At 39.1% G+C, this 119,860-nt stretch overlaps 5 protein-coding genes across 12 annotated transcripts in view; 3 read left to right on the top strand and 2 right to left on the bottom strand.

The window, feature by feature from the left end:
- Nucleotides 1-29,714: 29,714 nt before the first annotated feature.
- ciao2a (cytosolic iron-sulfur assembly component 2A) lies at nucleotides 29,715-33,227 on the bottom strand. Its single transcript, XM_027020096.3, has 5 exons — nucleotides 32,974-33,227; nucleotides 32,430-32,594; nucleotides 31,608-31,657; nucleotides 31,311-31,356; nucleotides 29,715-31,088 (listed from the first exon to the last, which is right to left on the bottom strand). Exons 1-5 carry the CDS (start codon nucleotides 33,083-33,085, stop codon nucleotides 30,988-30,990), a joined length of 474 nt encoding a protein of 157 aa, XP_026875897.1. The 5' UTR covers nucleotides 33,086-33,227; the 3' UTR covers nucleotides 29,715-30,987.
- Nucleotides 33,228-33,383: 156 nt separating this feature from the next.
- spg11 (SPG11 vesicle trafficking associated, spatacsin) lies at nucleotides 33,384-56,393 on the top strand. Of its 2 annotated transcripts, XM_027020087.3 has the most exons (41): nucleotides 33,384-33,913; nucleotides 34,267-34,442; nucleotides 34,759-34,986; nucleotides 35,272-35,470; nucleotides 35,868-36,005; nucleotides 36,226-36,599; nucleotides 36,788-36,933; nucleotides 37,192-37,324; nucleotides 39,122-39,277; nucleotides 39,484-39,662; nucleotides 40,036-40,212; nucleotides 40,445-40,516; nucleotides 40,736-40,857; nucleotides 41,284-41,459; nucleotides 41,705-41,915; nucleotides 42,031-42,240; nucleotides 42,383-42,489; nucleotides 44,863-45,008; nucleotides 45,603-45,767; nucleotides 46,758-46,824; nucleotides 47,093-47,258; nucleotides 47,440-47,648; nucleotides 47,847-47,955; nucleotides 48,222-48,381; nucleotides 48,556-48,828; nucleotides 49,431-49,631; nucleotides 49,911-50,018; nucleotides 50,736-50,907; nucleotides 51,102-51,316; nucleotides 51,625-51,774; nucleotides 51,906-52,452; nucleotides 52,623-52,768; nucleotides 53,023-53,227; nucleotides 53,516-53,650; nucleotides 54,015-54,148; nucleotides 54,400-54,507; nucleotides 54,645-54,813; nucleotides 54,970-55,046; nucleotides 55,190-55,345; nucleotides 55,582-55,733; nucleotides 56,008-56,393. In XM_027020087.3, the coding sequence occupies exons 1-41, from the start codon at nucleotides 33,699-33,701 to the stop codon at nucleotides 56,186-56,188; spliced, it is 7,170 nt and encodes a 2,389-aa protein (XP_026875888.2). In that variant the 5' UTR covers nucleotides 33,384-33,698; the 3' UTR covers nucleotides 56,189-56,393. The 2 variants fall into 2 exon arrangements, with proteins under 2 accessions (XP_026875888.2, XP_081568371.1); XM_081712245.1 differs by lacking the exon at nucleotides 49,431-49,631.
- Nucleotides 56,394-57,338: 945 nt separating this feature from the next.
- On the top strand, nucleotides 57,339-82,077 carry LOC113583653 (neuronal acetylcholine receptor subunit alpha-7). 3 transcript variants are annotated; one of them, XM_027020088.3, is made up of 10 exons: nucleotides 57,340-57,718; nucleotides 58,988-59,127; nucleotides 65,128-65,172; nucleotides 67,364-67,473; nucleotides 68,822-68,901; nucleotides 74,339-74,506; nucleotides 77,977-78,171; nucleotides 79,989-80,075; nucleotides 80,676-80,785; nucleotides 81,279-82,077. In XM_027020088.3, exons 1-10 carry the CDS (start codon nucleotides 57,664-57,666, stop codon nucleotides 81,819-81,821), a joined length of 1,533 nt encoding a protein of 510 aa, XP_026875889.1. In that variant the 5' UTR covers nucleotides 57,340-57,663; the 3' UTR covers nucleotides 81,822-82,077. The 3 variants fall into 3 exon arrangements, with proteins under 3 accessions (XP_035376074.1, XP_081568372.1, XP_026875889.1); XM_035520181.2 differs by lacking the exon at nucleotides 65,128-65,172 and having other exon boundaries at nucleotides 57,339-57,718; XM_081712246.1 differs by lacking the exon at nucleotides 74,339-74,506 and having other exon boundaries at nucleotides 57,339-57,718.
- Nucleotides 82,078-87,966: 5,889 nt separating this feature from the next.
- Nucleotides 87,967-90,172, bottom strand: si:ch211-284k5.2 (sperm axonemal maintenance protein CFAP97D1). The gene is made up of 5 exons (XM_027032549.3): nucleotides 90,080-90,172; nucleotides 89,795-89,875; nucleotides 89,132-89,250; nucleotides 88,375-88,558; nucleotides 87,967-88,083 (listed from the first exon to the last, which is right to left on the bottom strand). The coding sequence occupies exons 1-5, from the start codon at nucleotides 90,170-90,172 to the stop codon at nucleotides 87,967-87,969; spliced, it is 594 nt and encodes a 197-aa protein (XP_026888350.2).
- A 26,363-nt stretch (nucleotides 90,173-116,535) lies between these two features.
- The window catches only part of znf609a (zinc finger protein 609a), a 77,301-nt gene continuing 73,976 nt past the window's right edge, over nucleotides 116,536-119,860 (top strand). For 3 of the 5 annotated variants that reach the window (XR_014123136.1, XM_035522868.2, XM_035522870.2), the window contains exon 1: nucleotides 116,536-116,984. The gene's annotated coding sequence lies outside the window, so the exon portion shown is untranslated. The remainder of the gene's footprint in view (nucleotides 116,985-119,860) is intronic. The other 2 variants (XM_081712240.1, XM_081712241.1) reach the window with 2 other exon arrangements.

Genomic DNA, 119,860 nt, shown 5'->3' with positions numbered 1-119,860 from the left:
GTTTATTTGATTACAAATTGATGTGTATTGCAAGCTACTGTGTAACCTAAAACAAATATCTTGTATATGTGAACTTGACATATAAAGCTTGAGTCACAAAAGTTGAGTCAGGGCCAAGCTTCCATGAACTGGACAAAGACTTCAAAGATTTCAAAATCAAATTTGACAGCAGCCATGACATTTCCAGATGGCTATAAGGCTGAAATGGAATTTAATCTGAAGATAATACTGATGAGCTAGCAAGCTGCACACAACCTACAATATCCCCTTTGTAAACATTTGTTTAGCATGAAAAAAAACCCAATCTAAATTGAAAATACTTCAAGTATTTTCCACACAATAGAAAGCTTAATGTTCATGTTTATCTTGTTTATTTTAACATTATCTTAACAATTATGTCTTTAGAAGTAAGGTCTAATCTGAATGGTGACTGCCTTATGCGGAGTGAAATGTGCGTTCAATGTAAAATAGTTATGAAATAATAGAAATTTAGGAGAAAAACCTCCACACTTATTTCTCAGTTTATACTCTCAACCTTCCCTATTTTCTCCATGATGAATCATGCACCCTCTTTTTCCTTGGTTCCTGTACGTCTCACCCTCTCTTTCCATCTTCAGTAGTGGGACACTGGGACAACTTCCCTCCTTACACCTCACAACCACCTATATTCCAGATATGATCTTCACAGAGATTGGGATATGAAATTATGGCTATATATTTTCATGAGGAGAGAAGGTGACTCTCCAAATAATGCTATTCTAAAGCGGTAGAACTCATAATAACACACTGGAGTGTGTATTATGTAGCTATTTTAAAACTTTTAATGAATTGTCAATTACAGTTGGTAAATGTAACTGGGGCACCACCCTGACTAGCAGGGAAAAGTTACTCATTTTTATTTAACTCGTGAAAGTCGCAAATTCGATACCTGATTATTTCTCGTGTACCAAACATAATTATAATATCACTTTTTGTTTACAGACGTAATAACCTAGGTATTTTTATTGAATAACCAGAGACAGGGAAAACATGCACAAAAATCATTGACTAAGATTCTTTTAATGACCAGGAATGTCTAGGTCACTAGAATCATTATAATAACAAGCCTAAAAATGTAATTATGCTAAATTGAAGACAAATAATTCGTGGTGGACACAGGTAACTAGCTAACTAACATAATAAAGAAAAGAGTAGAGAAACAATAAGTAAATAGACTGTTTTAAGCAACCCATGGGAGTAACCAAGCGATCGTCAAGACCAACAAAGGAAACTTAATCAACAAATTCGTAATGAAAGACCTCGTTGAAGCTATCCGCGCTGTAGTGATTCACAGTCACGTCATCGCGCTGTACATTTTAATGCGCCTATATGCGCGACTTTACGGTATTTCGCGGCTCACTAAAATCCAACGCTACCTAAGCAAAGAGATTTTTTTTAGACCTTTGGTGAAGACACGCACTTTAACTACATTTAAAAGTATAAAATACAGTTTACTTGATTGAACTAGTTTACTTGCATCGTTACATTAAACACAATTAGTAATATGTTTATCTTAATAAACATTGTATAAAATGATTTTCAGTGGTAGCTCAGTGGTTAAGGTACTAGACTTGTAATCAGAAGGTTGCTGTTTCAAACCCTGCCAAGTTGCCACTATTGGGCCCCTGAGTAAGGCCCGTAATATTTATACTCAGTCTTAATTGTAAGGTTTTTTGGGGTTTTTTTGATAAAAGCATCAGCTAAATGCCATAAATGTAAATGTCAATATGTTTCTCAGAAGTTTATTACAGAGCTTCACTTCCAGCTAAAACAGCGGTTTTCACTAGTGCAATATTGCAAATGTGCAGGGCAAGGGGTACTCCAGGGCAGAAAAATTTCACTGCCAACTGAGTGGTGGCCCGTGGCTATCATCAGATCAAGTTTGAAAAGATTCTACTCACCAGTTTTGAATACATCTATATTAAAGCTATTGTATTTGTAATGATGTTTCAATGCCCATTTAATTCAAGGAATGTATGGTTACATATTTTTTCTGAACTTTCACATAATGCCAAAACAGTTCTACTACCACCCAAGAGTGGTAGACTTTGCCTATCACCAGTGTAATTTTGGACAGTTTCTACTGTACTATTTTTTAATCCATGTGAAAATGCTAATGTATTTTATGGGCTTGGAGACAGTATGGTCATATATTTCTCATACATTTCCAATAATGCTAAAACAATTCTACTACCACATAAGAGTAGGAGACCATAGTTATCAGCAGAGTATGTCTGCACAGATTTCATCTTTTTGTGAATATGTACAAATTTTGTACAGGAAGAATTTGAATATCTATTTCTCAGAAATTTCCCACAATGCCAAGACAATTCTATTAACACATGCGAGTAGGAGCCCTTGGTTATCAGCACAGTAAATCTGGACAGGTTTCCCTGTACCATTTCTTCATAAATTCATATTAAATTCTTATTACCTTTAGGCAAATTATGAACTAATTTCATATAGACTGAATTTGGATATCTATTTTTCATAAATTTCTCATAATGCCAAAACAATTACATGACCACATAAGAGTAATAGTCCTTGGCTATCATCACTGCAGGTTTGGGCAGATTCTACTGTACCATTTGTTCATAAATCCATTTTAAAATCCTAATCTTGGTCATGGGGCTTAGAGGCAGTATGGTAGTAATTTAGACAAGGTATGTCTTAGGGAAGAAGTGGAGATGAAATTTACAACCAGAGCAACAACCAGCATGATAGAAGTGGCAAAATTGATTCTAAATTAACCCAGTTTACAAATTGCTCTATAAGTTGAATGTATTCTGATGTTCAGAGTGAGTAACCTTACTCATCCCTATTAGTTAGGTCAATTTAGTTTCTTATCTATTAGAAACTACATATCCTATATTTAGAGGAGTTAACTCAATTTTGTGACTGAATTAACTGATTTGGTCAAATTAGCGTTAGCTAGCGTTTGCGAGCTAGATATTTTAGTGAAACGATGTACAATTTCCTGTGTAAATAGGTTGATTACACATTTATAGATAAAAGGAACATGCCATAAACATCTGCAGTCCTCTTAAAGGGCACTGAGCTGCAACAAGGAAGAACAGGCCACTTCGAAATTAAATGTGTAACTCCAGACTGTATTTTTGGACTCGGAGGCATTTGTTTTCAAAAATAACAGGCTTATTAGCATTTTAAATGTTTCATGTCAGTACCACACATTGGTCCTCTTACCAGGTTTCTGATTAATTATAGGTGATCCTTTATTACATATGTTTGCCTTTTTGACCCATATATTTTTAGATTATGGTTAAGCCTTGATAAAAAATGGCCCTGTCTCTGCCACAAAGTTGAAAGCAAATAACTGTCTAAAATGCCTTTGTATGTCATTAAAAGTTCAAACCCTGCCAAAGAGACCATTAGCCCTTCTCCACCAAACCTTACTGTTGGCCCTGTACAATCTGGTAGGTAGTGTTCTCTACACATCTGCCAAACCCAGATTTGTCAATCAGACTGCAAGATAGTGAAGTATGATTAATCACTCCAGACAACACGTTTCTACTGCTCCACAGTCCAATGGTGGTATGTTTTACACCACTCCAGATGGTGCTTAGCTTGTGCTTAGGGATCTTAAGCTTCTTTGCAGCTGCACAACCCATTTCATGAAATTCCAAACACAGTTCTTGTGCTGGTGTTGCTTCCAGAGGCAATTTGGAACTAAAGGATAGGCAATTTCTATGTACTATGCTCTTCAGTGGCTTTTCTCTGTGATGTTACATGCTATTGTGCATGAGTTGCTGTTCCTATATGCTTCAATTTCACAATAATAGCACTTAAAGCTGTCCAGGACAGATCTAGCAGTGCAGAAATGTAATTAACTGACTTACAAAGCTGGAATCCTGCATAAGTGCCATGTTACAAGTGACTGAACTCGACCCATTTTACTGCTAGTGTTTGTCTATGGCTATTGCATGGCATGTTTGAGTTTACTCACCTTTTAGCGATGGCTGTGGTTAAGACACCAGAAGTTAATAATTAGAAAAGGTGTCCATATGCATTTGGCCATATGTTTTTACATTCATTAATGTAATTATTTTGGGTGATTTTCTGGTTGCTCTTGAATTACATGGAAGTAATTGAAGTTTTAGGTGACAATGGCGCAAATGGATTGTAAAAGTTGTTATGTGAATGGGCTTAATTTATTCAGTAATCACTGAAGAATACTTTGATATCTTTTAAGGAAGTAGATGCTTAAACTGTTGCTTTATTTATGTTGTGCACTGTATTCCATGATGTAGTTGATTCTGTAAAACCTTCTCAAATTTAAATCATTTGAATACACTAATTCAGTCTAAGTCCCTTTTGAATCCTGTTTTGAATCATGTTGCAGCCATAATCATTTATTAGACCAAGCAGTATTTTTCCAATCTTCAACTCTCCATTTTCAGTGAGCCTCTTTCTGTCTACAGAACTGCTGTTCATTTGGATTTTTTAAAATCATTTTGTGCAAAATCTAGAGGCTCTTGCGCATGCAAACCCCAGAAAATCAGCAGTTTTTGAAATATTTAAACAAGCCTATCTGGTATCAATAGCCATGCCACAGTGAGATCACATTTTCCCCATTCTAAAATTGCATGTAAACATTAATATCAAGCTCTTAACCTTACTTTTCATGATATTATGGACTACATTGCTGCCACATGATTGGCTGATTAGAAAATAACATGAATTAGCAGACATACAGGTGAAGTGTTATGGTGTTCATAAAATAAAGTGCCCATTGAGCACAGCTTTAACAGTTTGTGCGTACTTGTGAAGGTAGTGCAATATTCTGTGAGTGGCTACAGATTTGGGATCTTCAGAGAGGTTCCAGACCCTGGGACCATGGGGTTTGTAGCTGTTAAGCAGCGGTTATGAGCTCTGAGGGATGTATTACTGTTTCAGGCAGAACTGACAGACTCTCACTTACTGTCCACAGAACTCCACATTGTTTCTATGTCTTGTATCCCTTTGTGCTCACTCGCTCTCGCTCTCTCTCTCTCTCTTTTTCTCTCTCTCTCTCTCTCTCACACACACACACACACACACACACACACACACACACACTTTTCTTTTATCCATTTATGTCTGTATATTTCTATGCTCTTCTATTTTTACATAAAACATGAAATAAAATGGCAGGAATTATCATTTACATCTCTCCTGCTTGAAGAACTACATCAGTTTTGAGGGAGTACACCCCTTTTTATGTTTAGTTTTGAAGAGAACCACAATTATTCACTTTTTAAAGAAAATAATTTAATGAAATTGTATGAAAATTTTGCAAATCTTTTACACCCTCCAAACTTTCGTTAGCCTCACATTTATGATTTTATTTATTCCAAATTTAGAAACTTAAACCTGAATCATAACCAAATAAGATTTTTTCCTACACCCTCTATCATACCATAGGCATCAGTGTTTTTCCTCTCCCTTCCTTCTCTTGTTAAAGCTCCAGTAATAATTCTCATAACAATTTCCCATGGAAAACAGATTAATGCAGTAATATGACAGCAATCATGACTATTAGCCCTCACCCAATCTCCTGTTTACATGTACAGAGTCCAGAGCAGTGTAAATTTAATCTAATTTGCAGTACTGTCCGCTTGAGCTTCAGAGGGTGACTGGAAACACGTGAGTGTTGGCAAGGAATACATTCTCAGTTATTTTTGACTAATGCATGCTAACAAGTCCAATCCATTTTTTGATGTGATGTGCTCTCTAACATGCTATGAAAGGTTATCACATTTGTCACTTCTCAAAGTGTATAGGTCTGTTTATGCCTGATATCATAAGACTATCTAAGGGTAACTAGTCTGTCAGCTAAACTGTTTCATTTGTGTGAAAATGATTGTTATTCTTACACAGTGAGTGATTTTCCCTTTAAATGATGTCAATGCACTTTTTGACCCCACCCCAAAAAAAAAAAAAAAGTATAATTGATTTTGTATTTCATGCGACTAATATGAAAAGCCATCTTTTCAAAACTCCAGTATATGCAGCTATGTGGATTGTGCTTAGTGTGTGTGGAGGAGAGCGCTGGGAATGCCATACAGTTGCAGTATGTATATGCCCAACTACATTTCTCTAAAATGGCTATAGGGGATGTGTTCATTTACACACCCCAAAGGCTTTCTTTGGTAAACAACATATGGTATAGTAAGGATTTGCTGTCTTTTTATCTTGCAGCCCTCAGGAGCCTGGTTGTTGATGTTGTGAATGTGTGCCCACATGGCGCACTCAGTTACTGGCTCTGTCGCTCTTTCTTTCTCTGGTAATGAGTCTGGATCTCTGAGGCATGTGATCTGACTCATTGTAAGAGTAGGTGCCTCTGTCTTTCGCTGAGCTTGTAATTAAAGAGTTTCCAACCCAGAGCTTACATACTATACCCTGGTAGTCTAGTGTAATTCATATGGGTAGATTTGAAAGCAATAATTTTCATAAAAGTAGTTTTGAATTGCCATGTGTATGACTGCATTTGTATAGTGAGAAGACTGTACAGGAGAATAGTGAGTTGAATTTACCCTTATAATAGAAGGGCAAAAATTATTAATGGTGAAAGAAATTACCTGTCTAAGAGAGTAGCTTCCTAGATGATGTCTGTGGCCCTTTAATATCAGCAAAAGGAAACATTCTTAGACTAGTGATCACTGATTCAAAGTCAGAGAGAAAGATAAATTTATATGTAGGCTATAGGGCTTATCTTTTTCAACAGCAATTCACATTTGGGAAATCTACCTTCCTGTAGGGTTTATTTCATATAGTAATTTAATGCACCTGATCCACCTCTGAAGCCACTGATTAACTGGACCACATGTGTTAAAGGAAGTGTGTCTGAAAGGAAGGTAGACCAGGAAAAATATTGGTGTCAATTTTTCCCTTCCTGGTGTCGCAGTTCCCACGGCAACTCTTCTCTGTTTATTTGCTTCCTGGTTTTGTCAGAATGTGACAATTGGTACTGCTTTAGTCCAGTATTTCTCAACTCAGTCCTTGGGGTCCCACCATTTTTGCTTTACACTGCAACCCTGAAATAAACCATTAAGAACACTGAATAACTGCACCATGCCTGTGGCGGGGTAAAAGCAGAAATGTGGAGTGTCTAGTGGGCCCTGGCTTGAGAAGTACCACCTTAGAATTGTCAAAGATATGGCATTAGGCAGAGGCTGATTCTTTCATTGTAATTATCTACTTTATAAATCAACCAACTATTATATTTGTTTTGAACTTTGCAAAAAAACAATACAATAAAACAATACAAGAATATAATACAAATGCAATACAAAGCCTGCAATACAAGAAACTGCAACCCAACTGTTAAACATCACCATTAGCATGATGGATAGTAAACTTCTCCTAGAGTATACAGCCTGCCCCGAGTTCACCAGACAGGAAAAATGAACAAGTGCCAAATGATTATTACTAGAAATTTGTGATAAACATTGACAGGGATTAAACTGGGCCAGAAAACACAAGTGCAGAGGTTGATTCTTTCTTTGTAACTAGATGTGTACTACTTTAGAAATCCACCAACTATTAAATTTGTTTTAAATTTTGCAAAGCCTGAAAACATGATTTGCAACACAAGAAACTAACCAAACTCTTAGACATCATCATTAGCATGATGGTTAGAAAACTTCTAGAGTACACAGCCTGCCTTGAGTTCAGCCGACAGGAAAAATGAATAAGAGACAAATGATTATTACTGGGAATTTGTCATCAGCATTGACAGGGATTAAACTGGGCCAAAACACAGGAATGCAGAACTCTGGAACATTTAATTTATGTGAAAGGTGACCGGAGCTGAGCTTCCAGTGCTATAATTTAATGGAAATGGAAATAGTTTCTAATTCAATCTTAGTGAAATCCTTTTTAACTACTTGATGTGATAAACTGAGCGGACAGGAAATCTATATACACCCAACCCTTCCTCTTCTAACATTCCATTAATTGTATCTAACATCTAATTGCACCCAACATTTTAATTATACTGACACCTTTTTGGTGCTGCACATGTATGATTCCGTGTAGCACCTCCTCTTCTTGTTATCCCAGATTTCACAATAATGAAAGTTCCTTTTTAAATCTTTCCTACTGTTCATCTCATTAGCTACATTAATTCTTAATGTGTTAACCTTTTTCCCCCTCTATAACAAATCTTGGAAGTACCTGTAGGCTAATCCCATATTCTGTTGCATAGGTAAGATGTTAGCTAGTCTAATTTGCATGGCCAAATAAAATAATCACTGAACAATCTAAATCATAAATATCTTAATACAATAGGAGATCTGACCACCATTAACCCACCACCATTAACTCAATATAGATAACCTAATATAGATGGACCTAATATTTTTTTATGCTGAAGTGAATTTTGTTTAGAATATTTTTAACAGGTGTGTTTTTTAAATGATATTTAACTACATTTTACAATATGTATATATTACTAATACATAAATCAGGCTGTTATTAAAGGAACATCCCTCTTCAGTGTCCAGCAAGAATCTACCAACACAGAAGGGTTCCACCTTCCTTGGTACCATTTATTCATCCACTTATACATAATGATATGCAAGTATGCTAGAACAAAAACAAGGTTAATTCTATAAAATACTTGGAAGCATATTTTGATTTAGCATGCAAAATATCTAAACAATTTTGTGCATGGGATAAAATCTTTGTTTTATAATAGTGTACAGTCATGGTCAAAGGTTTTGAGACTAGCACAAATTTTGGTTTTCACAAAGTTTGCTGCTTCAGTTTTTATGTTGGCAATTTGCATTAACTGTAGATTCTTCAGATTAATTGCAATTAATTTCATTCCTTGCCATGAAAATTAACTTAATCACAAAAATGACTGCATTCCAGCCACTGCATTTCAGCCCTGCCAAAAAATGGCTTGCTAACATCATTTCAGTGATCTTCTCGTTAGCTCAAGAGAAAGTGTTAATGAAGACAAGGCAGCTAAAATCACTGTCATGCTGATTAGAAGAGCAGACTGGTTGCTTTAAAAGGATGGTGGTCCTTGAAATTTTCTTCTATTAATCATGGTAAACATGTGCAGTCATCATGGCATTGCATCAAAAGGGCTTCTCAGGTAAGGACATTGCTGCTTGTAAGATAGCATCTAAATCAACCATTTATTGAATCATCAACAACTTCAAGGAGAGAGGTTCAATTCCAGTGAACAAGGCTTCAGAGAAAGTCAAGCAGGCGCCAAAGTCAAGCAAGTGCTACGACCCTCTCCTAAAGAGTATGCAGCTACAAGATCAGGTCACAACCAGTACAGAGCTTTCTCAGGAATGGCAGAAGGTAGGTGTGAGTGCATCTGCATGCACAGTGAGGTGAAGACTTATGGAGGATGGCTAAAGAGTATGGTGTAAAAAAAAGGGCAGCAAAGAAGCCACTTCTCACCATGAAAAAAACATCAAGGACAGACTGACATTCTGCAGGAAGTATATGGGTTGGACTGCAGAGGACTGAGTTAGTTATTTTCTCTAATGAGGCCCCCTTCAGACTTTGGTACATCTGGACAAATGATTGTCCAGAGAAGAAAAGGCAAGTGCTACCATGAGACCTGTGTCATGCCAACAGTGAGGCATCCTGAGACCATTCATGTGTGGAGTTGCTTCTCATCCAATGGAGTAGGTTTGCTCAATATTTTGCCTAAGAACACTGCCATGAATAAGGAATGATATGAAAACATCCTCCAAGAGCAACTTCTCTCAGTGATCCAGGAGCAATTTTTGATGAACAATGCTTTTTCTAGCATGACGGAGCACCATGTCACAAGGCAAAAGTGATAACCAAGTGGCTCAGTGAACAAAACATTGAAAGTTTGGGTCCATGGCCAGGAAACTCCCCAGATCTCAATCCCATTGAGAACCTGTGGTCAATCATCAAAAAGAGGGTGGACAAACAAAAACACAAAAACTGTGATCAACTCTAAGCACTGATTAGATAAGAATGGGTTGCCATCAGTCAAGATTTTGCCCAGAAGCTGATATCCAGCATGCCAAGGCAAATTGCAGAAGTCTTTAAAAAGAAGGGTCAACACTGTAAATATTAAGTCTTTGCTTAAACTGGATGTATTTGTCAAAAAAAGTTAAAATGTTCATGAAATGCTTATAATTATACTTCACTATACCATATAAACATCTGACAAAAGGATTTTAAAAAAGGATGAAGGCAGTAAACTTTGTGAAAACTCAAAACTTACAAAACTGTAAGTTAATAAATGGAAGCTATAGAAAAACACGTTTGAGGCAGATGTGCTAAAACTTCAGAATAAAAAGACAGGGTTACACTCCTGTCAACCCAAAGCAGCAATCAGCAACTAAAGTGGGCACAGGGTAATTAAAACTGGACAATGTAATCTGAGTATCTATCTGAGCATTCTTGATGACCATGTGCATTCCTATGGCCAGTTTACCCATTATATAATGGCTACTTCCACAATGATAATACACTATGACACAAAGCATATAAGATTATCCCAAACTAGTGGACATCTCAAACTATGAATTTGACAACGACTTTAATGTACCTCCATTCCAGGTCTGAATCTGAATGAGTAGTGTTGGGATGTACTGGAATGCAAGATTGCCAACATGAATGTGAAGCTGGCAAATCTGCTATTACATGGCGCAGTCATGACAACATGGGCCACACTCTCAAATGAATGTTTCTAACACCTTAAGGAATCCATGCTACAATGAATTGAGTCTGGTCTAAGAAAATATGAACATCTTGCACAGTATAAGTATGGTGCTCGTCACTGTCATTGTTCACATGATGCACAATGCAAAGCATTTTAATTCAATACTCTGGTTTTCTAGTCACTTTCTCTTCAGTGTGGCTATGTTTTCCACAGCTAAAGTGAATTAGGTCTGCAGTACTTAGTCTGAGGTCTCTTTTAATGTCATTAGTAAGTCCAGAGAAACAGGCATTGACTCCACTGTGGTCCTGTGAGGGGCATTTGTAACCCTGTGTTAGTGTGTGAAGCTTCCGCTTCTCTTGCCACATCTGATACGACCTCTGATAGCATTGAATCATCAGTATTAAAATAGTTATCTAACATCTGGTATGATACACTCTGTGTTTTTTAATGTGTGCTTAGAGTTAAGGTGTCCCCCCCACACACACACACACAACCAGCTGTATGTCTTTGGACCACATACCTTATCCTGTTAAACTGGCACTGACTTCAAATGCTTGGAATCTGCAACCATGTACACAGTTGTAATCTTGTGTACTCAACTGCTGGTATACTCTGTGACAGCATGGTTCACTGTCACTGGCTCCAATTTTGCTTCTCTAGATCCACAGGGTCATTCTGACAAAAAGCATGACAAGAAAACAGATATGTCAGGAAAACACATCATTCTAATAGACTAGGATAAATAATTTTATTATTTTAGCATGACTGTAAGCATCTTAAAGTCATATGTACAGACAGTGTGAACTGGTGCTAGAGGCACTCTTTGTTAAAGTTTTAGAATTGTCACGGATTCCACTTGGACTCGGTTCACTACCCATAAACCATTAGTTTGTTCCAGATCACCTAATTATTGAACTCACCTGTATCCAGTTATCCCTTATGTGTTCTGCTATATAAGCTCTGTTCATCCATTCATTCATTGTGAAGCCTGCCATACGATTCTGAGCATTTGTATTCTTTGTTTGCTATTCTGGTTATTATAGTCTTTATGCCTGTTTATGGATTTATTCTTTTGCTTGCTCCTTGTTGTATTTGTTTGCTCATTGCCTGTTCACTGGTTATTACCTCTGCTTGTGTTTTGACTATGCCTTAGGATTTCCCCTTTTCATTATTAAATCTATTTACCTGCATTTGACTCTCTCTGCTTGCAAAAGCTGACAAGAATAGAAAAACCTTAATCACTGTTTTCTGACAGTTTGTTACTTTTCTTCTTATTAGCTTTCTGCCTGATTTTTGTGTGTTAACTAATCCCACAGTTTTCAAGATATTGACACAGAACCAACTTTGGAATGTTTAGTCTGATAAGGAATGACATCACATTCACTGGACATATGGATTCTGGATAGCAATTTTTCCAGATTCCCCTCCATGTTCCCCAAATGAAGGACAGATTTTTCCTAGGATTCATACACACACATACACTGACACACGATATTAACTTTGTATTGCTACTTGTAAGCAACTAATTTGAAGTCTATGGTAACCACTTAAATCATTCTGCATTTTCTAGTGTTAAACAGTCATTGTTTCTAAGCTTTATTTTATATTCAAAATATAAAAGGAATATAATATTAGCATATTTTTCTTAAATCAGATAACAATTAGTATCACCCCAAGAATTTCTCATCAACAAATCCAAAATACAGCTTCCTAATTATATTTAACTTTTTTCCCCCAAAACATTTTTAATAGAGATTTTCAGTGCTGGTGTTTCTTCCAATACAAAAATAAATGAGTAATACATTAATAATAAATATTATCAAAATATTATTAAATTACTTTGTTGGCTTTCATATAAAAGGCAATGGTTATGTAAAATATATATACAAGTTGCAATAAGAGTAATTTCAAAGGTTTATAATAATTGGAGATGTGATAAACATACCTGGAAAATGTTGCATTTGTATTTTGCCTCTGTAAAAAAAGATGCAAAAACAACCAAATGTCTACAGTTCACCAGAGACTTCACCAGATAAAGTTCACCAGATAATGGCTGCATCTTGAGGTCACCAGGTGCCTATACCCGTGGCCACCTCCATGCAAACAAGCTTTTTTAAAATAGGTTTCTCCGAGAAACAATCATCCAGGACCAGGTTTTCTGGCAACAAGAGATTTTTAGTCACTAACATTTGGGAGGTGTTGATGAGAAAAAGAGGAATAGTCAAGCACATGCTATGGAATGTCCCCCTCCTCTTAGACTCCTCTCCATGTCAGTGTGATGTCCTGTTGGTGTTTGAGTGTGTATATCTACCTGGCCATACCCCTCCTTGTTATTCGATTATGTGTTATACCTGTCCCTTGTCATTAGCATGTATATTTAAGTGCTTGTATGGTATTCAGTCTTTGATCCCATGTGTTCCACACATATATTATATATGTTACTTGCATATATTGCCAGTGTTAGCAGTTCAGTTTTTCATGTTGATGTCTGCAGATGCACACACACACATAAATGTGTAGCCACTGGAGGAACTGAAGCCTCAGTACCACAAAATGATCAATTTATAAATTATTCAAAGAAAGAATAATTGTTTGTCTCATTATCCTCTGCCAACAATAGATTTATTTTTGTTTCATTTTTAATTATTACAATTATAGTACAGTTTTTCCTGCAGATTGTGTTTTGTCCCACAGGAACAGGACCATTGTCTTTTGTATAAAAAGCTGTTTGTTCACAAAGACTGCCAAATGCTAAACCAATAAACACAATCTTCAGCTTACCACCACGTTTCTGGTTAAATGTAAATTGCAATTTAATTGGACCTATAAATTGCATATAATTGGCACCTATGGACCAATTTGTGTCACAGAACGGCCCCTCCTCCCAAACATCTCCCTGTGTGTGTGTGTATCTGTATGGCCATGCCCTGCCTGTGTTTCACACCTGCTCCTAATTGTGCATTGTTAGTGTGCATGTATATAAGTCTTGTGTTTGAATATAAAGATTGTCAATGTTTGAACCCGGTGAGCCTGCTAGCCACATAGTCGTCTTTGGTTTGTGTAACAATAAATGTTTCATTGTGTTTAACGCAATTCGTCCCCAAATCCTGCTCTGCCTCCTTGCGTCACAATTTTAAAATTATCACCTCATTCATTATAACAAATAAGAAAAAAAGCTTATAAGAAGCTCTTCAGAGAGAGCCAAGACCTTTGGAAATTTTATTAGTAACTTATTATTTGATGAGACAAAATTATTTTACTTGCAGACAGTATTGTTATTTTTCTAAATTTTACTCAACACCTGCAAAAAGCTAAAGGTTGAAGCTGCCATTGCCAGTCTTTCATGTTGAGAAAAGAGGGGATGGGAAACTGCCTCTTCAGGAATTATGTGCTTGTGTGTATATACTTATTATCTTGGCATTTATTGACTTTGACAAATGTCTGCCACATAGATTAGTAAATAGTGTAACCACAGTGGGAAAGGAAGCCTAGAAATCTCTATCTTGGGGAATGGGGAGTTGTTGCTGGGAGATATTTATCACTTGCATTTGCATTTCTCTCTTCTGACACATTTTTAGGATTCATTATCACAGTACAGCATTGGTTTATGGAGCAGCATTCATGTCCATTTGAACTATATTGAATTTAATTATTGCTAGTATATAACATTTTGAAACATTTGCAAAGGTTTGCACTTTTTGATTTATCTCAATTTCTGTATTTGTTTAATGGTTTCTAAAATGTGATCTCAAAGTCATAGTAATAAAAATTGTGTGAACCATTAACTTAAGTTTCTAGTGGAACCTACCACATTACAAATACTCCCCATCAAACACATTCTGTAGCTGCTGCTCAGTTCAGTGTAAGTTAGAAGGTATTCTTGTACAAGACCATTTCAGTTAATGTATGTTTTTGGGATGGCTTGCTTGATCTGCCTGCTTCAATGTGATTGAGGCCAAGTACATGAATTGGCCATATTTATTTTTTTATTCACTCATGTTTGAGATCCTTGTCATGTTACATAACCCAACCTCAAATAGATACACTGACATTCTACTGTGATATTTACTGATGAAACTTGCAATTCATTGGTCCCTGACTGAAAGCCATCTTTGGTTGCTAAAGCATTCTCAAACCTTTGTACTCTCTCCACCATGCTTTACAGTTTAGCTGAAGATTTGGTGTTGGTAAGAATTGTTCTATTTTCTCTAAACAATATAATACACATGATAATACACACAGGACCACTTTATTGAGCTTTTCTGTAGAGAAATAGTTTCTTCACCACCATTTTTCATTGTTTCCAATGTCCTTGAGCATGGACAATATAAAGTGCAATAAATGCTTGCCATCATGGTAGAGGTCTATTGTGATTTGTTTGGGGATTCTACAGCATGTACATGCACTGATCTATGTAGGTCACTCACTCCTAGGGAGAGTAGCAATTGTGCTGAATTTCTTCCATTGGTGACAAATTGAAGCCTTTAAAAATACTTTTGCAACCCATTCCAGTCTGAGGAGCCTCAACAGCTCTGAAATCTCTTTTGATATGGCAACAGGCTGAACTGATGTAATGTAGTGTTTTTAAATTGCTAAATTGATTTCTTCTCTTTGCACATTCTAGAACATAACCTTGAGGTAATATGGATCCTGTTAAAAGATGTTATTTTTTACCAAATAAAGACTTCATTGGTTTTACAAGCCTGGATTTTATGACATCTTTTATTTGCTCTGCTGGAGCTCAGGATGTGTCCAGCTGCATCGACTCTCAGAATGTGTCCCTCTAGCCTGCCCTCTTCCAGATCTGACCATGTCTGGCTAGAGTGTTTGCTCATTTCTGCCCTACACTCTAAGCTCCCCACCGATCAGTATGTGAATTAAATCAAAGATGAGAACATCAGGAGAGATGCCTGCTGTACTCAGAGCATAGCTAGTGGTAACTGCATGGTGAATTCTGATCAGCTGTTCATGTTTTCACAAATAAAAAACATTATGAAGGCTACTAAATAGGAGAGAATAGCAGTGTTCTCAGAAATCTTTGATTAAGGATTGAGATGTCTGTCGCTGTGTCTTGCTGTCCATAAGCATCAAGTTTGCTTATTTAAATGTCCGCACACTATGCAGACCAGATTACAGAATGTGTAAATGTTTACAGATTAAATATAGCATACATAATGGTCCTCTCTCCATTCCTTCATCTTTATGGCCTCAGAGGCCTCAGCTCTGAGAATGTTATCACCTCCTGACCTTAGTGTCTGCTTCACTTGGGTACATCATGCCGATTGTACAATGACGCAGAGACATCCAGAATAATTATACAAGTACTTAATATAGAATCAGAACCAATTAAAAATAAACTTTCAATTCTTTCAAGAATCCTCATCCAGAGCCACTGGAGGTGCTGAACTACCCTGCTCCAGTGACTGGTTCTCAGTTCTATGCTCCATTTTCCTCAACACACCAGCTCTTCTGCTAATTAGCAAGCATTTCATGATCTGTGTCAGGTGTGTTAGTACAGGGAGACCTTACTCACACTAGCACCTCCCAGTCATGTGTCTCCCAATCACTTTCCTGTTCCCAATCACCTACTTATTGATTATTGTCCTTGTCTGTTTCTCATCACACCCTTCTCTATTTTACCCCACAGGAGCAATTTCCCAGCACTTCACACTTGCTTCACAAGATTAATACCTAGTTCAATTTATTCGCTCAAGAGAGCTGCTTTGATTTGCTTTTCCAAGCATTCTTGCCTTTAAAAATGTTTAAAAAGCCTGTGTTTCTCACACTCGTGCCTTGCTCCTGTGACAACATTGTGGTCATCATGATTGGAAGTCACTGCTGTAAGAGTGGCTGATGCTGGGATTATTAACATGCAATAACACTTGGCACATTTATTGCTGCTGTTTCTTGGTGGATAATATTTTGTTGCTGTTTTTTATTGATAGATCATAGTTTTAAATTACATTTTTGTCTACATCTTTCTTATGATTTCCTGTTCTTCAGTATACAGTATGACTGTGTATTTGTTGCCTTATCTGTGTATTCTTGATTTTACATCTCTTCCTACTGTGATCTCTCTTCCCACTAACCAACACTTTAGCTACTTCTTTTTTGGGCAAGTTTTTAATCATTCTTTAAGTAATTGGCTGCCAGCACATGGATATGTTTAGTCGCTCTGTGTAACCTTACTGGTCTTAGGCCGGTTGAGGTTTGGTATAGTGGGATGGATAACGTAGCATGGTAATTACATTTCTTTTCCAACTGGTTCTTTACCAATAAACATCTGCCATGTACTTTTCTGGTTGTGCTCTGCCTCTTTTTCAATTTTTTTACTTTGGAGTATTTGTGATTGGTCTACATACCTACAACTGGGCTATGGTGTTCTGGTACACACCATCACAACTCCACAGCCTCTGTTTCTGTTCTTGCTTGGATTCTTCTACTTACATTCTTTACCAGTAACTTGGCATCGCTCACCGTCCACTGTATATTCATTACTCCTACAGACTTTGGTTGTCTACTCACCACTCATCTGACTCTGCTATTCTGGTCATCTAGACAAATGGATAGTACCATCGAATTGCCCCTCACCCCCCTGCACCCAGAAAGCTTTGATGTTCTTCACACTCTACCTTGCTCCACTTTGCAGCCCTCTTGGGAAAACCTGAGGACTAATAAACTTAATTTTGCATTGTTCCACTGTTATTCCCTCACAGATAAAGCTTCCATATGCAACAATCTAATTGTTTTAAAAAATCATGTTTTTGACTTGGCAGCAAACTGGGAACTTTGGGGATCTTAATTTACTAACATCCAGGGGCCAAGCCCAGAACCCAGGGAAATAATACCTCTTAATGTGAGTCTCTGTAAATTTCATGATTGAAATTGCTTGACTCTTTACCCCCAATCTACTGCCCACCAGTTACTTTCTGTTTACCCCTGAGTTACGTGCCTTGAAAACCACAGGTCGGCACCTTGCGGGAATTTATAAGAAAACTGGCCTTACTGTTCAGGAAGTAGCCTGTTCTGACCACATGCTTAATTATAGGACAGCTCTAAATACTGCCCATTCATGCTTTACTTCTTCAATTATTAATGGTCCTGGTTTTCTTAAACAAAATTTCCAACATTTTTCTTCTGCACTGCCAACACCTGATCATGGGGACAACCTTCTCACTCATGCTGCTGAATAGTTTTCTGCTTTCTCTCTCACCCATCCTTCTCTAATTTCTAATAGGAAATAGTTAAGTGTTAATAGCTAAATCTAGCTCATCTACCTGGCATCTTGAACCTGCCCCCACTCTTCTTCTTAAAAAGTGTTCTGCTAATTGTGTTCCTATGTATTACCGCATTAATGCTTCCCTTACTTCAGTAACTGTTCCTACAGCTCTTAAAACTTCAGATATAACTCACATTCTTAAAAAACTGGACTAAACGCTGCACTCCTTGATCATTACTGATCATTTCCAATCTCCCAGTTATAGCCAAGGTATTAGAAAATGTTGTAGCCTATCAACTGCAATCTTTCTTGAATACTCAGGACCTGTTTGAACCTTAACAATTTGGCATCTGTACTATGCACAACACTGAGACAGCCTTGTTATGTGTTCTCAATGATCACCTTCTCTCTACTGATTCTGGCGCCATGAGTATTCTCCTTCTAGATTATTTGTTTGACACAAATAACCATAACATACTTATCACCCACCTCTCTACTAATACGATTCTTGAATGATTTACCTCCTGCACTTCTAATAGATCACATTTTGTCATCCTTGGTAAACACAAATCACACAATGATACTGGTACAGATACCATTCCCCAGGGATTGGTCCTTGGCCCTCTCCTATTAATAATCTGTGTTACCCCTTGGTCAGATTATCTGCAGGCACTGTCTCCATTTCCACTGCTTTATGATGATGACACTCAGATTTATATTAACACCAGAACTAACACTTTATTACTACCTTCTGCTTTATTCTCTTGTATCCAAGATTTCAAACAGATGAGCAGAAATGTCCTAAAATTAAATCAAGACAAAATAGAAATCTTAATTATTGGTTCTAGTTCCATAATCTTCAAATTCTCAGATTTTAAACTCAATCTCGATGGTGTCTTGGTCAGACCTTCATTCGCAGTTTGGAACCGTGGTGTACTCTTTGACTCCTCACTCTCCTTTGAACCCCACATCAAGTCACTGATTTAAAATGCTTTTTTCCCACTTCCACCTCTATAGCTAGAATTAGGCCCATGCTCTCCAGACAAGATGCGGAAACTGGTGAAACTGATGGTTTCATCACCTCCCATCTTGTTTACTCAACGCTTTGTTGGCATTCCAAACAAAACCATCTGCAATGTATGCAAAGTTCAACTGTTCAGATTCTCTTAAAGAAAATCAGCCCACATTGCCCCAATTCTACATCAGTTACACTGGCTCCCTGTCTCTCAACACTTTGTTGAAACTCCTCCTGCTTACATACAAAGCTCTACATGATCGTGCACTTGTCCCTACCTAACTGAACTTTTACACTCATACTGCCCTGCCTGTACACCTGGGTCTTCTTAGCTGAACTTCTATACTCATACTACACCACCCAAACACTTAGGCTTTCTGATGCAGGTCTTCTCTCCATCTCTAAGTTCAAATTGGTCTCTGTAGGGAGCAGATTTTTCAATGTCATGGCCCCAAAACTATGGAACATATTATCACAATCTCTCCATCTCTGCTCTTCTCTTTCATATTTCAAATCTCAACTTAAAATATACCTCTTCTCTCAACATTTATCACCTGTTAGTAGTTGATTCATTAATGTGTCAAATATGTTAATGTGTTTTTCCATCTGTATTGTTATTGTAAAGCAACCTTGAGTTTGAGAAAGGCACTATATTATTATTATTGTTGTTGTTGTTGTTAATGTTTGAACAAAAGGAGTTCAGTTCATCATGTTTAGTTATAAAACAAAGCTCTGAAATGATCACTGAGAATTACTATTTTGCTATGCCTTTACACATCTCAGAATAAATTCTAAAATTTGTTCAACCTGTTTCCCCATTCCGTACTCTGTCAGTAAAGAACAGACAGAGGACAGACAGGGAAGTACTTCAACATGTAGAATTTTCATTCACTACTCCAAACAAAATATTTAACTATTGTTTATTATGTATGGAAACCTTGCATCAGATACATTAATAATAATATTCTAATTTATCTATTGAAACATGATGACAGTACAGAAAGAACAGAAAACATAAGTGCTAGGAATGGCATGACACACATAAAGAGAACATAACAAAAAACATAGAAACACTGTTTTATAGTGTTGTTTTATACAGGATACCCTTACAAGCAGATATTGATATCCAGAGGAGGTAAGAGGGCAGAGGGCAGACTGCTGAGGATACATCGAGTATTTCATGAGATTTTTGTGTACAGTATGCACATGTGATTTGTAGTGTGATGTTGCAGGTACAGAGCAAGACTCAGGTGAATGAAACAGGGAACTGATTTTAATGAAAAGACCAAAAACAGAACAAAATGAGATAGTAGTGATGCCAGCATCATAAATAGCTGGTTTGGCAGACAGCTATAGAGGCTTAAATGGAAAGCGCTGGAGATAGGCACCTGTGGGACTTAAATAGGAGTAAGTAAAATGAGGGACAGGTGCAGATGATTACTAATAAACATGTTGTGAATGGAAGTGGTTGTGAAGTGTGATTAGTGGTTCTTTGGTTGATTGATGACATGGGCGTCACGTGCATTATTTCATGGCTACATTCTGAAAGCAAGAAAGAAATAATAACCTGAGCTTTCTCTGCTCAAAGGAATTTCATGATGGCATTGCTGAAAGAGGAAGTACACAGTCTGCTCTATTTCCAGCTTTGGGATGCATTTGCAGCTCAGGGGTTAAGGTAATTGGAAGGTTGCGTGTTCAAGCACCACCACTGTTGGGTCCTTGTGCAAGGCCCTTGACCCTCAATTGCTTAAGTTGTACTCAGCCATGATTGTAATTAACTTTGTATAAATGCCTCAGCTAAATGCTGTAAATGCTTGTCTCATGAGGGTGCTTATGGATCTTTTCCTGTCTGCTACTTCTTGTCATTATAGATGCTGTGACTTATTCTTATTTACATTTAATTAATTACATGTTTAAGCTCTTTTAAGATCTTCTCTATTCTCATGTGACATTATTCAATTATATGCTGCTATTTATTTTTATTTTTTTTTACTTCAGACTGTTTACAGAACCACAGGAATATTACCCACATGTTACTGTTGGTTATTGTGTATCACACCTTTTGTTTCCATGACAACATTCTCTTCCACAGCAAATTCCTTTGATGAGATGTAATGTATGGCTCATTGGCTTGACAACAGATCCCTGTTCTTCATTTTTTTTAAATCATCTATGCTGTTCAATGCTTTTACAGCATATTTATGTTTTATTACACTCTATTGCCTCAATGAATTTAACTTCAAACAGATCTGTCTAAAGTAGCCTGTTTAGGTATTAAAATTATTAAAATTAGCTTTGGTCTGTAATATATGTATATTCACCAAATGGTTCGTATCTAGTTAAGAGTTTTATTGAAATCATAGATAATTATATTTATTCTGGGGATTTCACATACCAGATGAGCTAAAATGAATGACTGAGACCTGTGTCGAAAGTCTTTGATCCTCTTTGCTCAGCCTTTGGAGGAATACAACCATGGGAATGCAGCTCAGCCTGAATTTACCCCTGCTTCACTACATGCTGACTTACCTCTTTGATCTGTTTTATGCTGAATTCACACAGTCATTGTATCCTATGATGTTCCAGAACTTTTCTCTGAGGGTCTGTAAATTTATAAGCAGTGATAATCCAGACAGGTATGAGATATGAGAACTTATGCAAAATATGAGAACTTATGCAAAATGCATGGCATAGTGGTTCTGGAAAAAAGGGAATAACTAATAACACCAAAAGGAACTGACAAATCATAAAAATGTTTTCTGTTATTTTTTGATTAGTTGTGAAAAATGTTTACATTGCTCCATGACGTTCATTAACCAACATAAGGTGCAGTCAAGAGAAATATTCAGAATATTCTACATGATTCCTCTCTAAAACTCTGTTATTTTCATTCTGTACTTTCATTTTCACCTGTCTGTGACACATGCTCAATATTATTTCCTGCTTTATACACAGCATTTAAATGATATAAGCTTTACTCCATTTGTATTGTTTTACTCTTCATTCAATACACCTTTTATATAATCAGATGTCATTTAAGAGATTCTGTGAGCATGTTTCTATAATGCCTGCCAACCAGGTCCCTCATTTTCTGATCTCTCCCGGGCACTTCCCTCAGACCTGTGACATGTCACAGTAGGAGAGCACTCAGTCCTCAATTATTTTGTCCTACTGAGAATCGCAGTGCCAGAAAAGGGGTCTGTAATGTGGGCTTGAACCCAGGTCAGCTAAGTGATGACACCGATAGCCTACAGGGTGAGCAACCACACGCTAATGATGGTGGGCGCATGTGCAGAACAGTTAGATCTTGGATCAGGTAAAACAAAAGGAAAAACTAAACACCACAACGAGCATGGAAAAGGGGAGAACAAAGGATGCCTGATGCACTGGGGAAAACCAAACTAAAACTTCCCAAACAAAACCAGAAAATGGGGAGGAATTTTAATGGCTAAAGGAAGCCTCGGGAGAGAGACAGGCTTGAGAGGGGAAAACTGGAGAGGGGAGGGGACTTGTAAAAACACCTACATCTTTGCAGGGAAGAAATGAGGTGTAGCACAAGGGCTCACAGTCCTCAATACCAGAGGTTACCGGCTAGGAGCTTGGCACTGAATGACTGGGTCACTGGGCTTTTATAGATCTAGCACAGCTGTTGGGCATCAAGCCTGTTTAGTAGTGTGGTTGACTCTGGCCACCAGAGGGAGGCTTCAGCCTGGTGCCAACGCTTACAGGGTCACTCTGAGGGAAAATTAAAAAGTGAGATTCAATTCTGTGCATCTTAAAACCAATATTCTACAGCCTTGCTTGCCCATTATTTTTTTATCCATAAGTCAGTAGCCACCATTGTCTCTGCCATGAAGAGAAATAAATTAATAAGGTCATTGTACACTATGTAGAAGATTTCTTGTGCCTTGGGCTAAAAACCTGCTGCACAAGCTAGCAAGTTAGGTCTCCTTATGGTATTTACAAACATACACATTTATATTCTCATATGTGGAATTTTTGAAATTATATTCTAATATGTGGTACCGCTGATGTATTACAAAATGCCTATTTGTAATACATCAGCAGAAGCTCAGTAGCTTTCACCTTCCTGGTGCAATTTTCTATGAGAGTGAACCCCACTGCACTGCAGAGTGGTTGGATATTTAAAAGGCCCTTTTTTCTGGCTTCTGGGGTTAAAGGGCACACTACTGAAGGAAATCAGTGAGCACTTACATGTGCTGTTGAATGTCAGGCATATATTCTGCATGTAACAAAATAAGAGAGTGAAAGTGAATTAAAACTTTGTATGAGGGAACATAATGCTTTTTTTCTTAAATGTCTTATCCATATCCTACTACACTCTCTCCATCCACCTGCTTGCATTATACAGATGATGCTGTAGTATTAAAAGGTTATATTCTTTCTTGGTAAAGGAACCTGCCAAAACCATTCCAGTCCCTGATGTCCGCCTGGATGCCGCAGCACACTGGATAGTTGTCTGAGAAGAGGGGGGGATTCAAGGTACCAGGATGCAACAGCACACCAAAAGCCAAGTGCCAGAAATGAGATGCCCATCTCTGTTTCACAACCATGAGTAACTGCTTCCTAAGGTTCCACACAGAATAGGAAATCAAGGATGGCCACATCAAAAAGAGAAACACTGAATCAAACAATGAAAGATAAAACACAAACCCTCTAACAAAAAGACACAGCATACCTTGATAAAATACATTCATTCTTTCTCAATATAGTCAATAAGGATGATAAACATTAGCAAATGAACCTGTGGGCTATTTCACATCAGTACAATAAAACAATTATATTGGCCAAAAGTCAGGCCACCTTCTTTCTCTTTAATCAAGGCCATCATCAGCTTTTAATTTGAACCACTTTTTTTTACATCTGTTTTCTAAGTCTGGAACTGCAGCACCATCTTCCCGTCCATCAATGAACTCCCTAATTCTTTGAAGTTCAATTCCAGTAAATTTGCCAAAGTGCTAGATTAAGAACCTCTTAATGAGGCCATTCTCTTATTAGTTCATGCACACTTGACTCTGCTTGCTGGCTATCTTTCAGTAACAGGACATATTTTTGGCTTTCTTAGCCTGGTAAGAGCATTGTTCTTATTTAGGATATTTGCTGTTTTTTGCTGAAATGTTGAAGTTTTCAATTTTCTACGACTGTTTGGTCTCAAAGCTGTCATGGTGTTTGTCAGTTTTTGTCATTTCTAAACACAGACTCAATGTATGGTTCAAACACTGACTCTCGTCATGTGCTGTCTGTCAGTCTCTTTCAGTACATCTTTTTATGCAAGCCATCTTTGTAGACTTCACCAGGTCTTGTTCAAACATTTTTTGAAATGTCTATGTACAGTTTTACACAGGTATAGAGTATTGCAGTAACTGCAAATGTATTAACTGCATTTCCGAAGGAGCTTCCAACTCAGACACTTATGTCAAAATAAGTGTAAGAGTGTCAGACAATGTAGAGTCATTTGTAGCAACCATCATATGAAGAATAACAAACATAAAAGCACCATACTCAAGAAGAGTATTTGTAACTCTCAATTTCAGCACAGTAAGATTGGCATTGGATTGGTAAATTAGCTGTGATAAACAACTCTGAGCAGTACTTCCAACTGACTCCAAGTTCTTGATATATAATGCAAGATCATCTGACCCAGTTCCCTCAAACGGATCTTGCTGTAGACATGGTGTGAGACCTGGTTGGCAGACATGAAAATGCTTCAAACAGCTGAAAACTGAAACAGACTTCACATCATTTATCACTTTATGACCATTTGACAATGCCTCATACTCTGATGATTTTATTTGTATCCTTGGTGAACTAAGCTTTTTGGTCTTTTTGAAAACTTATATCTATAAGGCAAAAAGTTTTTGCTCTTGCCAAAGTTTTCTGTAAATGCTCCAGTAGAATTTAATCCAAAGTTTTCATTTGTAAACATTTTCTCCTGCAAATTCTCAATCTCACCAAAAACAGTTCCAAAATCTTTAAAATCTATTAGATCATTGACAAGTGGAGAAACACTTTGTTGACCAAAAATATTAAATCCTGCTTCCTACATTGTATTACAATGTACTAGCTGCATGGGGTCTGTAAGGACCTATTATGTGCCAGTATTTTTTGGCCAATTCCATGTATATACGCAGGCGCTTTTGCTTCTTTTTGCCAATCCCAAGGGGGTATGTAGCCTTAAAAGCATTGTGATACAGGATTATGAAAAGAGAGGTTAGTAACTACTGCAAAAGGATATTCTCTCGCCAGTTTCTACCATCCTAAATATACATAAGTATAACATTTCCATCTTTCTCCTGGGAATTCTGTTAAGGATGAGATGGTGGTGACTGAGAAGAGCATCTTACCTTGCATCATAAGATAAAAGCCAGCTACATGTAAACCTTAGCTGAAAAACATTCCCAAACTTCTGCAAATGCTGCTTTGTTCATCACCCACTTCATCAGAATCCAGCATACATGTATCAATAGTAATTACTTTTTTTTTTGTTTGTTTGTATGGCTTTTGGGGGATTTTTTTGTTTGTTTTGGGGGGGGATTTTTGCATCCCTAATAGGCATTTTAAATGCTCCCATAACCATGACAAAGTTGTGGAAGTACAAGTACATTCCATGATCTGGCAGGTCATATCTGCAATATATTACCAGCTACTGTGGGCTCTGAATGGTTGCAAATATGGAAGAAAGACTTCCAAGAGAAAAGTATACATGCATGCTATTGCTGGATGCAAGTGACATTAGTTTCAGCATTTCCTGGATGCTTGCTAATAGAGGGTGACGACAGCCCAGAATATAATAATAATGAGATTTATCAGATGACGTTATATATGACCATTCAGACATCATTCTGTTTACATTTCTGTTCATCTTTTCTACTTACTACTCTCCCCTACACATACACAGTTTTATTGATATGAATGTTCACTCTGATGATAGCAATAGTTGGCATTACTGTCAACAGGCTTTTCTTCACTGACTCTCAGAATGTTAACTCTTTCCTTCTGGTATTCTTTATTCAATGTGAAATAAAGCACAGCAACTAAAAAGTACATTTGAAAAGACTCAGAGCTTCAGAGAGAGTAAAATGCAGACTGTTCAGATGTTCTGTGACAATGTATTATTGAATTTTCTGCTTACCTATTCATCTAGCAAATTCAACACAGTGAAAAGGCAGGGGAACTTGGTTAAAATGAACTCTTTAAAGTGTCAGCTTACCTGTCTCTGTAGGGACATGGGTCACAGTGGATCTTTTTTTTTTTTTTTTTTGGCATGTCTCAAAATTGCATTACTACAAGTCTTTAATATAAATTTGTTTTTGAGAAAATGTTGTTTAAATGGTGATGTAGGATGAACTCTGTTGCACAATACATGTTGTCACCCATGTTTACCCTGAGTCAGTTTCTGACCAAAAGCTCAGCAATGATGAGAGGTTTGAGTGGTGGATCATTCTCAACACAGCAGTAACACTAACATGATAGCAGCATGCTAGTTTCATTGTAGTGCATGTTGTATTGGCATGAGTGTGTCAGTCACAGCAGTGCTGAAGGAGTGATCTAACACGCAACAGTATCCCACCAATACCAGTCCTGCTGCCAGAAACTGATCATTTGAGGAAGAGTTGCAGGATGGCTAATACAAATTGTGCATGACAACAGGTGGCCTATAGAATGTTTCTAATAAAGTTGGTGGGGAGTGAATATTTAACATTTTTACAATGAAAGCAGAAACTACAAGAGCAACAGCAACTGTAAAATGAATATAAGCTAAACTGCATATAAATTAAATAATGTTACTCTGTGAATTTTACAGACAATTTTTTCAAACACAATGATGCAAAAAACAGAAAATCCCATCCTCTAATCCCACTGCCAACATCTGGAGAACTGAGATATTTATTCAGCACTCAGGAGAACAATTTGGCTTCAAACTGCTTCATTAATCACCCTTGTCATTGTAACATATGGAAATTATATTTCAAATATACAGCATTTCAGTTTCAAAGGATTTCTCAAACATCTTAAATCGTATTTAAGTTATAAATAATGTATTCTTAACTAATTTAAATGCCAACGGCACCACATTTTCTGTTGGTTTTTGATAAATGTTGAAGTAAAAACAATACTTGGTAGTGTACCACAATAACAATAATTAATATTATAGGAGTACATATCTGCTGTATAGTACCTTCTCTTCATTTCTGTCAATGTTGATAAGCAGAAATAATACAGAAAAACATTTTTCCAATCTGAACCATTTCATGAATAAGTATGAATATTGGCTATATAAAAATGAAACCTGTGAGAAAATTAATTATATCACTAAAGATATTGCTGTTTTACCAATTGCTGTTTTTACTGTCTGTGGAGAAACTGATGTATCAGTTGCAGAAGAATGGAATTCACTGCTTGGTTTTAAGTCTGTCCTGTTTATGGGAATGAGAAAGGCAGATGGAGTGACATACTGTTATATTCTGTGATCTTAAGGTGCTGAGTTGAACAACAGGAATAACTGGCCTTCTACAGCACATCACCTGAGGTAAGAAAAACCTTCTTGTTTCACTGACCCTTAGCTAAGGTGGAACCTATGGGGAGTCTTTACCCTCTCTACTACTGCTGACATGACATGGAGCATGTAAGGGACATTTTTCACACTGCATTTTCATCCCTTTGAATGACTGATCATACATTTTTAGACAGTGGTGTGACGTTTAAAAGCATAGCTCCCAACAAATCTTGAAGCACTGTAAATCATTTTGTTCATGTCATTAGAAGACTGCACAATATAATAGGCCCCTTAAACAATATTGCCTTTGAAAGTGACCTCAAAGGATTTTGCAGTTAGGTTTCCCCTGAGTTGCACCTCATTATGTGGTATTGTTTTGGCTTTACTTGGAGTCTCTAACCCATTGATCTGTATACTCCAAAGTAATTTCATGTTTACTGAGTTTGTCCTAAGCTCCTCTTTAAATTGTTATTTCTGCAGTGTTCTGAACTGTGAAACATGAGGTGACGGTCATCAGATAATAACAGTAATTGCTTTGGGGTCAATTAATGAAACAAATGACAAGATGTTGCTCAGGGTTTTATTAATATAAGAATTTAATTAAGATTTAAAAGTCTTGCCCATGCAAATACAGTGGTATATAAAGCAATTAAACTTAATTTACCCACTCCATATGTCTGCTAAATAAATGTGGATGAAAAGTTATTTTTTTATCTGTCCAAGTCCCCACTTCATTTTTCTTACAGCTGCAGCCCAGCTGTCTGGGAGACAATTTATCATCCACACAAATACTCCAAATACCACACTTCCAACATATAACTAACAGCCAAAAGACTGCTAGTCACAAGTGGACAATTTAAGATCTGAAATATCTAAAGATGACTCTGCATCTCCATTGTTGTGTATTCAGAGGTAAGATAAGGTACACTGAATCTGTGCATGTATTCTTGCATTACTCCCAGTCACCAGTCATATCTGTAATTGTTAATTTTCATCACCTTTCAGTGGGTTAATTTAACTGACCCAACATGACAGCAAATAATGAGGTGGGTGAGCAGATTGAAACAGAGAAGCATTCATACTGTTATACCTCTGAACTACCTTTGTGTCCAGCTATAAATTGCCATTTAATGATTGCTTTGTTGTATGGAAACCAACTGAATGCCAGAAGAAGTGTGCAATAATTATCCCACCATACAACATGAACAAAATGCAGAGCATTGTAGTATAATTTTTGAAGTATGGCTTTAAATAAGATTCTCTTTAGAATGACAAATATTTCAATTGGCCTAATCTGCAAAGAAAAGGAACTAGTTCTGTTCTGAGATTCACATGGTCCTTGGCATTAGTTTGCTGTGTTGACACTATACTACTAGCAAAAAGTCTTACCAATGCATATGTCTAAACAGAAGTGTACCTTGTCTTTACACTAGAGTATCTATAAATCAGAATACTAGGCATATAATGTGTCATTGGATGAAGTAAATCCTACGAGGGAATATATTGTTTACACATGGCTGAATTATTCTAAATGTGCAAGGCTACCTGCAGTGGTGAAACCAAGCTCAGGTAACATAATCTACTTTGTAGCAAAATTAACTTCTAATCCACTACATTTTGAAAGAAAGAAAATCATCATTATCTAGCTGGTGTAACACATCTACAGAAACAATCTTGCATAGGACATTTGCTTACAATAATAGCCCACTATGTCTGTTTTGCAAATTGTTATTTATATTAAAAATAAACAGATGAATCACTTTCTCTTCCATTTGAATAATTTTTAGGATATAATGTCTGCTTTCCAAAGTTTCCTAACATACACTGCCAGGCTAAAAAAAGGTCACCACCTGGATTTAACTAAGCAAATAGGTAAAAGCCTCCCATTGGATAATTACTGCATGGGTGATTATATTTCAGATGGCAACAAATTATTTAACCCTAACTGATGCTCTGAGTAGCTTCTTATTTGTTAACAACCATGTCGAAAGACACATCCTGTGGTCGTGGAAAAAATATTAATCTGTTTCAGAAGGGTCAAATTATTGGCATGCATCAAGCAGAGAAAGCATCTAAGGAGATTGCTGAAACTACTAAAATCGGGTTAAGAACTGTCCGACGCAATATTAAAAAGTGGAAGATCAGTGGGGAAACATCAGCTTTGAGGAAGGAATGTGGTCAGAAAAAAATCTTGAATGATCGTGATCGCCGATCACTTAAAACGTGTGGTGAAATCAAATAGTAGAAAAACAAACGGTAGAACTCATGGATATGTTTAATAGTGAAAGTAAGAGCATTTCCACACACAATACAAAGGGAACTGAAGGGAGTGGGACCAAACAGCTGTGTAGCCTTATAAAAACCAATCGTTAGAGAGGCTAACCGGCAAAAACGGTTTCAATTTGCTAGGGCGCATAAAGATTGGACTCTGGAGCAATGGAAGAAGATCCATGTGGTCTGATGAGTCCAGGTTTACCCTGTTCAAGAGTGATGGGTGCATCAGGGTAAGAAAAGAGGCAGCTGAAGTGATGCACCCATCATGCCTAGTGCCTACCATACAAGCCTGTGGGGGCAGTGCTATGATCTGGGGTTGCTGCAGTTTGTCAGGTCTCGGTTCAGCAATGTTATGTGCCCAAAGAATGAGGTCAGCTGACTACCTGAAGATACTGAATGACCAGGTTATTCCATCAATTGATGAAAAAGAGAAATGTATGCTCAATAATCTGACTCCAAATTGATCTGGCACTTGATACTGGACAAGTGGTTAAATGATGGGATTTAGAATGCCCCCATGTGGTACTACCCCTTATTGCATTACTGGGTTTATACAAAATCTAATGTGATAATGTCATCCATCTCATGTCATTACATTTAAAAATGCTATCTAAGGGGCTTTCCACTCATGCCCCAATGCATAAACTCAGTGTAAGGTTTTCAGCAGAGAATCGCACACTGAAGATCTCCAAAAGATCAAGAAAGGCTTTTAAGTCTTTTTAGTGAAAGTTTATTCTGTACATCTTATCTTTCAATATGTCAAATATATTTACACCATATAAAACTGAACAGGTTTCATTAAGAAAGTGGTTGCATACTAAATGCTAAATGTGAAGAAGGGTACAATCAAATTGGGACAGTTGTCCTAGAAAGGGAATGTCAGGACATTTCCATTCTAATGTCCACATAGAGTATAGAAAGCTATACACATTTTCAGCTTGACAATTCAAATCCTGGTAAGAGCATGATTCACTGAGGCAAGGATGAGAGCATGATTCACTGAGGCAACTGAGTGGTTGAGATGTTTACCTGAATGGCTAACTGAACAGGACAGGATAATTTATACAAACATGACAAAGATTCTAAAACTCTGGCCCATTGTTTGAGTAAATTCATCCTCATAAATGAACCAGCATAGAATGTTAATACAAACAAACAAAAACACTGGCTTATAATAAGTAAAGATTTCATCACTCTTAGGCATCAGACAAGGCCATGCCTATATATGAGTGCAAGTGTCTGAGGGAAGGAAAGATTCAATCATCAGGCTCAGTAACACACTGCTCCACTATTTCCCGCAGGTTAGGATTCTCCATCGCTGCTGCTACACGCTCCTTATCATTGATTTGTTTGTTAACTATAAGCCAAGACAGAATACGCCAATTAACTACATATATCTAAACTACAGGCACCATTTTGAGCAGATATAATCTTAAAATGCTATACACATCAGAATAAAAGGGAAATCAGAAGACCAGTCAAATCACATACAAAAATATTCTATTTCTAAGACATATCAGAATTTTAGTTATGAAAGAGCTATAATCTTGGTACTAACTGACAAATGATTCAAACTTACTGTCTTCCTCGGTTGAATGTGTTCCCTCAGCAATGTAAATTTCCAGCTGAGAACAGATCATGAAAAAAGCAATTAGAAGGTGCAGAACCTGGGATGAAGCAACAACCGTAGAGTAAAATACATGTTCAGCAATCAAACTATCTGCACCTTTTCATTTATCATCATTTTTATCCTCTAATTTTATTTTTAAAAACTCACAGAAAAATAAAAAGTGGGCCATCACAATGTTTCCCATTATACATTATACTGGGAAAAGCTGTAATGAATTCTCATCTAATCCTTTGAACCAGTCCTTACCTTGTGCTTAAATGGGAGGCATCGTTGTAGTTTCACTTGTAAGCAGAGGCCTGCAACACATAAGTGTAAGGAACCTAAACAACTAAACAATCACACAAAATTTTGATACATGTATAGAAAATGATATTTTGAACAAAAGGTCCTTCATTAGCTAAGGAGGTCAAACCAATGTATACATAGATATGTAAACCTGCACTACACATTATATGATCTAAGATTTCTGAATAAAAAAAAAAAAATCATATATGAAGGAAACTGTTAAAATGACTGTTCACTAAAGAATTTATATCTTGCCTGTTTTAGCACTCTTGATCCTACCCTAATCATTTTTAAAAACTCTATTGTATTAAACAATAGATTTGTACTCATAGAGATGTCCAAGCAACACCTTGCAAATCTAGGTACTCATTTTGTCTTAATACCAGATTTCAAGACACTTACAAAAAAAAAAGTCATAGTTATGTATTTTAAGATAAAAACTTCCCACAAAGTTCATTACCTATGGAGTATTATTACTAGGCACACAATCAAAGCTCTTTGAAGGCAGTCACATAGAATTGGATTTAATTAATCCATCAAAGGCACGCTATTAACAGGGATTCTTGAAGTCGAGAAAAATAGTTGTTTTAACAATAGTCTAAAGCTTAAACTTTGCTACTTTTTGTCCCACTATAGACTTAAAATGTCGGGGTGTCATATTACAGTGGAAATAAGTAAGGCTGTAAGTTGTATGAAATAGGTTGTTTTCTAGCAGACGTCTGAGTATTGAGTAGTGCTTGTACGGGTGTAGTCAAATAAGTGTCCCCTATCTTTAGCACACACCTATCAAAGTAGCCAGAGAACAGTGGGGGACTGTAGGGGAGAACTTTATAATGATAAGGTACTCGTCATCCCCGAGTTCTTGAACTTCGACACACTTTTCTGTGACAACGTCCAATTCTTCAAGGGTATTAGGTTTCTCTGGATCCCGAATTGTGCGAATTACATCTAGGGGGGAAAACAGAACGCACAGCTAATGAAAACTCTATCGTTGTAATCCACATTGCAGTACGACGGCACAGTTTATATTAAAAAAAACAAACTCCTGAAACTATCGCTAGATAACTAGTTAGCTAGCTAGTTCGCTCTTGCATTGTAAGCTACTGCTACACGGTAAACTAAAAAGTTGTGAAGACACATTCTTAACGGCTTCCAGATCAAAAGATGCATACATAACAAACTGCAACACCAAGATTAGGTTAGATGTCAACGTTATAGCAGCTAGGTTAATTTAGCTGGTAAGACAGCTAGCTTGTAGCCAACTAACTGATAGCTGCGAAGAGAGCTTGGATGTTAGCTAACCCGCTAACGAGACAATTCCTCTTACCATAAACTTCTAGAGCTTTCTCCTCCATTTTTGTTGTCCTTTCCACATTATTTTTATTAGATGGTCCGTAAAACTGAAACACCTTACTTACAACACTAGAAATGATATTCATCTTGTAAATGCCTCCATGATCATTCTAAGAAACACTGTCAGACCAGTTTCATCCTGCAAGTTAAATTACGGGGATTTGATGTTTCTCACTTCCCGTACAAATAAGACACGAATAGACGATATCTGACTCGATCGAGTTTTCCTTTTTTGAGATCAAAGATAAATGAAAGAAAAACAGCTTGTGTAAATGATACATATTATTTACAAATTCACATTTTAGATTTCCAATTCCCCTGTGGCTAATTTCCATCACCATAATACAGACGTTTGATTCACTCCACTTTCTATTAACTATGCCGTTCGGTTAGTGTCGGCTCTGCGTCATGTGATTGTCAGGTAGAGGGCTGTGTAATGTTGTTAACTATCAGTTTTGTGTTAAATAATAGTTTTGTGTTTACTGATTATATACGGGTTTTAGATCATTTGTCTGAGAGCGGTAACCAAAACTACCACGGGGAAATGTGTTTGTAAGCCTTTTTACGCTGGTTAGGCAGCGTCATGTGATTTCAAGCTCCTCGTAGACCACTGCATTGTAGTTGGCTAGCTAGGTTAACTAACGCTATCATTGTTAGTCAGCTATATTTTCCTGTTATAGAAAATCCAAAATTTCTAGAATGTTAAGGATTCCTGAACCTCGTTTACAGAGTGCCTTAGAAGTTGCACTTCTACCTGACAATGACTTATGTAAAGATGTTGATAAGACTGTTAAAGCCAAAATGGCCAAAGGCTGTTCCCTACTTTGTTGTTTGAATGTTGGTGGCAAGTTGTCAGTCAGTGATATTTCTGAACGCGGTGCTCCGATGCATGTTCTTGAGGACACGTACGCAGAGTGAGTTATTGCATTTCAGATTTAAATTTTTTTTTAGTCCCTTCTACTTTAATTCAAAGCACGTTCTCTTTCCATTCTTTGGTACATCTTCTTTAAATACATAGATTGTTTGTTGCAATGAACTGTAATCTGTAATATGAACTGTAATCTGTCCACAGTTATATATATATATATATATATATATATATATATATATATATATATATATATATATATATATATGTGTGTGTGTGTGTGTGTGTGTGTGTGTGTGTGTGTGTGTATGACTATATTTTGCACACATCTTTGTTCTCACCATGTTTTTAACAAAGTTCATGCAACTGGAATTCCTTTCCCCCTGTCATGCTCAATAGCTTTTTCTGGGAGATGTTGACAGAACAGAGTAAAATTGACAACATCCCTAGACTTCTGACTGTGGGACCGGCCTGTGAACTTAGGTTACATGAGGTTGATCAAGAAAGCCAGTGGTCGTCTTTGTTTCGGTATACAGCAGATAGACTGCTGCAGCTTGTGAAAGAGAAGGATTCAAGTAAGTGATTTTGATATTTTTAATATTTTTAGAAATATTTTGTCTAGATTAAAACATTTGTTCACTCATATAAACATTGTACACTCATATAACTATTTACAGATTATTGTTTGCTAATTTATTCATCTTAGTCCTGCAAGTTATATTATCTGCATGGATTTCACTTGGAACAGCTGCTGGAAAAGCACAGTTCTGCAAATTTAGCGAGCAGTAGAATATCCAGCTGGAGTTACTAGTTTGTATGCTTCAGTGTTGTTCATTGCTTCTGTGGAGTTTTGTCTGTTATTTGCTCTCAGTTATATGAAATCTTCCACAGGTGTGAGTGAGTTGACCTGTGTGAGGCTGCTGTCTTTTACTGATGCCCGCTGTTCCCTCCTGCTAAGCACAAGTGTCCTGGTGCAGTTGCTATGGCAGCAGGGCCCTGCACAACCAGAGACACTGTCTTCCTGCCTGCTCAACCTGCCATCTGCAATTGAGGGAACATTCACTGATTACCAACTCAGTAAAGGCACCCTGTTTGTTCTGACCACTGCTGGATTCATATGTATCCTTTTTGATAGTGCCTTTCTCCAGAGGATGAGATGACATGCTAGCCTTTGGCCAAAAAATCCTGCACATTCTTGTATTGTTGATGACAACATATAATGGAGGTGTTCCCAATTAGTAAAGTTGTTTTGCCATTTTTATCAGTCTTGTGTGTAAATTAGCAAAACAGAGACCATGAGAAATACATAATTAAACGAACAGCTCCAGTTTGCACCCAGGCATGCTTCACATAAACCACAAACCCTTTTTTTCTGTCAGACTTTTCCTTAACTGTATATGTTAGATGTGTTTGACAGTGTTGAGGGGAAGCACCTGGCCTCAGTTGACCTCCAAGCTTACCACACAACAATCCAGAGAGAGGTGGAGCCTACTGTATCCCTCTCCTCCTTCTGCCTTCTTAACATCTCCCAAGACCTCAGCACAGCTGTGGTTGCCACCAGCCAAAACCAAGCACTGGCAATTGATCTCAATGATTATTTCAGGTTGATTAAGTCTTGCTTTTACACGTCTATTATAGGGACAGTCCCTCTTTCAGTGAGCAAACCCAGGAACTTTACTGTTCATAGCCATGATTTTATGACCTTGATTGGTCTGCATATTGCTTTTGAATTTTTCCTTCATGTAGAATCTTTGATCAAGTTGTGATTGAACCCCTACTGAGCAGACTTTATTTTTTTATAAGGTCTTGTTATTATTACTCACCAGTTGTTGCACACACAGTTAGGGCAGGTAGAGTAAGTTGCTAGTAACACCATGGTTATGGGTTGGATTCCCATGGAGCACCGACACTGTGACTCTATTGAATATGTAAGTTAGTCTGGATAAAAGTGTCTGACATGCTGAACATGTCAATGATTTTTGTTCATTTCCTTTTTACAGGACTCACCCAACACAGCTGCTGTGTCGTCAGGTACCAAACTACCCACCTCTCATACCCGCCAAGCCCTGTGACCAAGACAGCTTGCTCAGCTCAGCTTACAGCCAGTCTGTACTGGATGCCCACTTCCAGACTGACCAGTAAGGCAGTCTAGACTCTTATTTTCTCTCTTATCTAGACTCTTATCTTAGAGTGCCATAGCCATGATTCTGTATTCAGGATTGCCTATGCTGTCAGTGTTTGACCATTTCAGCTAATTTGTCAGTGCTCCTACAACCATTCGACCCAGTAGAAGTTACTTGTGAACAATCTCTATCATAGCCAAGGCATTCTGCCTATGACTTAACCCTTTGTGTGCAGCTCGTGGGAGGCTAGGTTGGCGGTCTTGTACAAGCAAGCTAAAGCTCCAAACCCATCCATGCTCCAGTTATCATGGTACAGAGACTTCCCCAACTCTGAGTGCCACCAAGCAGTTGCCACTGCCAAGCCCCAGCCACCCTCTATTCCAGCAGGGGGTGCTGTAATGTCTTTCACCGTGCCTGAACAGACCACACCAACCATGCTGAATGTCTCAGAATTCTCAGCAGTGCTTGCCTTCACCTCAGCAGACAACAGCAACACGACCTTGGCATACTGGGATCTGGAAAGTCAGTGTGTTGTGTACCACAGCGTTGATGCCCCTGCAGTTCTAGTCCACTGGTCAGAAGAAGAACACCTTTGTTTCATACTGAAAGGTGAAGCACTTTAGTTTCATTCCAAGCTATTACAGATAACGGATACTAAAAGCACAACACTAGTTTTGTTTTTTTTTTGTTAGCCTTCTGCTGGTACTTTATTCTTACATTATTATTTTCTGGTTTCATGTTATACCTTTTGAGCATATTTTGTAATATTTCAGATAGTTTTGTGGTTTTGTTTTCAGCATCAGGCTTGTCTCTGGTGCTGTTTGCGGTTTCTCAGGAGGAGCTGTTGAACAGATTGATGGTGTTTGGGAGTGCTGGCATGGTGGACTCTCTCTGCCATCTTAACACCTGGGGCCGTTGCTCTATGCCCATACAGGCCCTGCAGGTATGGATAAATAATCTCCCTCCAATAACAGAAATAGAAATCATCACAAAGGTTGGGTTAATAAAGTTAATAAAATTGTGTATGTCATAACTTTAACATATTCCTATACATTTAGAATTCACTATTCAACACCTGTCAATATAATTTAAACATGATATAAAGCAATGTTTAATTTTCTCCCAATATGTTGATTACATATGTAATCAAGAGCTCCTTAAAAAATATAACTAAAGATGAACCTTTACCTCTCTTTTTCAGGCTGGTCTGAAAAATCGGCAGCTGGACATGGTGGACTTCTTTCTGAAGAGCAAGGAGAATATCCTGTGCCCACCCACAGGTTATAGCGTGCATGAGCAGTCACCAGCCATCTCAACTCAGACACAACTGAAGAGTAAGACCTTCTGGTCTTCTGTGTTAACAGAGAAATGTAGCTATTTTAAGTCAATATTTAGGTTGAGATTTCAAAAAAAGTGTAGGCAAAGATTGAAGAAATGGTGAGTTAAATGTAATTCTGGGTTAAATTGCACTTCCAATGGTGATTCCTGGAAATTTGGAAATTGTTTTTTACTTTAGGTTTAAGCTTATTCTGGATCAGAGTGAAATACCCAAAGTATTCCACTCCATTGAGTTATCAGATTCATCTGGATTATAAATGTCACTCATATTGTTCCAGGAGGTATTTGTATTGCAAACTAAACTTTTAAAGTCATTATTACTTATATGCTAGCAGATCTTTAAAAACAACTGAAAAATGTTATGGAATACTGAAGTATTCAGCCCCTTCAGACTAGTTTGTAGAAGTACATTTTGCTTCAATAACAGCTTGTCATCTTTAGATTGGGTTTCTTCCAGATTTACATGCTGTTTGGGAATGATTTTTGCCCAGCCTTGATGGCAGATTTGCTCCAAGATTTGCTGACATCTGGATTTTGAGCTGGCTGTTAAATAGCGTTCACATTTTAACTTTAGTTTGTTTTTTTTTGGGGGGGGGGGGTTTGCAGACTGAAGCAGATTGTGTGGCTACCTGTGTTTAGCACCAGCCATTTGTCCTTCAGTTTTAACTTTAACTTTCAGTCCCAACTGTGGAAAAACATCTCCATAACATGATACCTCCACTCTCGTTCTTCACTGTTGGGATGGTACCTGTTGATAATTTGGTAGTGCTAGGTTTGCACCATATATAGCCTTTGAATTTTGTTCTCAAATGTATATTTGTCTCATTTGACCACAAGACCTTATCCCACATTTTATCTATGTCACTCTGATGCTTTCTGGCAAATTCATCACATTCCTAGTGATGGCTTCTTTCCAGCCACCATCACATACAGGCTATTTTAAAATGCTGAGCTCTTCCAATACTTCGTGTTCTTAATATTTGCTCAGTCATGCTTGATGAACCTATATGGTATACCTAGTATTAGTCGCTATTAATCATCTGACAGGGGGTATAAAAAGAAAATAATTGATATCTAGTAGAAATGTATTATCTAAGGATTTACTTATCGGGGCACATAATTGCCAGCTTTAATCATGAAGGAGCATGGCAATTACACACTTGATTAAGCACACAGTCCTAATCATGAAATACAAGATGTGGTGTTGATTTGGAGCTGCAGTACCTGGGGTCACAGTAAGGTATATGTGAGAGATAGACTGACCGAGAGAGCTATGTAATAAGGCAGTGTACACCCAGAGACTGTACTAATGTGGTAGAGGGAGGGTCTGAGTAATAGTGATGTTAAACATCAAAGAGAATAACAGTTTTATCAGTTAATTAGGCAGATAGATAGATGGAGTCTAATTTACATGCAATGATGGTCGACATTACTGCTTAACTAGTATCGACTAAGTAATTCATTTGCTGGGGTATTGAGCTATGTTTCTGGTACAAAGAGATTCAGTTGCAATACGTAACAACTCAGGAATTTTGTGACATTGTTTTACCTCTATCCCCTACACAGTAACTTTGAGATTCCTGCTGTATACATTTGTCTGATGGTTAATTTTAAATGATGCAGAAGGGAAGTGAATATTTGTCTGTAGCACATACTGAAATTTTGTAATATTCTTTTCTATGGGAGTCCTTTTTTTTCTTATTATAGTTGCTTGTGATTTAGTTTTTTTGTTCTTCAGGTCTAATTTTAATCTTATGTATGTATGTGCGTATGTGTCTGTGTGTGGTGTTAAGACGCCCAGGATCTCTGTCCAGCAATGGACTTACTTTACTCTGCCATCAGAGACACAAACACAGAAGCTCAGAGTCGACAATTTTGTGAACAGCTGCTCAGCATTACACTTAACTTCCTCAATAGACAAATCAGAGTCCTTCTCAGCAGCACACCAGGTAACACACACACAATTGATTTATGAGTCACGAACGTTAGTCATTATTTGTCCATCCCAGGTGTTCATTGTTATCGATTTATATGACATATTCATTTGAATTTGATTTACTCGAAGTTCAAAAAGGTATTCTTTAATCAAACACAATTTAGCAGAATCTGATGCTGTCTTTGTACAGTGGATAAGTTTCTACACTTACTCTTGTAGAGCTGGATGCTAACTTGCAGGCGTGTGTGAGGATCTTGGAGGGTTATATCTCTAAACTGCGCACCTACATGAGGAAGTACCCCTGGCTAGAAGTAGGAGGGAGCCAGATTCCTGCCTTAGCCACTAACACTGCACCTGGTACAACTACAGAGGTGGAGTGGGAATCACTCTCTGTTGAGGTAATTGGGTATAGTGCCATTAATATTCTGGCAACACTGAATTAGCTGGCTTGATAGTGTATTGCTGGTTCAAATTCTGTTTGGATTATTGGATGATAAGACAGTAATTCAGGTTCGGATGTCTCTATCCTTTTTCTGATTGTCACTTAAATAATGTTTCTCTGAGGAACCTCTACCCGATTACAGAGGGTACATAACGAAGATTAGGGACTTCTCAGACTGATTTATATAATAGCTAAAAAGGACAGGATTAGTTATATTTGATTACAGCATAATGCCTTTAAGATGAATCATTAGATATGCCTGTTCTGATGTCTCAGGCTTTAAGAATAACCTTTGTTTGTGTTTGCTTACTTGCTTGCGTGCATTTCAGGAGGTAGTCCAGCATGCAGTACTGAGTAAGGAGATCCCACATGCACAGGCCTGTCTGCGCAGACGGGGTTGTCCTGAGCAGAACCTGGAGGAGCTGAGGAGGACAGGTCTGAAGCTGGCCTTCACCTGTCTCAAAGACAAAGATTTGCTGCAGGCCACAACACTGCTCACTAACATGGTACATACACTCTGGAAGCTATAGCTCAAGTATGTTCCCTGTTAAAGTAAAGGAAGCATCCCTCACCAACACTCAACTTATGGATACAATTATGAAATGGCTGCTTTGGTGCTAAGTATATTGTTCTTTGAGAACGCTACAATAGAAATCTTACCCACTAAGACCCAGCTATATTGTAGTGTCAAACAGACAACTCTGCTTTAATGTTTTTTTCTGTCTGTTTATCTCTCAGGGTTTCAATGTGAAACAGCAGCTCCATAATATCTGTGTTTACACGGCTGATCAGGACCTCAGGACCTTTATGGTAAGTGTGTCTTTGAACACTTGGAAGGTGTGTTCTAAGGCATACTGCAATTTTACTTCAAAGGAAGAATTTAGCAATCAAATTAAGACCCTGGGTGTTGAATGGATGTATAAAAACTTAATTAACAGTTTTAACAAACTTCTGTTTTCCTGTGATTAGTTTTGGAGTTTTAAATGCTGGAAGATCTTAGCCAAAATATTTTTCTCCTGATTTGAACAGGTAGATGAACTGAAGAGGCAGAATCATCTCTCTGCTGAGGAGATGGAAAAAATTGAGTTCATTAAACAGATTGAAAATTTAGGCTCAGCAAAAAGATGCTTAAAGCCCATCGACAAGAACAAGTAAGGAGTTGGTGAACTGATTTACTGGCTATATTTTGATATATGCTTTATTATGCTTAAATGTATTATGTAAGATTGTGAGCATTTGAAACAGGTGCATTTTGCTAACATGTTTCCACTATTTCGGTATATTGCACCGGCACCCCATTAAACCTTTTCATAATAGAGGCACTTGACACCAAATCGTAGCATAGCATTTTAATTCTTAGCAGATACCTTTTGGTTTTATTTTTCCAGGAATTCATAACTACTTAAAATGCTCAGATTAAAAACTGTTTAAAACATGAGCACAAATATAATATAACAATGATCCAAAGTACTAAAAGAATAAAAGCACATGTACGTGAATTCCATTAGGATATGAAATGCAAAAACCTATCCTAGGTTATATGGGCTATGTGTAAGTCCTGCATCCTCTGTGTGCAGAGTTCTTCATATAAGCCAGTCAGACGCTGAGAGCAGGAAGCTGATCCAGGAGATGGTGAATGGGCCATCACCACCCTCCTTCCATTCTCTGCTGGGCTCAGTGTGTTTAGACTGGGTCAGACACTGGGACAATGACACACAGAAATCAGTGGTCCTTTCCAGACTCCCAGACTCCCGTGAGTGGGTTAATGTTATCTCATTCTGGTTTATCACATTACTTGGACAACAGAGAGAGCATTTTAGAAGGGAGAACATATAGCCAGGATATGACTCTGGTGTTGGCTTTTGAAACTGCAGACCTTACCAACTGCATGATGGTGAGATGTGTACACGATAAGCCCTAATGTATTAAACCTGCTTGTATACAGAAATCAAAAATGATTTAAGCTGCTTCATTGCCAGGATATCTGTCTTGCCTTAGTGTTGGCCTCGTGTGACCCTGCTGTGCTGTGGTCCTACCTCACCTCCCTTCATGACCAGGACCGGATCAGTGCATGGCTTACCAGCATGGCTGCTCAGGGTAGTGGGCTCACTGCTGCCCCCATGTGGCCTCCCCTCACTGCTGCCATTGTGGATGAACACACTCACTGCAGCGGCTACATAAGAGACCAAATCCTGGACATGCTTGCTAGGTTAGAACAAGCGGATGAGTCGGAATGGCCTTGTAAACTACTGCAAATTTTCAGTAATTTTGGGGATGGTCATAGATGTTCTGTTGCCAACTTTCCTGCCTGCTGTGCTCCACAGACAAGAAGTGTTTGTGGAATCTGAGATGTCTGATTTTGAGCAGTTATTGTGGAGACTGGGCCAGGCTGGAGGTGTGATGCGGGGCCACAGTGGACCTCCTGTCCCACAGTTATATGCTTCCCAAGGCCAGGACTTTCACACACGCTTTATTCAGCACTGCCTGGAGAATAACCTGCAGTACCTGCTTTACAACTACCTGGAGCACTATAAGTGAGTTAGTGCCATTTGCCTGTATGACTTTATGGCAAGAATGTATTCAGTAAAATGCATAGCCTGATTCATGCAGTACCCCAGTGGAGTTTGGTGATTTTTATTTTAGCTTCAGTTGTATATTTACTTTTGATTCACTCAGGTTGACTCCTACTAACTGCCCTGCTGTTGGAGACAGAGCTTTGTATGAGAGCTATCCCTGGTTTGAGATGATGGTCAAACTGCAAAGAATTTCAAGAGACCCCACAGGTAAGTCCTAGTACATGTTTTCTTTTGTTAGTTTGTCTAACTTAATACAATTCAGTTGTACTATTTTGCATCCAAATGTCTTTGGTACATAGAAACGTGGGGTAAAATATTCAGTGGAGGTTGAGTAAGTAAAAAGGGAAAAACATTTTATATACATAGTGAAGTAGTAATAATAATAAATGATGGGTGTCCAGGATTTCCATTGTGCCCCCTAATGACGGGTGTATTCCACACAGCTTTTAAACCATAAACCAAAACTTCTGTCTGAGAAAGCAAACAGCATAAATGTAAATGACATGTAAATGGAATAAATTATTGTTTGCTTATTATTACTTATCATTCATGATTTAAAATAGGTTTTCTAGTGTCCGTGTCCTTAAATATTTTAATGACAAAATGAATAATTTCAGAATGTAATCACTGATGTCAAAGTGCTCTTGCATAGTATCTTTTAGGAAACCATATTGTGAGTACTTAAAACTATAAGTGGTGGTTAGTGGCATCTTCCCATGGACAGAGCTCTGAATGAAAGAACCAACAGTTTGAGCATGAAAACCTGCACTTCAATGCATTAATCATAATCAGTTTTATAAGGGCATCGCCCGTGGTGTTTAAAAAAATTGTTTTAATTACAGCAGTATTATAGTAATTAAAATAGAAAATCTAATTCTACATACAGAGGACTATATACTGATTGTAACAATAAATAATAATTGTGGACCCCAGCGATGTAATTGAGCTGTAATATGCTTCAGAATGTAAAAACGCTTCCCCTAATTTATCAGGTACATTAAATCATAGTATGTAGCACCCAAGACAGCAATCATTACCACTAAAACTGATGCAATGTTCATAGGAGCCCTGAGAAACACTCCACCACTTGGAGGTCTTCCATCTAAATGTGCCCCAGAGGGAATAACATACCTTAGAATAAACATTGGGCCCTCTCTAGAAAACCAGTAAAACAGAACCTCAGACCAATTCTATAAAGCATAAATAAGATTTATGTAGATGGGAGAGAATGCCTGTCACATGCTTAGGAGAATCAGTGTACTTAAGATGAATATTTTAGCCAGATTGCTTCCACATTCACTGCATTTTTTTTTTTTTTTTTACTTAATAAAGATCATATATTTTTCGCCAATCTTGTGGCATGGGAAAATGTAAGAGTGAAAATAAACAACAATGCTTAAAAGAACAAGGAGAACTGGAGGTCCCAAACATCAGGTTATGTTACTGAGCACAGTCCACCCCCCCCCCCCCCCCCAAATCTCTCACACGACAAGATAGCTTTATTGGCATGCCACTACAAAATACTGTATACAATACTGCAAAAGCGCGCGTGTGTGTGTGTGTGTGTGTGTGTGTGTGTGTGTGTGTGTAAAAACTGAAGAAGATTCTAGGTGAGTAACTGCAATAAACTGTAAAAAGATGTAGAGATATTAAAAAGTTTAGTAAAGTACACAGATGGATAAAATGGGTAAATCCAGATACTGTAAATACTTGAAAATGAATTGTGGCATTCTTTCTTATTTATAAGAAAGCACCATTAGAAGTATTATTGTTTTAAACATTTTTGTATGTGAAACAGGTTTACAATTTTCTAGAAATTAAAAATAAATGTTTCACTTTTAGTGTTGATGGCAGGCAACCCAGATTTCGTTGTCGTGACTCTGTTTAAAAGCTGACAGGAAAAATGGACTAGACCAGCTCAAAAAACTATTTGAAGGAGGATTTTGAAGAGTTAAAAAATTAACATACCTTACAGCTTTCTCACTTTTCCCATTATTTGGAAGTGAGACATTTTGTTTTTAAAGAATATGAAAACTACAAGTGTGTCGGTTTTATAGGAGGTTGTCATGCACCCTATCCCTGATTTAAGTTATTTGTATATGTATGAAATAAATTTATCAGGAATTTTGGAGTGAGGTGAAGAATGAAACCGTTGCTACACTTGGGTATGCTATTCAACTGTCACCACTTTAGTGTATACTAGCAGCAGATATGGAGAACTTGGCAAATGAAAATAGTGCGAAAATGATTAGAATATTGTTATATTTAGCAAGAAAAAATGCTGAAATACTGAAATATTGGATATCCAACAATGCTTCTTCTGTGGATGATTGGTATGCTGAAGTATTAAAGGCTAACATGCTTCTAAGCTGAGAACTGTCATAACAGTAATAAAAGTAATAATGTATAATTTCTCTTATACACTTGATTATCTAGATAACTGTAACCTAGTGTGGGTTTTTCTTTTTTCTCAGAAAATCTGCCTTTTTTGTTGTTTTGTTAATTAGTCATACTAAAAATGGTTATTCTATGAAGGATTAATGTGAAAGGTGCAATGTAAACTCTCCCTTTAATTTACAGATCCAGAGCGAGTGTTCCAGGCTAGTTTGACCAGTGCACAGGTGCTCCTGCCAGGCAGCCAGGCTAGCATTAGCAGCATGCTACTAGAGGGACACAGCCTCCTCGCTCTCTCCACCATTATGTTTGGGCCTGGGGGTATCGATCAGGTAGGGCTCTAGTGACTATTATCCAACATCCCCTCCATCTAACACACAAATCAATTAAATTACATGGCACCAACAACTTCCCACTTTGTTTTAGCTTATTACTGGCACTGCTCAGCCTTGGGACCATCCTGGTTTGTTGTTGGTATTTCGCTCCATCCAGGCATCCATGATGTTGGATTTCCTTTAAAATTCTAAGCACACATTGTACCAAGCTTTTGCTAGTTAGGTGATTCTGTATTAGTCAGTCACGAAGTTCTGTTAGGGGTACTTTGCAAGTAAGGGTGCACAGTTTGAAGCACCTCTGAAACACTGCAACCTTATGGAGAATTTTCTGCTTGCTAAACGTGAGTGAATGAGTACGTGTTACAATCCACTTCCATGAGGAGCTTTGCATCTAAAAAATGTAATAAACACATTTCCTTGTACACTAGTTGAAGCCAAGAAATGTTTCATGTCCTAATTTTGCTTCTTAGTTTTGCTGGGATTGGTAGTCTAACAAAGTTGAGAAGTAATGAGTACTTAACAATTCAGTATAGTTTTATTTACTGGAGATGAGCATGATCCATTTCAACTATTGCCTGTCTCTGTGTGTAGGTGGTGAGAGAGGGTGGTAGATGTCAGGATGCCCTGTGCAGAGTGGACCCCCAGCTCCTGAGGATGGCACTGAGTGCATACCCCAAACTCAGAGCTGCTCTTTTCCCTCAGAGTGGCCCAAGAGGCATCTCCACTTGCGATATATCTGTCTACCATCTCATGCAGGTACATGTGACTTCAATTTTTTTATGTTTGTTGTTGCCTTTCAGAAATTTTAATGGAGTAAAAAAAAAAAAAAACAATTAAAAGAGATTACAGAAGATTACAGAAAAAGAGAGCAAAGTGCCACAGATGAATTTGACTTGAAACAATCCCTAACATTGCTACTTTGTAAAGTAGTTTAAGTAAGTTCACTTTTACCATACAATTAGAAAAAGAAGCCATCACCCTCTGAATTCTTGTAAGTTTGGCTCTTGTCAGCATTTGCAGTGAAGATGTATTAATAGCCTTGTCAATGCTGAACAGACAGACAAAGGGCAAAAAGGTCATGGCACTCCCAGATGCTTTGGAGGAGCCCTTGCAATGTCTATGGTTTTATTCATTAGAAAGTTACAGTCTTGGCACACTTTTGGTGGTCTGTCATTCAACTTGCCATGTTTTGCATTGTTTCCACAACCACTACTGTTTGGAATTAGGTAGATATAGCTGATCTCACATTTAGTCATTAGCAGTCTTCTAATGGCACACAGTTATATAATTAGCATTCTGTCGAAACCAGGGGGGTTGGGGCAGCTTCACTGTCAGGCCAGACATAGCTGGGGAGTGATGTGGTAAACGATCAGGGAGACGTGGGTGCAGTGACCCGTTCCAGATGATGGACATCTCTGCTCAAGCTGTTATCTCTCAGAAGGCTAAGATGGCATTCTGCTCTCACTGCCACACAAGCAGGAAAAATGTATTAAGATTAGGGTAACGTCTAGGAGTGCTGTTGTCTGATTTCTCATTAAGATTGCCACAGCCTTCCTCCTGTTTTGTGTTGAGACATTTATTGTGCTTTCACGATAAGCTAAATAGCTGAAAGGTACTACTCAAACATGTAGCTTGTTATAGACTTGTTATGATAGTCAGAAAGTGAATTTGACATGCTGTGGACCGTGTCAGGAATGTGGAGAAGAATTAAATTAAATGACCTTGTTTTTCTTTTTCTCTGTGCAGTCTTTGTATCCACTGGATATCTCCAGACTGTTTGGGTGGCAGTCTGCCAACACTTTAGGCACTGCTGGTAGGCATTTCAACATTTTACAGACTCATGAAATTCTCAGCGGTACTAGTGTAAAGATGAATGCTGCAATGTCTAGTCACGTCATGGTGAATCATTAAAATTTCACAAAAAAGGGATTCTTTACTGTATTGCTACTTCATTTTTAGTTGTGCAGCACTTCAATTGTATAGCTATTTTTTCCATACTATTGTTTGCATGGTTTATACTCTAACACCATTTTTTCCTAGAGAAAGTCAAGGTTTTAAATTGTAACACCCTTTTGCTGTAGAGGGGCCTGCTGAACTTCCTCACTTCTCCAGCCCTCACCTGGTCAATAAGTATGCGCTCATCCAGAACCTGGACTACTTATACTATCTGCAGCATGGCAGACCTTCTTTTGCCTATGGAATTTTCATCATTCAACATCTGGCCAGTTCCAGCAATGTGAAGCTACAGTGAGTAGTCTTCATACTCTACTATACTGTATATTTCTTTACTATATTTAGGCCAGCAATTGTTTTATGCATAGTTTATTATGAATTGTTCATTTATATCTTATATATTGCATGTTACAATGTGTGCTTTGGACCCTTATTTTATATCAGTTGTACTTTTATACTTTTCAACCCTATCCAGGTTAAGTGTAGCTGAGGAACAGGCCTACACACTGGGCCTTTTGAATTTTGACTCCTCTTCTGTAGCTGCAGCCTGTGTGTGTTTTTGTGAGTTGTTGGGCGTATGCAGTCTGAAACTGAGGGTGGATCTTAAAGCCCTTAATCTTATACTCAAATTATGGAGTCAAAACTGTGAAGAAAGCAGCTTAGCCTCCCTTAGACAGTCTCTTGGTAAGACTTTTTTCTTACTTGGACTTCTATGATGTTTAGATTTTACATGCATTTAGGGTGGAATAATTGTGTATACACACTGTTTGTGGGGAAAATTGTAAAATGTACAGTGAATAATTTTGCTTTATCTTGTCCTACATCCAACTTTGTATTAGACAGTTTCAAATATAATTGGTATTTGAAAACTCTGTCTCTTAGTGGACAAGGTGAATAAGCTGGTAACAGCTGAGAGGCAAACAGCAGAAGAACTGCTGCTGCACCTGGAGGGAGCAGTGAGGGAGCATGTGGAGGGGAGAGGCATGAGCAGGTTGTTGCCCACTGGACACAAGCCACAGGATCTGCTAAATGGCTTACTAAACTCCACTGAAGTTGCTTTTTAATTCTTGTGATCCTACACAGAATGAAATCACTGAAGTATGTCAGTAGAAATATGCTAAATTGCTCAGAGACTTTGTTAAGCATTCAGCTGTTAGAGTCCTGCAACTTTTAAGCTTATTATTCCTGATCAGTAGCTCCATTTTGTCAAGAGCGCAAATGAGGCATGTTGTGCTTTTGCCCTTGGCTTGCTCTCAGGTCGTCGTACGAGGCAGGACAGGAGTGGGCTCTCCCTGTGCAGTTCTGCCACCTGCATGATTTGGCCCTCAGTGCTGGCTATCTGCAAGACTGTGCCACCGATGGCCAGTGGCTTAACTTCCTGCTCTTTGTACAACTCCACCACTACCCTCCACGGCAGGTGATTCAATGGCATTTCAAATTCTGTGACTTTCCAAAAATACATAGCAGTGTTATCAAAATCCAAATACCATAGATGATATTTATATTTACATGTATTGGTTTTATTGAATGGATGGACATGTCGTAACTAAATTGCATACATGCTTAGTTGATAATGTGTTACTCTGGACAGGTCAGGTCCCTGACAGCCAGCTTCAGCCCATCTCTGCAGGCACACCTTTCACTGGCCTTCCAGGACCTGCAACTAGTCTCCTCCCAGTGGGGCCTGGATAGCCAGGGCCATGACCTCTGCTACCTGCCCAGGGAGGAAAGCTCTGAGTCACCTAAGGATCTGTTCCAGATCCTATTACAAAGCCAGGACAAGACCAGTCCCTGGAGGTACCTGTTGGCAGAGGCTGTAATGCAGCATAGCCCACCACTTACAGTGCTGGCAGCATGTCACCAGGTAGGTGGAAAGAAAAATTATCACTATAGCACTTCTAGAGTGATTCTGATTTAAGTCTTGCACCAAATTTTTTTTATACATTCATTTTTAGCTGTTTTGGTTATTTGTTTTAACATCAAAATACTAGAGTGAAAATACCTAAAAAACATGGCCCAGGATGTGGAGTGTGTTTACAGTACTCTGAAGTGATTGGCCACTCTTAATGGATGTGTGGTTTGGAACACTGGCTACCTTAGTGCTGTGATCTGTTGACTCAAAGTACATCATGCTTCAAATGCACATGCCATCCTTCTCCTCAAGATAGAGTAGAGGTTTTGACACTGAGATCACTTGGTCATAGATAATATACAACTCAGATGGGACTATTGTACACTACTGATAGACAATAGTTATATGTTCAGAGTTCATTTTTGACACTTACTTTTCCTTTGTGACTGTACCAATGCCTTTTTTGTGGATTCATCTACTTAATAATGGCAACAAATAATGGTAGATGATGCTTTTGCTTTTCTCCAGTTATATTACTGGTTACCTTTGATTTTGAATTTGGCTTTTTATAAATGTTTGCAGATTCATGTATCTTGTGTTTACTGGATTGACAGGATGCTGAATGCTTGCAGTGCCTGTGTGTGTGGATCCTGACCTCCGTCGATGATGACATTGTCCAGGAGGCCACTTCTTACATTAATGAGAACCTGGGCCACCACACATGGAACCTTTATGATATGTCAGTCTTATGGAAAACCCTCATTCTGAAGTGCAAGATCAGGCCTCTAATCCGTGGCTTCCAGCTGTTCCAGCGGGTTAGGCTCTCTGATTTGTCTCCGGCGCATGGTGATAATGATATGTAAAGTGGAGGCCCATATCTATGGAAAATGATGCCCATTACTTGTCTTAGCTTGTTATTAGGTCAAAGTTGAGTATTAAGGTGAAAAACATGTAGCTATTTTTTTAAATGGCTTTTTCGTGTTTTGTCATCGCATCCTTCCTTCTAATCTTATAAAAATGCAAGAATCGAACGTATTGAAGTATAGTTTTCTTTTTGAAAAAGTATATGTCCTCTCTTCTGTTCCCGCTCTTAGGAGTCTCCACTCATTCACATGCTGCAGATGTATGAGCTCTGCTGTGACTACAAAAACTACCAGGGGGCCAAAGACAAGCTACTGGAGTTCCAGAAATGTCTGCTTAACGTAAGACGAATCCATTATTTCTATCCATTACTCTTCTTTTTTTTTCTGTTTTTCTCTCTCATTGACTCTCACCTCTCAGTCAAGTCCATGTTCTCTCTGTCTCGAGCGTGAGAAAGAGCATTTCCTTAGTTCTTTGAGGGCACTGTAAGGTCACCAGCAATTGGGACATGTTTGATTCATGTGTCATTGTCTGCCCTTCACTGGTTCATGTAAATTAAATGTCTTTTATCTGTGTGAGGCAGGTAAGGTACATATGTTAGGCCTTTGTGAATTACTTTTAACTACACTGTCTGGAAGCCACCAGGTTCAGTGTAATCCTTTGTGTTTAAGACAAGGGGAAGAGTCTATCATGGTTATTTGTCAGTCGGGGGAAGTGTTATCAGTCTAAAAAATAATCTTCTGTGGGAGGAGAGGAGGTGTCATAAGGATAAATTTGGTGTCTTGCTGTTGCAAGGTTGAAAAGATTTATAGCAGGAATCAGTCAGCAAACGTAGGCCCATATCACAGAGTCAAGGGATAGATTCACTTTAAGTAGCCCTCCCAAGAGGGTCATCTGCTGTGTCAGAGCCAGCTGCCTCTTTATGTGGTATTCATGCGCCCTAAATGAGTGTATTAAATGTCTCAGGGTCCAGACATTTTAGTAAACTGTAGTAAACTATAGTTTATATAAACGCACACATTCTCACACTCACTCTGTCTTGCTTTCTCGTACTGTAGCTCAGAAGCACTGGAGAGAATATGTTGGGTGTGGAGTGTCTCCCGGTGCAGTGGGTGGAGGCTCAGGCTTCTGTGCTGCTCCTCATTCTGTTGCAGCAGTGTGGGACGCAATACGAGTTGCACAGGCTGCTCCAGCTACTGGCTGAAATGGAACATCTCCTCAAGTCTAATGGTGAAAAAAAAATACAAAACATGCCTTTTCACAAGAAATTATTAAATAGAGTAGATGAAGTAGATATTCAACTACACCCATGAAAAGAATCTTTGAGCCTCAGAGGTTGTAAAGGCTAGATTAAATCAAGTGGTAAACATGCCTTTTCAGAGACCCCAGCTATCCTACTCTTGCTCCTCTTTTTATCCCTTAAGGTCCTGACTTTAAGATGCTGAGCCAGCTAAGCCAAATCCTGACTGACACACCCGTGTCTCTGTCCCCGTGTCTGCTGGTGGACTATAGCACTGCCTGCCTGCAGGGGGAGTGCCAGAGCATCCTAGAGAAGCTTCAGGAACTCGGCCTCTTCTCCCAAGCCAGGAAAGTAGCTGAACTGGCTGGGCTATCCATCGATCGCCTGATTATAAATGAGGTAAGGGCGCATTTTAATGAGGAGATTATTTAAAATGAGTGGAGGTCTGACTGGTTGTTCATGCTGCACATAAATAGAGAAAGATAGATGACGACCGACATATCTGAAAAACACTTCTTTCCTAGGTGCGATTGCTTTGCTATGTCACTTTTGGCATGGTGAGACTGTTGCCTGGAAATTAAGGCTAACAGCCCAGTGCTGTACTGTATATCTTTCATTATACAAGATGATCCACTGATATCTCCCCTGGCTTGTCCACAGCTGTGACACTTTCCTAATTTATCCCAATCTGACTCTCCCTGCTGAAGCTATTGCAGGACCTTGAGGTGCTAAAGACCAAGCGACAGTGGGAAAGGCAGGAGACACGGCTTTCCTTCTGGAGGAGATGCCATGAGCAGTTCAATAATGACCGCATCAGAGCAGAGGCAGCTTGCCAGTTCTTTATGTCTCAGGCTGAGGTCATTTTCTACTCCATTCCCTTTCAGCCACCATTAGTTACTGCTAAGTCTTTTAAGTATTAACATGTATTATATGAACTTGGCATGGTATCTCACATTTCTGAATTCATTGGTTCTATTTATTTCTGTAGGACTCTGTGCAGAGAGACACTGAGCTCCTTCAGGTGCAGGAGCGATGTCTCCTTTTGGGTCTGGCCGGCCACTGGCTGTCCCAGCATGATGATGGCACTTGTGAAGGGCGCCTGGCGAAGTTGGAGAAGCAACAGTGGGAATGCCGTGTTCGTCGACTGGTCCTGACCACCGCCCTGGAGCAGGAGAGCCTGTTCGTCCCGCCTGCGGTGCTTGAAAGCTCCCTCGACAACCTCCTCAAAGAGTACTCCTTCTCCAGAATGCCTGTGCTGGATCACCCAGCATATCTGAGTCTGGAGGGACTTCCGGCAGTGGAGGAGGCCTGCTCCCTGGTTGGGGAGGAGCGAAAGGCTTTGACCACGCTGATTGACCGGCTCTTGGATGAGGGCAGCGTTCACGAGGCGAGCCGTGTGTGTAGATATTTTGGCTTGCTGCACAGGGATGTGTGTCTGGTGCTGCATTGTCGGGGCCTGGCCTGTGGAGAGCTACAACTGGGCTTGCAGGAACTCCTCAGCCCCGATGGAGAGAGCAGGAGCATCCTGCCCAGCTGTAAGAACGTTGGGAACTTTTTCAAACGTATCCAATTGAAACAACATGATAACCAGATGTAATACTTAAATAGTCCTTCACTGAAACCATTCCATGTATTGTTACATATATTTTCTTTTATGTTAAGTGTTTTTTAAGGTCTTTTTAAGCTGCATTTCTCTGCTCTTCAGGCTCGAGCACGGGCAGTCTGTCCTCCTTCGTGGTCGTTTCCTCACCCGAAGACCAGGTTCTCTCCCAGCTTCAGCTTCTTGTAGACCAGTGCCGTCATGGCAAAAACTACTGCAAACAGGTCCTCAGCCTCTATGAGCTGTCCAAGGTACAGCACACTTCCAATGCCCCAGTGCGCTAACCAAAACAAATATAGAGGACAACCAAAAGAAGAGAGAGTTCATTCAGAGATCCATAAAAACAAGTGAAACCAAAACCAATGTTACCCACTTGTAAATTGAGTAAGAATCTATAACTGTGAAGAAAGTTAATAGAATTGGGAGGGGCAATGAATTATAAGATTAATGACTGAGGGGCTATCATCAATGTATCATGCCCTATATCTACTTTCTACTCCTGCAGGAGCTGCATTGTTCTTATAGTGAGATCTCTTCTGAAGAGCCAGAGACTGTGCTGCTTAAGGTACTCCTGTCCCAGCAGCCAGAGCGCTATAAGAAAGCTCAGGCCTTTATCAGCGTGCAGGGCCTGCAGCCAGACTCTGTGGCTCAGCTCATCACCTCCACGGTGCTGGAGGGACTACTGGCTTCCTTACAGGAGGGTGAGAAAGGTAAAGGGGGTGCTGTATGTCTACTTGGTTTTGATCCGCTAATATTTAGTCCTATGGTTGAGTTTGATTTGTTTTTGTACATGATGATGATGATGATTATGATCTATTTGACATAAATTACGTTTGCCACTTCTTTCCACTATAATATCAAATTCGCAAGAATACGTATTAGAAATAGCCAGATTATAGGATGCATACAAACATCAGAAAAGTAAAAGAAAAAAGTTTAATTGGATAAAAGAATTGGATTTTTTTTTTTTAGAGTTTTATTTGTGTCTCTTACATCAGAGCAACATATCTACAGTCCTTGTGAAGGTAAAGAGGCCTTCCTACAGCTGGCTAAACTGTGTAGTGACCCCAACTTGGTGGGCATCAAGTTGCTAGACTGCATTCCCACAGTTCCTCTGGCAGAGCTGAGCTGCAGTGAGTCCCACAGATTTACAATGTGATCTATTGCTGTACAGATATATTGATCTAACACCCCAGTTAAGAAATGTCAAAACAGTGTAGCTGTGCAGTGTAGCCCCAAGAGCAGCAATAACTTCACTCTCACAGTGTATTATAAAGGTGTGCTGCTGGTTTTGGTGGACATTAAGACATATGGCTTTGCTAGTTGCAGCATATTCTTTTTTTTATGATAAAGGACTTTAGAAAGCTAAAGTTTCTAAATTTGTAGAATCAGTTCCACAGCATTGTATACTGTAGCTGCATGGTCCCATTTCCTTCAGGACTTCCAATTGGTAACACTGCCATTTCTGTGTGGTTGACTTTCTGATGTGTCCTACAGCTGTTGAGCTGCTGATTCTGGCCCATGACTGCTTCAGTCTCACCTGTAACATGGAAGGCATCGTCAAGGTCCTACAGGCAGCCAGACACCTCAGCCACACTCACCTGGCTCATAAGGATGGATATGGGCTGCTGGTGAGTGCCCCTCATCTGTCGGGCTATGCTAAGGTTTACCTCTCATAGTTACCTATTGCCAAAAATGGTGTAATCGTGCAAGTCTGTACCTACATTTTTTTTGACTGTTGCATTTTATTATGTACAAAGAGTCATTTAGGTGCCATCTATCTGTTTTAGAATAGACAAATATATTAGCTTCAATGATCTAAAAAGGTCTTTTTAGTGCTTATAAAGCAGCTGGCTTTTTTCTGCTTTTTTCTACTGGAAAGGTACGTCTCCTGACTGGTATTGGAAGATACAATGAAATGACTTACATCTTTGACCTGCTCAACCAGAACCACCATTTTGAGATCCTACTGAGGAAGAAACAGGAGTCGGTGGGGGAGAAACATCCTACTCCTGTTCTGTGTATGTGTTTGTTTGAGTATATGAGTGTGCACATTCATCTGTCCCTTATTACTGTGTGTGTGTGTGTGTGTGTGTGTGTGTGTGTGTGTGTGTGTGTGTGTGATAGAACACCAGATTAAAAACAGCTCTGCTGGACTACATTAAGCGATGTCTGCCAGGGGACAGTGAGAAGCACAACATGGTGGCTTTGTGTTTCAGCATGCGCCGAGAGATTGGAGAAAACCATGAGGGCGCTGCTCGAACACAGCTCAAACTCATCGAGTCCCAGCCATGGGGTAAGGCAGGCCTGCCGAGCCACGTGAAATGTATAATTCTAATTGCATGCGTTCGATGTGAATAGCATGGATACAACAAGAATGTTTGTTTGTTTTTAAAGGATCCAGTTTATGGCCTAATCATATTTTTTCCTGTTATGTGCTTACTGAAATTAGCCGTCACCCCAGAGCTCAAAAGTAGCCTAGAGAAAGTCCTCTCTTTGCTGAAAGACGCTGCAGAAAGCTACTCTAAGGTATTTACAATTCTCCAGCAGATTGTCAGATTATATCCTTGATTTTTAGCTTTTTCTTTTTTTCATTTAATATTTGTGTGTTTGTCTGTGTGTGTGTTGCGGGGGTGGGGTTGGGCATGTGCATTTTCTTTTGTGCCTCTCAGGACTCGTGCATGCGTCAAGCATTGCGGTGTGTAAAAATGGCTAAACTCGTCGTTCTGCAGCTTCACTTCCTAACTCGTGGACATGACGATCGTGTTGTGAACCTGCAGCCATCAGAGCTGCCCATTATCATCGTGGCTCTGCCACACTGTTACCAGGTGTTCTCTTACTTTCTTACTTTTTCTTGGTTGCTATTCTATTTTGGTTTGTTTTCCGCTCTAGACATTCCTGTTTATTAAAGTAAAACTGTGATACAAAGTAAAAAATAAAAAGGGCAGACTTAAAAAATGGAAGTTATAGATTAATATACATATATTACAAATGCATATTAAATAGTTGGCTTAGGTAGTTCCCCAGCGAACACTGGATGTTTATTATCCTTTATCCCTTTTAGTCATTTGTAGTAGCAGAGGCATATGACTACAGTCCTGACTGGGCAGAGGTTTTGTACCAGAAAGTAATATTGAGAGGTGATTTCTCCTACCTGGAAGAGTTTAAGCTACACAGACCTCTTCCCACCAGCTTGTTTGAGGAAATCTCCAAAAAGTAAGTTTCCTTTTAAAGGGAAGGGTTAGCTCTACTTATGTAGCTTTCATCACATCCTGATTTAGACAACTCTTTGTAAAGTCAATTTAGCAAGGAAAATGCTTTTACTTAATTTTTTTTCCACCAAGTCACCAAGAGGTCTCTATTTCCTATATGATGTTGTTTTTTTTAATGCACAAGATTAATCAGGAATTAATCCAACATTGAGACCCTGGTTCTTACTTTTTTTTGTCTATTTAAATTATTGGTTTAAGTTTTGCTGTTCTGTTTCAAGACTGTCTCTGAACAAGCCACCAAACAATGCCAGTCAGAATCTGAAGCGGCTCCTGCAGTGTTGTGAAGACGTTTACACCCACTACAAACTGGCCTACGAACACAAGTTTATCGATGTAGTCAACATGCTCCTGCAGGACTCCAAAACAAACAGTTATCTTAATGACCGACTAAGCAGCTAATTACCCTCATTTAACTCCCCAACCCCTCTACAGGCACAGTGACACATTTTCAGTCATGGCTTTAAATGTTCTAATTATGGCATTTGATTTCATTCCACAGCAGTTGTGGGGTATCTGATTAGAGGGAGCACTTTTTTGTTATAGTTAATGGGTAAATTAACTGTAAATGTACATATTTAAGAGATTAAATCTAAAATTGCTAATACATTGGCTGTTGTTTTTGTTCTTCCTAAGGCTACAATTTGAAACATGACTTTTTTTCATCTTATTCCTGTATATTATCACTTCTGAAATTGCAGTACCCCTAAATTGTCACTAGATGCTAATATTGTTGTATCATAGAGCAATGAAATGATTTCCCAAAACTGACCAGGAGTGGACTCATCTGGTCAGTATCAGTCCAATATTCCTTTGCATCGCTACAGTATATTAATTTTAAAAAATGTTTAAAATTGATATACTACAATTTGGCAGTAACTCTTGTGTAACATCATCTCATAGCACAAATATTAGAAACAACATACATACTAACTTTTGTCACTATATTTAAACATTAAATGTATATAAATAAATGTGATGCTTTCACTGTCTATTTACAGGTATATTCATAAAATAAACATAATTTTAAGTTGCCTAGAATAGTCAATGTTATGTCAAATATGAAATTATATAAAATAGGATTTCTGACTGGAGAATATTGTGGAATATACTTGGATGCAATTTGATCCCTGGGTATGTGAGAGAGATACATATCTAAAGATATTGAAAGAAAATATCATTTGGTAAACATTTCTATACAGATCAGCTGTAGTCTTTATGACTATTTTCTAAGTTGTTTAGGTAAAAGCTATATCTTTTGGGTCTTGATGCAATCTCATCTACATTTGGAAATGGGCATAATTACGTTTTGATTTGAGTCTCATAGAGTTTGTATGCTCAAATATAAACTTAACGTGTGCTTATGTTTCTTTCGCTCACGTCTGGACATTTGGATTTTATTTCACACACAACTGGCTTTATTTGTGCTATATGGATTATCACCCGCAATAGTCTTGTGTGAAATACTTAAAGCTGTTCTAAGACTAGTTTGCAACGCCTCCAGTGCCTAGTGAGCACTTTAAACGTCACGTAATGACTGATGGCAAATCAGCAGTAAGCAGCATAATGTGTAAATTCCGCCAACGAGGGAATGAGGACGCACATGGTTTATAGATCACCATGCTAATCCAGCATGACTACTTTTTTTTCCGTTATCACTAACACATGGCTATAGCCCCGTGAATTCTATTTTCATTTCAAGGGTTCAGCTGGAAGACGGCGGGTGGTCCGCGAGTGTAAATTACGGACTCGTCAACCCTATGTCCCCGGTAGTGGCAACCTGCGCGTTGCGGCGTATCTTTTTAGTTTTATACATCTATTGAGTTGCCCCTTCAGCAGACGAACCTTTATTCGCTCTTTTGACCGCTTTGGCGACGATGGGGACAACGCATTTCACAGTGTATTTTGTGACCACTGCGTTCTTGGTGCACGGTAGGTTTAAAGTGTTATTAACCAAATTCATCCAAATGCGATAAAAAGAGTTATTTCTAAGACTTTGTTTAACATTGGTTATGCTGTGTCGATATAAGATAATCTGTACAATTAAAATAGGCTGACTTGGAGAATAATTATTATTATTATTATTATACAATGTCCATCTTGCAATGTTCAGAAGTTCATGGCAAAATATTAATCCGGTTGAATACTCTGTGAGTGGGATTCACAAGAAATATTATGGGCTCGTGCAGGTTACTTTGGGATATTCCTGATTTTTAAAGGATTGTAGTATTTATTTTGTTCTGTAAATGTGCCTGGATTGCATAGAACTTCAAATTGTTTCTTTTCAACACAAAGATGGAAAGAAAAACAAGTAATTGACTTTTTATTTTATTCAAAGGAAGTAGTCCTATAATATGTACGTTATCTTCTCTTAAAATCCTCTTAAAGACTTTTCATGTTTTGAGGGTATTGAACCTATTAAAAAGAATCATAATACTGGTATCAACCACCTTAATGCCGTTGCTTCAGCTTTGGTCTTAATTAGAAGGTTGGACTTTTTAAATCTCCTTTCCTTGCCCATAGAGGGCCTTGTGAGGTAACTGACCGTTGAATAAGTCTGCTCTTCTTATCCACCAAGCTTAGCTCCCTCCTTCAATAAAGTCAGCTGGTGGAACACAACAGTCCAGCCTAGATGCTTTCATTGATCGATCACTTGGTGTTTTTCAGTTCCAAATCCAGTTTGGAACAACAAAAAGTTATAAATAGCTGACCTAGTAATCTTTATTTCCATTTGGCTCCCATATACCCTAAATTTGACCCTTTGCTTCACATTCTTTGCTCTTCCTATACTGTTGGGGGTTTCAGAGCTGAGAGAGGAACACTTACAGGAATTATGGTCACATTACCTTTGCAAAGCAGTGTAGGTATATGTTTATGTGCCCAAGTCCACAGGAGCCAGTTGTTGTTGTTGTTGTTCCCAGATCAGTATATTGCCACCTGCCCTGGGTGTTGAAGTGATGCCTTCTATGAATGGTGCATGTTTTGGTCCCTTGCTTACAAAATATTGACTCAGAATGTTGACGAAGTGGTAGAATCCTTGTAAATGTATTATTTTTACTTATTTAAATAACTAAATTTGTGCTTATAAAATTTGTGCAATGCAAGAAAATAATGTTTCCATTCCACTCTGAGCATTCTTCTTGCCTCTTCCTGATTTCTTGTGTGTGTGTGTGTGTGTGTGCATGCATGTGTGGAACTCAGTATCTTTGCAGGGGGAGCACCAGCGGCGTCTATATAAGGATCTGATGAAGAACTACAATCCCTTGGAGAGACCCGTCTACAACGACTCACACTCTCTCACTGTTCATTTCAGTTTCAGCCTCATGCAGATTATGGATGTGGTGAGTAGGCATAAACCCACATACACAACTCTGATCCTGTCTGCTACAGCTTCAGCCTCATGCAGATCATGGCTGCAGTAAGTACATACATATTAATAAAGCATATATAGTACATGGCAGAAATATCAACACTTGCTATACCTTAATGCTATAATATTACTATTTATCCAAGGACACCAGACATATGACACACAAAAGTGCCGTTTAAACATTCACACTCATTATACAGTCAGTCACAAGATTGATTTCTTTTGATTGACTCATTATAGTACAATGAAACAATTAAAAGAAATCAATCTCTTTTTATAGACCCTTAGAGACTTACATTTGCACTGAAGTTAAAGCATGTCTCAACGTTTCAACAACTGCCTTTCAAGACAAACTGATAGTGAAATCATAGAGATATACATCTTAATGTTTATATGAACATGTAGTGGCAATGCATGTAAACAGCAGAGAAAACACTTCTCTCTCTCCCTCTCTCTCATCCCCCTGCATACAAAATTCTTTCTCCCAGGGATCATGAATATTGGCACTTTCTCTGTGTGTAACACTCTGTTAAATTCCACAGTAATTTTCTTATAATCTGATAATATACAGCAATATAAATTGATGTTTCACATCCTGATTTACTAAACAGTATTTAGGGTGTTGGGATTAGTAAAACATTAATAATATGGTCTCAGATTATGTGAAGATGTGAAAACGTACCTATACACACAAACACAAATGGAGCACTTCAGAAGAATTTCCGAATACATCACCTTTGTGTTTTTTGGATGACTGTGTTATGCCCAGGGAACATCATGGTAACAAGACTCTTAAATCACCCAATTTGCCCCATTCTTCTAAAGGGATGTTTTTCTGCATTATTTCTACATTATTCTAATATGACCGAAACAACCAAATTCACACAGAAGGCTGCAAGCCTGTCCCATATCATTCTGTGCATTCTGACCAGGTGTAACGGGCCAGGCAAAAACCAGACTCTTGCAGATAAAAGACAGGACTTTTATTGTAGTTCCGCATAGTGGAAAAAGGTCGTAACAAAATGGGGAGTAACTAGAATAGTGGGAAAACGGTCCATATCAAAACCAGAAAGACAATCCAAAAATCTAGGCAGAAGAATCCAAAAGGAGCAGAGAGACAGTAAATCCAAGGTATGATACACAGTAGTAGAATCAGGGAAATAACACTCAGTATGCTTAGAAAACACCGGAAGCAATACTTCGCAACGTGATGAACAGATAAGCTTATATACATGTTTCTAAATGACACACGGGTGAATTCAATATTCGGGTGGTGATGATCTGACGTGAAGTTCTTGATTGGTTGAATCCTGGGTTGGGTGACAAACAGCCTGCTGGGTATTGTAGTGTGCTAAGGCAATATGACAGTACCCCCCTCTAAAGAGTCTGAGACGGCCGAGGTACGAGGATGCACGTAATGACCCTCAGTAGGCAGATCCCTCATGGCAGACCCTGGTCTCGATTGAGAATCTACTGCAGGAAGGCGGTGAGGTCGACCCCGAGGGCGAGGAACAGGCCTTTCCAGGAACCTTGCATGGAAGTCCGAAAGGAGACCGGGATCCAGTACATCACAATGGGGAGCCCAGCTTTGTTCCTCAGGACCAAACCCCTCCCAATCTACCAGGTACTGCAGCGAACCACCCCTAGATTACAGAATGATGCATACTGCATAGATCGGAGTGTCTTCATAATCAATCAGTTAAGAAGGAGTGACCTCAGAAGAGACCTCATCCAAAGACCCTAGAACAATAGGCTTAAGAAGGGACACATGAAATGACCTCAAAACACGAAAGTGAGCAGGTAAGTTGAGTTGATGTGTGACATCATTAATGCGCTTGGTAATTTCATATAGACCGATATATTTGGGACCTAACTTGTGACATGACCTTGCGGAAGTCCCGTGTAGAGAGCCACACTCTGTCACCAGGTTGGTATATCGGGTTCTCCCCTCTTTAGGAAAGCTCATTCGATACGCTGATGTGTTACCTCCCATATCTTTTCACTCCGCTGCATCCACTCATCCACAGTGGGGATATCAGCTGAGATGGAAGTCCATGGAGCCATTGGAAGTTGATAACCTAAAATACATTCAAAAGGAGTCAAGCCAGTGGATGAACTAGTAAGTGAATTTTGGGCAATTTCTGCCCATAACAGGAACTTGGACCAGTCTAATGGATTGTACAAAAACAATGTAGGAATTTACTCAATTCCTGGTTAGTTCACTCGCATTGACCATTTGACTGTGGATGATAGCCAGATGTAAGACTAATAGCTACCGTGATATGTTCAAAAAAGGAATCCCAAAGTCAAGATGTGAATTGAGGTCCCTGATCTGATAATATGTCCTCTGGGATGCCAAATATACGGAACTCCTGATTAAACAAGGCATCCGCAGTTTGCAAGGCTGTAGGCATACTCAGGAATGCAATGAACAGCATACCCCTGGAGAAACGATCAACTACAGTGAGGACAGTAGTGTTACCTTTGGAACAAGGGAGGTCAGTAACGAAATCTAAGGTGATGTGAGACCAAGGACTTTCTGGTATGGGAAGCAGCATGAGCTTTCCTGCGGGTGGGTATTAGGCATCTTGCCTTGACTGCAAATTGAACACGAAGAAACCAGTTTAATGGCCAACAGTTCACATTCTCCTATTCCATAGTTACATTCTGCCAGTGATAACTTACAGGAGAAATAAACCACTGGGTGTAACTTGAACTTATCATATCATTGTGAAAATACAGCTCCTACCCCGATGTTAGAAGCATCAACTTCCATGACAAATGGAATGGAAGGATTGGGATGTCAAAGTATGGGAGCCTTGGTAAAAGCTTCTTTCAGTTTCCTGAATGCTTGATCAGCCTTCTGATTCCAAAATAGCTTGGTCGTTGCTCCTTTCAGGAGAGCTGTGGGAGAAGCTGCAATGCTGCTAAAATTCTGTATGAAGCGTTGGTAAAAGTTTGCAAATCCCAAGAAGCTCTGGAGTTTAATGGTAACAGGAACAGGCCACTGGATGATAGCTTCGATCTTCTAATCATCCATAGTGATTCCATCATGGCTGATCACGTATCCTAGACAATTCTTAGTTCGAAGGTGGAACTCTCCTTTCTCTCCCTTTATATATAACCCGTTACCCAGAAGAGTCTTTAATACCGCTTGTACATGTTGTATGTGGATTTCAATGTCAAGGGAATAGATGAGGATGTCGTCAATATAAGCAATAACGAATTTTCCAATGTATTCTTGAAGGATATCATTGATGAAGGCCTGAAAGATGGATGGAGCCACACTGAGACCGTACAGCATGACTTTGTACTCATAGTGACCTCTGGTGGTAATAAAGGTGGTTTTCCATTCATCACCTTTCTTTTTCCATATCAAATTATAAGCGCTACGGAGGTCTAATTTAGTGAAGATCTTGGCTTCTTGTAATTGTTCTAGAGCGACGGGAATAAGAGGTAGTGGGTATGTCTATTTCTTGGATATTTGATTGAGATTTTTGTAATCAATACAGGGGCGAAGACCAATGTCATTCTTCTTCACAAAGAAGAAGCCCGACACCATGTGGGAAGTGGATAGCTGAATAAAGCCTTGGAAGAATATATAGATGAAGCACTGAGCCATGTCCCTCTCTTCTTCTTGGGAGAGAGGGTAAATACAAGCCTTAGTGAATACCGCTCCCTCCAGGAGCTCAATGGAATAGGCATAAGGATGATGCCTCTTACTAAAGACTATACAGAGAGGGAAGGAAAAGGCTTGGTTGTCAGCAGGGATCTCTACAGTGGTGGAACATAACCGAACAACAGGAAATGTCAAACAATTCCTCAGACATTGAGATGACCACTGAGTGATCTCCTTCCGGGGCCATGATATGCTTGGGTTATGTTGTTCTAACCAAGGTAGACCTAAAATGACTGGAAATGATGAGGCTTCTATGACCAGAAATGAGATGAGTTCTGAATGGAGTGCACTTGTGGTGAGTTTTACGGATGTAGTGCGAAGTTATATGGAACCAGCTTCTACTGGTGATCCATCCAGAGCAGGCAGGGGAAGCACTTGGCTCGTGAATTAACTAAGGCTGTAAACACAGAGGATGGTGCATGAGGCCCAACATTGAAAGTTAACTATCATTTTTCTTGGGGGCAAGTAGCTCAGTGGTTAAGGTACTTGACTTGTAATCATTGAGGTTCAAGCCCCACCACTGCGAAGTTGCTACTGTTTGGACCCCTGAGCAAGGCCTTTAACACTCAATTTGTCATAATTGTAAGTTGCTTTTGATAAAAGCATCAGCTAAATTCCATAAATATAAGATCACTACCTTGTTTTGTGATGTGGGTTGCATACTTCTTCTGTGGCTCAGCAAAGAGGATCGATTGGGTCCAAGACAACAATCCCAGACAACATGTCCTGAGGCTCCGCAGTAAAGACAGAGACCCTCCTGGAATTTGCGCTGCCTCTCCTCTCCGGTTAAGGATGAAGAATCACACTGCATAGGTTCCACTATCTAAGCTCTGGTCTATATCTGGGAGAGGGACAGGTGGGGTGAGAACCGCTAGCATTACACTGTTTTTGTTCTTGAAAAAAATGATCCAGACAGATAAATAGAGCTAAAAGCTGATTCAAATCTAATTCATCATCTCAGCAAGCTAGTTCATGTAAGACCTCTGAATTGAGACCCTTCCGGAAAGTGACGATCAATGCTGCATCATTCCATCCACTACCTGCAGCACCAGCACAGAACTCTCATGCATAGAACAGAACGATGGCCTTCGCGTAACTTGGTTAGTATCTCCCCACAGGCTCTTCCCTCGTGGGTAATTGAACACTGCCTTCAACTGAGCGATAAAATCATTATAAGATGCTGTTTGTACGTTATCCCAGATGGCAGTTGCCCAGTCTAGAGCTTTTGTCAGATTGGGTAAGACAAGAGGTAATGAATGAAATCTTAGCTAGATTGGAAAAGGGTGGAAGGCTATTGAAGTATAATGAACATTGTAACAGGAAACCTTGACACTTGTCTGGGGAGCTATCATATTTTTTCAAGTTTATTCACGGGGAAAGTTGGTTGAATACTGATTGCAGCAGTACTAGGTGCTGGTATGGGAATGAACTGAGAAGGAGTAGTCATCATTTGCAGCTGGGAGGTGAGTTCTCTGAGACATTGTCCTAGTTCCGACATTTGTGTTTGTTGGTATGCTTGTTGTTTGGCGATTGTATCCATTGACTGTGTGAAACCCTCAAGCACCCGTTGGTGTTGGTTGATTAGCTGACTCTGGTTGGTCAAAGCTTGCTTCAAGGCAGCCCAATCTGCCATCTGCATGGAGGCGAAGTATTCTGTAACGGGCCAGGCACAAATCAGATGCTTGTGGATAAAAGACGTGGCTTTTATTGTAGTTCAACATGGTGGGAAATGGTCGAAACAAAATGGGCATGGTTGGGAGTAGCTCAAATAGTGGGAAAACAGTCCATATCAAAACCAGAAAGACAATCCAAAAATCTAGGCAGAAGAATCAAAAAGGGGCAGGCAAAAATCAGACACGAGAAACAGTAAATCGAAGGTACGATACACAGTAGTAGAATCAGGGAAATAATGCTCAGTAAGATCAGAAAACACTGGAAGCCATTCTTTGCAATATCATAAACTGTCAGACAAGTTTATATACATGTTTCTAAATGACACACAGGTGAATTCAATATTCTGGTGATGATGATGATGATTTGATGTAACGTTCTTGATTGGTTGAGTCCTGGTTTGGGTGATGAACAGCCTGCTGGGTATTGTAGTGTGCTAAGGAATCAGGTGATATGACGCCAGGCCTGCCTATGGGAACATTTCTTCCAGTTCATTGTATAGATTACAAAGAGGTTGGAGCAGTGACATCAAATTCTCAATATGATTTCTTTTTGCCATCTGAGTGAAATATATATTATATATAAATATAATATAAATATATATATATATTTGTCTTCTAGGATGAAAAGAATCAAGTTCTGACAACGAATATCTGGTTACAACTGGTATGTCCTCTTACCTTTATTCATATTCAGTAAACATGATGGCAGTCTCTGAGCTGGGCAGTTATTATTGCTGAGATCTGTGTAACAGAGCAGACGAAGCAAGGGGTTTTGCCATGCATATTGTCGAGATGTGCTGTGCACTAATCCTAGAATAGAATTCTTTATGTGTATATATGTATATCTTTATCTTTGTTGATTTTTTTTTTATAATGGGTCAACGGAATAACTAATCAGAAATTAGGCTCCAAGGACTACTAGTCAGGTAAGAGTAGCTGCATTAAGCAAATGAAAGCACCTCAGATTATTATGGATTACACACAGGGCAAAAAAGATACTGTCTCAACAACTGAAATATAAAATAGGTGGCCTCTCATTTTTGTAGTTTGGTTCTCCAACTTCTCTCTTCTCTGTGCTTGACTTTACTTCCAGTCTTCTCGTGCCTCTGTGAAAATGTTTGGTTAGGGCTATTTACTTATGATCTAAGGATAAAGGGTTTTTTTTTTGTTTGTTTGTTTGTTTAACCCTCAGCCTGTGACTCCTCTGAGCATCACATAGTCTTCAAGGAACAAATATACACACGATTATGTACACATTTTGTTTATGAATGTAGCTTTTGAATGATGCACACAAATTTGATTATTTATTGGTCCTACACTGTTTGTTTAAAAAAAACAAAAAACAAAAAAAACAACTCTAGAATTCTTACCACCTTAAACAGTCATGTGAAATAAAGCTAGGCTAATAAGATTCTTAATCCCTTCCTGCTTCTCTCTCTCTCTCTCTCTCTCTCTCTCTCTCTCTCTCTCTCCACTTTCCCTCTCTCTCTCTCCTTCTCTGCTTTCTTTCTCTCTCTCTCCTCTCTCTATCTCTCTCTTCCCTCTCTCTTTCCCCCTTCCCTGTCTCCTTTTTTTATGTGATCCAAAAAACATAAGGCCTATAAATTATACTGTATGGCCTGTAAAAAATTGTATTTTGGAGCCTTTTTTGTGAGTCTTTATGTCTAAATATTGCTAGGTATATTTAGAACTAGGAGATTATATATTTCCAAATGTCAGTCAGTTATTTCGGCATTTCAAATGTGTCAGGGATGGAGAGTGATAATTATGCTGGCTGCTAGTGAAAAATCAAACAGTTGGCACTGCAAAAAACAAAAGCTTCATATCTCTCTTTTCAGACTTTCTGTTGTAGTTGACATAGCCTACCTGCAGATCCCCACCACCTGGAGCTCTGCTTTTCTCAGTCATGCTACTGGGTAGATTTACTGTATTTGTGGGAGGGCTTCCAATTCTGCATTCTGACTCCAAACAGAGTGGTGCAATATATACTAAAAACAATCACTGCAGGGCATAGTCACAAAACAGGATTATGAAACAACCAGAACGCATGCCTTCGCACTGAGACATGTCCACTGCATGGTCATGTTTCTGCAGCTTACTCTCAAAGAATGAGCCATTACAAATATTCCAAGTTTCACCAGACCCACCGAGCATCATTCCAGATGTACATTATGTCATTAGATATGATATTAAAGAAATTGACTTAGACCAGGCCACTGCCTAGACTGATGCTTCAAATGAATTCTAATTCATGGATGTGAGGTCATCCTTGGGGGCTATACCACAGATGACTCAGATATCTGATCTGCTCCCCATCAGAAGTGATGTGTTCCATAGCCTGGTGAAGTATGGACATCTACTGTTTGAGACCCTGACTATATCTGTGTGTTTTACTAAATATCTTTCGTATAGACAGATAAATTAAAATAAATTAAAAATGATACATTTTTATCATTTTTTAAATTCAATTTTTATCACTGACTAGAGACCACACCAGGCCTTAACTCTTCTTCCTCTACAGTTAAACAAACAGATTATATTTAAATTATACTCTTTTTACCCATTATATAATGATTTTTTTTTAAAGAGCATGAGAACCTTTGAATTCCCAGGAAACACCACCTCTCTACCAGAAGCCCTGCCTCCCATGAGAAAAACAATTCCCAGTACACAGAGAATCATAATGTCACTGAGAATGAAATGAATTTTTATGAGGAGATGCCTTTTACCAGTTTTACTCTCTGTGCATGCTTTTGGGTTTGTACCTGTATGCTCCTTATCTTTTGCTACTGAGAATGGGTTTAAGACTGCTTTCCTATAATAACCTTTAATCCCCCTCATTTTCCCCTCCTCAGTACTGGGTGGATTATTACTTGCAGTGGAACATGAGTGACTATCCTGGTGTAACCAACGTGAGGTTTCCTGATAGTCAGATCTGGAAGCCTGATATTCTTCTGTATAACAGGTAGAACATCAAAGTCTGCTCCTCAGCTCATCCTAGCTTGTTTTTATTTCCATTTATTTATAAGCAAAGAAACAAACGAAAATGGTGCAAATATAGAAAGAAATATAAAACAATTGTGCCATACTAAAACATCCTGTAGTCTTTTTTTTCTCTTTCAGTTTATATTTACAATAACAATTTATAGACCGGTAGCATCTTATTTAACATATTAATAAAATTTTGATCAAACCATCAGTCAGTTGTATTTAAATGTTAAGTGAATAGTCAAAATAGATATAGACACAGTTTCCAAATACCACTGTAACAAAACACATGGGTTGAAGATGGTCTGGAGAGGTTTTGTAGAGCTTTTGTGCTCAAATATGAAAGAAAAATTAGTTTCACATTTGTAAAACTGTACAGAAACAAGATATAAGTTCCCCAAAGACAATAAAGACTGCTGCTGCATTTATTATGTGCATTTTCTTTAATGAATGATGTCTCTCCTCATCAATGATGTCTCTCTTCATCATTCTTCTATGTTACAACCCTACACTTGCTACATAGGGTGCAGCAACAAATTGCTTTTAAACTGAAATTGGAAACTGTATAAATCCTTATGGTATTCCTGTGTATCAGTTTCCATTTTAAAGGGATATGTAGTCATGGGTTGGATCCAAAGGCATGTCAAAGATATTTACTGGAGAGGTTTAGTGCATGGGTTTAGGTCTGAAAGCAATACAGTCGTTAGTTAGATTGTAGTTTTCATAACGGCACAATATTTGAACCTCTTTACATTTTTACACAATGTTTCACATGGACATGCCATGCCCTCCATTTACCAACTGCAGTTTCTTAAATGGATGAACATGTCTGCTGTGGCCTAAATCAGATGGTTGTGTCAACTATATAATCTTTCATATCATTTCAAGACCGAGAGAGAAGAAGAGAAATGGGAAGCAGAGGTGTGAGGCATCGCTTCTCTTCTCCTTGTGCTTCTCTTCTGCTTGTTGTCATTACTCTATCCTTTGTGCGTGCGTGCGTGTGTGCGTGCGTGTTTGTTTCCGCCTCTGCTCGAGGCACATGCTAGCTGTGTGAGCAGGTGCTGCTATCTCCAGCTCTTGCATCAGGGCTGCAGAGTCGATCTCTTGTCTGCTGTGTGGGCTCTGTAACACCTTAAACTGAGTCTATCTCATGCCTGTTGTGGCTTAAATAAAGCCTCAAGCCACTGCTTCCAAGGTGTGGCTCCAGCAGATTTTCTGGCCATCAGAAAACCTAATGATCCTTGGTGCCTTTGTAGAGCTGCAAGGTTAGATGTGTACATTTATTAAGTGCTAACCTGTGTGTGTTTGTGTTAATTTTTACATAGTGCTGACGAGAGGTTTGATGCTACTTTTCATACCAATGTTCTGGTCAACTCATCTGGCCACTGCCAGTATCTGCCACCAGGTAAGTTACTTTTGAGCTTCCTTATTTTGTTCTGTGCTCTGGACCTGGTAAACTACTCGGTGGTATCTGCCTGTACAGCACAAAAAAAACAAAAACAAACCCATGACAAGTGGTGTCATCAGGAAGTTACATTACCTTCTAGAATATAAGAATAGATAAGTAAATATTTGTCCCCAAAAAAAGGTATTGCTGAATCTCTGATGTGGATTTTTTATTTTCCCATAACTCTATATTATCTTTATATTGTTTTCTTATATAAGAATATGAATTCATTAAATTCCTATTAATTCATAACACAAAGGAAGAATTAATCATTGATTTGCCTGATATTGTCTTCCTGTGTACCTCTGATAGCTGGAACACAGCTGCAAATTCCAGGTTATAGTGTTATCCTGATCTTCTGCAAAATAGTTTTTCCCGTCCCCTTTTAAGAAAAACATGGGCATTTGTTTATAGGCATTTGGTTTGACCTGAAAAGTCAAGGTGTTCCTATACACAGAATTAACAATATGCATCACAAAAACATAACGAACTATTGATTTTGATATGCATTGTGATTTAGCTATGTCTGATTAATTTAGATTTTTTGGCCTGTTGATGTCGTGTTACTACCAGTGATCTTTAGTCCTCTTGTTTAGAAAAGTAAAACACTCCAGATGCAAATGGCACATCTAGAATAAACCCTAGTATTAGCTCTGTGAACATAAAGTAATGTTGCATTGAGACCCTGCTGATCAGCCAATTGTACCAAATTTTACAATTTTACAAATGTGTCTCCTAAAATAGGAGGACTATGTAATATACATAAATAACTGTGATTCCCTGCATGGCTTACCCATACATATTTTTAAATTAGAACTGGCAGTCTGCACTTTAACCTCTTTGTCATTGCTTCATTTCAAATCTAAAGAATCTATAGAGTTGTGGCCAAAACAACAAAAACTGCCAAGGTACAAATATTGATTGTACTTTAACTCAGAGATGATTTATATGACCTTCAGCACCCAGCATAGGTCTAACTTTGCTCAAGATACTTGTTTGAGGGGATGTATTTACATGCTGTTTTGAGGTACTGTTTTAACACAGCTATCTGTGTAGTCATGGTGAAATTGTAGCACATCTATACACCTTTCCAGACTATTCTTGACATATCTGAAAATGGGGAGAAACTATGCTGAAGGCCTAAGAAAAATATAAAAATCTCTTTTGCTTAGTGAGATTCTCTATCTTATAAACAATAGCACTGCAAACTATGGGCTGTATTATTTATCCAATCTATAGTGTGGTCACCACTAAAAACATAAATATGTTTTACAACCTTTAAGAATGTCATTAGGACTGATGGAGTGATGGTAGACCTGGGAAACAAACATTTTAATTGAACATAGGTATACGATCAAACTGGAATCAAATTATCAAATTACATTTCTGGAAGACCAAAACAAAGCATATTGTTTTTACTGCTTCATCAAGTCCTTCATGCTCATAGCCTGAACAGTATTGTGGCTCTCCACAACATGAACATGGCACTCTGCTAAACAAATGCCAAGACATGCTGCAGACAGAATGACTGAGAGGAGCATGGATCCTGAGCTCCTTGTTTAAATCACCTAGACCATGAGGCTCAGCCCATTTGCCACTAATGTCACTTCAGTGGCCTCCAGGCTTTATCCCCATATTGCCCTAGAGGATTTCACCTATCGGCCCATGTTTCTTTCTCTCTCTTTCTCTTTCTCTCTCTCTCACATACCATGCACTCACGCATATGCACACAGACACATGCACATGCATACACACGCTTACACACACATACACATAATTATTGTAACCTCTACCCATCAGCTTTGTGCTGACAGTGTTGATAAGAAAAAAAAGTCCCAATGCTGACAGAAATTGATGTTGGCACAAGCACTCTGCCTAACAGAAATATATCAGTGCTTCTGTAAGGGAAGTGCATGACTGGATACAGGCAAAATGGGTAGCGTTTATAGTAGATGTTCGGTACACAGCTTGCCACTAACAAAGATCTGGAAGCCTTTATTGTTTGGGGAAAGTAATGCAGGATAGCGGGAATGGCTCGCAGGATGACGGAAGGAGACAGGATAACGGGAATGGCTCGCAGCATGACGGAAGGAGACAGGACTGGAACATTCTGCAGCTGCCCACTGATTGGGAGCAAATTGAATTCATAGACATTTGTCTTATGAGGGATATGTTCAGTTTACATCAAGGAGCACATTCGCCCTATGCACCCTCTTCCAGTTTGAGCTCTTTCTCCCTCATATTCACTTGTTCATTCCTTCTTTCTTTCTTTTTGTATTCAAAAATACTTAATGTATCAGTATCCTGCCTTTTTAGCCTTGACACGTTAAAGGCCAAGATGCAATAAATATGCAAAATCTACAACATATTTTGAATACTTGATTCTGATGGTTGATTATTCCTCAAACTGTTGCTGCTATTAATATATCACCCCCTAAATATGCCCAGAACAATGGGCCTCACTGGCCTCCTTCCTACCATCTGATTTTACAAAGTACTGGGCTCATTTTCTAATGCATTTATGTCTGCACTGGATTGTGTTCAATTTACACAGCATGCAGACATCCCCTGTATCTGTAGTTGGTATTTCTAATCATTGACTCACTGAATATGGCAACAGAAAGCCAACCTACAACTCTCAAAAAAACTTTATCTCCTATCTGTCGAACCTACAAAAGTCTGTTGACCCTAATTACTTTCTGGCTTTCTTCAGGCTTTGCCTCTCTGACATTTCTGCATTTTTGTCTACTGGTGCCATGAGCGTATACTATAACAATTTTATTTCAACAACGTATATTCAATGGTTATGTCACATTAAAGAGCAGGCTGGTTCCAGCTACACCATCCTCTACATAGTTTGCTCCCATACTAAGAGTTCTGAAGGCTGCTAGTTGGCTGCTTGCAATTCAGCTTTATCTTGGTAACGTTTACATATAGGGAGCCCTTCTGTTACTTTTCTGTTATGACCTTTGGCAGCTCTTGTCTCAGAATCCTGTTTAGGATTAACTCTTCACACTCCATATTTCAACTACTCCAAGTACTGCTGAGCAATTTGACACTTTTCTAGATTTCTTCAAAGATTGTCAGAAAAATCTCAACATTTTTCCTTTGCTCCGCAAATACTCCTTTCTCAATAAACCCCTTTACCTGCTTTAGACAGTTTGTTCACTGGTTTCATTACTGTAGATCCCATCAATGCCTCTGAATTAATTACTAAATTGAGTCCTACATCCCTTCAGCTTGATCCTGTCCAAGTTTTTCTTCTCAAGTCTGGCAACTCCGCACCAGTTGCACATTTAATGAATTCACATCTACTTGTTCTGTTCTTTCAGCACTGAAGAATTGCTGTTGTAGGTGCTGAAGATACATGGCCTTCACCCTACTGTTCTTGCCAAATACAGACTAACCTGCTGTTTACCATTTCTAGTTAAAGTGATAGAAATAATGATGGCTTTGCTCTCTAGAGATTTTCTATTGGGAGCCTTTTCAGTGTGCCTTTCATTCATATCATGCTACTTAATCTGCTCTCTTGAGAGTTATTAGTGACCTCCTGCTTTTTGTTGATGCTGGTTTGCTAAATAGTCTTCTCTCTGACAGGATCATGGCTTTTGGTATTGTAAATCATAGCGTACGTCTCTTCCATCTTTCCTTAAATTACTAGCACAGCTCTAGAATGGCTTAGATCTTACCATTCCAGCAGAACACTGGACGCCACTGCCCAGGTCACTCATGGTGTACCCCAGTGATAAGTTTACAATCCCCTCTTGTGTCATATACATGACTCTAGGGCAGTTCATCAACAGCCTTGGTTTTAGCTTGCAGTCTTGCAGATGAGATTCATTATATCTAGATGCCAATTCACCTACAGTTACTAATGAGGAATCTTCCATCATTTCCATGGGGTTGATGGTATGCATTTCCGATTGGAAATGGTGGTTGGATGCAAACTATCTTTGGTTAAACACTGATAACTGTATCACTTGTAGGCACCAAATAAAAAATCCAGACTATCCAGTTCCTCTGTTAACATCAGTTGACGTAGTTGTGTAGGGCATTGTTTATTCTCTTCATCACAGCAACCCCAATTTCCCAAGCTCTTTTCAGAGGTCATCAGGTAGGCAAATCCCTTCATCTGTGTTTCATTGAATTAAGCCCATGACACCTCAAAGAGGCTGAACAGTGAGGTCTGGCACCTCCCTCCAAGCTCATATTTAAAGCCACACCTTTTAAAGCAATATGCCTCTAACAAACACAACCCAAAAAATCCATGATGGCCTTAAGGGTGTGGGAGCCAAAGCACTTTAGGTTTTAGATCATGTTCATAACCTTCAGAGTACTGTCACTTTAAGATATAAGTTACTGCTAAGTCATGACATTATCTTTTGGCTCGGTTTTTAGTAGCTTAGGCAGTGGCAGTCTTGTTTGATTTTTAGAGAAGACAGTGGCCCTGGGAGCAACAGTTTTCTTACTATGTTGCATTTCAAATTAGGAATACCTTCATTTTTAGAATTTTCCTTGAGTTGTGATTCATTACTAACCTGGAATAAACACATTTATTGTTTGTACATTGATGCCGACTCCTGGCTTTCACATGTGTCCTCAGAGGCACATGCAGTGAATCACCAGATCATGCGGCCAATCATAGCTCGTGTAATGTCAGCACGCAGAGTAACGCTTGATCATCACTTCATTACTCATTCATTTACATTGTAATACTCAAGGTATTGGTCTACCTGCTAAAACTCTTTTAAAAACTCTGCTAAAACTTTTAATTCAAAACGTAGCTGCTGGAGTACTTTCACACACTAGGCAGTCTGTGTCTGTAACCACCATTGTTCATAAACTATACTGATTACTGATCTCTTCCCATATTCAGTACACATTCCTTTTTATTACATTCGGAGTCACTGCAGCCTTGCTCCTGTCTATTTTTCTAAGATTCTCCACCTTTAGGTCTTCAGGCAGCAGGATGCTCACAATGCAATGAGTGACAGGTGATTCAGTACCTAAATTTTGAACCACCCTCATCTCTCTATAACCACCTTCAATTTTACTTTTCAAATCTCAGGTAAAAGCTTTCCCTTTCAGGCAGTAGAATTTGCTGTTCTGCTCTCTAAATCTGGCTTCTTTTGTGCGCGCGTGTGTGTGTGTGTGTGTGTGTGTGTGTGTGTGTGTGTGTGTTTGTGTGTTTTATAACATACTATGTAAATAGACATTGTGGCTCAGTAATGTGCTACATAATAAAAATTCAGAAGTCTCTTCATCATATATATCTGGTTCTGACTATTCCTGTTCTCTCATTTATTTCATTTTGTGCAGACTATCAGTTTTAATACCCATTAAATAATTTCCCACTGTTGTATGTGAGCTAATTAAACAGACTCTTCTTGTCCAGGTATCTTTAAGAGCACCTGCTACATTGATGTGCGCTGGTTCCCTTTCGATGTCCAGCGGTGTGACCTGAAGTTCGGCTCATGGACGTATGGTGGCTGGTCACTAGATCTGCAGATGTTAGAGGCTGATATCACAGGATACATTGCCAACGGGGAGTGGGATCTTGTAGGTAGGCGTACTGGTACAGATTTCTCATTAGTTCTGTCAGATATGAGGTTGAAATTGTAGGCCAAGAGATAGTCCAGATATTTTGTGACTAATTCACATAGTTCACAGAGTTCTGGTATTTTTTTATTTCAGAAAGTAAAATCAGAATCAAAATAGGATTGTTACTATGACGACTTGCAGTCTAAAGCTACACTGCGCTATGGAAAGTTTACTTGAAGTAAACAGGTGTCACAAAGTTTTACATCATAAGAGACTAATTAGACCCCAATTAGTCACTTTGTTCAACTTTTTTCAGCACAGTCAATCACATAGCCTATTTGGATGAAATTCTTTAGCCTTACATTTCAGTTACAAATTGTAGATTTATCGTCAGTTTGGTACCAATTGAATGCCTTACTGGACTTTGTTTTTGGATTTTTTAAAACACTTGAAGATTTTCTTTTTATAAAGGAGATGATGATTGTGATAGTAAAACAACTACATGTTGGTCCATTATATCCCTAGCACTCCTTTTCAGGACATTTTTGTCATGTATCCTGGCCAGAAACATGTGAGGGCAATTTAAGATGAGTTCCACAGAGTCACAGGCCTGCCATTTTTAATAGAAGTCTGTGCAAAGGCTTTAGGCAACAAGCAACTAAACACCACTAATAACTAGCATATTTAGGTATTTTTAAGTGTCATAGGCTGCACACACAGAACCCTCATTACAACTTCGAAAATAATGATTATGTGACTAGAAAATCAAATGACAGGATATTGCCTTCCAGTTGACAGAATGTCTTCCAGTTTAAAGCTTCATTTCTCAGAATGTGCCTACAGCAGCTCATTTCTCTTATCCACTGTTGTGCTGCCCATATCATCAGAGTTTAAGCCAAATGGCCAGACTCAGTCAATGAATCATTTTATTGGAAGCCTAGGGTGTGCAACAAATTTGCACAGGGTGTGTCCCTTTTGAAAGGACAATATTTTAACATCTAGTTTTAACCTAAGAGGACTGTGTATATATTAATCTGTTCATGCCATTTGATTACTGGAATGTTTGAGGACCCCTGCTAAACAGAACTTGTTCCTGTTGGTGAGAGAGTAAAATCCAGTTATAAGCCTACACTTATAATTTAGGGTTCAGTTAACTTCATTTAGGGTTCAGTTAACGGAATGAAATAATATATCTATTCAGGAATTGCCAAATTATTAAACAATAGTTTAAGCTATTACAGCCTAGAAAATGTTGACTTAAGCTTTATGCAACTTCACAGTTTGACACCCTCATTGGTATATAATGTTTAGCTTTGTTTTGCCTGGCAAACATTTGTTCCTTTGCTGATGCTGCCATGTTATGTTTTTAATCTATTCATAATATGTATACACTGAAAATATTTTGAGTTCTCCACTTTGACACTTGCACTCCCTTGATTATGAGTTCACCATGAACGTGCCTCACTTAAGAACAGCCCACTCAGTGTTTATTGACCTCAGTTATCGATATTCTAATCAAATGTTCTGGAACATATAACAGGATATGCTACATCAAAATCAATGAACACAAGGTTAAAAAGGGGGCTTGCTAAACTGGCTTCCTTGAATATCTACTGGTCAACCCTCAGGCATGTTCAGGACTGTTAACCAAAATGAAACAGACCTTACATAACAAACAGATGCAGGCCCTCGACCTTTGTATCATGCTTCCCATCCTCTGCAGAGTGACTCAGCAGGGTGCTGACATATTTAGCAGGGAAGCTCGAGGGGCCAGTCCTGCAAGTCTGGCCAAAATGTAACTCCACAGGATCTCACACAGTGCCAGTCTGCAGGCTGCTCCCAACCTGCTAATCAACTGTTTCCACAGAATGCCTTTATGCAACATCCCCTGATGCAGCAATGACATTTCTATCCCCTTGATCTCTTTAGTAGGGACCGGATCGTCTTTATTGTTCGGAAATAAACATGCAGAATGTCATGTGGAGATAACAATGGCCATCAGCTGTGCATGCTGTCCCTGGGAAATTATGTCAAATTAGAGATAATTAAACATTCTTCTTGGCATATATGAATATCATTGGACTGAGTGATGAATTGACATCTTTGCTAATTTGGGCATGGGAGTGTGTATGCTTAGAATTTAGCATAGTGTTTTGAGCAGTAGTCATTATAAGAGTGGAAACCATACACTTAAAGGCTCTATATGGCAAATCAGCTACTAACACACTTAGTAACTAATCGATTTCACTATTTAGTAGCAATGGATATTAAGAACAACAGAAACATAAACACTGTGTTTTGTAGTACTGTTGTGGGTTTCTGGTGTTGAAGCTATGCTAAAGCCCGATTAAAGGATTACCTGGTGGTCAGCAGGGAGATTAAATACCCCTATTTGCACACGGAAATTAGACAGGATGTGATGGAAGGGAAAGAACATATGCTCTTGGTCAATGGGCCATAGACCACCCACATAATTAAAAACCATGGGATGGCACAGGCATGCTTGAGGAAATTGGATTATTCCTGCTATACTGGTTGTTGCAAAGATTAAGCCTGTTCTTTTATGAATTTTGCTGAGTCTACAAGTTATTCAAAACCTTGTTTTTCAGTCTAGTTGGGTAGTATGAGTGCAACTGTGTTCTGTGTTAGAGGCCTATGTTTTTGCTATAGGTTTAAGGCTGCTTGTGCTATTTTGTGGGCTGATGAACAAAAATCCCATTATGCCTGTGTGTATTGTTTGTGTGTGTGTGTGTGTGTGTGTTTGTACATATGTGTGTGTGTGTGTGTTTGTACATATGTGTGTGTGTGTGTGTTTGTACATATGTGTGTGTGTGTGTGTGTGTGTTTGTACATATGTGTGTGTGTGTGTGTGTGTGTGTGTGTATTTGTACATATATGGGTGTGTGTGTGTGTGTGTTTGTACATATGGGGGTGTGTGTGTTTGTACATATGGGGGTGTGTGTGTTTGTACATATGGGGGTGTGTGTGTTTGTACATATGGGTGTGTGCGTGTGTGTGTGTTTTGTACATATGGGTGTGTGTGTGTGTGTGTGTTTTGTACATATGGGTGTGTGTGTGTGTGTTTGTACATATGGGTGTGTGTGTGTGTTTGTACATATGGGTGTATGTGTGTTTTTACATATGGGTGTATGTGTGTGTGTGTGTGTGTGTGTGTGTGTGTGTGTGTGTGTGTGTTTGTACATATGGGTGTATGTGTGTTTTTACATATGGGTGTATGTGTGTGTGTGTGTGTGTGTGTGTGTGTTTGTACATATGGGTGTGTGTGTGTGTGTGTGTGTTTGTACATATGGGTGTATGTGTGTTTTTACATATGGGTGTGTGTGTGTGTTTGTACATGTGTGTGTGTGTACATATGTGTGTATGTGTGTGTGTGTGTGTACGTGTGTGTGTGTGTGTGTGTACGTGTGTGTGTGTACGTGTGTGTGTGTACGTGTGTGTGTGTGTGTGTGTGTGTGTGTGTGTGTATCTTAGAGGTCCCTGGACGGCGGAATGAGAGGTTTTATGACTGCTGTAAGGAGCCCTACCCTGACGTTACCTTCACAGTGGTGATGAGAAGGAGGACACTCTACTATGGCCTGAACCTGCTCATCCCCTGCGTGCTCATATCCACTCTTGCACTGCTGGTGTTCTTGCTGCCCGCTGACTCAGGAGAAAAGATCTCACTGGGTACGGCACTCACATTCCTTTTCTTTCTCTTTCCATGGTGTCCATGTCATACACTTGGGCCAGTTTTTAGAGTGGATATTTGTTCAGTATTTGGACTTGAGGAAGCACTACAGTTCTAATAAGCCAAACAAAAGCATAATGACAAGGACACAGAGGACACCAATATTGTTTCACAGCATATATAACTGTCAGTTATTATTCTACTTCCTATAATACATCCTATAATTGGCCTGCCAGTTATACTGGAAATGAAGTGTTTTAATTTACATAAAAAATAAAGTGCATGAGAGTTTCACTTCCTAAAGCACTTTATGACATGATTCAGGTGCTTTTGGAGATATAACCAAAATAGAACAAAAGTGCAGACTAGCTGGATTCTCCAAGGACTTCTCTGCTTGGATTGTATTATTTAAATTCACCATGATGTCTTTGGAAAAAGTAATCATTTTACCAAAGTGGGCAAGCTCAGATGAGCAACTAAGCTAAGCTGAGAACAAAGGTGACAGACAGGGAAATCTTGCTGACTGTGAAAACTTGAATCTATGCGAAACATTGATCATCAAAATATAAAACATCAAAAAACATTGGCAACATAATGTGAAGCTTAATGAATTCTGTGTTCAAAACACATTCTTTAATCTCCAAAAGAACCACAATGGTTGTGAGAATGTGAGTGCATTAGCATATTCGGGAGGAATGTCTAAGAAGTATGTGCTACAGGCACATATGTCTTACTAAGAGGAAGACAATTTACTAAGTCAATACAATTTAGTCTTGGGACATAGTGTGCGATGTGTCTCAAAAGGCAAAATAAAGATGTAGTGGGTTAGAAGTCAACACATTCTCTTGGCCAGTCAATGTAATAACCCCAAAAAGTAGCAATGTCATTTTATGCACTGCTAAAGTGTTTCACAGTGGCTGAACTGGGTTTGTGTTTTTCTGATAGGGTTGATGAGGACAGATGTGGTAGGGTAATGTGTGTGTGTGTGGGGGGGGGGGCAGGTTCAGCTGAGAAAATAGCAGCTGCAGAAAATCCCACAGGAGAGCAGCGTGGGGGGGGGAATGCTTAACCAAAAATATTGTGAGGTTAAGAGAGAAGCATTGTATTTCACTACAATATCAACAAGCAGATATTGCATCCAGTAAAATATTATACCTTGAATAGAACACTGAAACACACCATGCATGCGTGAGAGAGTGAAGTATTTGGAGAGGAGTTTATTGTATGTGTGTTCATATAAATCTTTATGCTAGGGTAGGAATTTCCTTGGAAATGGCAATTTATATTTAGAATGGAATGGATGTTGTTGTCAGAATTTAGGTGAAGGTCTATAACTAGTAACGTTTTTAACAGAACATAACTAAAACTTAACATTTCTCAACATTTTATTTTCTAACTTACTCAGGGTGAGTGATGTATTTGATCTTTCCACAATAAAGCGTGACTGTTAATGAGTTGAGATCACTTGCATTTGTAGAGGTTTATCAACTCCAGAATTCATTAAGGAACATTCTTTGAAGCTGGCACTGAGCCATGCTCTGTGGCTGCAGGACAAAAGCAGACTAGTTCCTCCATTGAGAGACTGCTGTTAGCTGGAGCTGCCTCTCCCTGACTTGGCACTCTATTGGAGTACATGAGGTGTGAGGTTGGTGTTGCGCACCACGCACTACTATGAAGTGCTGGAATGAGAAAAGGGAGTGATTTATTGCAGAAGATTTTAAAATGATTAGGTTTATACATATATACTTTGTTGGAATATAAATAGTAATAAGAAAATGTGCCTTTCAGTTTTTTGATGATATATCCTCTCTTCTAGGAATCACTGTGTTGCTGTCACTGACTGTTTTCATGCTCCTGGTGGCTGAAATCATGCCAGCAACATCAGATTCTGTGCCTCTGATTGGTTAGTAAAGTTGTCCATGATTGGGTGTCATTTCTTAGCAGGGTCAATGGTGAGAAGGAAGTCTGAAGACTAACTCTGACTGTATTTGTTATTTTCAGTCCTATAGACCTGATAAATATATGCATGTTGCTAAATATATGTATGTTGCTCGGGTAAGAACAGGTGCCAAATTCTGTAAATGTAATTCACCCTTAGTTTGGTGTAGGGGCAGAAACAGTCAGGAACTGAGTGGAAAGGAAATATAGTGACAGACATGGGACAACACTTGTTGGAGTAAGCTGGCTTGCTGAGAAATAGCATCCATTCTCTCCTCCAATTTTGAATAGTGCTCTTTTGAATTTTTTTTAATCAAGGTTTTCATGTCCAAAAGCTCCCCACTGTTCTAAAGATAATCAGTGATTTCTTCTGGAGTTAAGTACAAAATTAAACTTATACCCTAAAGTGGTTTATACATATAGTATGTCTAGTATAGTACGTAGGAAAAGTTGTATACATATGTTATGACCTAATAGGATTTCAACCATTTCCTTCCTCATTGATTGTGTTTGTGTTTGTGTGTGTGTGTGTGTGTGTGTGTGTGTGTGTGTGTGTGTGTTCTAGCTCAGTACTTTGCCACCACCATGGTGATTGTTGGCTTATCAGTCATAGCTACAGTGCTTGTGTTACAATACCACCATCGTGACCCAGACAGTGGCAAAATGCCAAAGTGGGTAAGTGATCATCCTCTCTTACTCTTTGTCCAACTCCTGAAGGTTAAAGCACATGTCCCAGGGCAGAACAGGGCCTGTGCATTGATCCTGGTTGGAAGCAGCCATGAGGAGAATAAGAATGTGCTCTGGTTAAGCTCTGGGGGTCATTTTATGGCAAGTATATCAGATAGCCCCTCAGACCAGACCAGGGTTACCCTTCATCGATTCAGTTACATTGATTACTCTACTGATATTCAAAAAACTCATCTAGATGGTGCATTAAATGCATAACATTTTACCTCAGGGCCATTATGCAGTTTATTTGATTAATGTTCATACTGCCAATGCATAATTAGATACACTATACAAAGTTCTTCATTTAACAAGCTCTCATTTGATCATCTTTTGTAGCATTTGTGTTAGCTCATTGAGTATAAATGTTTGGATTACCCATGTTGGCATAGTTCAGTTTTGTTCTGGCATGGTCTCACCTTTGTTATACTTCTGGGTGCAGACACGTGTGGTGCTGCTGAACTGGTGTGCCTGGTTCCTGCGCATGCGTCGTCCAGGTGATGAGCGCGTCCGCTTAGCCTGCCACAACAAGCATCTTCACAGGGGCAGTGTCTCCAGCACAGAGCTCTCCATCAGTCAGGGGGCACTGCAGCCTACCAGCAGCAACATGCTCTATATCGGCTTCAGGGGAATGGAAGGGGTCCACTATGCTGCCTCACCTAATTCAGGTGTGCTCTGTGGGCGTCTCATGGGGGCCAGCGAGGAGGACGTGCTGTTGCCCGGGGGCGGAGTCTCTGGGAGTATTGTGGGAGGGGCTTCAGAGACAGAACTGGCAAAGATTCTGGAGGAAGTGAGGTACATAGCAAAGAGATTCCGGAGCCAGGATGAAGACGAGAGCGTGTGCAATGAGTGGAAGTTTGCAGCAGCGGTTATTGATCGCCTTTGTCTGATGGCCTTCTCCATCTTCACCATCCTCTGCACATTTGGCATTCTCATGTCTGCACCTAACTTTGTGGAGGCTATCTCTAAAGACTTCTTCAGTTAAAACAAATAAGACATTAAGACATACTTTTCTGTGTATTACATATTTCTCAACAGTAATTTCATAGTCAGTTCTATTTAAGCATTTACTCTTATAGCACATCTAAAATAGTGACTGAAAACACTCCTTGAAACAGTCATTGTAACCTGTGGGTTTATATACGTTACACAAATGAACACAGATTCAAGTGTAACATAACTGTAGTGACTGTATTTGCTTACTTGTTCCCAATGTACAATACACAGAATATGGAGATGAATGTGAATGTCTTTTGTGGTGTTTTGTTCAGTATTGATGTCACAGTATATTGGTGCAGATCTAAAGTATCTTGAGGTCATTTTCATAAAGATGTTTCCAGTAGGGGACTGCTGCCATTCACTGCCTTGTTGTCCCAGAACAAGTGCTATTGTTCTTAGGTAGTCTTTGGTTAAATAAATTTATGCACTTATAAAAGCAGTAGATCAGCAACAACAAAACTCTAGCAAAAACCTTTTAAAAATGTATTGTTGTTGAGTATACTGACTTGAGTTTGAGTTCTAAATCAACAAATTACAAGTCTTTAATAGGAACAACAATCAACATATCTTCCTCCTGTAAGTAATATGATGAGGAGAGCCTATAATGTTCTCAAATTTTCCTTTATTTTGAAAAGCAATATATGCATTTGCCAGGTACATTATTAAAACCTATGTTGTACCTGAATTCACTGCTCACTTTATTAGGTAAACCATTTTTATACATTTTTGTGGAGGTGTGTAATTACTGATTGTAGCCCATCCACTGTCCTGCACAATTTGTCAGCTATCTTCTACCCACTTCTTTACTTGTGGATACTTTTACTGGGTTCTGACAGCAGGACCACTGCTGACTGGATTTTATGTGGGTGGCAGAAGATTCTCAGTGCAACATTAACATGGTAATATAAATTGTATCGCTGATATTATTGCACCTATGTGCAGCCAATAGTCTTTCTGAAGTCCACAAATTTAAATATGAATTGGAGGATGACAAATGCAAATTGTAGGCGTACATGAAAACATGTAGTCTCTAAATGCACACTCACAAAGAGTGTATTTTAAACAAATATTGCCTATTAAAGAGTGTGTAGGCTGTATTTCTAATCTGACTTTTAACTAGCAAAACATTCAGTCCATTGCAGTATAGATTTCATGTTCTGACCTTGCCATTTCTTGAAGTGATTACTGATTGTGTGTCCGCCCATCCAAATCCTGTCTTTTGTGGAGCTGGGCTTGAACATCATGGTCTGCTGCCTAGGGGAAGCCTCATGTTTTCTTTCCTCTCTCCCTTCTTTTTTCTTCTTAGGAAGTCCACATACAAATACTTGTGCATTATACATTGTGAGCCATTTAAAAATAAATGTATTTTTCTAAAGGTCATATTTTATGGTTCTGAAATTTGACACTTTTATTGTTCCAAAGCCCTGGTAAGGTTATGGGTTTTTTTTGTGTGTGTGTGTGTGTGTGTGTGTGTGTGTGTGTGTGTGTGTGTGTGTGTGTGTTTGTGCGCGCGCACGCATGCGTGCAATTACATGTGGGAAAGACTTTGAAACTGTTCTGAAAGTAATTTTTTCTCAATATATATGATGTCATCCCATGTACATGGTAGATATACTTTCATTCAGCATATAAATAATTGCTTTTATCTAGAGATGAGACTATAATAATAATAATAATAAAGTTATTGTAAAGATGATGTTTCATAAAATTCTTCAATTATTTACATCATTCAGATATATGAAGCAGTAGTACACTGCCTGGCTAAAAAAAAAAGGTCACACTCTAATATTTCGTTGGACTGCCTTTAGCTTTGATTATGGCACACATTCACTGTGGCATCATTTCCACAAGCTTCTGCAATGTCACAACATTTATTTCTGTCCAGAGTTGCATTACTTTTTCCCCAAAGATCTTGTATTGATGATGGGAGATTTGGACCACTGCACAAAGTCTTCTCCAGCACATTCCAAAGATTCTCAGTGGGGTTCAGGTCTGGACTCTGTGGTGGCCAATCCATGTGTGAAAATGATGTCCAATGCTCCCTGAACCACTCTTTCACAATTTGAGCTCAATGAATCCTGGCATTGTCATCTTGGAATATGCCTGTGCCATCAGGGAAGGGAAAAAAATCCACTGATGGCATAACCTGGTCGTTCAGAATATTCAGGTAGTCAGCTGACCTCATTCTCTGAGCACATAACGTTGCTGAACCTAGACCTGACCAACTGCAGCAAACCCAGATCATAGCACTGTCCCCATAGGCTTGTATGGTAGACATTAGGTATGATGGGTACATCACTTCAGCCGCCTCTCTTCTTACCCTGATGCGCCCATCACTCTGGAATAGGGTAAATCTGGACTCCTTGGACCACGTGACCTTTTTCCAGAGTCCAATCTTTATGCTCCCTAGCAAATTGAAGCCGTTTTTGCCGGTTAGCCTCACTGACGAGTGATTTTCATAAGGCTACATAGCAGTTTAGTCTCAATCTCTTCAGTTCCCTTCGCATTGTGCATGTGGAAATGTTCACTATTACTTTCACTATTAAACATATCCCTGAGGTCTACTGTTGTTTTTCTATGATTTGATTTCACCACACATTTAAGTAATCGCAGATCAAGTTTCAAGTTTGGTTTATTTGTCACATACATAGTCATACACAGTATAACTCACAGTGAAATGGTTGAGAGTGCTCTGTCCAAACTGAGGAAAAAGAAAACAGGGGTGCATAGAGAAATATATATGATCATGATCATTCAAGATTTTTTTTTGACCACATTCCTTCCTCGAGGATGATGTTTCCCCACTGTCCTTCCACTTTTTAATCATGCGTTGGACAGTTCTTAACCCAATTTTAGTCATTTCTGCAATCTCCTTAGATGTTTTCTCTGCTTGATGCATGCCAATAATTTGACCCTTCTGAAACAGATTAACATCTTTTCCATGACCACAGGATGTGTCTTTTGACATGGTTGTTTAACAAATGAGAAGCTACTCAGAGCATCAGTTAGGGTTAAATAACTTGCCAGCTGAAACATAATCACCCATGCAGTAATTATCCAATGGGAGGCTCTTGCTTAGTTAAATCCAGGTGGTGACCTTTTTTTTGGTCGGGCAGTGTATTGTTAAACAACCATCAAAATTTAAAATCACAATACTTCTTATGCAAAAAAAAAAAATAAATAAAATAAAAAATAAAAAAAAGTTTCTTAAGGATATTTTAAAATCATTAAGTGTTTGTGCAGTATTAACCCAGCCAGAAAGGTAATTTACCAAAAGTCCTTAAGTGTCCTGGTTGCCTTAATTTGAGATGATGTAGAAAACAGGGGTATGTAAAAGACCCTCCAGCTCTCATCATATGCTAGTTTTTTTAGTTTTATATCTTCTTGGCTTTTTTCTAAGTTTCAGCATGGTTTCATACATTGCCTCCTAGATGACATTGATGTAGACTAGCAGAAGTAAAAATGAACATGAATCAAAATCTCGCTATATCAAAAGAAGTGCTGTTTTTGGAATAAATGCGCATACATATATATAGAATTTTAACACTGGCTTCAGCACATTTTATCATTTGCTTGAGAAAATCTGGTTAAAAACTAGGTTAGTGGACAGAATTGTTTTGTGTTTCCATTGATCTCTTGTAAGTCACTTTATGCCACATGCCTCAATGCCAAATTTCACTACCCCCCTTCTGTTTGTACTAAGGACAAAAAACAAGACATGTAATAAAAGAAGTAACATTGGAAGTGCTTTTCCAAAATGGAAAGAAAAATGAAATGCAAAGGACATGAAGCTGGATGCAGAATTAGAGCACTTACCCCTGGAAAAGTATCCTGCGTACATTTTACATTAACCACTAGAGGTAGTGTTTTCTTGTATCTTGACTAATTCACCTTTAAAACAGGAACAGTCATTGCATACTCATACTACAACAACTAAGGGTAAATAAATAAACAAACAGGGAGTATATATTATTACATTTTGCCGGTTCACCTGAAAGTTTACCAGAACAAGAAACCATCAATCTCTTTCCACAATTTCCTGTGAGCCTTGTAAAATGTAGGGCCCTATTTTCATGACGCAAAATGCAAATCATAGGCCTAATGATGTGTCCAAGAAAATAGGCTTGTTCTAAATAAGATGCGTCTGGCCTTGTTGGTCAGCGAGAAAGCAGCGGGGGAGGAGCTGAGTTGGGCGCCATCTTAATATCTCTTTATATCTGTTAACACATTTAGCGCTTTTTCTCTGTGACTTCAAGTTTTAAAAAATACATTAGTGGGAATATTTTCTGCAAGTGAAAAAAGGAGAAAAAAACATTCACGTTCAGATTTTTATTCTAGAAGTTCTCACGTCAAAAATACAAGCGCAAATTCAGGTTCTCACATCTCACAGGTTCTCGCATTTAAAATGCAAGTACACATTTTGTTTTACAAATCCTCATGTCATTCCTTCAAACGCTCAAATTTTGCAGCATATTTATCTCCATAATCTCTGGGCACAGGCTTTGAAACCTGCAGCTGCCTTGCTCTCACTAGATTATAACGTCGTATGTCATCATGACACGACGGTGGCAAACCCCATGGCCAATCACACACAAAAAAATATCGTTTACCGTACAGAACCTGGCTGCAATTGGTCTGCGTAGTGCCGTAGGTGTGCCTAGGTATGCCTAGGTATGCAAATATCAATCTGTGCTGGGTTGTATACATGCTCGGACTCCCATCCACAAATACCTTAATTTTTTATGAAATTAGTGACACCTTGCCTTGACCTACCTCATTTACACAGACCTCCCATTTCTCTATGATAACACTCCGGTCCTCACATAATGTAGGCAAAGCACAAGCTTGAATTTACCAAAAAACACTGTTTTGTCATGAAATTACTATGTTGCAATGTTAGAAATCAGATGTAGTGAAAGCCATTGTGCACTTATTATAGTAGGGCCCACAATCCCGCAGTAAAAAACAGTGTATTGAATATTGTCATCATGTTTGTAACAGAAAACTTTAGTTGATATGATAAATGAAGCTTTTCCACTAAGTTACAGCTCATTTTAGAAAGCAAGACACCAGGCATGGTGGTGGTCTTGTCACTTAGCTTGCAAAGCTGATGAAGGACCTCTGTCTGAAACATCCTGTATATTTGGAAATCTTGTGAACTACACTACATTTTTACTACTTCTCTCTCACTATATAAGATGTTGCATGGATGAAATGAAACAAGAATGCTTCATTCGTTTTTGCCTTTTATTTCCTGACAAATGTAGTTATTTGAAGAATGGAAGCTTATTCTGGATCAGCAGGCTTCCTCTGAGACTTTTGATTTGCGTGTGCCACAAAGCAGAGACAGAGGATTTGAATAGAGGTCAAGATGGAGCACGGCCAGAGTTATGAGCTTATGAGAAATGCAATCTAAAGCACTGGACACAAGGCCAACCAGACAGTGCTTCTCTTCTGCCTGTAATCCAAAGATTTAGTGTTATATTTTATTAGTGCTCTTTTTTAAAAATTAGATCAGGGGGAGAATTTTGGTGCTCTCAAATATAGTTATTATGTTTTTTGGAAAAGAGCAGACTATGATTATTGATGGCAGGAACTATCTTCTCTTTAGCAAGAAAATTGAAAGTCTTACAAAAAAAAATGGGACATGATTCAAGCTAGCAGACCTAAGCAGAACAAGAAATCTGAAGTGAAATCATGGCATGATGAGACTCCCAAGGCTCTTTTCATGACACCTCCTCTGAAACCTTGTTGTCATTCTGATATCAGTACCAGGGCAGAGACCAAATTAGAGCATGCACTGGAGGCCTTTGCCAATTTGTCACTATAGTTCAGTTTCTGCCTCTCATTAGAAGACCTATGGGTACCTTTGAAAGCTTTTTTCTAGCTGCTTTTCCCCACAGGTTTAATTAAAGGATCTCTAATAGCCTGAGATGGTTCGTTGGGAAGCTTCCTATTATCCTAGAGAATGATGCTGCCATCCAGTGGACAACGAACTCTCTGCATTTTTTAGGCATTGGCATTTACCACTATGGACTAATAAGCACATGTGCATGTCATTCATTCCAGCTAATGTGTTAATAGAACTGATGATATGTCATTTTTTGGCTAGTGGTGGTAGGAGATAATGATTATTGATGTTGGGTGTCTTCCTCTGTGCTTTCAACATGGCTATTATCTGTCCTGATGGACGAAGACCGACGCTGCCCTGGGGCTCCTCCTGAAAACTTCACACTCTTCTTTAGTCTCTGTGGATTTGGGAGATAAAGATCTTTTTCCCCTCTCTACATCACTGTTTAATTTCAGTATATCAGACCTCCAAATCTGTCTAACAAGAAGTCTGGATTTGGGATTGGTTTGTTTTTTTTTGTTGTTTTTTATTTTAGGTTTAATGCAAGTTTGAATAGAGCACTAATTGTTTAATGTAGCATATGGAGAACATATTTCCTACTTCTAAACATGGGTGGTGTGTTCCTTGGTAAAACTACCCAGAACCTTGAGCTTAATGATGAAGAGAATACAGTATATGTGCTATTCACCTGTTTATTGGCCACTCCCCTTGGATAACATGCAATATCATCTCGTCTTCGCTCCACTCTCTCCCAGTCCTCCACCCAAAGCTCCCGCCTATATTCAGATTCCCGCGCTGTGATTCGCTGATAGATTGCCTGGTTCTGACGAGTCACCTGCAGTAGCTGTTCTCGCCTCCTTTCAGAATTTAAACTGTGGGAACAAAATTAATGCAGACAGCCTGCAGAGTATCTATCAGAGGTTAATAAACTAGTGTAATACCACACTAGTATGGCTAAACTTCTACAGTGTAGACAAAAAAGCAGAGGATCTGCCTCTCATTAATTCATCACAACCTTGCCAATAGTCAAACAAGCATTAATGATTTATCTTTTTAATAGGAAATGAGGAGAGCAGGTTCATAGGTGAGATGAACTCACAGAGACAAACACTTTAAAAAAGGCTTTAAGCAGTCTTCTAAGGTCAGCAGGTTATTTGGTCAAACAGTTAAACTGGAATCAGGAGTTCTTTGAATTAGCCATGGCCTGTATATTACTAATTTATTTTGAACTGCTTTGAAATACAAACACAAATGTGATTCCTTCCCCAGATAACTTATCATCAGATTGTTTTTAGTTTTAGTTCACTCACTGGTGTCATCTGAGGAGAAATAAAATTAACCTGCTATCAGTACAGAGGTCGGTATATAGCAGATCACTGCCTAAATTGGAGCATTCTTTTCACCTTCTGAAGTCACTTGAAGCACATTGCCTAATGTGAGCCTACCTGCGCTCTGGATAGTCATTTCTGTGATCTATGAGACCTTTAGAGTGCCCTATGCGGGCTAGTCTGGATGCCAGTAGCTGGTTATCCCTCTCGATAATGGCCTGTCTCTCCTCTTGAACCTTAAACCCCAAAATCAGTATTATTGCACTGAAGAAATTAGGTAAGATAATAGTAACACCATTATTGTTACCTATACCAAGTTAGTTCCTGCTCATGTTTATAGCTCATGTTTCATGCTGCTAAGAGTTGTAAATAGTGGTAGCTCAGTGGTTAAGGTACTTGACTTGTAATCAGAAGATTGCCGCTTCAAGCCGCACCGTTGCCACTGTTAACCCTCAATTATTCAAGTTGTGCTCAGTCATAATTGTAAGTTGCTTTGCATAAAAGCATCAGCTAAATGGCATAAAAAGTATAGTGTTAAATGAACATTTGCATTTCAAATGACTTGATTAGTAGCATTTAATTCATTTTACATTTAATAGGTGAGTATATATGCTATAACTCCTTTAGCTAAGCCCTCTTTGTATACAGTAAAGTATTAAAGACTGAATTAATTCTTACAGAAGTAAGCTTTATTTAATGTAATTTATCTCAAAATATAATACTACACAATTTTTAAATTATTTTTGTGTATTTTCAAAAGAGTGAGCTGTGTGCATATACCTGTGTTTTCTTTAGCTTTAGTTGGACATGGGTGGGAGTTGGGATGCCTTTTATGTCCACTACGGGCTTGACTTCCTTCACCTCATGATGACAAAACAGCATAAACAGCAAAATGACCTTTTGCTGATTACACATTGCAATTAGAATTGAACACTTCCCATTCTATGTACAACAAAAACAGAGATTTCTGCTGTCTCACATCAGTACTGGTGCTGATGCTCCAACCTTACGGTTTGTCCTGTATTAGTAAGGAATCACATCAAACACATGCAGACATACACATACCTTCTTGCGATGCTCCTCATAGCATGTCTGGTCCCATTTCTTCTGCAGGAGCTTGTTAGTGGCAGGTTTGAGGGGCTGGTAGGCCTTATGCATGGCTGTTGCTCAGTGTTCCCAAAGGCCAAAGAGAAATGTGCTGTGAGTTTAGCACACTCAGAGAGGATTTGACAGTCTCATATGCTCCTTCACTAGTTTTTAAAATGTAGATAGTTGGTAAAAATCTGGAATGCCAATATCATAGTATTTTGGTTTTGCCAGTGGTGGAATTTAGCGTTTAAGTGTAATGTTTCAGAATCTGGAATGGTTGCCCAGTGTCTAGTGTGTTCTGTGCTAGTGATGTAATTTATAATGCAGCTCTGGTACTCCCCACATCCCACTTCACCTGAAAGAGGCTTGGCCAGCCTGGCTGGAGGCCACAGCTTGTTGCCATGGCACCACTGCTCACCTATCCCTCTCTGACTATGTGTGATGCTGAGAGGGGATTGGATGTCAATGAATTATTAGTGTTCACAGCCCACTAACTTCACTTGTCTAAATGACCTCAGAGTGGCTTCACAGAGAAGGGCAAAGACATTATAAAATTCTCTTTATAAAATGTAAATAATGAATTGCATGCATTAATGGTAAGTCATGTCATTGCTAGGTGGAATGATGTTGCTAAGTGAATATCAGGTCTTTAGTGTAGGTGAAGTGTAGCCTTTAGTGGCAGCTGGTGGAGGTTTCTATAGGCTGATGGTAGCAAGATCTTCCCCAGCATACAAATGTCTGAAATGCTTTTATGTAATGAGTCTACAACGTCTGGAGTCTAGGACATTCTTCAATACACACATGCACACAATTCTGCTTGAGCTAAAATATTAAAGTCTGGAAAATTGGTGGTTTTAAGGACATATCGAATAGAATGTATTTTTAAATATAATGTGCTTTTCAGATATTAGCTTGCCTAACCCCCAAGAATGGTTCTTGCATTGTTGCGAACTATGTCAGGTGGGTTAGGTCCTAACTCTCCTCTAACGACCTAACAGCAATTCAGATCATATGCAAATTATTATTTTGTATGCTTGGTTTTGTTTGTTTGTTTTTGCCCTACCACCATCCCAAGTCTTTGGAGGAATTATTCATATTTTCACAAATCAAATGTGCTGGATTAAGAGAGAGATAACTGTTGTTATTTCTTATCTTACCACCAGATGGCATGCTTCTCTTTGCCAGGTGAATGGCAGCCATGTTTTGCAGTGTAGATCATTTCATGAGCTGTGAGGACATGATGAAAACACCAACATCAAAGCCAGAGATAAGTGACTATAAAACTGACATGGGCATGTCTGTAACTGATCTCTATACAAAGCCCAAGGTTAAACCGCTATATTTTTACAGTGAAAACTCAGCTGTCGACAACATTATACATTCTAGCAGTATTTTCATTACTGAGGATTTGATGCAAAACACCCATTGTGTCATATAGGCTTTAAAAAATATGCAGATATCACAAATTCTGGAAGGCACTGATTAACCACAAATAGACATGCATGCACTTACATACATGCACACACACACAAACACATGAAGCATTGTAGCTAAAATTCAAGTGTTAAATTGTGAGGTTCTTAGAATATTGTTCTGTCCCTTGGATGAACAGACACCCCATGCAGATCCACTAGCCTGACTGACTCGGTTTTCCTATGCGTGGGATGAGGGGTGGGGATTATGCTTGGTAAGAGCAGGACATGGTACTAATTCTGTGCCAGGACCTGAGGGAAAATTGTTTATCTCTGCTCCCTTCCTTTCAACCGCTCACTCACTTGCAAAATGTAGCTATGACAGCTTTAACATCTGCTCACGTCATAGTGCATACAGCCCCTTGCTCTCTCTTTCTGCCTGTGTGCGTACGTGGGTGTGTGTGTACACAAGGCTACATCACATTAGATTAAATAACATATTGACCCAAGGGGAGGCATTTAAATGCTGCACACTGATTTTCTGCTGGCAGGGTGAAGAACTCCTGTTTAAACATGATTACTCCTCTTTACATTGTAGCTGGATAATTCTGGGGTGTAAGCATTGATGACAATTTTAGTAGATCTCCTTCACTGTCACCATAAAGGTGCTATAAAATACACTTCCATTCTGCTCTCTTTAGGAAAAGCCTGGAATCCTGCTGAAAGGAAATCAGGCTCTTCTGAAGCACTCAAGCACATGAGATTAAAAAGAGGTGCAAATCACTGAGTAATTATTGTTGGCTCATAATTATTTAAATCAGATTACTAAGGCTATTCAACAAATTCTCTCCCTCTCTCTCTCCCTCCCTCTCTCTTTCTTTCCCTCTCTTTTTCTCCCATGCCATAAAATCAATTGTTGGGCTGCTCCGTCTTTTTGTCGTGTGTGTGCATGTGCGCGCACTCACGGATAAGCCGATAATTCCCCCTGAGCACAGATCTCACCCACCCACACTTGTCTCCTAGCAGCCATCCTTGTCTGTAGTTATCTCTGTCTGTGTTTCCATGAGTGGATGGAGAGCGCTGACTAGCCCTTATGCTCCTTTGTTGCTGTGGCTGTCTGTCTTGTTCTGGGTGGAACTGTAGGAGTAAATGTGTGAGAATGGAATAAACTGCAGCTTCTGCAGCTTTCTGCTTCCAGTACTGCTGAAAAGGTCAGCTATAAAAAATACTGCTGGATGTGAAGCTAACACATAAACAATAATACAATAGAGAAAACAGAATCCCTTCTGCATGGTGTAGCATATAGATGCAGTCTCACATGTACCTGGATGGATGATTTCTGTATTTGTGTTTGTAAATCTGTATTTCTGTGTGAAATTAAGCCTGACTGTGAACACCAGCTGTTCACAGATTTGGGGAATGATTATAATTTTAAACACTAGAATAGACCTATGTTAGAACACTTACACACACACACACACACACACACACATACACACGTGCACATATGTTAATTTTTTTCTTTTTTACCTTAATCACATTTCATATATGCGTCTTTGTTCACTATCTTGCAAACACAGTTCTCACTGCTGTTCCATCAATAACTACTCTTTTACAGATGAAGAGAAAAAATTTAATTATATCCTACAGCTGAGTCACTGTGGGTGGCCATTTAAGATAAACGTCAACAATTACATGCTGAAAATAAGCACTTCACTTGGTGTCATTTCACTTTCTCCCATGTAGCACTTCATTGCTGAGTGTGTCAGAGTCAGACACACGAACACAAGGACACACATTCTCTCTTTCTCTCTCTCCAAAATCCTGCCTCATGCTCTACTGAGTGGCAAAAGCTAATAAACGACAGTTGATTCCTCTCTGTAATCTATGTCCCTGGGCTGACCCCACACACCACAGTCCTGTCTCCAGCACACAAGGTCAAAGGTTAGAGCAGTTATTGAAAACCAATCACTGCCTTCCCTATAACAATTTGCCCATTTTAGGAGGGTGTGCAGAGGAGGAGGTAGAATACCTGATCTTCTTTCTGGCCATTAGGGTATAAAGAAAGGGTTTGTTTATTTATTTCTAGCTATCTTTTCCTTTATATATTTTGACATTAAAGAGATGGCTCCTTTTTTTCAGCTCTAAATCTAATATAAAATGTATAATGGTTTGTAGTTGCACTTTTTCAGTTTTACAATTTTACCTTCTCTCTTAGTTTAGTTAGTGTGGGCAGATCTTACTCCTGTGAAAAATAACAGCATTACTGTTTTTTTCTCTCAGTTTTCCACTCTCATCGACCCATCAAGAAAAACACTTCCACGAATGAACTGATTTGACCTTTGAAACAGAAGCCTCAAAATCTGGAAGAGTGAATTCACTATGGCATGAGAGTAGCCTAATTGGTTTATGACCCTATGTTTTTTATGTCTCACCATGCTCTCACCCATCCACCTGACCAGTGGAGGCTGGTCATCCCCAGTAAGGGACTACTGGACTCAGGCTGGTTCATTAAGGCACAAAGGCAAGGTAAACAAACATGCAGATAGCACTAAGCCTTCCTCCATGATGAGAAGGGGGAGTCAGGGGTTAGTCCTCATAGAAGGCAATGAGGGACAGGTGTGTGTAATGAATCAATAAGCTGGTGACCGCAAACAGGGAAGCAACTGGGACACATGATTGGTGTGTTCCTGCGAGCAGGGAAGCGACTGGGACACGTGATTGGTGTGTTCCTGCGAACAGGGGAGTGACTGGGACACGTGATTGATGTGTTCCTGTGAGCAGGGGCATGACTGGGACGTGTGGTTGGTGTGGTCCTGGCTGGGTGCTGGCCAGGGAGTGACCTCATTGAAGTAACAATTTTTTTTCTCATGGTCACATCCTAAAATTATATGAATGAGTCTAGGAAGATTCAAACAACATGAATAGATCATGTAATGAGATACATGTCACTGAGATTACTTAGTATACAGTCAAAGTGCAATTCACAAATACAGAATGCTTAAATTGTGCTTGTACCTTGGTGCAGGTACACATCTGAAAAAATGGCTAGAAAGGCACAGTGACAGCAAAGCCATTTAGGCCAGTTCAAACAAGAATATTGTTCTAGTCAGCCATGCCCATGTGACTAGTTGTTGTAGGAATGGTTCCCAGGCCATGAACAGAAATGTGTGCAATAGGGAGTTATATGTAAGGGTTCCAGGGCATAGCAATACAGCGCTGCCCTGGCTGGCACAGGTGAGCAACATGCAGCTGAGAAAATGTCCAAGAGGCACCATGCTGCTTGCTGCGTGCTGCATGTCAGGTCCACAAAACAGATTAGGGTGATCCAGGCGGGTGAACAGCTAAAGCTTCATCAAGAGCTCGGCAGGACTCTTCCCAGTGGGTGTTCACTGCTTCTAAAGAGCGCCATATGTACAACACAAAAAACAAACAACAAAAAACAAATGCACCAGCTGAAACAATTTCCCAACTAATGCATAAAAAGGATTTTGTTGAATTTTGGGGCAATGTGACTTGGTATTGTGAATGCCATTTAGGTACAAATCATAAAGTCACTACATGGCTGGAAAAGAAGTCATTAAAACTACAAACCCAGACAAAATTTTTATTTACAAAGAATTCTGCATTAAGGGTGTTTTCTTTGTTTTTGATGTGGTATGAATCAGGTACGCTAAACCTTTCTTGTAGGACAGTAATCTAGCTGACATTTCCTAGTGAGATGCATTCCAAACACTTGGACAGAAAGGCAATCTTCTACCAGTGGTATCAATGGACACACCTCTGGATTCCAGCGGGACAACAGTTTGCCTGCTCACTCTGCTGTCAGCTTTTATACGGAGAGTATCCAGCTGCTTCCTCTCTGTCAACTCTCTCTCTCTCTCTCTCTCTCTCTCTCTCTCTCTCTCTCTCTGATTTTCTCTGCAGTTGGCTTCATTATCTGCTCTGTGCAGCAGTGAAGTGAGGCCACCACCCTCCCCCTCTCTCCATCTTTCTCTCTGTTCCTCCCTCCTTTTTCCTAGCTAGGCATTTTGCCATGAGGAGGTCACTCAGTGTGTTATTTTGCAGCACAGTAGAGGACAGGATTGGGCAAGGAGTGCATTCTCCAGGCTGTCTGACAGAAAGAGCCACAGACTCACAGGAGCGTGAAACACAACCAAACACAGACTATCTGCCTCAGCCAGTGACTCAATTGCTGTGAATCATTTCAGAAAGGAAGGCTTCCTTTCCTTTATTTCATGTAGTAAAGTTTCATATTCTCTGGAGAAGTAAATTAAATGTGGCTCATGAGGATCTCTCTCTCTCTCTCTCTCTCTCTCTCTCTCTCCCTCTGTAGGGATGGAATTAATGGAACGTATGTGTCTGCCAAGTATTTCACAGCAAACCTGCAGTGCATTGAAATGAGGTCATGGCAGCTATTCGAGTAGGACCGCTAACACATACTGTCAGCCTCATTATTCCCAAAGCCAAGACACGATCATATTCTTAGGTCAAGCATCCAGTGATGGAAAAAGTGTAACCTTTTTTTTTTTTATATATATATAAGGGCAAATTTCCTACTACATCCTATTAATTATAATCATTAGCAAATACCAAGTCAAATGTAACTACCCATTTTGTCACTTCAGACTCCATCATGGAAATGCACCACCGGTGTGTTGGAGGATGTATAGTACAGGGCAGAGGTGGAGCAGGTCCGCTGCACAGCTCTTCATTCTAAGCCACAGGCAGTGAGCCACAGGCCGTGCCTTTCTGTGCACTCTGCTCCTCCTGCTGTCACTCCACCCCAAGCCCCTGTGGCGACAGAGTCCAAAGCCCCAGATTTCTGAGCAGACAGCAGGCCAGAGATGCCTCTGTCTGATTGAGTTCCTCCTCTGTGGGCTTAGCAGAGCTTTCTCACTTTGTGACAGATGACTGGAAGCTTCTCCACTGCGTGTTCTTCCCTCACCACTCTGTCTTCCTGAGACTTAGATATGGTGGAGGAAGTCATTCATTCTACTTGTTCAGTTTGCTGCTGGCTGTTCTTAGTTGCCTCGTATCTCTCTGTACAGTATCATCACTTTTACTTGACTGTAAGTTGTAAAATATCTGAAAGCCTTATTTACCTGAGATTTTAGACTTTTACCTGCTTTGAGTTAAAAATCTGAATGAATTTAACTTAATTCTTAAATTTGATTATCTTGCGATTGTTTTCCTGCTGTCTTTACAAGCTTTGTCTGTCATTATATAGCAAAAGGAATTCAGCAATCTTATACCCAGCATCTTCATTCTGAGTAAATATCTGGGCGTAGAACCAGTCGTTTCCTTTCACTGTGCTGCACTGTGGACACATACCACTTGCAGAACAGAGTGATTGTGGCTGACTAGAGCAGCCTGTCCACAATTATCCTGCCATGCAGTTTGGTGATCATCTCTGATATCTGTAGAGTTCATCTCCAATGTCTGTAAAGCTCTGTGCTTCTTAACTGATGACATGGCTGCCTTAGCAAACAATTTTGCTACTTCAGAAATTTGCATGAATTAGTAGGCGTTATCTGTCTCTAAAACAGCAGCAAGAATGGAAACAGTTTGACAACCTTTAATAGGGCAAAGAAAGACAACAAGGCTTCCATTGTAAATCAAAAGTCTCATATCTCTTTGAAGAACATCACAGTGTTCACCAGCAAAGCCTCAAGCATGTGTACTCTCACTCTGACTGTCAGGCATTGTGTTGTAGTTATAAATTATGTATAAGTTTTTACACAGAAATTGTAACCTGTTGTATAATTGACATACATTGTGGAACTTGAATTGATACAGTTTGATGCATAAAGGAGTTTTTTGTGCAGTGGGATTGGTATTTTGGGTAAAGAAGAATTTAAGTTATTGTGGGCAACGTTTCTGGATTCTGTGTGTGTGGGGGGGGGGGGGAGTTCAGCCCTGAATGGGAGTTAAATTAATGTTATTAAGCAGCTTCTCTCTTCAGTGACTAGTGACCTCTAAGTCTTTCCATGTCTCATCCAGAGTAGGAAAGCAATTGCTTTTCTCCCTCTCTTCATCTCTCTCTAGAGCCTTCCCTCCCCCCTTTTGCTCTCTCATCCTCTCAGTCTCCCTCCCCACTCCCTACAGGGGTTCATTCGCACATCTGCATGTTTGCCATTCACTCCCTGTCTCCATGCTGACCGAGGCCCCTTTTCACACTCTGCCTTTGCTACTCGTTTTTTCTCCTCTGTTATTTCTGTGAGAGCACCTCCTCCTTCACAGTCCCTCCTGTCAACCATGGAGGCCAGTCGCCAGAGGCCCTTTTATTTGGCTGAGATTGAGTGCAGCCAGGCAGGCTGGCTGGCCACACGGCCCCATTACGGCACCACCACAGTTAGGAGATTGCCTGTCTCTGCCCCCTAATTGCTGGGGGCTTGTGGAGCGGCAGTGCCTGGGTGGGTAATGGGCTGGCGGGGTTCACTGCCTGTGCTCTGTTAACCAGTCAGAATACATACTGAATGCACAGTCAGACTCCCTACCCCCTCGTTATCAACCTCCAACATCTCTACTTTGCATTGCCTGAACTTGCTTTCTTTCCAACCTCTGTGTGTCTGTGTTTTTTGCTCTCTCTCACCTTCTATTCTTTCTCTCTCTCTCTCTCTCTCTCTCTCTCATTCTCTCCATCTGCTTGAATGTTTAGTGAGGTCTTTGCATTACAGACGATATTGCCTTGTTAACCAACCAAAAACATCCCTGCAAATGGAGAAGAATAGCCCACTTATGGCCTGTGTGTGAGTGTGGTGTGTGTGTGTGTGTGTTTGAGTGTGTGTGTGTGTGTGTGTGTGTGTGTGTGTGTGTGTGTGTGTGTGTGTGTGTGTGAGTGTGGCGTGTGTGTGTGTGTGTGTGTGTGTGAGTGTGGCGTGTGTGTGTGTGTGTGTGTGGAGTGTGTGTGTGTGTGTGGGAGTGAGTGTGTGAGTGTGTGTGTGAGTGTGGTGTGTGTGTGTGTGTGTGTGTGTGTGTGTGTGTGAGAGAGAGTGTGTGTGTGTGTGTGTGTGTGTGTGTGTGTGTGTGTGTGTGTGTGTGCGCGCATCCATGTTTGAGTTTGTCTATTCATGTCTTTCTATCCAGGAGTGCGGGTGACTCTACTTATACCTTCCACCATATGAGTTTGTGACTTGGTTTGTTGGTGTTCTTGGCCTGTCATCTTTCCTCTAAAAGAGCTGATGGAAACATGAGAGTCAGCACTGCTCTGGAAAACACAAACACTGAGGGATTTTTATATTCCATGTGAGGCACCATGTGGAAAACAACACTTCCATTCAGCCAACCTTTCCCCCTCAGTCTCCTAACCTCAATGTCTTCTACTAGGTTTGGCCAAAAACACGTTGAGTAGGACTGCTGGTCATAGATCAGGTTACAGGCTCTCATAATTGTTCTTAAGTTTTGAAAAAGCAAGTCAGACCCCAGGGAGGCAGCCACTTTCTAAGAGACAGGCCTGCGGTCTTCCATTCCACCTGTGCGCCAACCACATCATGATCTAACTCAGTCCAGTGGTTACTTTAATTCACTGTGATTCTTCTTTCCTCTGGACCTTAGGCAAACGAGAGTGTAATGTAAGTGGAGAAAGATTTCTTCTTCCACAGACATACCCCCCCACCACCCCGCATGCACTCACAGCTGCTGTGAAGGCAGATCTGTGAGGGTGGGTGATGTCATGTCGCCAGTTGCCAGTTGATTAACATAGTGTGGAAACTATTAAGCAGAGAGGGTAAGCAGCAGTGGTGTGTGTGTTTGATCCAGTAATATTCATTTCAGTGGCCACATGGTGTCTGAAGAATAGCCTGGAGATACTGGAGAAGATTAAAGCTATTAACAGGCTTTTTCAGGCTTGGACATGGAGAGCATCATTGTTATGTCTTGCTAAACAACTAATCACTATTTAAATAAATTATGTTATTCACTACTTTGCTTATGTTAAAATATTCCTCATACTCCTCCTACTTTATGTTTAATGATCAGAGAAACCATACTTTCAAAGGGAAGCTTAGAATACAAAGACTGTAGAAAATAAATAAGCAGAATCTTGAATGAGATATCAGAGCTAACAGAGATAACATTTAAGGTTTTCAACTCATTGCCCAGCCGTCTAGTTTTCTCTGGGCTCAAGACAGTCTGAATAATTGTGCAGCAGTTTTCTTCAGTGCCTGCAGAATGTCATACAAAAAGCAAACAAAAAAGCATAGATTAATAATTTCTTAGACAAAACCTAAGTGGTTGTGGTCTGTTGGATAAAAGTAAAATCAGTCAGATGCTGGTGATATCCAATTCTTGTATGACTGTAGGTCACACAAAGAAAACAAAGAAGAAAAAAAATCACTGACCTATAACTGAATAGGAAAAACAGTTTTGCATACTTCTGGTATGACAAAGCCAACTGCTTTTGGTTATACGCAGCCCAAGTAACCAGTCATGGAGGGTGAAACGGTCAGGTATTGGAATATCTGCAGGCTTTAAGCCTTAGGTAAATAAGGCAGTAAAACAAGTTTGTGTAAATGCTTTCAAAAACTGAATGAGAAGACAACAACACATTCTTTAATTATTTCCCGAAAAAATAGATATTATTTGTATACTGAGCTACAAAATGTGAATAAGTTCCAGGAAATGGAACTCAAGACAGATCTGTGCCTGCTCACTAGAAAGTGAATTGACACAATTTAAGTAAGGGTTAGAATTCTTTTTTTATCTTGGAGAAACTACAATGATTTTGTTGTGACAGGCCTATTTCTACCTGAGAGAAGTTGTAACCCCCACTTTGACTGATCATCTCAATAGGGTACCTCCACAAAAGGTGATAGCATCTCAGAAATACTGCAGCCTGGGAAAAGCCATGTTTCGTGTATGGTGAAATTTTTCTCATGCTTTTATCCTTCGTGTGAATGGGATTATGGTATTATGTTTTCCTGTAGGAGTAAATATTACATAAACTAATGAAAGATTTTTGTACATCCAGGCTGATCTAATGACCTGTTCTGCAGCACTGTGTTAATCTTTATATTCAAGCTGTTGAGATGATGTACAGTTTACCAGAGCGCTTGGTCACAGCTCTGTGCAGTTGCATACAGCCTGTGAGGTGAACTACTTAGTGTTCTGTAGCATTGCGTAGGGGAGAGAGAAAGAGAGAGAGAGAGAGAGAGAGAGACTGGAGGCAGTATGGGGGGAGCTGTTGGGGGGGCACAGAGGATCAGATCTGACTGCTTCTCCTAAATCCTTTGTTTTTCACGCTCTCTCTCTTCGGCACAGTATGATGAGCCATTCCCCTTGAATGCAGGCATTTACACACACACACACACACACACGCACACACACACAAACTCCACCCACACTCCTCCTTGCTCACAGTAGATGTAATCACAGTCACAGTCCCCTGTGATTGTAGGGAGTGCATTAGATGAGTCAGGCTCCTCTATCTCCAGCCAGATTAGTGCCACAGCTCCCTGTCATCATGAAGCTGTCACTCTGCTTGGCCTGTACTTTCATCCAGATAGGGGGTGTTTGGTCTCACTCTTCCCTCCACTGTTTGTGTGCGTGTGTGTGTGTGTGTGTGCTGTCTATGACTACAAGGACAGCATACCCTGATATTTTCATCTCCCTTCTCCTCTTCCTCCATCCTGTTCTGATATCTGTCACAACATGTCTGAAGTCGTGCGTGGCGACCATTTGCGGTGTTATTTGGACCAGTGTGGAGCGAGTGGTGCTTTATTTATGAGAGCAAGCTGCAGGGCTTTCACAGGCAGCCCATGCTCTCTGATTGGATCTGAAGAGTAGCCTTTGTGCATTGTGCACCACCAGCTGGAGCTGCCCGGGTGCCATTAGTCAGGGGGACGGCTGCTGCTTGCTGTGCGGGTGGAGGCAGAAGAGGGTGCACATGCACAGCTACACACAGCTATGCCTACTCCTCTCACTCAGCCTCCATCCATCACAGTGAAGGAGGCACGGGGAGCGTAGGCGAGGTCAGGGCCAGTACCCTAGGGAGCGCATGGCCGCATGTTCAGGCTGTAAGGCCAAACGGATCCCCTCCTACAGAGAATCCTCTCTTACATTTACAATTTACATGGATTAAGAGGTCACAGCACAGAACTGCTCATAAATACTCGGAATGTTTTCAATGGCACAAAAAGTCATGCTGCAAAACAGCAAGTTTCCACAAGAGGAGATAAAGAAGATAAAGGCCTTTCCAATCTTTTTTGTCTTTTGTTTTTTTATGCTGTACAGAATTCTATGAAGAACAATCATTCACAATGTGTACAAATGTCAGACTTCTGGGGAAATCTATACAAATCCTTATGTGTAGTGCACAACTGATCTGTAGTGAAGCAGATCTGATGAGCACAATGCTTAAGGGCCAACATTAGACTGGATTCCTCAGTCTGAATAGCCTCAGCTATGTTATTGCAATGAGTGAAAGATTTTGTTCCACTCTCCTGTGCTGGCAATTTGTAACAATTGTTATTGAAATTTAGCTAAGGTATATAAAGATGAGGCATGTATCAGTGTTTGTGAGAAACAATTGTGTGAAACAATTCCCATAAACCTAGGAAAACTATGACTACACTGGCACTGGTAATTGTGGCACTTACTAAATGAGTTCAAGATATAAACACCCACTCAAGCTCTGTGTAATTATCCACGTCTCATCCATTATTGCTCTTTTTCATTTGCACTAGGTTGGTGAATATTGTATGGCAAATCGCAAATTGATTCAATTTAGGTTTCAGTGTGTCTATTGTTTTGTATCGTGGAATCGAGGACGTACACTCAGTGACCATTGCTTTAACATCATTGTTGTCATGTGGTGATGGACGTGTCTTTACTGATAGCGCTTACTCTCTGGCACTGCTTGCAATGTGAAAGCAGCCATAATAAATAGAAGCATAAGAGGCGTGACTGTGCAGTCTTGTGATTAACTCATTTGTAAGTGCGGGTCTTCTGTGATGTTAAATGGAGTGCCTTGCTTTCCATGAGGTTTTTTCACTATTATTATTGTTATTATTATTAATGATAGGTGAAAGCTCTGCAGGATCAATCCCTGAAAACAGATTGCCCCCGCCAAAGGGCACCCAGTCCAAACAGGTACATATTAAGCAAGCAGAGGCTAAGCGCTGAAAGGCGAGCAGAAGGGCTAGCTCACCTTCCCAAACTCCCCAGAATAATAAGCATTCCAATCAGCTTCTTCCCCTCCTCTTCCCTTAGCTCTGTTCTTCTGCCTTTCCTCCATAGCTCTCCATCTCTCTCGCTCTCCTTCCCTTGCCTTATCTGCTCTATACCAGAAGGGAGGTGATTATTTATTTATGCCCATGGTTCAGTATTCATGTTTTTCTTTCTTTCCTCGCTGTAACACAGTTCGGTGCAGCTTAGGTCCACAGTCTATTGATATGTGGTAGAAGGTATTCAGCATGCATGTACACGTGTTACAACCTTCTTTTTTTTACTGGACAGTTATGAAGCAGTAAGCTATAGAACCAACACCTATGGTGCATGTGTGAATGAGTACCAAGCACTGTTAACTCTATTTTTACTCATTTATTCAACCAACAAACATGGTAAAGCACTATGCATTACTTCTCCTTATATAGCACTGACTGCAATATTTATATGCATTTTGATAGCTTGTGTCTCATTACAAAAGATCAATGTCTAGTGCTTCATAAGAGACAGTGCTTTATGTGCTATTGTATGGTCTTTGACTTGGATTTGGAAACATTTCATGTTCATTCATTTTGGCAGAATTGCAGAATGACAAGCCATCTTACCGGTATGCATGATCACAGAGATAAAGTGTTTTATTTGCAATGGCATGAAATTAAAGTGACACATTTATTTAACAGGTGATTAATCAGTGGAGACAAATGGAATGGGGTGTGTGTGTGTGTGTGTGTGTGTGTGCATATGTGTGTAAGCCTGGCCTAGAAGCTCCTAGAACGGCTGATTTGGAGTCATTTAGAAACAGCTGTGCTCTGGATAGGTTCGACTAGATCTCTCTGTAAAGGGAATATGTATGAACTGTCCTTCAGAATGGAAAGGAAGTAGAAGCCATCTACTACCTACAGAGTTTATACATAGAATATTTATATGTAGGACTAGTATTTATAAGTAGGGATCATATTAAGCAGTATTTATACATAGGACTATTCTTTATAAGTAGGAATAGTATTATTTAGTATTTATATGTAGGACTAGTATCTATAAGAAGGAATAGACTACTATTTATAAGTAGGAATAGTACTAAGTGGTATTTGTATGCAGTATAGAAATCAGGGAGTTGATTATTATTCCTGGTTATGAGGCTCTTCAGTTTAATAATGACTCATGGTCTGGTTAGTTTTTTCTGCAGACACCCCTGGGTGCACTTGGCTCTCATCCAGGCCTCTAGAAAGCAGGTGCATGTGCACACACACACACACACACACACACACACACACACACACACACACACACACACACACACATACAGTGTGTGACATTACTAAAACTACAGTAGAGTGAGCTTTCCATATCTGTGCTGTAAATCTGTGTTTAACTTTTATGGCCCAGTTCTGAGCCCACAGAACTGCTATCTCTCTTAAACCTCTTAAGCATCTGCTAGCTCTCTTAAACCTCTTGATTAAGTATCTGCTATCTCTCTTAAACCTCTTGATTAAGCATATATTCTGAAGTAGTGTATAATGTACATATCACACCATGTCTATGCGATTATTACAGTACATTTATTTGATTTAATTTCAAAGCTACTTGGAAATGTATTCATTACCATGTTACCATGTATTTTATTCTGTGTGTTCAAAAGCACCCCAGTCACAGTTAAGCTAGTGTACTGGTGCACTACATAAGCTTCTAAGATGTTCTAGTCTCTCCATTTGTGTGTGTGTGTGTGTGTGTGTGTGTGTGTGTGTGTGTGTGTGTGTGTGTGTGTGTGTGTGTGTGTGCATGCACACAGGCATGCATTCGTGAGTAGGTGTGTGTATGTTGCAAAGAACTGATAATTTGCTTACTGTGTGGGATAAGAATCACAAGAGTGAGGTGTGATAAAATAGTATGTGCCAAAGAAACCAAATAGGTGTGGTGATTAAAACATAAGGAGACTGAGCTGTAAGTTATTTGGCATTAATTGAGATTCTTTTGGCAAAAACAACAGCAGAAAAATTAAGTCATTAAATACTGATCCACAGCTTTGTGAAGCTGGTTAGTGCCTCTGCAGGTGTTTGGTCTTCTGTGGGAGTTTTCTCAAAGCTGATTCCAATATTTTGCTTGGAGCACTTCCATGGCAGTGTGCTGACACTCTAAATCCTCCCTTCAACTGCCCTCACAGCAACATCACTAAAACCACTGTTTTTAATACATTAATCTGATAGTCAAACACCAACAGCACATGTTTAAAATTGAGGTAGGTACTTTAGTAGAATAATGAGAGATTGACCATTAGTCATGCTTAATCCCACTACAACCTCTACAGAGGAAGAGAGTAGAGAGTTCAATTAGAGGCCAATGGTACACATAGTCACCCTACTCACTGGCAAAGGCAGAAATGCTCTGCTGTATAACTGCGACGAGGGTTCACCAAGGGTTGCCAGGTTTACTATTGAGTGCTTACATGCTGGTTTCCAAGTATCACAAAAGCAAATGTGAAATGCCTCGCAGATCTGTAAGGTTCCAAGTTCTGTGCTAAACAGGTAAAAGTGTAAAAGAGAAGTGAAAAAAGGGTTATAGTTTGATGGAAGCTGTTGGGTTTGTTTACATTGACATATCAAAGTATGGTATAACAATATCTGAGAATGTTATTACGTATCAAAAGAGAGAGACTGGGGTTAACACTATATTATTGCATGTACAGTACTGTGTGTAATATTTGTACAAGAGGATTAGTAATGACATTGTGCTGTCCTTAGTCATACAGTGCTTGACATAGAGGTTGTGAGGTAAAATTGTTCTTTTCAATCCCCTCCCATTTGTCTTTAGACTAATCTGTCTAAAGACTATCAACACCATTACTTGTGCTAATCTATGCATGCCAGCTATTCATATAAGACATTGAGAGATATAAAGAAGGGAGAGAGAGAGACAGGCTGAGAATATTTCTGTAAATAAAAATAAGTTAGATTCATGTGATAATTTTTCTTTTTTCACCACACTTTGCATTTAATGTGCAAATTAATATTCATCTTGTTCTTCGTAAGACTGTTCCAGAACGCCATGAACTAGGCATGTTTATTTGAGCTCTTGGCAGCAAACTAGACATGGGTGTCCATGGGCCTTACACCCATTTCTGCATGCATGTTCTAGTCCTATTCATCTGAACTGTCATTTGATTTCTCAACAACTTGGTTCTACTTTACAGTACTCCTTCTTGGTCAACAAGTACATTCATTCAACAAATTATTATACAGACTTTTCTCCACTCTAATGGAGTGTTTACATTGTTACATTGTTTCAAATGAAAGGAAATTCAATTTTAAATCCTTTTGTTTCTATAAATGATCTGAACACACATACATGCAACATACAATCTACTATAATATCATTAAATATATAATGTAAAACTTGTATAAAGATTGATATGTGCACATAACACTGACTAAATGCACCCTCCATTTTTCTCAGCTGGAACACAGCCAGATTTTCTGTTGCTTATTATGTGTGTGCAGTGTCTGGTGTTGTGTATTCAAGGTGGTTTTGCTCATTCTGTCTCTCTCTTTCTCTCTCTCTTACTCTTATAGCTAGCTACAGTCTTGTGTAGGGGAGTTGTGCTCAATTTCCATTTTTATGAACAATCAGGTTGCCTGTGTCAGAAAGAAGGATGGAAGAACCCTGCAGGATCAATGTCACCCCTCCTGCTGAATAGTAATAAGCTCCATCCTGCAGCAGCAGTGGATGCTATTACTGCTATTGCTCTGGGAAAATGATATATTGGAAAATAATCGATTCGGTCCAGCTTATGCTCTAATAACAACTGTGTTTTAACTATTCCATCAAATTGTGATTATATGATATATCTAAAAAAGCATCATTCGGATTTTTTGTATGAACTGAAGCCATGTGAGCCATTCACTGTAATCACACAGATGATCTGCTTAAAGCATCATGCAAATTCAGAGAGCTCAAGGAATGTAAGCCATAACCCAAAGTACACTTACACCATCCAGTATACACTTCAGACAGCCTTCACTTAAAGATCAGCTAGTCTGCACTGAGCTGCATGACTATGAAGACTGACCTGACCATAAACATGCAGCACCATGTTTGTGAAACTGCTCTGCTTTAAGACTACAAGACATAGTCAAAATTTTCTTAGATTTTAGAACAGCCCCCAGAACTGAACTGATTTGTGACATGTCTCTTTTATTGTTAGGGTTTTTGATGGTTTGTTTGCATTTTTGTTTGTTTGTGTGTGTGTGTGTGTGTGTGTGTGTGTGTGTGTGTGTGTGTGTGTGTTTGTCAGTCAAAGATTAATTTACTGTGCCTGTCCTTTTTACTGAAATGACCACTTTTACTAAAAGGAGATGCATTTATAATGCCAGAAATGTTATATACTGTACTGTGATAAAACATTCACTGATAATACCTGCAAATGACACTATTTGCTAGATTCTTTCAATTCTTCCCTGTTTAATAAATCTGTCCCATGTTACCCAGTAACTGCTATAACTTTCCATTAAGGTCTTCACATAACAGAAAATGTCAATAAAAAATTCAATGGGGACAGAAAAAGAGAGAGAAACATAAAGCAATTAATCACCTCCACCTGCAGATGTGATCCATTAAATCGTTTAGTAATGAGGACCACTGAAGAAAGATGCTCTCAGTTACATGATCTTATTGATTTTAGTGTGTGTGGAGGGGTGTTGCTGACTGTAGTCTTTAGTAAAAGGGCTCATTTTAGAGGAAGCTTTCGATCAGAAGCTCTAGTAGCAGAAATATAAGTGAGGACTTCAAGAGATTGTATGATTTATTAATAGAAAAGATTTCCCTGTTTTAGTGTAAAAGGTAAGGAAAGATATAACAATACTGCAACATTTCTTTAACCAGTCACACAGGTGAATATATTTATGTCTAAATCAAAGTTAATTGAATTTTCAGTAAGTTATGTCATTATTTGTCTTTTGCAGTAAACCCACAAAATATCACACATCCATTCATCCCCCACCACACACACCAGAAATGTCAAAGGTAATTGCATGCATATGTGCACAAGTATAGATCCCTGTACAAACTCATTAGCACCCCCACCCTTGTCTTGGTGATTAATCAATGACCCCTAACCTGTGAGGAGAATGCTGTCACTCTATGGAAAATGCCTCAGCACCACAACTGAACCAAAAGGTGTCTATGAGTCCTAGACCATTATAGCCAGCCTCAGTCTCAATGTGTCTAGGCTTACATTTCACTGCCCATTCAACTCTAATCCCTTTCTCCTCATCCATAAAGAAAACCAAAGAACATTTTGAGCCCTCAAGTCCAATGACAAAAGGCAACATGAAATCAAATAGTAAAGCACTTTAAAATGCCATCAAATAATTTGATTAAATTTGCACACTTTGTAAATAGGAAGCAAATTTAAGAAAATACAAAAATACTAGCAAAACAGTATAATTTACCACAGCCTTAAGAGAGGAACATACCAGAGAGATTGACTGATATAAGCAGTAATACATAAAATTTTAAAATATTATGTTTCCATTAGAAGAAAATTAACACATTCCAATGGAAACATAAGATTTTTAAACCCCGCAATGGCACATTTCCTCATCTATTGGCTGATATTTAAATCATACAAAATTCATAGTATAAGACATTCCTTGGAAATTGTGAAAACATTAATAATGCAATTATTTTTTATCTGATTCTTGTGGAGGAAAAATCTGACTTGAGAGAACCTGAGTTGAGATAGTAAGCTTTGACTGTGACAGCTATGTTTCCACTCATTTGGCACACTGCCAAACAATCATTTACACTGAAATACACACTATCAAATGTCCCTTTTTAACTTCTGTGGGGGGTTAGTAGAGTAACGATTCTTCATTTTTCTGCCAGAAGGGATGATATGTGAATGTTTGAGAGAATCTGGTGTGTGTGTGTGTGTGTGTGTGTGTGTGTGTGTGTGTGTGTGTGTGTGTGTGTGTGTGTGTGTGTGCGCATGTGTGGACACACACGTGAGCGTGTATGTGCATATGCCTTTCTATTTGAGGTTTGCTTTAATGCAATTGGACAGACTGCACAAACAATGGTGGCAAACACAGCAGACAAGCACTACCACCTGGGGCTTGCATCACCTAGTCCTCAGGAGAGGTGTTCATGTGTGTGTGTGTGTATGTGTGTGTGTGTGTGTGTGTATGGAGGGAGAAGATGTGTGGTTATGGGTGTGTTTGTGTGCTTGTCTGTGAGACAGACAGGGAGCACTAATCTGAGTCTTCCGCCAACTCATCTTCCTTGTTAAGGCTCCATCCCCCTCTAACCACTAAAGACACATCAGGCATTATATGCTGCCTCTCCTGCTGTTGCTAGACTATAAAGTGCACCAGCTGTGTGCAGGACCAGGGTGGGTGTAGGCAGCCAGGAACTGCCTAACCCGTGCTGTCCCTGAGAAGATAATCATGCCTTTGTCTTTTTAACAGTCTAAAAAAACAATCTAGAATTAGCTTTTGTGTGTATTGTATAATATGGCAAAACAGAAAGTACAGATTAGTAGGCTAAATGGCATTTGTTTATAAGCTCCTGAAAAAATATCTATCATCTGCTGAGAATCACATAAACATATGTTTCCAATACAGTGAGTAGTGAGTTAAATATGTTTATTAATTTCACTCACACAGTTTTATTTCTAGGACTTCTGTCAAAGTTTATTCTAAGCCTTTACATATTTACTGCATAAGAAATGAATAAAGAAGATTTTGTCCTCATTCTCAGGCTTTCCGGTGGGTGATCTTATATTTAGTTGAAATTGTGCAGTTTAAAGTGTAAAACACTTTAAAAAATGGTGTTCTAATGTTCCAAATCCTAATATTTCTAGATTGTTCTAGGCCCAAAAGCATGCTGCCCTGGTTTCAATGAAAGCACAGTTAGAGCATGTTGCATGCTACAACACTGCTAACCCAAAACACCACAGAAACATGATATATTATGATCATTGGAAGTACTTGTTACCTTTTTATCCGTAAAGACAGTAAAATAATTATCCATTTATAACTTTAAAATAAGCTGTTTTGAGATTGAGCTAAACATGGCACAGATACTGCCATGCATGTATGAACTTACAGAAAACAGTCTGATCTCAGATAAAAGTGATAATTTAAACATGAGAGAATTTCACCCAGTTTGTCTAGGGTAGAAAAATAAACTATTTTGCTAGTCATACTACTAATCTCCTCCATGCAGTACTTTCTGTAATGGCTCTCCAAAACTGAATTAAATGGGAGCAATTCCACACATTTCACCTTCATTCGTATTTATGTGCATTGAAAATGTATGGTTTAGCCAACATATAATAATGAGGCTTGAAATGACAGAGCACTCTACATTTTCCCTTCAGATTCCCATGATGTTCTACACAGCATTAGAAGAAGGTCTCCATACAGTCTCTAACTGTGAGCGTACTGAGTCATGACAGACACTGACTACTGGGAGGTGAGAGAGGAACTGTTGTGTGATGTTCACATCCTGAATTTAAGGAGAAGAGGAATTCAGTTACACAGATGTTTTGTCTGGGGGGATGAGGGAGATGGAGTTGCCCTTTGACATGTAAGCTTTTGTCTAGGCGATACATAAATCACTATAAACCCATCCCCCCAGTTCTAAAGGTCAAAAGAAAAAGTATCAATAAAACATCCAAACCATTCTTGGATGTCATCAGATTTACATTTTAGCTGAGTTCTTCTATGCAAGATTCAAGATCTACTGTGAGAGTTTTTTTCATTTCATTTGGCAGACTATTTTTTCCAACATGTAAAGCATACACAATTACCCTACATCCTTCAACAATACAATAGCAAAACAATTAATGTCACCATTATAGCCAGAGGGATAAAATAGATGGGTTTCTGAATGGTATAACCAGTAAGTGCTTTGAAATGGCAATATGGTCATAGAGTTGGAGTTGGACACAGGAAAATAAGTAGGTTCCAATAGAAACCCAAGGGTCAAGGGTAGGACATACTGTGGTCAACATGCAGCAATTTTCTTCATTGTTATTTCTCTTGTGGGTTGAAAATAAGGTTTTTTTTTCAAAGAACAAAATTCATAGATTTGTAGATAAGTGATTTTTTTTCAGAGGTGTCACTGTTGATTTTCCCAAATTCTGAGCAACATGTAACCATAGTTCTACATTTAGAAAAAGCATTTTTCTCTTGTAATGTACTTGAAATATTGAGATTTGCTTCAGAGACTTTAGACATTCTCCATTTTACTATTTTTGAGTGTACACCCAACCCCCATTCCCTAAGAGTGGTGTGTCAATCAGGCAGCCATATATATATATATATATATATATATATATGTGTGTGTGTGTATGTGTGTGTGTGTGTGTGTGTGTGTGTGTGTGTGTGTGTGTGTGAAAGAGAATTTTTTACTTCCCTCTCTTGTGTGCCCTGAGTCTCCTCTAAATAGTGGCAAGTGGTCAAAAATGTCAGCTGAGCAATCCAGCAGGACACGTCCCTTACACTAGGATTAGACTGCAGCAACAAAAACCCACACAGCATTTTCACCTCCCACTGTAAGAAATGGAGTTGTAATGTTTGAGAGGAAAGGGTAAGGATAGAGATAGAGAGAAAGAGACAAAGAAAATGAGGGATGAAGGATTTAAGGATTTATCACTGGATCTTGGATCTTTCAGCTCAAATCTTGCATAGATTTTATTTCTGATATGTGAAAAGTGTTTGATGTGGTAATATTAACAACTTCAAAGTAAGTCTCTGTCTCTCTCTCTCTCTCTCTCTCTCTCTCTCTCTCTCTCTCTCTCTCTTGCTCTCTCTCTCAGACACTCACTCATACACATACTCATTGTTGTGTTCCAGACCGCTGTTCCAACAATACCTTTGTTAGGGAGATAACTCTTCTATTTATCTAAAGCCTGACTGGAATAATGAATTAGTCTGTAGAAAACATATCTTAGATGAGTAAATAAGTACATTGTGTCCATCCTAACATTGACAGCTTGGCTTTTACTTCATACTATTTACTGCCAGAATATAGGCTATCCTGGCCTACATACAGGGCCCTCCAGTCTACAGTGCTCATATTGTTGAGGCCTGGGCTGTTTGTGGTGGGGCTGGGGCTGAGAGCATGAACTTCTGAATGTCTGTCTGCCAATGGCCCCTGCTTTACTCTCATATCTGACAAGCTCACTGACAACCTCTCAGTACAGTGCCACGGCACACCTGGAGAAGCTCAGGGAGAGTCAAACAGTGTTAAAGAGAGAGGCAGAGAGATGGAGACGGAAAAGAGATATACAGTAGAGAGAGGGAGAGAAGAGTGAGACAGAGCAGACGGAGACACAGAGAGAGACAGAGAGAGGGAGACTGAGCAGAGAGCAGAACAGCAGAAACACATAGGGCATACTGGTTCCAGGGGCATTACGCCATAGCATTTCTGCAAAATGGTGCCGATTTATTTCACACCATTTCTAAAGACTTTGTTGAACCATATGTTGTCGTTTGTACTTTCCGCTCATGTTGCATAGGCCTTAAAAGAGTTAATATGAATTCCTGCGTGTGTTTCAAATCCAAAGACATTAGCCACCTGTGGTGATGACATACCTAAACACTTCTGTTGACAGCTCAGTGGAGATTTCCAAATTGCAGACATAAGTGAGTGTGTGTGTGGGGGGGAGGGGGGGGGGTTGGTGGGGGGGGGGGGTTGCCTAACTGTGTGGTGATTTGTCAAATGACTAGAATTTTGAAAAAGCACCACAAGAAGGATGCTGTATACCATAGTGACCTTCTGACTCAGAACAAGGCTCTTATGCTACATTTCACTTACCAGATACGTTATGTAGTTAGTTTAATGATCTCAGACGAGCATCCCTATTACCTCATAAAAGTTAAAATTGTGAAATGAATAAGGTAACCTGATCCCAGACCATCTTCCGCCTGACTAATCAACCTAGGGTAATCCCCCTTGACCTTTATTGGATGATTTCTATTAAGGTCAAGGAAATAAATCAAGACAGTAACCACAGCTTCATCTGCCATCTTAAAGTGCTCAAGCAACCAACTTGCACCATTCTTCTCTAATGTGTACACTAAAGAGATAGTCCTATATTTACTTACTTAAGGAATATATTTAATGTTTTTCTGGACATGTATTTGTTTAAAGGGCTATTATTCAAAGCATGATGAGCGAGGACAGACTTTGCTTTCTACTGTACAAATATACTTTAGGCTTGGCACATAATGGCTATTTGTTAATAAGAATGCAAAGTGGTAGTGATGTCAGAGCAGTGATGGCCTACAGTTTGTATGTGTAAGGAAATAAGCCATTAATTTCTTTAAAGGAGAAATAAGTGAAGTAATTTTAACACCAAAAAGTAGCATACAATATTTATGAAAGTGATTATTATTTTTTATGTTTTTTTCTCACACAAAGCTCAAATGAAAGTAAACTTCAAATGAACCCCCATGTGCCCCCACATGGAAGCTTCCATATTTAAAACATTTAGTAGAGAATCTCTGAAACCCCTGGGCCACTAGTTGTAGATATAACAGTTGTTTCATAACTTGAAGAAGAATCATTGGAAAATTTTCTTATTGCTCCTATAATCAGCATGTTTTGTTTTAGGAAGAAAACATGTAAATTGAGTGACATTACTAATTTGTATGTATCAAAAAGAGATGATGGCTCAAGTCAGTGACTCGAATTTCACTTCTTGTATATTCTGAAAGATTTGCAACTTGATTTGGACATTTGCTTAACTCATACTTTTTTCTTAACTGACTCGTGATTCATCTCAGACTTTTGCTTAACAGACACGTGACTCGACTCATAAAATGTAAGTATGGGGAAAAACAAAAATCTAGCAGACATGCCTATCTCTTCCGAGACTGTCATATACAGTAATTTTTTTCATCTCTGTGCTCTAATGCTGAAATTTAGAATGGGTATACAACGAGCCTTCAATCATCAATTTTCAATCTTTGGTTACAAAACCTTTGAGTCAGAAGAACATAGTCAAAGTGCTACATGAAACTTAAAAAAAAGATAACACTGACAAAATGATGTTGAATTTTTCAGACATCCGATATCACACCAAAAGCTCCATATCATGGCACTCCATTGTAATACTGTCTTTTTTGTTAGTTAATGTTAGTTTACAGGCCAGTGTAAATTTAACATTAGGTTTCAGGCACTAGTCCATGTCTTTGTGACTGAGAATGCATGTTAGCAACCTTATAAATAAATGAAACTATAAACTGTAAATAATGAGATTAAACTAAAGTTTTTAACTAAGTCTTCTGAGACTTGACTGGGACTCTTATCTTGAGACTTGAATTGGACCCCAGAGACTCCATACTTGACTTAGACTCATAGAAAGTGACTTGTGAACATCTCTGCTATCAAATACAATGAGCTAGAGATAATTGGACAAATTACTGCATGCCTATTGATTATCACTGTAACATTGTTTCGAATCAATAAATCAAAGATGTCTCCACTTTAATTGCAAATATGTTTGCTATGAGAATGTGAAAGGCCTCATGCCCCATGCCCATAGCAATTTCAACAGCTCAAAAAAAAATCTAATCTAATATAATCCCATTAATCTATTACCATCTGACTACACCTTTGGCAGCCTACATGCTAACCTAAAACAAAATCAGAATACACAAAAGTTGAATAAGTACGTGGCAGGAAATGGCTCCTAAAGACACACAGATATGGCTGTCTTAGGCTGTTTGAATGTGAAATCTATGCTATTCAATCTTCTATTTATTTAATTCTATTTACTTACGACAGGTGTTTCATTATATTTGTATTTCTAATGCTGATGTTCAGGCTTCTTTCTTGCCCTTCTCTTATCTATATATTTATGTCTAATTTGTATGCATACAAATTGCATAAAAGGATATTTTGCATCTACACCTGTTTGTGACTAAAACATAATTTGGACCAATTTCAAATCCATAACTACAGAGTGTATTTCATGTGCAGTACCATAGTTAGTGAGCTGAATGTAATAGAAGGTTAGTTAAAGCTTTCTTTTGATTGGCTTTTCATCCACACGCTCTCTCATTGTCAACAGCATGTGGAATATGCCATCATAGCCTTTGTTGTTCTTCCCTGTCAAATTATGCCAGAGGGGAGAATAGAACATCTGCAATGTATATGTAGCCTACCATAAAAAGGATCCATCTTGAAATGAACTGGTTTTCCATGAGAATGCATCTGCAGATGGCACAAAAGGCAGGGAGAACTCGAGGGCCTGGGTTCCCCTTTTGTCCCACATCATTAGTCTTTCCGAATTTATCCTCCCACAGCTCATTACAATTACTGATGAATTAGCATAGCAAGCACCTGTCTGACCAATACAATAAAAATGAAATTGTACAGAGAGAGAGAGACAGAGCAGAGAAACAGAGAGACAGAGGTATCTCAGTTGCTATGCCATGGCACGTGACCTGATTAAATATGCAGTCAGGGGGAAAAAAGATGGAAAAACATCTACTGGCTTTCCAGAATATTGCTGCAATTAAATGTAATTTATCTGATATATTTCCCTCTCTGTAAGGCTCACTGTGTCAGATGCTCAAGAGCCAGTCACTACGAATACATCGGAAACAGACAGACAGTGTCAACCTATATACCTGTAGAACTATAACTATATACCTGTAGAACTATAGCCTGCAATGCTAAGGCAGAGTAAATAAAATGCACCAAAGCCTAGAATTTTTTAGAGTGGCCAGGTGTGTTTGCTCATAGGTCCTATAGTTAGCATAGTAAGAAAATGACTGCACTTTAAATTGATGTTGGCTAAGTCAGTGTGAAAGTATGGTGGCAATGGAAGATGAAGTGCGGGACCTCACTGCCACCCTCGCAGTGTGAAAATGATCTCATTAATTCAGTTTCCCCTGGCCTCTCTGTCCCAGAGTGCTACAAAGATTTTTTCTCTCTCTCTCTTTCTTTCTCTCTTTCATGGCAAAGCAACATTAGCATATCCTGGTTGCCCAGGCAACTAGCTCAGAATGCCTCAATTCCCCCCAGCTTCCTCACCACAAAAGCCAAGTAAACATGAGCGTTTATCTGCTCCTGGTGTATGACAAATAGTATGACATGTTTCCTTGTCATAATGACTGGTTTTTTAGCTTTCCCTGCAGCTGCTAGCTCAGTTCACTTATGACAAAACCTCTGTATGACACACACTTTATGCAGGAGCGTAACCTATGAATAGAATATCTCAAAGCCTCATACTTAATTTCAATGTAAATACATTATATATCATTTGCCATTATTACACCATTAAATCTAGTATAATACTAGTGTAAAAGAAGAAAGAAACTTTACTTATTTCATTATTAAGGAGTAAGAAAATGGCCATTCTTATATCTTTGATATCTTGGTGATGGGAGGATCTAACAATAGGAATATCTAGCACAGTTAAATAGTGTCTATATAGTGCATAACCAGATACAATGACACAAAATAAGTATCCTGTGCTCAGTTTCCTGCGATATGATGATTAACTGAATATCTCTTTAAAAGATTTGTCTAACTCTTATGATGATCTATTGCATATTTCTGAAATATCATTAATATATTATCATTATATTGTCCATGACCTGCATATGTATGCAAACAATAGCGCGTGTGGCAATTTTCTAAATATAAGATGGTGACAAGAATTGAAAATTAAAAAAAAAACAAAACAAAAAAAAAACATTTAAAACAATTGTTTTAACGTTTCTTTGCGCCCATACACATGTAATCCAGTTCCTTAATTTTGAGGTTTGCACAGCGCCTCTAGCCTGACAGTTCAATCCGTATGGAGTTTCAGTCCGGGTTTTCCTCCGGCTCGTTCTGCTTGTTGGTTACATTGTATCAATCTCTCGGCTTTGAGAGCTGCGAACAGCCATTAAGATTATGTTAGAGATTCACAGAAGGCAAAGCAAGAAATCCTGAGGTATGAAAATCTCTTGATTACTGGAATTTTATCCTCTCAAAACCTAAGGTCACCCACTGCGTTTGGAATTGGACTCGGAACTGAACGAGAAATGCCCAATGCAGCCGGTATTTTCCAATTTTCAACGGGATCTCAACGTGTGATGGCTGCGGTCCAGTAAATTGGCCTTTCCGCTCCCCGGACCTTGCCTCTTTGGATTTGTGCGGAGCACGTTGATTGATTTGTCTGTGTAATCCAGCAATCTGAGGTTCGTCGTCCCCCCCGTCCCCCCTCCCCCCCGAATGTACCTTTACCATTAGGATCTATGGAGTGCACATAGACATCCGTGGGATCGGGGACTACAAGTGGGGTAAGTATATTTGAAGATCCCATGTGCAGGAATTTTTCCCACATTTGGGTAGCATAGTTAGCTAACAGTCGTTAGCTCTCTGGCTGCTTTCAGCTGACAGGCTAGCCAATATTAGCACGCCAGCTCGCTAACAGCTACGCTAGGAGTACATCTTGCTAGTGGTTGTCCTCATGTTTTGCATTGTTGAAAATCCTTTGTTTGAGGATCTCGGGGGATCTAATTTTACGATAAAGCCAACTGTGTGTATTGGTCCATAATTGTTTTGGTATATGTGGATCATCGTAACATCGTAGCTTGTTTGTTTGTTGTCTTTAATGTCATTGGTGTGTATTTGAGGGTTATCTGTTAGCTAGCTAAGTTAGCTGCAGGAAAAAAGACGTGTAGGGTAGCTCTCCTGATGCCTGGGTGCCTTAGACCTGCTCAAATGTATTTGATCACTTGACTATGTGGGAATGTCCACTGTTCAGCCAGCGAGGATGTAAAAGCGCCAAGAAGTATAGTTACTTCGCCACTTATGGTAGTCCTTTGCTTTCACATCCGATTTGCCCAACTTGGCCAGGACATCTAGCTAGCTCTCTAAGCCAGATAGCAGACGTCTGCTGGTTGGTAGGATATATCAGAGGGATGCGGGTCTGGCCATTTAGCTCTCAAAGGCGCAGACAGTGATTTGCACTGCAAGTGGAGCTGCGCTGATTCCTGTCGTGTTCTTCTTCTTCTTTTTTTTTTTTTTTTTTAACTGTGGTCTTACTTATATTATCCCCACCATACAAAACATCTCCATGTTATTTAAGTGACTCCAATAGCTCTTATTCAGCTAGCTAACAAGCTAACAACCCCCCCCCCCCCCCCGAGCAGTATGGCAGTGCGTTCAGTAAACATGATTGGGGGGCAAGACTAAACGGTCGCCTGCTTCTCTGTCTGTCCCTATATCGGGAGGAAAGACCAAACGAATGCCTGCTTCTCAGCTGTCCCCTGTCCCTATAATGCCCCAGCAACCCAATTTGCTCTCAAAATATTCAGAAACGCGTGATTTTACTTTTAACAGCTTTACCGGGGATATACGAATATCTTTAAACATTTGGAATGCAATAACGACTGATTGCAGTATCCTAAAAGTTAGGGATCTTAAAATTCGGTTTGTTTCACCATATACTAAAATGATTTTCAACGCAGATTCATTTGAAAGACTCCACATTTTACAAGGAAGCAAAGATCCAATAGATTCGAAAGCTCTTTTCATGGACTGCTGCATCTAACACATTGCGATTGAACATAGGCTGAGTGGTTTAGAGTTTCAGAAGCACATGTCAAGAGGCAGAAGGTGATGACTCTAACACTTACATGTTGTAAATCATCTAGTATTGTCAATATTGTGATCTAGGTTTTTGTTTTATTTGTTTATTCAAGTGTGTGTTGATTTTTCATGGGATTGAGAAGTGTTAGTTTTTTCTCTAATGTGTCATTCAACAATCTTGATGCATAACATGATCGTCATAACATCATTTCCCAGCTAAGGTGTGTGTGTGTGTGTGTGTGTGTGTGTGTGTGTGTGTGTGTGTGAGACTTGATTGAAAGCTGAGTTCTATCTGTAAAGTGTACTTGGGTTTGAGAAAGGCGCTATATAATTGTAAATAATATTCATAATAGTAATATTGAGGCATTATTATTATTTCAAGTACATTACACTTGGCTAGTTATATTTAAATAACGTTGCATTGAATGCCTCTGAGTAAGACTGCTTTCGAATGTTGACTGGAACTTCTATGTTTGCCATAATGTCTTGGTAATGTTCATTTCCTAAGATGGTGATGTTATCCTAGAGGAGAGATGGCTAACCTGTCATGGTAATAGCTACTGTTGTAACATATGTGGTTAAAGTTAGAACTAACAGCAGTGCACTTCATTGCTAATAGTTATTAATTCTTGTCTACTGTTTACATCTATACTTTTGAAGATGTCACTGAGCTAGGGTAGACAATAGCATGTGTTCCAATATGTAAGTGTAAATACATCAGTGAATATTTAGCAGAAGGCGAAGATTTTGAAAGATTTGGGTGGAGTTGAGATGCCGTTTTCTTGATGAAGTTTCAAGCTTGCAATTAGGATGACACTTCAGCCCCCCCCACCCAAAGCTCATAATTATGGTAATTTCATGATGACTTCCCAATCACAATGCTGTCTGAATTTGCAAAGCACAATTTTCATTGCTAAGAGTCTTATATGCCAATCGTATGTACAGTCATGTGGAGTTGATTTTCACTTGCATTCAAATAATCTTGTGAGGACAATATACCCATTAGGTCATTGCCAGTTTTCTGCTGGTTCTGATAAATGTAAATTATGTGCAAGTGCATACATTTTGTATATTCGTAGAGTAAATGGCTTAAAACAATTTAGCAATTGTAGTATTTATCATGGTTGACTACTGAAAGGAGAAAATGTATTCAGGAATTGCAGTTCACTTATGCATCAGGACAGTGTTGCTTAAACGTTTCCCTCATACACAGTGCAGATTGAAATGTATGATAAATCACATATACATTGCCTTGAATTAAATACCAGAGTGATGCTTTTGATAGCTTCTTAGAATGAGAGTGCCCTGTAATATATAATAGCATTGTATAGTGCCTATACCACATCTACAACCCTTTTAAATAAGAGGTCACATGTGACCAGGTGAATGTGAACTGACACTTTACCTTATGAGGCCAGGCTGGTCATAATGTAGAAGCTGAGAGGTAGCAGAGGGTCTCAGATTCATTGCCTTTGTTTCCACCAAGCAACATAATCTGGTACCTGTACTGATTATGGCCACAGTGTTTTTTATTTTTGACTCTGAAATTTTTAAGGCATACTTGTGTTGTGTACTGATACGC

Source organism: Electrophorus electricus, chromosome 4, assembly GCF_041902795.1.
Source record: "Electrophorus electricus isolate QZ-2024a chromosome 4, ASM4190279v1, whole genome shotgun sequence".
Lineage (NCBI taxonomy): Eukaryota > Metazoa > Chordata > Actinopteri > Gymnotiformes > Gymnotidae > Electrophorus > Electrophorus electricus.
Note: the sequence above shows the minus strand (reverse complement) of the source record. Positions and strands in the feature narration are given on the sequence as shown.

What these genes read in the sequence shown, in the direction of transcription:
- si:ch211-284k5.2 (XM_027032549.3), bottom strand. Translation starts at nt 90,172, where the DNA reads ATGCATAAGGCCTACCAGCCCCTCAAACCTGCCACTAACAAGCTCCTG. An exon ending in ATGAGGAGCATCGCAAGAAG is followed by an intron (nt 89,876 to 90,079) that starts GTATGTGTATGT and finishes TGTCATCATGAG; the next exon opens with GTGAAGGAAGTCAAGCCCGT. An exon ending in AATGACTATCCAGAGCGCAG is followed by an intron (nt 88,559 to 89,131) that starts GTAGGCTCACAT and finishes TTGTTCCCACAG; the next exon opens with TTTAAATTCTGAAAGGAGGC.
- ciao2a (XM_027020096.3), bottom strand. Translation starts at nt 33,085, where the DNA reads ATGAATATCATTTCTAGTGTTGTAAGTAAGGTGTTTCAGTTTTACGGA. An exon ending in GCCTCCCATTTAAGCACAAG is followed by an intron (nt 31,357 to 31,607) that starts GTAAGGACTGGT and finishes ATCTGTTCTCAG; the next exon opens with CTGGAAATTTACATTGCTGA. An exon ending in ACATTCAACCGAGGAAGACA is followed by an intron (nt 31,089 to 31,310) that starts GTAAGTTTGAAT and finishes CTTGGCTTATAG; the next exon opens with TTAACAAACAAATCAATGAT.
- LOC113583653 (XM_027020088.3), top strand. Translation starts at nt 57,664, where the DNA reads ATGGGGACAACGCATTTCACAGTGTATTTTGTGACCACTGCGTTCTTG. An exon ending in GATATTCTTCTGTATAACAG is followed by an intron (nt 67,474 to 68,821) that starts GTAGAACATCAA and finishes ATTTTTACATAG; the next exon opens with TGCTGACGAGAGGTTTGATG. An exon ending in GTGGCAAAATGCCAAAGTGG is followed by an intron (nt 80,786 to 81,278) that starts GTAAGTGATCAT and finishes TTCTGGGTGCAG; the next exon opens with ACACGTGTGGTGCTGCTGAA.
- spg11 (XM_027020087.3), top strand. Translation starts at nt 33,699, where the DNA reads ATGTTAAGGATTCCTGAACCTCGTTTACAGAGTGCCTTAGAAGTTGCA. An exon ending in CCTTCTCAGCAGCACACCAG is followed by an intron (nt 39,278 to 39,483) that starts GTAACACACACA and finishes TTACTCTTGTAG; the next exon opens with AGCTGGATGCTAACTTGCAG. An exon ending in ATCGCCTGATTATAAATGAG is followed by an intron (nt 51,317 to 51,624) that starts GTAAGGGCGCAT and finishes TCCCTGCTGAAG; the next exon opens with CTATTGCAGGACCTTGAGGT.